The sequence below is a fragment of the Neopsephotus bourkii genome, unplaced genomic scaffold (genome assembly GCF_033783945.1).
Source record: "Neopsephotus bourkii isolate Nb327-2 ecotype Australia unplaced genomic scaffold, CSIRO-AGI_Nbou_v1 NB_107, whole genome shotgun sequence".
NCBI classification, from domain to species: domain Eukaryota; kingdom Metazoa; phylum Chordata; class Aves; order Psittaciformes; family Psittacidae; genus Neopsephotus; species Neopsephotus bourkii.
In genome coordinates, this window is record NW_026900624.1 from 7,097,667 (window position 1) to 7,227,275 (window position 129,609).

General features: G+C 38.6%; 1 protein-coding gene across 3 annotated transcripts; it reads left to right on the plus strand.

Annotated features, from left to right (window-relative positions):
• Nucleotides 1-37,732: 37,732 nt before the first annotated feature.
• Nucleotides 37,733-120,029, plus strand: SHISAL1 (shisa like 1). 3 transcript variants are annotated; one of them, XM_061359182.1, is made up of 5 exons: nucleotides 37,733-37,823; nucleotides 73,408-73,506; nucleotides 80,957-81,170; nucleotides 90,252-90,575; nucleotides 93,868-94,161. In XM_061359182.1, exons 2-5 carry the CDS (start codon nucleotides 73,440-73,442, stop codon nucleotides 93,881-93,883), a joined length of 621 nt encoding a protein of 206 aa, XP_061215166.1. In that variant the 5' UTR covers nucleotides 37,733-37,823; nucleotides 73,408-73,439; the 3' UTR covers nucleotides 93,884-94,161. The 3 variants fall into 3 exon arrangements, with proteins under 3 accessions (XP_061215166.1, XP_061215158.1, XP_061215174.1); XM_061359174.1 differs by having other exon boundaries at nucleotides 37,749-37,928; XM_061359190.1 differs by lacking the exon at nucleotides 93,868-94,161 and adding an exon at nucleotides 116,057-120,029 and having other exon boundaries at nucleotides 37,750-37,928.
• The last annotated feature ends 9,580 nt before the right edge of the window (nucleotides 120,030-129,609 follow it).

Here is a 129,609-nt window from a genome sequence, read left to right on the forward strand (position 1 = left end):
TCAAGATGCCTCTTCCAGAAATAGATGTGAATAGAAGAAAAGAAAAAGCATCATCTCTGGTCTGTGTGTCTGAGAAGCCTTGAATGTTACGAAGACTCAACTAGGATTAATATTTTACATGCAGGTCTGGGTATTATCTCTTGTTATCCCACCTAAATATGCAATATTCTGAATAAAAAAGAACAAAAGCACTGCACAATATATACTGAAAAATGTTCACAAATATTTTCCATGATGCAGCTCATATGAGAGGAAACGTATTTCATATAGTAAATTCAGCTCAATACCAGATGCTTCTAATCTGAGTTAAGACCTTGCTAGCACAAAACCAAGCTCTATTTTTATTACTCTGTTGCATTCAGATTACATAATGCCTTTTTTTAGAATCCTGACACCAGGGTAAACGTTGAGAGTTGGATACTGGTTTTGCCACTTTGAAATTATTTTTGTATTTCTCGTATCGTGATCTGCAGGGAAGCTTCCCTCCCTCCCAGACCTCACAGTGTCACACACTTCCCTTCTTCGCCTCCATTCCTCTTTGAAAAGAAACGTTTCTGAATTTCAGGCAGACTTCCCCTGCGTGTGTGAGGCAGGGTGTGAAGGGACTTTTGTAACAGCAAACAACAGGGCGGCATAAACTATCACTATGGTAGGCAGGCATTGCTTCCTCCCACAGCTAAAGCACATATACTTCTAAGGGAGTAGCAAAGCATGGCAGAAAAAGCAGCACCATGAACAGATTAGGGCCATGGTGTAAGCTGTGCCTGACTGAAAACACAGCAGCAGTGTTGATAGATTTGTCTACCTGCAGATGTTAAAACCCTGCTGAGTTTCTGGGGCTTTTTTACAAGCAATTTAATTGCTTTAACAGTACTCTGTTCTGTATTAAAATAATCTTTATCAAGATCATTGGTAATTGCCCTTATCTGTTTTTATTCAGTAATTCTTTATTACTGCAGTAAGGGAGGAGGTTTGATTTTGTTCAACTTTGTATTCTCCACTGAAAGACCCTGTCCCTACCCTATGAAGTCTGCAGAAGCAATCTTCTTTTGTACTAACATCACTTCACCCCAGCTGTGACAGGAAAGGAAAAGTAGGATATTACTTTATGACTTGCAATTATTAAATTACCAGAGTTTTGCACATTTCTGCTTGCCCTGTGTTCATGATTCTTTTAAACCATGTGAAGAGAAGTAAAATCAACTTTAAGAAACCAAAAACTCATATTAGTTAACATATGTAAAAGGCTATGAATTATCATGGTACCCAGCTGATGTGCGTATCATAAATTCCAGTACTTCATTTGCTTTGGATTATACAACCATGGGCTTACAACTTCTCTTTGCAGGTTTTGTGCTGGTGTAACTATTATAGCCCTAGGAACAGAAGTAATGCTTTTTAAAGCAGAAGCTTTTAAAGAGCACTAGTCTCTTGGTGGGAAGACCTGCAGGTCTTTGCATAGCAAAGGAACATGGCACTGATCATGCGCCAGAAATTAGGATAGGGATGAGTGAGGAGGGTGCTGAAGGCCTTGACAAGATAGCGACAAGGCTGGCAAGATCAGGTCTCCCGAGTGGCACTCTGGTGCGCAATTCCTCAATACAGAGCTTTATAAAAACTGGTTTGGCTCTTTTTCTTTGTCTTTTTTTTTTTTTTTTTTTTTTTACTGCTTTTGTAGGCTTAAGGTCTCTAAAAATGGGGACAAGTTAGTATTCAGTTCGATATTTAACCTCACATATACTGGTTATCACACATACATGTTTAAGCCTATGCATATCTGTAACACTGACAGAGCAACTTGTGGAGCCTTTTTTATCTTCTAGTAGTCTTCCTGACAGCTGAGGCTTGATTTTCTGGTTTCCATGTCTTTGCTGGGGAGCAAAGTGCTTTGTGTCGCAACTATTTTTTGTGAGATCTATTGTCTTTAGCTTGATGAATCTCACAGAACTCCTTTTCACATCAACTGTACCATATAAGCTATGCCTGATAACAAATAAGTCCTGAACAACAAAACCAACTTTATCCCCAGTTTTATTGTCTTACAAGCTTTCTCTCACTCAACTGGGATGACATTTGACATCCCAGTAGTAAACGCTTTGCAGCTGATAGTGTCCAGAAACATTTTTGAGCAGTTATAGAAAGGATCCCAAATACTTTTCTCTGTGGGTAGCACCACCATCTTAACTTCTGAAACAGAACTTCTAAAAACTCTTTTTTCACTTTCTTGAAAGACTTTAGCCTTTCTGAAAGTTACTTTATTAATAATGCATAATTTAATTTTTCTATTACTGACTTAAATAAAATTTTAAACTCTTCATTAATGTGTGATGTATGAGGTGAAAGTTGCTCAGAGGAAGTTCATTAAGACTTGCCAGTAATATTCTGTTTTTCTGTGCTGCCTCCATGTTGTATCAGTGGTCTTAAGTAATACTGGCCAAAGTTTCTTTGACCAGACTTTGTCATTCCCAACAGTGATAGGTACCACTGTCAGCAATGGCAGCAGCTGTACAGATGAGCAGAGGAAGGGGAAGCTCCATCCTATTAAGCTCTGTGCTTGAGCATAGCATAGAACTGGAACCTATCGCAGCCCTGACTCAGGGTACATCTTACTCTTTCTAGGACATCTCTTGCAAGGATGCTCAGTCTCACCAAGCTGCCCGATCACTACTGCTTTTCACTTTGTGCTGTTAAATTAGTTGATATTCGATTCCAGCTACTATAACTGCAGCATAGTACAGACACAGCACTTTGAAATGGTTCGTATACCATAGCATGAGAACCCCTGACACAGAGCAAGATGAAGTCAGAGGTGAAAACTACTTCAGAGACTGTATTGATTCTGAGGTATATTTAGCAAGAATTCAGCCTGGTAGCTATTGAATAGAAAAGATCCTCTTCTTCAGACAGTACAGCAGGGCTTGCTGTGTGAGGAGTCTGCCAAACTGACAGCTGTGCAGACCAAACCATCTCATTCATGGGAGAGTAATGTACACTAGTACAGACAGTACAAGCTTTCCCTTGTCCTGCCAATATGCTGTGGTGCTCACCCAAAGGGCATAATTTGCTGGGAGAGTAAGTATTTTGTGTGCATCCTGAATGTAGTCCTGAGTACTTGTGCTGTTTGAGACCTAGAAAAAGAGTTTACTATTTACCTTCTCATGATCCTGTTTGATTTTAATGGCATAGGCCTCAGTTTCTTCCTTATAATTATGTGTGATATTGTATAATCCCTCAACCTCATCCTTTCACTCCCATCAAATACATTTTAAAAGTTTTCCAGCTCCTTATCCTGTCAATCCTTGAGAAAGGGTCTTCAATCTTCTCTCTTAGTAAGAACTGATACTTAATTACACACCTCCTAATCTGATTAACAGAGGTGTAGAGGACTCCTAAAAATGCTTGGACTATTTTTATTGAAATCAACAGCTTGAGACTGCAAGCAGTGTTGCTATAAAATGCTGTACAAGGTGCAGATGACCGCTATGGTGCACTTGCAGCACTGTGAGTGCTGACACGCAGATGGGTTCCCATATTCCACCTGGAAAGTTACCTGGACATAAACTCAGTAACAAATACACATCTTGTGCTCCTCCAGAAATGCTTCTAGAAAAGTTTCTTCTCACAAGCACTGACCTTTCCTTTAAAAAAAGAGAGACTCAGGGATGATGCCCTACAGTTGACTTGTACTATGGTTGTAACAAATGTGTTGATGTTACATTTGATATAGTTTAGTGATGGCAGCAATATGCTTCCAACAAACCACAGTATAGCTATTCACAAAATGGCTGAGGTTAGAAGCTGCCCCTGGAGATCACCTGATCCATCCCCTCTACTCATGTAGGGACAGAGCATATTTCTCAGGTCCATGTCCTGCTGGATTTTCTGTATATAGGACAAGATTTTTTAAAACGGCAATGGTTGCTAATACAGTGTTCTCTGTTACTTATAAACATAGTTGGATCTCAAACATAAAGAAGTGCTCATGAGGAACTCAGTACTAGCTCATGGATACGTTGCTCTCCTACTGAATTGAGGCAAGTTCCTACCCTAGATTTAATTTAGAAGCTGAGAAAACTCATAAATTCAAGGCAAGACACAGCTGAACCTACAAGATTTTGCATGATTTCCAGTGAAACCATGCAATTCCAGGGAGTTTACTCAGATTGCTTTCCCAAGATATAATATGGCTTCATGCTCATAAAACACAGCCCAGTTTTGCTGAAGGTTTTATGAACTTCATTCAACTTGGGAGCTAACTCAATTTTCAGACAGATAACACCGTATAGATAGACAGTGTGTGGATAGGAAAATGGATATGTGGCAGTGACACAGGTTTTCATATCTGTTTGAATTAATATTTTAGAAAACATAAACATTAATAATAGCTGAAAAAAAGTAATTTCAGAGTCAGTTTTGTTCAACATAACATGGGTTGAATATCTGCGGGCCAAGGCTGATGGGAGTTTCTGTCTTTGATGCCACTGCCTGGAGACCAAAACTGAATATTCAGAGTACATCCACAGAGGGACCTGCTCCCTGGCGCTCCCCCTACCCACTCACTCTTCCTTAATAGCCGAAACTCCCAAAAGACAAACTACGAATTTTTGGTCAATGTGTTTGAGAATAGTGGTGCTGCTGTTCCTGCCAAACCCCAAATAATTCTTGTCCCTGGTTAGTTAAAATCATAGGGTTTGTGCCCTAAGAGCTGGGTAGCATTGCTCTGTGTTGTTGCAGGGCAGCAGTGGTTGACTGAGAGCCATGTAACCCCCAGAAAGCTGGCATGTATATGGCATGTCGGTAGTGGTCACTACAACTGCTAGTTGACATACCCGGGCAGAGTTCAGCCTCTGAAAAAGGCTTTGGTTATGCATCTTCAGCCACTGATTAAATGTAAACTCACTGTGTAAACACACACTCTTCATAAGGCATTTTCATTTGCTAGATATTTTCTTTGGCTGAGAGATCATAAATCACTGGCATGTTAAAAATCAGCTAATGTAAATTATGTTAAGTCCTTCATGCAATGAAATAATTTTCAAAAATTCATTGTCACTGGGGAAGGTTTTACACCATGAAGTCATTTTTCAAATTACTTGACTCAATAGACAAAAGTAGCAGTTGCAATAACAAGGCATCACTCAGGTTGCGGGAACTGACTGGATAATCTAAAGACAAGAGCTCTGCAATGATTTAAATAGTTGAATTTTGAGTTGCAGAAAAGACTGCCTATTCTTGACTACTACAAAACAAGCTGATGGTTTATTTGAGGTGTACTATCAAATTCTTTCCACAGTTCATATGTAAAGTATATTAAAACCATTGCAACCTGATTGAAAGAGAACTGAGCTTCTCTTAATTACTGAAGGAAGGAACGTTGTTCTTCAGAGATATTTTTTAAACTGCAAGAAATTTAAAACTATTTCCAGGTTTTCCTTCACTGAAATGTCACACAAAATTCTGGCTTTCACTGTTCCTACAGAATCATGTTGCAAGAGTACAGGAAAAGCTTTTTTTCTTCCTTATAAAAGATCTGCCATTATTTTGGGGGCTTTTTTAGCAAATTGTTTTGTTATAGTAGGGGAAAAGGTAGCAATTCATAAGTAATTCAGTTGTATGTGTTTCCAGAAAAGCTTCCACCTCCATGTTCTGGGGCAAAATAAATGTGTGGATTAAGAGCTATGGGTGCTTTGTAAGAACAATGCAAATGTGCCGCCTGCTGTCAGACCTGCCAAACCGGGAACGCTGTTGTTCACCACCTCCAGATCAAGGCTTGCATGTGACCTGCCTTTCACCACCACCTAAGGAAGTAAGAAACCACTCTGAGTTTTACTCTCTCTGGAGGGGCAGGGAAGCTACCCTCCCCTACACAGACGAGCAAGGCCTGAGCTTCCTGCAGAGCCAAGGAGACTGTAAAGAGTAAAGCTGGGCATAGACTGTGACACGGGTCATTTTCCCTGAGAAACAAGAGAGGGAAAGCTGGAGATAGGACTGTAATTACGGCTCAGTTCTGGCACAGCCTGGTACCAGCCTGAAAACGAGAACTTTGACTCATAATTTTCTTCATTTGCAGTATCTTCATAGAATCATAGAAGGGTTCAGTTTGTAAGGGACCTTAAAGACCATCCACTTCCAACCCCCACCCTGCCAAATGCAGGGACACCTTCCACTAGACCAGGCTGCTCAAAGCCCTGTCCAACCTGGCCTTGAACACTGCCAGGGATGGGACAGCCACAGCTTCTCTGGGCAACCTGTGCCAGTGCCTCACCACCCTCTCAGGAGATATTCTTCCTAATGTCTAAACTAAATCTACCCTCTCACTTTAAAGCCATTCCCCCTTATCCTATCCCTACATGCCCTTGTAAAAAGTCACTCTCCACATTTCTTGCAGGCCCAGTTTAGGTTGCTATAAGGTCTTTTCTGAGCCTTCTTTTCTCCAGGCTCAGAACAAATTCAGCCTGGAGAAGAAACAGGCCAGCTCTCATCCTGTCTTCATAGGAGAGGTGCTCCAGCCTTATGATCACCTCCTCTAGACACACAAGAATCTTGGGACACCTTGACTCAGACTAAGACACAACTTAAGTTTGGTTTCAAACAAAGAAAAAAATAATATGTAGTCTGCAAAACAAAATGGTTTTGTGGGTAGGTCTACAGTTCAGGTTAAAGGAGGGCTTTTTGCACTTAAAAGTGTTTTTCAGATTCAAATATGAATATAAAATGAAAAGGTCATTTTTGAAGCAATTCCCTGTCCAGATGCTCTTGTTCTGTAACGGGTGTGTACTATTTGATATTGATCAATCCTTTTCAGAAGTGTATTATAATTACATGGATAGAATTAGGTCGTACAAAAAAGGATCTAGTTAAGAAATAGCTACTACGAAAGGGCTTCTTTCACAGTGGCTCTTTGGCTGAAGTCCTGCTGCGGACAAGCACACGCAGCTTTACCATTCATTCTCTCTTCTAGAGGGCTATTTGCTCAGTCTTTTCCTATTCTGAGCACAGTGGTGGTGCTGCCCACCCAGCACACACCAGAGTTAATGGCCAGATTCAGCCCTGGGAAGTTGCTAAGCAACATTTCTGGGCCCTGGTGTCAGCTCAGCCACTTCTGCTGCCAATTGATGCCTGTGGTTCAGCACCCTCCCTGCATAGTGAAGCAGGGTAGTGCTCTGAAAACTTCTTCAAATCCTGTAGTCTAATTAATGTCACCTAAGGAAAATAACTTTTTTTAAATTTATCTTCAGTTCCTAAAAAGTTATTCTGAGTATGAAGATTGGACGATTAAAAAAATGATTCAGTTAATATCCACACAGTTTAGATATTTCAATCTGCCATTCCTACTTGAGATGAGCTGATTGGCTTTTATAATTTTAAAGTATTATTGTAGTAAGTGAACATAAATATTGACATCACCTAAGTCTGAAATGGGATAAACATCTATCCAAACACTGCAGCAAGTATGCTTTACAGAACTGAGCCTGAGATTTTCCAATAGGTTACCACCTATTTTTCAGCCGGGCATCCTAATCAAAATCAGGGAATGTTCAACCTTTTTGTAAATCAACAAGTGCTGAAATACTTACAGATGCAGGACTGTGTACTCTGTCACCCCAGCCTGATTACAGATCAAGAATTCTGGGCTACATCATCTCTTAATGAAAGCAAAACACTGACCCCTGTGCACTGTGGCTTTTGCTCGGTGTGGAAGGTTAAAGTCCTGAATACCCTTGAGGCAGTAGCAAAACTCCTAATCAGTAACACATCTATTGTTATAGGTAGTCTCAGAACAAATCATTGTGGGACTGCCAGAGGTAATAGAAACTTCATTTTTATGGGTTAGTGTCCTACATTGATCTGAAGGTCTGACTGAAGACAATGGCACTTAGTGGGTTTGCTTTCTGTGTGGATTTTTTGGCATCAAGAAAAGTAATACTCATGCAGTAGCTTTTTTCCCCCTCTCCCTTTGCCAAAGTGTTGATGCTGTCTTGCTGTTTTAACTGACTACACTTAGAAAACTTGTAGAAATTTAATTATTGGTCAAGTTTGGCTGAACTTGAACAGCTCAGAAGTTACTGCTAGAAAGATAAGCAAGCACACAAAAACTAGGAGTAAATAAATTTCTTTTCCTTAGGGAATCAGCCTAAAATCTTAATAACCACAAGAAAAACGTTCTTGTATATGTTCTCTCTCTATTTAATGTGCATGTATTTCAGCCTCAGGAAAGTATCTTGAATGTACAGTTCGGCATCAAATTGCAACCCCTTTTTACAGTGGTTTGTTAATCTTTTTTTTTTTTTTGTGATAAATATTTTGTATAGATATTGATAACCCTAATTTTCTAAGATCATTTATGACACCTTGTTAGAAAGTTTAGCGATCTTAACTGTTTAGCTGTCTTGACATGTTAAATTTTACAACTTCTTTGAATTTTTGGATTCTCAAAATCTTCCATGGGCAGTGCAGGCATCTGCAGAGTAAAATTATGTTTACTGGCAATATAAATGTTTTTCCTCTTTACCTTTTCTAAGTTTTTAGGGATAGTTAATGGCACCATAGCAGTTTGCAGGCCACATGTAGAAATAGCTACTCCATATTTATCCTTTTTTTTTTCCATTTGAAAAGCCAAATCTTGAAACTGTTCTCAGCTAAAGCCTGAACAACATTTTATAATATTTAGGAAGATTTTGTGTGTGTGTGTGTGCCGTTTGCTTTTCAAGAAAACTTGTACTCCCTTGGTCTGAATCAGGCCAAATATAGGTGCTGCTGTGGGAAGTGGAAGCACATCTCTGGAAATCAGATTGAAAACAAGGAGGGTAACAGCAAAATATTTCCATGATTAGTCACATTTTAATAACGATTATATCACAGTATAATGCTGACTAACATATTGTACAGTGACAAGTACACAGGACTGTTGTGGAAGTAGTTCTGGTCTTGTTAACGGGAGTTCTACAACTGACTTCAGTGGAATCAGAATTGGGGGTTTTTGTTTTGTTTGGGTGGTTGGTTTTTTTGGTTGTTGTTGTTGCTTAAATTACTAGTTTTTCATATTTACACCACTAGACACCATAGAAGACTGACGGAATTCCAACTTACTCCGCTTTTGCTAGTATTGCTGTTCTTCCTCTCTTTTTCTCTGAGTGTTTTTAAAGTTCAGTATAATGCTTCTCAGCTATCCTTTTTCAAATTTCTTATCTTTATAGACAGACTGCATGCATCCTATTACTGTTCACATTGTAATTACAGACTTATTTTCTTCTGGGCAGACAGTAAATATATTGTTCTTTTTGTGTTTGGATGTGGAGTCTGCAGTAGCCCTGAGGTCACCAGAGATCCATGAAGGCACAACAATAGCAGCTATGCCTTGGCTGGCAGCTAAAACCTGTTCTCTATCAGCCTCTTTACTGCAGAAGTGGTTAGGCTGGGGGACTGGTAATGACATCAAGAGCCTTTTCCAGAAACATGCTGAAAGGGGGCTCACAAGAACGTCTTGTTAAAATTCCACTTTTATAAGTGGAAATGACTTTGCCTCAGAGAGTCAGTCCCTTTACATGTATCATTTAATCATGACTATGAAAGTTGCCTTATCTCTGAGTCAATAAAGATATTTTGCCTTCTGACATTGTATTGCATTAAAAGAGAAAGAGAAAGAGAAAGAGAAAGAGAAAGAGAAAGAGAAAGAGAAAGAGAAAGAGAAAGAGAAAGAGAAAGAGAAAGAGAAGAAGGAAGAAAGAAGAAAGAAGAAGAAAGAAGAAAGAAGGAAGAAATGAGAAAGAAGAAAGAAGAAAGAAAGAAGAAAGAAGAAGGAAGAAAAGAAAAAAAAAAAAGAAAAAGAAAAAGAGAAAGAAAAAGAGAAAAAAGAAAAAGAAAAAGAAAAGAAAAAAAAGGAAAAAGAAACAGAAAAAGGAAAAAAGAAAAAGGAGGTGATATAACACATCACAATTCCCAGCGAAAGGAATCCAATTGCGTATTTCCCAAGAACATTAACATTCTTGATTCCCCAAGTAAAGTCCCCCATCTCTCGTGTTTAAAGTCACAAATTAGTCTGTGAAGAACACCATCAAAACAAAGAGTGTTTTGGCCCATAAACTGATTGCAGATTGGTGGTCTTCTCTTCATTGGTTGTGTCAGGGAGATGACAAAAAAAATCTATTATTAAAGCTAATAAGTAGGGTTATCACTATCACCACAGTCCTGCTTTCACCCAATAAATGAATCCCATTTGTATTAATTAACCACAGATAGCATGCTAAACATTAAACTAATCAAAGAGAAAACACAGGGTGAAATTCTGGTCCCACTGCAACCACCGGAAGTGTTAAAAGTTCTGCTGACTTCAGAAGGGTAAAACATGGAGATTTCATCTGGGCTTCGTGCTCAGGGATTGCACATCTTAGAGGCTAGCAGACATGGCGCTGAGAAATGCCTACTTAAAGTTAGGTTCCCAAGTGCCCATGTAGGCTCTGAAATAAATGGCCTAATTTTCAAAAAACTTGAATACTTACTGGCTGGTGCTGATGAGACCATTCCAATGAACAGTCACTGTAGCTCATCCTAATGTATACAGACCAGTGAATATTTATCCCAAGTAAGCATTGTTCACTTTTTTCTTTTTGTATTTCAAAGACACTGCAAAAAGCTTTGAGTAAAAAAAGTTCTTTAAAAAAACCCCATCTTATAAAAAGCAATATTGTCGAACTCACCTTTTCTCTTTGCTATTTTCTTCCCTTATGTTTAGGTATGAAATAAAATGAGGATTCAGAGCTTGACTGCAGAATTACAAACAGATGAAAATCAGCAATCAGTTCCCTGCTGTACGGCCTAGATCCTTCACTGGGAATGAAACAAAAAAACTAAGTCTGGAGCATGACTTGAACATACAGATGAGAAAAGATATTCAGTATTCTATCAAACTCTCTTTTTTTTTCTGTGCACTGTAGGAAAGCATTCTCATGATCAAAACTGGTGGGCTTTAAGTGTCCTTCACAGGCTGGTGATCAGTGCTGCTGAAATACCAAATAGGAATCTTCCTTAAGTGTGAACAAAAAGTCATTGTGGTGGTGGGAGGAGGTTGAACTTATGTGTAAAATACAAGTAAATAAAGGCAAAAAAAAAGGATTCCTGGAAGACATTCAGTCCCTTTAAAAGCAGGTCAGTGTTATAACACAATGATCAGAGGTCATTAAAAAAAAGTTTCAACTTAATGTCTTAGTTGATCCTTGGTAGCTTTATAGAAATAGCCTCAGTTCTGTTGTATAAAATTTAACTCTGATTTGAATCCCTGTTTTTTGAAAAGTAACAGTCATCTACTTCCATGTGTGTTTACTTAATAAGACCTAACCTGCTATTTAAACTGTTGTGAAAGTGGCTTAGTTGAAAGTCTGTTTAAATTGAACCATTGCAGTCTTGTGTAGATGCACTTAAATCAATGCACCGCTGCTATGTAAAATTCCACCTTTGAATTAAGCTAAATCAACATAAGCCTGTTGTCAATCAATTTAACTGTGTCCACATGTGTATTTGCTTCCTGTTTAATGAAATTGATTTAAAGAAACAATCCTAGTGAAACCACTGCCACTTTCTTTTTTTACAGTCAAAGCCTGTATTATGTTGATTTATTTGGAACTACAACTCCTCTGGCATACATATCGAATAGCCAGCATAGCTCTGCAGCTGCAGTGTTGAATGTCAGCAGAAGCAAAGTATCTCCCAGCGACAGCAGTGTAAAAGCATACACTAATATTTTAAAACTACGAACAAAGCTTATCATCACATTTTCTTTGGAGAACTTGTGTTCTGCTTCTTTAGGGAAGACTTTTAAATTATTTTTTCTCCAAAATCAGAAAAACAAATGAAATGTACCATTTAATTTTTATGTTCCCAAATGCTGCATGCTTCCCAGGGTCTCAGATAGAACATTCAATTAGGCAATTTTAAACCTTCTCAAAGTTGTAGACAATACAATTCCAGACAATACAATAGAGATATAACACATTCAAGTGAGTGTTACAGTTATAAAATAAGACAAGATGTGCATAATAGGGAAAGGAGTGAATCGAGGGCAGGGGGGAAATGGAGGGCTGAAATTCCTTCAGTCTCAGTGGTTCTTAAACAATTGTATCTAGTGGCATGCTCCAAGTGGTTTTGAATTTGTGTCATTACTCTCCAGGGAGGAAAGCTGCTCTTCCTTCAGAACAGCCTAACACCCTTTTTTTCTACTCTGGGCTCAAGCTTATTTCTCTGTTTTCTGTAAATTCATACACTTAACGCAGACATGATCTCTGCAGCTCTTAAAACGCGAAGTCATTATGGCCTGACATAATAGCAAATAAACATAGAGAAAGTGATTTTTCATTAAATGTTTGTCTACTAAGGACCACTTTAATTCTTGGGTCTCTTTGTTGCTTCAGCAGCCTCATAGCTGGACAATATTAATCAGTGCCCTATTTCCTTTATTATGGCACTCTCAGGCATTAGAGAATAGGCCTTTGCCAGCTCAGACTCTGTAGTGTGTCTGGTGAAGTTGATATTTATATCTTTGTATGAAGCTGTCTGCAGGCCATAAAAAAGTCTCTTACTGAAACATACGCTCTGCCATTGGGACCTTCTGAAATGCTGACCTGCTTCCATAAAGAGCTTCAGGCTGGTGCAGCTGATCATTAGCAAAGTGTTGTAGAGCATTCTGGAACCTGTGACAGTCCAGGAGTATCTACTCTAGTTTTCTAATTTCAATTATTGCTACAGTAGTAAAGGCAGCAATTCAGAACACTCTTTAGCATTGGGAAAGGGAGAACAATCTGACACTCTGCCTATAATAGCGTGGATGTCTTCAAATGTTAAGGTGCTAAAAAACAGAATCACACAGGAGACTTCTACAAATGTTATTAATTTCTTTTTAATAGGCTAGGAGGGTATATGCAGGGAAGCAACAGAAAATACAGAGATGTTTATGTAGGATACTCATTTTTGTACTTACAAATCTTTCTGCAGCAGCTCAGGGACAGATGACACTCCCCGGTCACCTGACTCAGGGAAGTCAGGGTTTAAATAAGGCTTCTCTAGCTATTTAAAATTTCTTGGCAGTTTGTTACCTTGGTCCTTAATTGCATTTGTTTCCCTGTGGAGATTCCTTTGAGAGACACTCTCCATTACATGGCTGCTGGAAGATTTCCAACAATTCACAGTTTTCCCAATTAATTTCAGACTCAAATATTGACTCATTTTGGGAATGAAGTGATAATATAACTGAATTTCTGGTTTGGGAGTTGGATATATGTACCATGAGGTATTAATCAGTATATACTATTAATTCATGTCCCATTGGATGACTCTGTAATGTCTGCTGTCTAGATGAATTCTCAAAGCTTTTGCTTCAGAAGCAAATAAAATGGAATAATGTGATGATGGCTTAATACTTCTGAAGATAATGAAAGTGTCAGAGGCTCTTTAGCTCCTGATGTAAGAAGCTGGTGAGAATATAAGATCTGAATGCTGGATTTAAACACAGACGGAAACCCCAAAATTTGTGGCTGATGGAAGATAAACCCTAAAATATCATGTTACAATCACTGGGCTGCATGCACTGGTACAAATAAGTTGTCAATAGCTGTCAATTTTTTTAACAAAACCAACTTGTTTTGGAGGCAAAACACAAAAGCATTTTCAGGCTCATTGTTAGGACTCATTCTGCCCATATCAGTTGCTAACCAGTCATCTGCTATAACCGTTGAAGAGAGATACCAATTTGAAGTTGCAATATAGCGTGTCATCCCTGCTTTAGTCAGGGAGCACAATATTAAGGCTTTCCTCAGTGTCACCCTCCAAAAATAACTCTTAAACTGTTCAAGCAGCTTTTAAGAAGAAAAAGGTTAAGGAGTGGTGTGCGGATCCCTGTGACAATGTCCTCCCTGCTTTCCCTACTTTCAAATTCTTAACATACTGCCCTCTCATACAATGATGAAAGTTCCTGTGCTGTGTTAAAATAACTCCTGGCAATTTTTTAGTAAGTATCCCCACTGTACCAGGGTGCTCATACCCAGTGGGTCCTCATGTTCTGAGTATTGAAAAGGTTCTTTCATTTCATCAGAAATCTTTGGATTATGTTAATAATTTACTATTATATTTCCTATTATAGAGGGATACTATTTTACCAAGAAGGGCTGTTTAATCAGGCCTTTTAACTTTAATCAGCTGAGAAATGTTTACTTTTTCAACTAATTCCTAGAAATAATGTCTGTCCACAAAGGAGGAATTCAGCCTGACATTAATGTACTTTTTGGAAATCATATTGCTGTTAGAAGTTGTTACGTATCTGGAAACAGAGCCTGCAATAGAACACAGGGGGATTGCTTCTTTCATTTATTTTCCTCTGTAAAATTTTTGAAATATGTATCTGACAGAAGTGCATAATCCCCAGAGAGCCTATTCCTCAGATGTGCTTCCATTCAGAGCATTAGAGATGCTCAGTCAGAGAAAACAGTTGTAGGAATACAGGAGACAGCTAGAAAATTAACAAGCCCTTGCAAAGCAGAAAGAAATCTGTGCAAGGGCACACCCTAGATAATATCAAAGGTCAGATTAATCTCCATGTGTTGGATACATGAACTTCCAGTTATTATTTATCTGTACATGTTTTTTGCCTGCCCATAAAAGGAATCCAAGTGCCAAAGTAACCGTAGCAGCCATGTGTGTAATTTAATATATATGTAAATTGAATACATTTTTTAAAAGTATAAAACTGGAAAGGCAAACACATAATATACATATAGGTCATCAATGATCCATTAGATCTATTTGCACCTTGATTTCAGGGCCCTGAGGGCACCACCAAGCTCTGCAACCTCTTCTCCCACCCATCCTGGCTTTTGGCTTATGTGACACAGGCAGGTGGTGTTGGGCCAGAAAGCTGGGAAAGCAGCTAGCTTAGGAGGAGGAGCTGAAAAGCCTTGCTGGAGACTTCCCCCTTAACTTGGGAGCCAAATTTAGCTTAAGCCTCAGCCTTGGTCCTTGTTTGAGCTATACTACAGCAATGACCTGTCTGGCCATGCTCCCTGCTGATCCTGACTGTGTTTTTGTGACTTGACTTCCTGGCTTGGTGCCATGGAGATGCCCTATCGTTGTAGACATGTCTGGGAGTCCTGGGACTCTTGTCTGACCTCAAATAACATCAGCAGACCTTCTCAGCCACCCTTGCACTGGTACCATGGCTCTGACCCCCTACACTGCCCCAGCCTGCCTTGCAATTGCCCTCAGCTTCCTGCAACCTGACCTTGTTGCTCCTTGACATTAGGTAGTAATCTCTTCATTCATCTGCCAAATACCAAATTGCAATGAAAAAAGCAGCATTCAGCATCTTAAGCTAACTAATGTGTGTTTGAGATGGAAGCAGATGTAATATAATCTGAGAAAATGTGACATCCTGGTCAGGAATTTTTCCAGGACTTAGCACCTTCTGTGATCATTTGGTATTTCTCTCATGGTGGGATAGCAAATACTTGTAGGGACATGGAAAATGGAAACTTAGAAAAATTGGTGGGTTTTAGCTGATGTCAAAATATTCCTGCCTATTTTTGCATCCTTTTAATATGTTTGCTAGATGCAGCATATAAATACTTGTAAAAGAGACTTAAGCTTGAGCTAAAACATTTGACTCTGTTGAAGCTGTATATCTTCATGAAGAGACTTCACATGCAAAGTTTATTACCCTTCGCATATAAAAGTCAGATAGAAATAACTGAAGAAAAATAAGCTTATTACCACAAATTGTAAACTTCTGTATTAAGGCTCCTGGTAATTCATTTCATGTGCCATATTGTTATATTCTAGGTCTGAGCATTTCTGAGAAGTTCTGACTAGAAAATAGGGACAGGAAATCTCAGATCCCAGGTGAGAGGGAGTGGGAAGGAACTGGGCCTGTGGAAAAGGGGTGGGTATGAGCAAAATGGGAGGATTTGAGGCTAAAAAAAAAGATAATAAAAGAAACACAAAGAAAAGCTGTAGATAGGTAGAAATCACAGCACTCCATAGCTCAGCAACCTACACTGTCTTTGTTTCCTTTCATCATCCCCATCAGTGCATCATTCAGATTATTCACACATCACATGATGCCATTTTGCAAGAGCAGCTCTCTTCTATGTTTCCAACACATGGAGTTGCAAGCCTCTGTGGATTTGAGAAACCAGACAGGATGGCACAGAGAAAGTTTCTGCAGGCATTCCATTTCAAAACCAATGTTAGTGCTTTCCTGCAGGGAAACCATCTCTTTGGTGTACTTCAGTGCTGAGATAACATTGTACTATCAGCAAACAAATTATCTGTATTGATCTGTCCAGTTAGGTGTGCCTGACAACATGTCATTAACTCCCTGCTACAGCTGGAGTCACCAAAGACACCTGATTGTGTAACTGATAACACAATTTAAATGCACCCTTCATACCAATTCCCATAAGAGCCCTGTGGAATCCAATACTCCTTTTACTCTCTTCCCAGACAATTTCACATTCAACCAGGTAGTAAACTTGCTATACCTATTCCAGGACATAACAAAACATTCCCTTTGAGCAGAAAAGGTTACTAGATATGTTAATCACAGACACCGGTTAAGTTTTTATATACAAGTAGGGTAGACAACTGTAACAACTAGAAGGAACTTGGTGTTAAACAAAGGAAAGAAAAAGTACAATTAAAACTGTTTTTTCTGGTTTCTGCAAAGGATGTGCTTTGTAACCATCTTTAAATTAAAGCTGAGCTGAAAAGTTCATGGAAAAACATGGTCTCGCCTGCTTAGCATATTTCCTTCAAAAGTCAGATCTCTCTTTTGTCTTTTGCCTAAATCTTTAAAAACAGCTATCTTAATACTTTCTCAATACACTGCATTCCCTAACATTTCTTTTTGTAATCACAGTCTAACAGCATTCTTTTTTTTTTTTTTTTGTAGGGGAATTTGGAAAATGTTCCAATCAGTTCCTGAAGTTTAGAATTCAGTGTTGGTTTTAAAGACAGTAGCCTGGCATTTTATAAAAAAAAAAAAATTTTAAAAATGTATTTTAAAAAATTTATTTTAAAGGATAAAATCTTCAAGGAGTGGGGAGGGGCATAGTTTCAGAGGCTGCTTTTCTCTGTCTTCTCAGGAACTCTGGCAGTTGCAGAATGACCTCTTTTGCAGTTCTCCAATAGGCTGGATTTAACATATCTCTGAATCTTTCTCTTCAGCTGGCTACAAAACTCTTCACCCATCATTCACCCATCATCAGCATTCTCCCTTTGATGTCATTTTTCTATAGTATTGGTGTTCACAAGCTTTTGTCCATCAAGATCCCTGGTGCTGAGTGTGAATGGATGTAGTGCAGAAAACACCACAAAATCAGAAGAAACAAAAGGAAATCTTAGAACAGCATGCAGTTCAGCAGTAGAATTGCTTGCCCCAGGAAACTGTGGGTGACAACAACTTACACAACTTAAAGAGGGCATTTGACAGGTAAATACAAGAGAAATACAATTGAAGGTTGTTAACTACAAAGGATGCCTCTGAGCCACAGACTTAGAAACTGGAAGAGCTTGCAGAAAAACATCATACCATGTTTGTTCCAATACTTGTGCTTCTCCATACACAAGTATTTCTGGTTACTGTTGGAGATTAGGTACTGGCAGAGATGGACTTTTGGTCTGACCCAACATGCCGTCTTAGGTTCCTAAGCAAGTAACCGTCTTAACCACAGTGGGAGATTAATGCATTTATTTTTGGCTTGGGTTCTTTTCTGGAATGGAAGGTCAAAGTCCAAAGTAGGACGTAAAGAATGAGGGACAGAAGTTCTTCTGGAAGGTGTTGGGGTTTTCTTCATGTTGAAACCTCAAATACCAAATATGTTTGGTTTCTTTAAATGCAGCATGTCTTCCCATTTCATTTTACCTTTTTTTCTCGCCTTAATCTAGACTTACCTATGTATCTGGAGAGTCCTGGATTCCTTTAAACTAACTTCAGGTACTTAACTAAAGAATTTTTATTTGGAACAAGGTCACTGTAAGGCCCTTTGCAGTCAATGAAGAATGCTGGGCACCTCCAGCTGGTGATTCATGTCAAAGGTGGGCTGCATCTCCCTCAGCAATTATGAATTAACTGCGTAGCATGACCTTGTTTCTAATTTAAGCAGCTGAATGTCTAACTTGTCAAGGCCTCAAGTTAGGTAGGAACAGAACTTACTATCCTTTTACCTTAAATCCTTTTACAGATTTATTATGTACATGTGCCATGAGAAGTCATCAGCTCTTTCAAACTTCTAATCCACAGAAACAATGTCAGCTGTGACATGAATATAAAATTAAAATCTACAATGAACAAAAAATAAAGCAGATACTTGGGGTCCTTCATTTCCAGATAGTTTTAGTATACAAAAAACATTATCAGGATAAAACAGAAGAAGTTTAATAGACAGAATAGAACATACGTAACACAATCAACATTTTTTGCATTCTACAGACAACAGCGTTGGTCCTGTTATGATATATAGCTAATCATCCTTCATTTTCTAAGTACAGGAAGAAGGAGCCATAAGGATTTTATTTGCCATAGTATTGTTATATCTGTTTATATTGGAATTCTTTCCTGATTTAGTAATCAAGCTGATTTTGTACACAATAAAATGCTGTCATGATAACTTAATTTTGCATTTTCCTCGGAAAAAAAAAAAAAACAACAAAGCAGATGCATGAGATTTCATGTAAGCGATCTAATGGAATGTAAGTCCTAAAAAAAGAGCACTTAACAATTCTTACTTGTAATGCACACAGATTAACATTACTTAATGTAGTTTTTCTTTTAGAAGCATGCAAATCTTACACTATTGCTTCTGTCACCAACAGCAGAACTCAAGAAGCCATTATTATGAATTTTACTTCTCATGAATTTCATTAGATGAGCAGGAGCAGTTCTGAGTTCTCAGTTTTGACAATATCCACATGAAAGAGTATAAGAGTTAAATGCTGTTTCCCAAGAACTTCATAATTCAGTTTTCATTTTATGAAGAGATGATTCATATGTACTTTGTGCAGTGTTTTCATTGGAGGTTTTTCCAGAAGGGGTTTTTCTTAGTGATGCTTTCTTGTTTCTTTTGTCTGGAATGTTTAAGTATTCTTATTTTGCAGAAGAGAAACCTCAGTTCAAGTATTCTCAGGTTTATATGCTGAGGTTTACCCCTGTTTCTTCATTGATATTGGCCATTTCTCTTGAGATTGTCAGAAAGCACCAACTGGCATGGGTCTTCATATAAATGAAGACTTCATACCGGTGGTCAAGTTATAAAAATTATTTGGGAAGACTATGTTAGGGTCCACTCCAGTCCCTCCAAAATAAACTTTCATGTACAGTAGTGACTTTTCATTCCAGAAGGAACCTGTCATGGAATGGAGCACAGCCTCAGCTTAACAGTGAACCCCAGAACAGGATCAATAGATCTAAACCTTGACTGTTCATCGCATAAATTGATATATATCATTGCACTAGTATAAAGAGATACCTGAACTAGATACCTGTCTCTGCTACAAGCAATGTAGTTTCCTTAGCCTGGTACTTCACTTGGGCACTGCACAGCTGAGCCAAATGTGCATTCACGTCAGTGAGATGAAAATGGCAGTTTTATTGTTAAGTAACTTTTATGGCTTAGAATGGTCAAAATGAGGAGTTTTAACAGAAGCTGAAAAGGATATTGAAAACTTTTTCAGACTTTGGCTATTCTGAAGGTCCTATCTCACCCCTTTCTTCTCTTCTTTAGAAACCTAAGTGCTCTGTTACAATCACATAGAGAAACTTCCATGGGAAAGCAAGTAACTGATCTTTGCTAGAGTAACAGAAAGTGAAGGGTTTTTCAAGTCCATTTGTTAGCGTAGGAACTGACACATAACCACCGGAATGGTTATATGAGGTGCTTTATTGCAGCGCTGGGAAACCAGGGGCACGCGCCCAAATCTGGCTTCGACCTCGTCACATCGCATTCGCAATTTATACACTGAAGGTTACATAACTAATACAGATTGCATCATTAACAAATACATATGCATTAAGGATTGCCGCATCAGTCTATTATGACATCAGCCTCTTCTGCGCTTGCGCAGCCCCCCTCTGGTGGTTGTCCTGATGAAGTAAGGAGTCTTCCTCGGATGAAGTAAGAAGTCTTCCTCGGCTTGTTCTTTTCACCTTTTTGTCCTCTAGACATATCCCAGCCATTATGTGGACGCCAGCATTGTTCTATTTTCCCTTGGCTACCTCTGTTAATTTCTAGGTTCTGCTTGGGTAGAATTTCACAATATACCTCTCTAAATTCACCCATACACCCTTCACCATATATGGTCATATAAGCTCTTGCTACCAAGGCTACCATTGTACCACTGGTTGCAGGTTAACCACGATACCGGACTGCAGATGGAACTGCAAAATTATAGCTCTTTCTACTCTACAAAATCACACTATTGATTTATAAACCTCTTAAACATAATCGTTCCTACCATTTTATATGATTATTTATCTTAAAAACTTCACTCTTTTCTAACACATTTGTGTAAGAAGCTATTGACCTTTTCATACTCAACAAGCAAGAAATATTCCAAAAAAAAAAAAGGGGGGGGGAACAAAAGTTGGTCTATTGTGTCAAATATTAATTAAACAGACCACTCTCCTGCTTCTTCCTGGAGAAAGGCTTTTGCTGCACTGAAATGTGGCTCCTGTTGCAGATCTTGTTTTGCTAGTGAGGAACAGTTGCTGCATAAGTAACTTCTTGCATAAAGTGTGGGATGCTACCTAACAGAATGGTATCTGCTTTCTTAAACACCCTTTCAACATGGTTTGTCTGTGATATGGCTCAGCTCATTAACTAATGTTAAAGAGAATAAAAGTGAGTTTGCTTAAGAAAGTGCTAAACATGTTCTAATTTAAAGTTATTTATACATAATCTGTGCTGTCAGCAGCAGATTTACTTTTTTTTTTGGGGGGGGGGGGGGCAGAAGTGAGGGAGAGAGTGTTACTTTGAATCCAGAATCCAAAGACCAGTCTTACCAGATCATTTTCTTATTAATTAAAATGAAAGGTAAGAATTTAGCTAAATCTCATTTCCTCCATTTTTTCCTCATGATCATCTCTTATTTTTCCTTTTCTCATAAACAGCTTGACTGCTTTTGGCAAATAAATGCTTTGAATACAACTATATCCATGTAGTTTGTATGCCAGTTAGAAGAAAAATAATTTTCCTTCCTCTTAGATTTCCATGAAATTTCTCTTTTTAAATTTGTGTATTCCTGAAAATTTTATTGCAAATCAGTATTTAAAGTCTCCCAAGGAAGATAACATTCTGAACACAAAATAAGAAGCTATTATGATAAATGTCTTCCAAACATATTAATTTTTATGATAATATAATCACAGAAGTTTTCATCAGTGTATTAAAACTCAGATCCTCATATGCCTCTGAGTTTGTCAGTATACATAAAAACAAAGGAGCCTTATACACGTCATGGCTATACACTCCTGCTTTCATTTGCAATTTCAAACATTTCAGGTACTGGAGGCACCAGCAGTGCTTAAGCTATGAGCTCTTTGAGAAAAGCTCTGTTTTATTTGTTTGAAATTGTACAGTGCCTGCTGCAGCTTGATCTGGATCTCTAGCAGAGACTCAAAGACAACATACAGCAGGAAATTACCATGAGGAAACCACTCAGTTTTCTTGATACTGAAGACTGTCACCCTGCACCAGCATCTAAGCAGTTAGAATCATGATCATGATCATGGAGACAGAGGTGATGCTTGGCCTAGCAGCTTTACCACATTTGGAGCTCAGCAAATGATGAAACAATAGAAGTGGTTTCTCTTTTCTTTCCAGGAAGTATCATCTTGTATAAGGCACTACAGAGGCCTTCAGAGTTGTTGGTTCAGTTTCTGAATTTTTTGTACAGATATTTTGCAAAACTTGCTAGAAATCTTTCACTCCACCATTGTCTCAGCAGTAAACTTCTAAAAAGCATTTTTTTCCTCTACTGTGATCTTTTTTAAGCACCCACATTATGAGTGATTCTAAACGAAGAGATTAGCTTCGTTTGCTCAATGTCTAACCCAATGGGAGTCCAGTATCAGTGGGGATGTAAGGCTGTACTGTAGTAGAAATTATGGAAACATTAGTGGTTATTTGTAATCAGTTACATAATTCAAGGTTGGATATACACTCAGTGCTTTAAAATAGATGAGACCTGTTTCTAACCACAGAATGATCATAGAAAATGATGATGTATAGTAGCTAGACTGGGGTGACTCATTACTCATAAATTTTACTAATGGTTTATTTACTAAAAATGCATTTATTCAATAGCCACAATTGTTCAATGATTTGGCTGATAGTTTAAAAATGGGCAAAATATTGGAAATATAAATATTTTGCAATTCACTGTTTCCCAACAAGATTTTTCAATTTTTGCTTTAAAATTTTCTAAAGCTGCCAATATTTAATTTAGAAATGAAAAAAAAAAAAAAAAAAGAAAAAGAAAAGAAGGGAAAGGGATTAAAGTCTGAACGATAACACTTCTGGTCAGCCAAAATATTCAATAGTGCTGAATTATTCCTTTTACAATCTGTGTTACTGAAATAACAAAAAAATAAATTGTTGAGTTTAGCCCAGTAAAAATGTAAGGTAGCAGATGCTCAGCTAGTCTGGCTTAAAACAGGCAATTAGCAGTGAAGTTGGCATACGCTGTTGGTTGGACTGTTTAGCTGGCTGGATGTCCTTAGATTTTTTCATAAACCAAACTATTAAGAAACTGCCTCCTTGGATTTCAAGAGCTTTATTGCCATGAATATAAGAGCAAATGTCAAGAACAGAGTCAGCTTTCTCAAATAAACGGTGGAGTGTCTCAAAATTTATATGGAGCTGTGCTATGGTCCATGTTTATGATTCAGTGGGGTTTTTCAAAATTATTTTAGTATCAAGGATGAATTGGATTCTCATTTAATATAGTTTCATGTTCCTTATAAAAATCAATGTGGTAATAACATGAGATTGTGTTTTATTTTCATATCCTTGTTATTATGTAGTATTTTTTCTGAGATACTAATTATGTTTGACAGTGCCTAGCGTATCAAGTAATAACTGCTATTCAATCAGAATTGAAAGGCTTGGTTCACTTTGACCAAATAACAAGCTTCTATTGCAAATATAGCCACATACATTTTAATGGGTTTATATTGATCATAAAGGGAGAAGACATTATTATCATTGAATCATATTACATGCTAAGTCATCAGAAGTTACAAAAACATTATGTAGGAGAAGACAGCATGCCCAGACAGACAATTCTTCCAATACATCTTTTTGGTGTTTTATTTCCTGGGTAAGCACGATGATTTAGTTGTCTATGTCTGAAAGGGATGTTCTCCTCTGTGTTCTGACAATGATACACCAAAGATACTCTCTCGGCATAGGTCATCCAGTTTCTGACAGAGGTTGAGGTACTGTACATGTACATGTTACATAAATGACAGTGAATATAAAGTCAGTCATATTATTTTGTCTCTCTAAGTGAAAGTTTATTCAGACTAAAGCATCACCAACCCAGACTTACTTCTTCCTTCTGTTCAAACAGTTTTACATGGAAGAAGAAAAATGTAAAGTTGTTTTAAATACTGCATGCTCACATCATGGTCTCAACAAAAAACACATCTCTCTCTTCTCTCTTCGTTGGCTGGCACTGAGATTTATGCTTGCTTGCCAATGCACAGACGATTTGTTCTTCTAGACCTTAGCAAACTGACATTTTGACAAAGCATTCTTTTTTTGCTTATGAAGGAAGGAACTGGACACCTTAGCAGCGTTTTGTTACAGATAGTCAAGGTGAGCTACAAACTTCAATTTATCATGAGCAGCTTGTACATCCTTCAGAGGAAGAAAGGCCCAGCACCAGCCATGGTTGTTTCTTTAATTCACATCTCGGTTTTCTGTGTCACACCAATTTAAGGTACTGCAAGAGCAAAAAGAGTGAGATCAGCAACAAGATTTGCCTGTAGATGAAGTACTTGGTGCAAGCTCCTCCTAGAGATAAATTACCATCCTTTTGATACTCTCCCTTCATATATTTATACACATTGATCAGATCACCCCTGAGCCTTCTCTAGGCTGAACAGGCCCTGCTCCCTCACTCTTTCCTCATATAAGAGATGTCCCAGACCCTTCACCATTCTCATAGTCTTTCATTGGACTTACTGCAGGAGCTCCGTATGTCTCTTGTACTGAGGAACCCAGAACTGACACAGTACTCTGGATGAGGCCTCATCAGGGCTGAGTAGAGAGGGAGGATCACCTTCCATGACCTGCTGGCAATGCTCTTTCTAATGCCCTCCAGGATAGCATTGGCCTTCTTGGTCACAAGGGCACACTGCTGCTGGCTCATGTACATCTAGTTGCCCACTGGGACTCACAGGTCCCTCTTTGCAGACCTGCTTTCCAGCAGTCCAAAACCCAGCCTGTATTGGTGCATGGTGTTATTCCTCACCAGGTGCAGGACCCAGCATGTGACTCTGTTGAATTTCAAATGGTCCCTCTCTGCCCAACTCTCCCCCTTTTTGCACAACAAGAATATAAGCCTGCTGCTCATGTTTTTTCTACCTAGTGTGTGATATCTGTGAATGGGTGGATGCGCCCTTTACGTCCCTGTGGTTGATCCAAAACACAGAATTTCTAAAAATCAGACACTCAAGCTCTATATCATGTATCTGTTCAAATCAGTAGACTCATGGATTTCAGTGGAAGGAGCACAGTCCTTTGGATTTGCAGTTAGAAAGTCCTTTCTCAAGGTACTGGATGAAAGCAACAGATCTGTGCTGTATTTAAGACAAAAAAAATTTGGATTCTCCCCCCTTTCCCTCTTAGGTGACTGTCTACACCTCATCAAGCATAAAGTACCTGAATTGACAACATTCTACCAACTTATTGAAGGAAAAATAATAAATAAAAAGTGGAACCTCTTTGTCAAAGGAGTAAAATGAAACTATAGAGATGGGGATAAATCAAGCATCTGTCTTCTAATCTTATTTATGTTGATATATATCATGAGTAACTTTGCTGGAACCAGAGAGACAAGGTGATAGTAACAAAAGGTAAAGGAGGATCACAGACCAGACAATCTAGCTAGTTGGGGATTTTGATGCATGTCCTGGGTTCAGCAGTGGCAGTCAATTTTTTCTCCTTCTCGGTAGCTGGTGCAGTGCTGTGTTTTGACTTTCAGCCTGGGAACAGCGCTGATAACACCGATGTTTTTAGTTGTTGCCCAGTAATGTTTACTCTGTCCAAGGACTTTGTGAGTCTCATGCTCTGCCAGGGAGGAGGCGGAGATGGGAGGAAGCAGAGACAGGACACCTGACCCAAACTAGCCAAAGAGGTATTCCATACCACAGCACGTCATGCCCAGGGGGGTAACTGGGAGTTACCCAGAAGGACACGGGGTCTTCTGGGTCGGACTCGTTTTTCAGCGGGTGGTATTGTATTCTCTTCCCTTCTTATTTCCTTTATCATTATTATTACTGGTGGTAGCAGCAGTGGTTTGTGTTACACCTTAGTTACTGGACTGTTCTTGTCTCAACCCGTGAGAGTTGCATTCTTTCGATTCTCCTCCCCATCCCTCCGGGGGGGGAGGGGAGGGTGGAAGGAAAGAAAGAGGGAGGAAAAGGGGGGGGGAGTGACTGAATGAGCTGTCTGCCTGGGTTTAAAACACAACAATGCACCCTCAACTTCATGGTATACTTCTGTATGAAAATGGCCTGTGACCCTCATGCTTTCAAATGGTTTCATTGCCAGGCCATGTCAGAGGCAATGCCACCATAATCACTAATCTTATGAAAACAAGATAGGTCCAAAGTTTATGCCAGCTTTATGCGTCTACAACTGACTTCCATGAAAGGTAAGCCAGACCCTATGAACAGACATAAATCACTAGCCTGCTGCCATTGCTAACTTCACAACTGTTTCTGCTACAGAAGTTTAATAAGCATATACAGGCTTCAAAAACAAAAATAAAAAATCTACTGAGCAGCAAATATAAGTTTTTTGAAAATGATGATCGTAAAGTTCAGCAGAAAACTAAGACTGTTATTTCTTGTTCCGTTATGATCAGGGGACTTTTTACTTCTGCAGCTTCAGCTCAAGGGAGTAAAAATCCAGTGTGGCCTTTGCTCCTTTTCAGATAAGGTTAACAGTGTCCACACTAAGGAGAAAACGTTTCACATTCTTCCTGGAAGAAGCCTGGGAGAAGTGTTTGACCCATGGTGGACTTAACCCATTTTATCTTTAACAGTGGCCTGAGTGAATTTGTTCTGTTACATGTTAGGAAGTTTGTTTTATCTTAATTCCTTTTGTACTGTTTCCATGAGCAGCTAGCATACTGGAGAAAATGTGCTGTATTCTGGGTTTCAGTGATTTGGATGGCATCATCATGTTGTCTGTAGACATGTGCTGATATGTTTTACATTTTTGGTTCAGACAGTGTTTCTTGTTCCTTTTCTCAGTGTAATGGACTACAGCAAGCAAGCTCCTTATTTTGAGTTAGGTAAGGTGGGAGAAGGGCAAGCAGCTGGAAAAATAGGAGAGGAGGCAATTTCACTATCACATCTTCTTGAATTAATTTAATCATTTAAATTGTATAGGTGTCAGACGAGGTGCTACTGAGTGTATAGTCCAGGGGAGATTTCCCTGTGTATTGAAATTCTTGCACAATACTCAGATGTTTCTTTCAGAAGCTGTGACTGAACAGCTTTCTGAGAAAGTACATTAAATGTACTGCTCCTCCCTTCCTCTTTACTTAGAGACAGGGAGCTAGTTAAAAGCCGCCTGCCAGAAGACAGACAGAATAAATCCTTATGATAGTACCTGAAAACATTAGGAAGATACAGATGCATATATACATAAAAACCCAGAGGAAATTACTATCTTAAATAAATATTTCTTACAGTATTTGCAATCCAAATGTTATATTGATGTGCAAGTGTTAGAGAGAGACCTAAAATGAAAATGACTGGAAAGTAACTATTTTTATTGCAAACAGAAAGAAATGTACACTGTAATCAAACTGCATACACAATGAAAAGTAAATTGGATTTCCGAAACTGTTCCTGATTTTAGTGACTCCCATGTGGCATTTGCAACACAAGCAAGCAAGCTTGCTCATTTTATAAGTAGTAGGCCAAATTCTTACATCTTCCCCATTTCCCTCTTGCCACTCTAACACCATAGGTGATGATAAGTTGATTTACAGCTGCTTTCTCAGCCAGCCTGCAAAAGGATGTCATCTTCCTTCAGCCACATCCAGTGTAAAGGGTGAGCTAGAGAAAGGAGGAGGGTTGGTCACAGACAGAATATAATTTACTGGTTTGAGCTGGGCAAGGAGCAAAATCAGGCAGTCAGCTGCATGTGAAAAAGCATCATCTCTGGGCTGCTTTGAAGTGTTGAGGAGAAGCTGAAATATGGGGTAGGTGAAGTGAACAGATCGAGCCCAAGTGGCACGTTAAGACGTAATCCTTTTCCCTTACAAAATACAAGATACTCTCACATTTTAATCATAATACCTAATTACATGTGAGATAGGCTAGAAATATTGCCAGAAAGCAGGACATTATACCTCAGGAATGATATATATGCAAATTGATCACCCCAGACAGATTGCTGGGAACCACTTCAACTAATGGCTAGCGTTTCTCACTGTTCTTCAGCATTCCTGTTTTCTAAGTATTTTTGACTTTCTAACATCAAGGAACTTGGCAGTGACTCATCTCATCTGAGTTCTACCCCTGCCTCTCCCATCATTTCCCTGGGTGATCCTGAAGTTACTTCATTAGTTTTAATTGGATGCTGTCATGAGAAAAATCTTGTAGGGCTGGGCTGCCAGTCTGCAGTCATTCAGTCCTTGTTCAGGCAAATTCCTATTAATTCTAGCTGGAATTTTCTCTGTGACAAAACCACAAGATTTGCCACAACTGCATGTACTTAAAAGGCTGCAACAGTTGGATATAGTTTCTGGTCATGTGAAGGTTTATTATTATCTGCTATTAATGCTTACCATCTTGTTTGCCACTTAAACAAATTCATAAAGGCCCTTCCTTAGTCTTTACTGATTCCAGTCACAGCAGGCACTGTCAAGTGAGTCTGTATTTCTGTTACCAGCTCTGTCTAGTCCGTTCAAACTTTGGGCAAGTCTTGGCCTTGAAGGAAAAAGCACAAAATAAGGTATGATTTTCTTCCCCCTACTATTATGCAGCAAAAATGAACAGGTAGTTAAGTTTCCCAAAGAATCTTATGTTCTTGTTCCGATCTCTAACTGGGTTGTGAACAGCCCAAGAGAAGGCAGCCAGGCTGGCTTCAGTTGCAGAAGTCCAGCCAAATGTAATTCTTCAGAAGAGGTGATAAAAGACAGTTTAAATAATTGTTAAAAGATTCTTAAGAATATTGCAATAAATGGAATGTGGAAATATGAGATCAGAATGTGAGTGTGCCTGATTTACATAGCTTTGTAGAGTGAATATTGCTATTATAATTAAAGCAGTGACAGCTACTGATTAAACAATATACTTTTAAATGCAGGAATATTATTAAAATACAAGAAAAGTTGGAAAAAATATTGAATCTGTGTAAAATAAAGACAAACAATAAAACCTGGATTCTCTGCAATTCCTCTCACATTCATTTCTGGTCCCTGGAGGCTGGACAAGCTCTTGACATGTGGGAGGGGTAAGGAGGGTCTGGTTGCCAATGTTACCTTCAAAACCGAGAAACAGTTCTGAAAATATTTGTGACTCCTTTTTATTTACTCCTTTGTACATTTTTCTTTGCAAGTGTTTTTGCCCCAGAAGAGTGTCCAGAACTCCAATGGGCATGAGAGTCATGTTGGTAGCATTTCCTGAGTGCCTTGAAAGGACTTTAGTGTGAGAGTCAGCTCAATAGGATTCATAAACCCTGATGTGTAAATGCCACCATGCATTTGGCTGAGAAGCAGCCACAGTCACTGTCACCATAGTTGGCATTAAAGACCTCCAGCCCTCTAATTCTGCACGTGTTTTATACAGGAGCCCTAAGATCCGTACAGTGAACTGAATTCTGTTTCGTCCCTTACAGTTTCCTCTGCACTCCTTGATGAGCTGCGTTTCTTCCTCTTTCTTTGATTCTCCCTGTATTTCTACATTTCTTCCCTTTTCTTCTGCAACTCCTTCAAACCTGCTTCCCTTTTGACAAAACACTTTATTTTTCCAACTTCTGTTCTCCACTAATCACAAAACCTGATATTTCTCTTTCCCTAATCCTCTCTCCTACCACATACTGCCCCACAGTCCAGATTGCTATCCCTGGTTATGCATAGTGAGCAACTCAGCACAATGGACTCCACTTAGCAAGTTAGGCAACCTGAGTATGATTCAATACTGACTGATATGCTTTCTGGCAAAATATAGTTTGTGCAGTGAGAAGGGAAAAGAAATACTTTAGCCAAGATAAATCAAAATCTCCCACAAAAGGAGCTGCAAAAATCTTCTGGTTTTATGAAAATTATGGAAACACAAGTTTAATATTATGACACCAAATGCTTAGTAATTACTGCTTACAGACAGTGATACTGTTTAATGTATGTAATCCTGAAAATAAAAAATAAACCACCAGTCATTGCGCAAAGAACCAAAGATACGCAGCCATCATTTAACAAAGGACAGCAAAACTGCAGTAGCTTATTAAGGTTTGTGTTGAACAGAAAAGGACCTTCATTTTAGAAGCCTCACTTATAATTCCTTCCTCTAGGAAGACGCACAGAGAAGCATTTTTCTAGCTCAGACAGAAGTGGACAAGTCTCAACCTATGCTTCCAGAAAGAGCAGGAATTTCTAATGTACTCAGGTCACCTCTACTTGCTTTCTCCCTGAGTCTGGCTACCAGCCCATCAGTCAAAATGTTTTCTTTCATTTTTTGTCAGTGATATGTAATGTCTTCATGTAGGTGTGCCACCCAAATCATTTTTTTCCCTCAAAAAAAAGCAGTGGCCCAAGAATGCATGGTGAAGGGACGGAAGTACAAAGTAACCTATTTCTGCTTCTTTCACTAGCAAAGGGATGTGTTGTATATACAAGCAAGAAGGGAAGGAGAGGCATGAAACAAGCAAATTTGTATAGAAGTTGCACTTCAAAATGAAGACAACATTTTCTAATACATCTCTGACCCAGATCCTCAAGGACATGTAACTGTTTTACTCTAATATTTTACAGAGGTAGGCACAGGTCATCTAGAAGGACTCCTAAATACCTGTCCTCTAAACTGCCTGTGGTTGGTGTATCCATTTCTGCAAAGGTTTGCAAAGGAGAAAATACTGAAGAAAATGTAATACAGTGCATAGCAGAGAAATTAAAACAGTGCATGAGCTTATGAGAATTTCTGGAAAATACCCAGACCCTGGTGAAAGCAATGGTGTAGTTGGTACAATGGCTTTTCACAAACATTTCTGTGAATGGCTGCAGTTAAGTTAAGCATAGAAGGGAGGATACAGGAGTACAGTGAGGGAGATGCACGCCATCAGAGGGAAGTTTTCATTTCAGGCAGAAGAAGAACCTTACAATGGAGTGAAAAATTTCCTTTTCCAGTCCATCTGTAAGAAATCCAGAACAGAAGGATGGAATATTCTTCTGGATGTAATCACTTACTTATTAGTACACAAGGGATTTTGAATATGAGCCATGCCCATTAATAGCAAAGGCACATTCACTGTATGCAAATCCTAGCCCAAGGATGGCAATCTAAATCCTGTGGGCATGGACTATTGTGCGAAGGAAACCTATTTACATGATGGGTTTATAGCTTATTTTCTCTGTGTGTCTGCTCTGCACTGACAGATACCATGGAGATTGACTATAAAGGAAAACATAAGCAACTCTGCAAAGTATGCTTCAGTCTGTGGGTGCAACTCCCATTAAAAACCCTTTCACCCAGCTTTTGCAGTTCATTACCATACAGTAGAAAAATTCTTGTGCGGGCATGGCTCGGTGTTGCATTGCTTGTTTCTCATTCAAATACTTTTTTTTTCACTTCTGGTTTTGTTTTTTTTTTCTGTGAACGAAAGCTTTGGGGAATGTTTCCAGTGAAGTGCTAAGACATAAATGATATAAATCTTTATTATAGTATAAAGAGTAGGGAGATCCAACATCTTGGCCTCTTCTGTTGAGCAGTATGTTTTGACACTTTAAATGTTTTAGGTTCTCTTTGTAATAACAAGGATTAATATGATGTGCCTACAAAGAGATTACATGAATGAATTACACAAGAGATTAGGGGAAAAATCTCATTTGTGCACCCATCAAAATAAAATCTTTTCTGTTCAAAGAAAAGCAGCCTTCCTTTTCTTCCTTACTGGACCAGATCTTTAAATGTCGTACAGTGATTAGAGGACTGAAAGGGAACAGTGAACCCGAAGCTAACCTATAACCCAGCAAAATTCTAAACAATCTACCCTGCAAAAATCACTTATGCCATCTAAGAAATATGAACATGAGTCAAATCCTTGTGTCTCTCATGTGTACCACCATCCAGACTCCATAAAGTGAGCACGCAGTGAGGGAGTGAGATGTAGAAGAGTTCCTGCTGGTTTATAGTAAGCAGTATGCAACAACACAAATTCCTTCTCATTTGGAGAATCTTAAAATACTTTACAAACAATATGTTCCACAGCTCATCTGGGAGACCAGATATTTTTGTGTTTATGCTATGGATAGCTAAGCTAAAACACATTCCATTTGTCTAGGGCACACAGAGAATCAAAGAATTGGGACAAAACCTAAATTCCCAAGATTTTTTTTTTTTTGCTGTAACTACAAGAAGATACACCCTATTTGCTATCCTCCCTTCTTTGGCTTTGTATTTCCCAGTAAAATATAGTCATCACACATCTGTGTAGCTCTTTCCATGTCTCAGAGTCCTTTAAAAATGTGAAAGACAGGATTCAACAATAACAATCCCACCCCTGAAGTGTAGCCATATTTGGAATAAAATGTAGCCACTGTTCAACAACCCAGCTCTGTACAATAATCTCTGACAAAAAGAGAACAGTGACAAAATTAATCTTGTGGAAAAATTACTGGGTGATATGTACTGTACAATAATTTAAAATGTAAATTGTGGAGAATATAGAACTTGTCCCGACATTTGCTTTCTTTTCACATTTCCCATTTGTTTTGCATAACTCTATTTACATTTCAGTTGTTCCTCCATCACTTTTTCTGTTATTAAGGATTCCACATCGAAGTCCAAATACTGCATCTAGCTGCCTCTCTTTTTTGTCATAACTGGAGGGTTTAGCCAAACACTGTGGCCACAAAGACCTAGCAGGATTCTTTCTTGCCTGTTTGCTTGCTTGACTGTTTGCTTCCTTTCCCTTCCCCTTCCTTTCCCTTCCTTTCCCTTCCCTTCCATAGTTAGACAGCCCCATCCAACTCTGACTCATTTGGAGCTGGTAACATCTCTCCTGTGCATGGAATGATTCCTAAGGGTGGGCTATTTAAAAAAAAAAATGGCACCCTTACTTACAGAAAGCTGTAAAGATACCTTTCTTTTAATGTTAGACAGGAACACTGCTTCAGCTCTCCATGTTCTGCTTTACAAGTCCATTGTAATACAGTTTGAAAGCATAGATCTGTTAACCTTTTGGGAACAATGGAAATCATACATTTTCTCCTAGGCAATAAGTAGAAAGTTAAAGAGCAAAAAGTATCTAAAAGAAAGGAGAGAGAGAAAGAGAGAGAGGCTGGGGATGGCCTCACTGAGCTATTGAGGGATAATCCACCCATTGTGTAATAGTTCTATGACAAGTGTTCATGGGTTTTAAATGTCAAGTTTTGTAGTGTAACCCACTGTCTACACAAAGAAGTAACCAGTACTTTTTATTTGCTTACACAAAAATAGTTACCCTCTTGTCTTTCCCTTCTGAACAAGCATCTGCCTGGGGTGCATGCGAGTGGGAGAGAGGTGGTGCAGTCTGACTTGCTTAGCAATCAAATGGAAGAGAGAGTATCCTGAATTCACAGTGGGCTGCTGTGTGGGAGGAGGAGTGAATGTCCTTCCTGCCCGATAACAGGATTAATTCCAATCCCACACACTAACTTGTGTTCTAGGGTGCATTTATCGGTACAAGCCCCTACCATGAGCTAGCACAGCGGAGTCATCTTCTCTGTGTAATGCTGCGCTCCATTCTGCTTCCCTAGATGTGGGCTTGAAAGTGAACGTGTATTTGTGTGCATGTGCCTATGTGTGTGTGTAAATCACACAGCCAGATGTCCTTGCATAACTATAAACTATTGGTTTAACTCTGTTATTTCAATTTCTTTCTTTTTAGAAGCCCCAGCTAACTAAAACAATAATAAAACGCTTATGTTGCAGCCAGTCCTTTCCAAGGTCATGGCTCCAGTAATGTCTACAGAAGTATACACCAGTGTTCTTGGTTCTCATTCACTTTTAAATATCAGTTTCTTCTTGCAAATGAAACATATATACATAGCTAGATACACACACACATACACAGCCTGGACAGAAATATTAAGGCCTGTCCCTGAGCCACTTCCTTGACGTTTAGTTCTGAAAACCATCTTTGGCATCCCTTTGGGACTGTGTGGTAGCCAGGGCTGTGTCCAAACCACCTGAGTTTGGACTTCCCTGTCTGCAGTCAGCGCTTTGATTGTTAATTCATTACAGATGTCAACACTTCTCATCTGGAAGGATATAATGCGTTGGTTGTACCTTGTTAACATGCAAATCCCTCACAAAAAAAGAAAAAAAGTCCATGCAAATTCCCCCTAGATAATATTTAAAGATGAGTTATGAAAGATGACTGAAACAATACTTGAAGGCACTCTTTTCCAAATACTGTGTAGAAATAGTGTGCATTTCATGTCATAATAGTCAAATGAAAACTATATGAAATACTAAGGTGAATTAGCCATTTAAAAGATTAGTTGGATATTGACATGCACTATAATTCTGCACTCATAATGCATGATTAAGATTTCCTGATGTAGCCTAGGAAAAAAAAAGCTGTGTGTGTGTTAACAGTTATACAGAAGGCAAAAGCACATGGAATTTCAAGGATGGAACAATACAGCCTTGTTGGTTTTGGCAAAGTACAATCTTTAGTCATGAAAACCTGAGAAATTTGGGGTCAGTCCCATAAAGGCTTACACATATGCTTATCTTTATGCATAACTCATGCGTGCAAATCGTTACAGCATTTGGCCTCTGACATGGCTGCTTCAGCAGAGTTCTGTACTGTAAAACCTAGGGTGTGATCTTGTTCTTACTGAAGGCAGTGGGACTTTCCCTGTGAGCAGTTATTTATGTGAGCCAGCAGCATTAGCCCATAAGTGGCTAAAACAGTAAATTAGTTACTCAGATGTTATGAACTTTAAAAAAGTGCTTTCTCCTAACTTCAGAGGGAGAAAAGGAATCTTTGAATAGTGGCTCTATGCTATTTTTCATGATTATATTATTTACTGTGGTATCGTCCTAAGGCCCAAACGAGGCTCCCATTCAAGGCTTCTTTATACCACAATTACGCAAGCAATCACTGCTTGGATTCTAACCATCTATTGAGTTTTTATAGAGAGCTTTAAATTTGAAACCTTGAAGTAGTATAAGCTCAATCATGAACACTGCCACACTCAGGAAACCCGATCCTGATACAGCTTTCAGGCAAGAGTCATAGGTAAATCGCTCACTTGTCTTATATTCAGTGTCACTCTCCATACCAGACACATACTTGAAGTTTAAACAGTGATAGGAGTCATGGTTTTAAACAGCTTTTATTAAATGACAGGAGTGCTGCAGCAGAAAGACTTGTGGCTATTTAGAAAAATAAGAAGCATCTACTACCTACCTAAAATATCAGATTGGTTTTATTTTATATCTACTGCAAAAGAGCCACACTACATCAAGCAGATGATGATGAGGCTGTTGGGACACAAGCGTTTGGTTGCTGCATCTGGCATTAGCATGGGATGGCAGAATCACCGATCAGGATTTAATTTTCATTTCTTGTCCTAATTTGCATTTCCTATTACTGTGTGTTGCCTTTCAGCCCTGTGGATTCGGGATCTGACCAAAAGCCAACTGAAAGCTCAAACCAGTAAAAGTCCAGAATTTCTTTCTCTCCCTCAAATAGAGTAAAACAAAAATAAACATCCTGCCTCCTGTTCTTTCCCCTCACACATATACCTACTTGAAAATGTCTGCCTCTTAGGAAATAGGCATCAGTAATACAGAATCACTTGTATCTTATTTACAGGAGACTCTGGCCACAGCTTTTCCTTTGGTCACACAACAATGAAATGGATGAGGTTGGTAGTGTGTCACTCTAATAGAAAGAGAAGCTCAAAAGAAAATGTGGAAGCGGTGGAAGCCCGCGTACTTCACAAGAATGATTTTGAATCTGTGTGTCCATGTGGGAAAATCTTCCTTGATACCATCTGCTTATAAAGAAGAAAGAAAGGAAAAATAGGGAATAGAACAACCTATTGCCGTTGTCCTCTCTGGGTTTAGTGAAATGGACAAATCAGCAATACTACACAACTGTAAGAGAAAAACAAACAGAGGAATTGGTAGTCCACAAGTCCTATGCTCTGTCATTATTAACTGAAAAAATAACAGCAGCCCATCTAGTCACTGAAATTGTTCAATTTACTGTTTTTAAATGACTGAGTAAATTTTCTATTGTGAAGAAAGTCATAGTATACATGCTTGCCTGATCTGGGAAGTATATCTGTGGTGGCTGCTTTCCATGTGCAGTGCCTGTGCAGAAAGCACGCTTCACTTGAGTGAATATCCAAAACATGTAGTTTCACACAAGACTATGAATTTAAAACATAGCAGGGAGAGAGACTACGATTAAGAAATAATGCTTTACTTCTTCCAAAGCATAATTACAGGATGGCAGTGTAGAACATCCAGATTATGTTATCAGGCAGCCTTATTTAAACATAGCTACACATCCCCAAACGATAAATAATGTACATGTGGTAGGCAAGAGTCATCACTCTTGCAACAGTGGAGCTGCCTGATTTGCACGATTTACTGGGAAAAAAAAAAAGGTTTTATTATAATTTGAATTCATATGAGATCATTTATAGATATCGGTTTAGAGCAGTCTCCTCCTCTGAGTCATGACCACCTGTTGGGCTACAGAGCTGTGGTGCAAAAGGAGGGAGGGAGAGGAGAGGAAGATTTAGCCATTTTTAGAGAAGTGAGCCCACCAGTCCATGCACATCTTTCTCTCCCAGAGTTCCTGCAGTATTTGACTTAGAGGGGCCCGTTCTGCTGCCGCAGCAGCAAGGGGCACCCTAGGCGTGCAGATGTGCTTTTGTGTCACTCCTCATTGCAGAATCAGGGGGGCTCGCACTGCTCTGCCCCTGTGTATCTGCTAGGGTCACCCTGTGAAAAAATGAGGCTTCGACTGCTCTAAAGCATGCACCTCTTCCTGAACTCGCGCTGAACGGACAGACCCTGTCTGTCCTCGGCTGGTTTAATTCGCAGCCCTGCACAGGGCTCCCAGCTCTGACGCTGGTTCCGAGCCGAGGCCGGTGTTCGCCGCTCCCTTACGATGCGGTGCCGGTGCCTGCCACCTCCAGCAAGTGCTCACTGGCACCGCGGGAACACACCGACGGAAGGACTAACTGACGGACAGGTGGACAAACGGCAGGGCCCCTGAAGAGTCCCCCCTGCCTCGCTGTTAGTTTACAACGCGTTTCCTTAAGGAACCAGAAGCAGCGGGAGTTTCAGCTCTCGGGGCCCCCGGGCGGGCAAGCTGCCCCTGAGGCACCGAAGGACCTGGCGCCCGAGCTTTGATCCCTCCGATTAAACTGTTCCCGGAGAGGATTGCTTCTGAACGCTCCGAGAGTGATTTAAAAGCACCGCATCGCTCTTTATTAATGTAATGCTCTTTAAAATTGAAAGTACACTTAATCCCCTCGTACCGAGCGGGGGTAGGGAGCAGCGTGTGGAGCGTGTTAAAGCTCCTGCCGGGGGGAACCCGCAGCACTGTCACCTCCTGCCCCCCGTGAAGTGGGGCCGAGCCGCCAGTGACAGAGACCAATTTCAGTGGGGGAACCGCCCCGCGGGCACCGGAGAACAGTTCCGCAAGCCGCCCGTACCTCACCTGCAAATTCTCCCATCGCCACCCTTCCTTCCCCGTGGGAAGCCTAAGTGCGCTCCCCCCTGCGAGAGGGCGGCCAGTGCCGGCAGCAGCTGAGCTGCGTGTCTCTGCTCGGCGAGCCGCGCAGGAGGGGAAGGAGGAGGGAGTGAGGAGAGCCCCACGCACTGCCGGGTATCACCTCCATCGGTGATGCCGCGGCTGTCACCAGCGCTGCCTCCACCCCTCACCCCCGGGGGATGCCGCCGGGCTTTCCTAAGGTAAGTTGCCACCGCCGAGTGGCTTTGCCCTTCCCCGAGAAAGGACACGGCTCCGAGCAGCGGTATCTCCAGCCGAGCCGAGCAGCGCGCTCCCTGCCCCGTAGCAGGAAGGGAGCGTCGGGTGCTCATGAGGGGAAGTTTGAGGTGCGGGACAGAGGGATCCGGCTTCATCGTGTAGAGGGAACGTAAGTGCGAGTAGGGAGGCACCTGGAGAGCCGTTCCCAGGTGGAGGGAGAGCAGCTGGTTGGAACGGAGGCGGGGGGAAAGAAGGAGAAGGAGAAGGTGGAGAAGCAGGCGGGGACTGAAGGGGGACGGGGGAGTCGTAGAGCGGAGAGATGGGGAAGGAGGTGGCGGCTCTTGAGCTCGTGGACTAAAGCAGCGCGCTCAGCTCCCTGAGGTCGGTGGTATCGCCGGTGCTGCCCCCGGCCCCGCGTCGGCGGCGAGATTTCCTTCGGGATTCGTTGGAAAAAGTGGCTGTGACCAGAGAGAGACTTAGCGCAAGGTTAGGGGCTGGCTTGTACCGGGGTGGGGGAGTTTCGGATCGCGCTTCTGTTCACTCCTGGGAGCTACCTGAGAGCAGACCTACAGGCGCCGTGCCCATGTTCCCGGCAGCTCTGCTCGCCGGCCGGGAGAAGGGCATCGGTGCTAACCCGGCCCATCGCTGCCTTTGTCCCTGCTGCTGTTAGCCGGCAGCTCGCCTTTCGGAAACTTTGTACGCCTCCCGCAGTGGAAGGACGGCAAGGCGGTGGTATGTAAACAGCGCGGCTCAGGAGATGGAGAGCGCAAACTGCGGGATGGATGTCTTGTTTGTTTGCCCATTAACTGCGCTGCTGGCAGCCGGTTTGTTATGTGTGTGTTTGGGTTTTGAATCAATATTTATTTACAAGACTCAGGTATTAATCACTCACGTCTTGGAAAGCTCGTTAGTGGTGACTTGTTTCCATGACAACAGGACCCCTCTGAGCCTTTGGGTTGTCTGTTTGCCCGTTTTATTTTGTTTTACTTTTCACAAACCGTATTCGTACTAGTATTGTGGTTTGCCACCCAAGAGAAAACCAAGGTAATAAACCCTGTGTGATTCTGTGGCCCCTACTCACCGTTTTTCTAACGCTCACTTATTTACCCAGACTTAATTAATGATATATGGAAGGGATTGAGCGAGTGCATGAGTTATACAAGATTTCTTAGTACTCGTCTTACTACCGTATCTCCCTTAGCTATGAAGCTAAGATACTGTTTTGACAGTCTCTTGTTTGAAGTACTCTTTAGACATGTTAGTGCTGAAAAGTGCAGTGTTTGTGATCTTTTCTTTTGTATATCATACCTTAGAACCCTTTGAGAAGCACTGTATTGCAGTCTCTGTAGTTTTATTGCTCTAGGAGAGCTGGGAATCAGTAGTGACTTATTGTGTAACTTTGTCACCTTCTTGTGGTGTGACCTTCACAGGTCTCTTAACATCCTCATATTCCACCTTGTCTTCCACAGAAGGAAAAGCTGCCCACTTGTACTTGTGAAGTGTTCTGAGCTAATTAAGCAAAACGTTTCTTCTAAGGTGGAATACTGTTAAAACTTAATATATTGTTTTTTGTTATGAGACTAAACATATCTTTTACATCCCCCACTTTTTAACTTCAGTCTTTATTTAACATGACAAAGTCATGTTAGCTCTTCAGATGATGTGTACTTTTGTCATCCAGCTGAAACCAGAGATTCTTAATCCCATTTATTCTATCAGTCACTGCTTTCCTGGGTTAACTTTATCAGTCAGGTAAAAAGGAGAATCTTTAGCATTCTTAATTTGTAGGAGTACGTACTATGATAAAGAGTGTATATGTGGCAAGAAGATAGAGTAGTAATGAAAGAAAATACAGCAAAACTGAATTCCAGTCTTGACCACTTGCTTTAGATTGCACCCTGAGAGGAACTTCAGTACCTTTTTTGATAAAGAGAGTGAGCAAGTGCACACTTTTAGCTAGATCTCAAGTTAAACATCTGAAACTGTTCTGCTAATTTTCATTGTTTTCCAAGAAACATTGTAATATGTGGTGTTTCTTTGAGAAGTACTATGAATGTGTAAGAAATATTCAAGAATATACAGTTCCAAAACAAAACACTGTTGGAGAGATGTTCAGCTGTGACCATTTTAGAAGACAGGAGTAGTAAGTTATAATAATAGGGGGACTTCAGTAAGAAGCGTACATTTTTCTTCCTTGAAATGCTCTTTTTAAGTGAATAAACTGTAAAGTAACTCTTTCACACTGCAAGGAAGAGTCTATCCCTAGCTCAGCTCAGCAGAGTGTTAAAACATGCTTCATTCCAAATGTATTAGTGTTCTCTAATATCAGTAAGCAAATAGCACTTTGAGGTTCTACTTAACAGGCCTTGATTCTTTAGAATATTTACCTTGCTTATAGGATTCCGGAGGTTTTAGCAGCTTAATAGTGAGACATCTGTCTCAAAATATTTCTTGTGAATTGAGGACCATCTGACCATTACCGGTGAAGATACCAGTGATGTAATTTTATGACAATCCCATGAAGAGAAAGAAAGTAAAAGAAATGTCATCTTAGCACCTTGTCCCCTTTGGATGTCATTGACTGAAATTTCCATACCAACCTATTAAATTTTTACTGCTTAGTTCTGCATAGTCAATACAGCTAAAGAGAAAGTAATTTAGTTTTTAGTCTGTGCTTTATGTTCTCTGCAAAGCCTAGTCTTGCTACCACCGGTTTATTACTGATGATAGTAAGAACAAGATATATTATGCCAGTTCAATACTCAGACCCTTACTGCCATGAGAGGAAAAAAAAAAAAAAAGAAATATTCATTTTATTTTTTAAGACTGATAACAGGGTGGCAAGAAAAAATATTTCATGAGACGCCTGTATTACTTTTATAATACTTTTTCAGGACAATGATCACTTAAAATTGCAAGAAGACATCTGAGCTGTCACTGGTAAAGGTGTTCTGTTTGAAGGAGTAGGAAAAAGTACAGAGATATGAAGGCTAAATCTATAGATATAGGTAATTGTTGTGGTTCAAGTCCAGCCAGTAATTCAGTACCATTCAGCTCACTCCCCCTCCTCTTCCTCTCTCCGCTCCCAGAGGGATGGGGTGGAGAATGGAAAGAATGTAACTCCCATGGGTTGAGATAAGACCAGTCCAGTAACTAAGGTATAACACAAACCACTGCTGCTACCACCAATAATAATAATGATAAGGGAAATAACAAGGGAAGAGAATACAACCGCTCACCATCTGCCGACCCATACCCAGTCCGACCCCGGCAGTGATCTAACCCTTCTGGGTAACTGCCCCCAGTTTATATAGTGGGCATGATGTGCTGTGGTGTGGAATACCTCTTTGGCTAGTTTGGGTCAGGTGTCCTGTCTCTGCTTTCTCCAAGCTCCCCCTCCTCCCTGGCAGAGCATGAGACTAAGAAAGTCCTTGGTGAGAGTAAACATTACTGAGCAACAACTAAAAATATTGGTGTTATCAGCACTGTTCCCAGGCCGAAAGTCAAACCCACAGCACTGCACTAGCTACTAAGGAGAAAAATGACTGCTACTGCTGAAACCAGGAGAATGATGATATTGATTTATATGGTATTTTACTCAGTATTACATCAAAGTAACTTGGATGTAATGTACTCTGGTTTTCACAAGCAAAATTGCTTTTAATGGTGTTCATATTCAACCTACATAATGCTCAAGTTGCACATTGCACAAACTTTGCTGCGATGTGGAAATAAAGTTAGAATTGCTTGTTTCTCTATTGTTGTAAGCCCCTCAACTGAGGTGAATAAGATGCTGGACCAGTATTTAGTGGAGGTAGTTGAGCTCCTTTCTCTGTAACTTACCTACTCTGGACAGATCATTTCAGCCCTCTATTTCATTTTTTTGCTAGTCATCCTTCCCCTATTTATCATTTAGTTTTGCTTATTTAGAGCATAGGATCCTCAATACACAGTCTTGTTATGTGCATATCTTCTGCTTAGACAGATCCTTCTTCAACAGCAAAATGTTACTGCAGTACAATAGCTAGAAATGATAGCGAGAATTTTTCCTGTATTGGTCATTGTGATCTTTGTATGATCACTAATTACTGCCTGAGAGGCAGTAAGATTGTTATAGATCAGTGTGAAGATGTAATAGAGGAGTTGCAGCTAATGTTAGTTCCTTAAAATTCCTTTTGCTAAATATATTTGAAGAAAACCTCTTTGAGAGAAGAAGTTCACAGATCTATCCTCCAAGGACTAGAGACTAAATTACTGCTCATTACTGAATTAGAGCTCATTACTGCTTTCCTGAACACATGTGTTAGCTGTCAGGTTGAACATACTAGTTTTCAGCAAGTAAAAATAAAGCCATCATTAATTTAAAATATGCATATTAGTGACAAGGGGTCATCAGAGGCAAAGTACTGAAGATTGAAAGTGGAATCTTGATTTTTGCTTTGGTTTGTTTTGTTTCCTTTTTTCCTTCTCTAGTGTTTTTGGTAAGCAGAAAGGCAAAGGCAGATAGAATCACAGAATGTTTTGGGTTGGAAGAGACCTTAAAGATTATCTAGTTCCAATCCCTCTGCCATGGACAGGGACACCTTGCACTAGATCAGGTTGCTCAAACCCCATCCAGCCTGGCCTTGAACACTTTCAGGGATGGGGCATCCACAACTTATCTGGGCAACCTTTTCCTGTGCCTCACCACCCTCACAGCAAAGAACTTCTTGCCAATATCTAGTCTAAATCTTTCAGTTTAAAGCCGTTCGCCTTTCTTCTATCCATACGTGCCTTTGTAAAAAGTCCTTCTTCAGATTTCTTTTAGGCCCCATAAACTACCCAAAGGTACTGGAATGCTGCTGCAAAGTCTCCCCAGAGACTTCTCCAGGCTGAACAAGCTCAGCTCTCTCCTGTCTTCACAGGAGAATTGCTCCAGTCCTCTGATCATCTTTGTGGTCCTCCTCTGGACTTGCTCCAACAGAGCCATGTCCCTCTTGTGTTGGGAGCCCCAGTACTACAAATGGGGTCTAACCGGAGCAGAGTAGAGGGGCAGGATCACCACCCTCGACCTGCTGGTCACACTCCCTTTGATGCAGCCCAGCATATAGTTAGTTTCTGGGCTGCAAGCACACACTGCTGGGTCATGTTGAACTTCTCATCAGCCAGCACCCCCAGACTCAGAGCAGCTCTCAGCAGAGTCTCTGCCCAGCCTTTATTTGTGCTTGGGATTGCCCTGACCCACATGTAAGACCTTGCACTTGGTCTTGTTAAACTGCATGAGTTCACCACCTCTCAAGAGTGTCAAAGTCCCTCTGGATGGCATCACTTCTTTTCAGCGTGTTGACTGAAACACAGAGCTTGGTATCATTGGCAGACTTGCTGAGGGCACATCAATCCCACTGCCCATATGAGATTCCAAGGATTTTTTGATCTTAAAAAACCACACAGCTTCATTTGACAGAAATGAGTAATGTTGTTAGGAAGGTATGAGAACTCTTTCTGTATTATTCCTGTTTGGAGTTGAATTTTGTTCTTCATAAACTACTATAAAATGTTTACACTTCAGAACATATTATTTTGGTTCAGTCATGTTCTTTTGTTTGGTATCACTTTTTAAAATCACTATGCTAGTCAATGCTGATGTTTTCTGATAAACTAGATTTAGATTGAGGAAGGATGATTTCCTCTGAAAACTTTATAGATGAAAAACTGACTTTTAAAGTTTTCTCTTTGCTGTTATATGTGGTAGATACACTTCCATCTTTTATCAGAATTTAGCTGGCAAATTTAAGATAGAGCAAAGAATGCATTTCCACATACGAGTGGAAGGTGAAATAAGTCTTCTGTTTGGATAATTTTATTCCTCTTATAGATGAGAATTCTTAAGTATGTAGAAAACCTCATTTCCAACCTGTCATTTGCTTGCCATATTTTTAATAAACCGTTTTCAAAATGACATAGACTCTTAAGACCTAAATTTGAAACAAATTTGTTGGTGGTGTTTTTTTTTAATGTGTTCTGGAGGGAAATCTCTCCCAGGTCTCTAAAATTCCACATTTTGCACACCTGCAAATTCACATGAACAAATTTCCTAGTCGCTTTGAAAGTTTTGGACCTGGGTGTGTTTTCTACTTACAAAGTAGATGAAAAGAGACAACAAACTCAAGTTACTTCCAAATCTTTGCGTTTCTCAAACCAATAATGAAGTTCAGTTGTTGTAGAGCTCTGCCAACGATCAATTTGTATATCACTGCAGTAGAGATTATAGGAAATCTGAAGATCAAAGTAAATCTTCCTTCTCACAGAGTCCTGCTAACATGTGGCCCTCCTGCATGAAGGAATAGAAGGCATGAAAGTTTTTATAAGGATTTAAAAATTCAGGAAGGTATATGGCACTCGGTACGGACAGGCATTACAAGAGTTATGGATAGTAATAGTTAGCAGTGTTAATAATCACCAGAAGTCCAGTAAGAGCAGAAGCCAAACCACAGATGTTAGAGCAGATCAAATCTGAGATCAAACCGACCAAGATGGCTTACTGCTTCAAAAACACTAAATAAAAAGATTTCTTTCAAAGACTGTAAAAACAAGACAGAGCTGTTTGCTGGCCTTTATAGTTGCTGCAGTATGAAGTCTTCATTATCTCTGTGCATTTGCCTTGATTGTAAATAGTTCATCTGCTGGCAGTGGGAGATATTAGTGTTGTAATTCTGATTCAAAGAAGCTAACTAGGGTCTAGAGATAGAGGCAAAAAAAACCACGGTGAACAGTTTCTTTGCCATATCATATCTTTGCTCTGGCATCTGGATAATATCCAGTAGACTTTAGAAGCCTCTGCTCTTGGGAGAAAAGTCTAAGAGCAGCATAGTGCAGACTTTGGAACACCTCAGGTTTAAAGCACTGGAGGAAAAAATTATATTCCTTTCCCTTTCTGATAGCTGGGAAAACGTAGGCAAATTTATCTGCTAGCAGTTCAAAAGAAGATGGATTTCTGCTTTGATTGGTCCACCAGATGCGCATATATTATTTGCCAAAATGTAAAAAAGAAACACCCTACTCCCAAGGAATCAATAAGCAGCAGGAAAAACAGCATGCTCCCCACTTACAGATCAATACCTAGTGTCAATACATAATACCTAGAGGGAAGAGCCACTGAGTACTTTAGTAATTTCAGGTGGCTCTGTTAGGCCACCTGGGCATCTCAACTGTTAAGATGCTGCTTCTGAACTGCCTTTTATCTTCAGTTGGCATAATGTAATATTGCTTTTATGATAGGACTGGTTTGCCTAGGCTGTTTCGCTTGCAGGAGATACACTGTGTTCCCAAACATACTTCAACAGGTAGAAAGCTAGACCAAGCGCTGCAAGAAACAAACCTTGGCATTCCTGGCAGGACTGTGGACTGTTACTAGCTGTAATTTTGCCCTGAGAAACAACTGAGGCTTGATCTTGTTACTGATAAAATCTTACTTACTCTAATGGACACTATTCAGGCCCTTTAGATTATATCAGGAATGGAATTCCTGAAGCAGTGAAGTGTGATATAATGGTTGTTACACTATTTTCTAGAGGATTTACTATGCCAAGCAGAAAAGGCAGTGGGATTTCAGTTTATCTGAAGAAGCAAAAGGCACTTTCCCACACTCAAATGGAGACAGTTGAAAGCTACCAAGGAGAACTGACTGGTTCCTAAATAAAACTTTTTTCTCCATGTGGTTATTAATTTTTTCACTCCTCCTGCACCCTTCATTTTACCCTTACTGATATTCTTATGCTTCATTTAACGATGAAATCTTTTCAGTTACAGGCTTTTTCTTTAAAAAGGGTTGAAATGAAGTACCTAGGGCCTGTTGGAGGTAGGGGGCTGCCAAACCTAACTCATACATGTCTACAGTTCCTTACTTGTTTTCCAAAATCCCTGTATTTCATTACTTTTGCCACTAGAAAGTCTCTTTCCTGTCCAAATAAAGCTGAAACCTGCAAGAAAGTGGTGGGAAGATGGTCACTTGAGTCACACAGATAGTGCATCCAAGCATCAGAGCTTCTGGGCTGCTTTTTAACACAATTTTCAGCTAGACAGAATACGGTTTTCTCTGATTACCAAGTGAAGCATGGTTATTTCCCACCTTGAACAGATTTGCTTTTGTGGTGAACATTTGGGAGATTGCAGGGTTTTTCCCTGTAGTGTCCTAACAGCATCAACATTTATTAAATTCCTCTTCACTTACTCCCCTGCCCAATAATTCTCAGTGTTGCTGTGGCTGACATATTTTGCTGTTATGTCATTGTCCAGGTCATTCATATTTTGAAACTCAAAACATAGTCAAAATTCTATAGAGATAAACTTTTCCAAGGAGGTTGTGTCTGCTTCAAACGCTTTCTCTTGAGTGTGATATGTTAATGTTCAACATGCATTGAAATCCAGACTGCTGGCATTGTCTTACACAGTTAAGGTTGAGTTCTTTGTTCCTGTGTTGTTTTTCAGTGTAACCATGGCATGCCATTTGGACAGAAATATGCCAAGATAATGGACCAAACTTTCTATTGCAAAGATACAAAATATTTCTATTTCTAAAGGTAAAAATATCCCAAAATGGAGAACTTGAACACAAAGCTGACTGATTTTCTTGAAAGCTGTAAAAACCCATCATAAGACTATAGGCAGAAGTAGTGTCAGTCCAAACTCTCATAGTCATGAAGAACTTAACACTATCCAAAAGGAGGGAAAGGTCAAGCATGTGTGAATGGAAACTGGACTTCAGAGGGTGATCTTCATTACTATTTTTTGGGATGGGGTTTCAGATTTTAATTCTTCTAAATATTATATTTTCTGTTATATCAGCAGCTAAATTCCCATTTAGGCTATGTGGTGCAGGAGCCCTGACCTGAATAAAACACTGGTTACACATCTGGCTTCTTGGGAGAGTTGCTTACTGACAGATTGGGCTAGAACTGAAAAGTCACAACAGAAATCAGTGAGTGTCTCTTCTCAACATTGAAACCATTTTCATGAAGCAAGTTCAATATAATCATGCTTGTTATCTTTTTTTGATTGTGTGGAGTTTTAAGAGTAATTCATTGTGATCCTGTCGTAAAGCGTGACATGGCAGCATTTCCTTGATTAAGATATTGCTGAATTTTCATTTTTAGAAATACTGTTGGCAGAAATTTAGAAATCTCCACTCTAGCCAGAAAATGAACAATCACACAGCCAGCTATGCAAGGAGATTCTATACACGCAAGTTTGAGACTGTTAATTATTACTTTGTGTTGCAGCCTCTCTCATCTATGTTTGGGCAAATCTGTGAATTCTTATATGAAGTAACTTGGTAGCAATGTAACTGGCTGCAGAGAGATCGCTCTCGTGCACGCGCATAAGCCAGTGCAGTGGTTACTGAGCCACATCCATAGTCCTTCAGGGACTGGTGACAACTGGAAAGGGTCCTGTGGGCTTGGTGCTCTGCTGCTTCTAACCTGTGATTTTTGACAGTTTTCAGGTTATTCTATCGCTAGAATGGCAACAGGATGTACAAATTGGTATGCAGTTAACGTCTTTGCTGTAAAGATCAGGCTCAGTCCTTCTTCCCATTTCTGTTCACTTTCACTCAGGGCGAGTTTCACTGTTTCTCTTGATTAGTGTCAGTCAAAAGCAGCTCCCTTGAAACCCTAGAGGTTTTACATAAGAAATACAATTTTACATAAGAAACTCACATCGTATATTGCTGATGATAATTACTTTTAGAAGCCTCACACATAGAACTGTATTTATAAATTGCCCATACTGCAACAGAGAAACAATTCACTTTTCTTTCAAAGTAGAAGAGCACAGGTGTAGAATTGCTGAACAAATATTTCTTTAACATGGAATAACAGTTTTCAAGACATGTATCCTACTTCTATAAGTCCATGGGTAAATTCCTAATTATTTGAATGCCAGCAGGGTCATGCTCCCTATGTCTGAGGGATGCTATTGTGAAAGCAATCCCTTGCTGAGGGACCCCTTTGCAGGAATCAGGAGGCATTCTTGGCTAGTAGTCTAAATACAACCGTGCAAAATTTATGAAGGGAATTGGCAATAATAATAGCTCTTTTGCCTTTCTACTCTTTATCATTGGCTTCCCACATTTTTGTGCCATTCTCAGCAGAGTGCTGTTCAGTCCATTAATTGTCTTTGTTAGACGGTCTCTATCTTCTTTTTTTGCTGTAACATATTCCTAGCAGGGAAAGTTCTGTCCATCATTAGTCATTTAAGCCCTAAGGCCATAGTCCAAAGCTTGTTTCCGTTTTTTTCTTTTTCCTAGAATCTATTATACATAAGAGAATAAATATCTATCCACATGCACACATACAGGCATACATGTGGAGCTCTCATTAAAATTAATTTGCGTTACTTGTGTTCATTTTCTGCTTTTGTAATTGGCTTAATCTCTCAGTGATAATATGAGGGGTGCAACATGGTTAATGCTTATGGCAATTTTGTTCCAGAATTTGTAACCCTTATAACAATTCTCTGACTCCACCTATCTCCTCCCTAAATCTTCTGATTTTGGACTGCAGTGGAAGATTTGCAGGACCATGAAAATGAGTTAAAATTGCTGAGAACTAACAGGAAACAAAATCTATTACTTTACCTGTTGAATATAAGTAACACTACTCTAAACTTACTGCAGTGATGGAAATATGGAATAAATGTGCTCATAAGGCTTCACAGCTTTAAACATTTGAGATTTTTTTTTTCTTTTAATCTTCTCTGATGTATGAGATTTAATCCAATAGTCTTAAATCAGTGGTAATTATAGTCCAACCTTAAAACATCAAGCAAGAACTTCAATAACACAGGCATGCTTTTCAGAAGTGCCCTGTTCTGCATTTATTTTACAATAAGCCCTCATCAAGACCCAGAGCTATGTGATTATTATTTATTTTTTAAGGAAAGGTAAAAGAGGAGCAATATTCTCAAAGATGTCAGGACCTTTCTTAATCAGGATGTGTTCATATTCTTGTCTATTTTGATAATTAGGCTTTAAAAGCAAACATTGTTTTTGCAACCTTCTCATAATAGTTTTATATCACAACAAACAACAGCCCTGTATGCAATAAATAATGTAAATGAAACTGTAGTGCTGTCATTCATCAAGATCAAAGCAAGATTTCTCTTCATTTCGTTTCTGAACTTGCTCTTCCTTTTTTGTTCTGTCTGCCTTGACAGTCATGTATCCCTCTTCAGGCGAGCTTAAGCAGGCATGTAGTGGAGAGTAATGGAATTCTTGTCATTTATTTTAATTACCAAAATCAGGACTGACTGTTTCGCAGTATACTGGTGGTGTGTGGGCTGGGCTAATAGAGCTTTGGTGTCCAGCAGTCGCCTACACACTTCCAAAATGTGCCAGACTTCTATCTCAGAAATATTTGTTGTGCCGCCTTCTTTTTCGTAGCTTGGATAGGAAATGGTGCTAGGAACAGTGGCAGCAGTTTTGTTTCATGCGATACTGATCAGAACCAGAAAGATTGTTTTCCTGTTTCATGAGCCTAATCCCTATTTCCTTTGTTTTTTTCTTTTTCTGTCCAGTATGAACTATATGTTTTGGTGTCCTAGTTTCAGGCCTCAAAACCAAGTGTTTATTACATTTAAACACGAATGCCTTTCATATTTTTTTTTCCCATTCAGCTGTCAAAACAATAAAAAATACCAGTCAGTTGCATAGCCTTGTTGGTAAATTTATATCTGACACAGAGTCCCGTCCCGTGCCCTCCCCTTCCCACCCCCCTCACCCCCCCAAAGAACATGGATTTTCTTGTGAATTGAGATGCTGAGCACATGATACGATCAGTTTGTTTCCAGGTGTCATCACTGAAAGTCCTCTTTCAGGAAGAGTAGTCCTATCTTCTTGCACAAAAGCATTTTCCATTACTGGAAAGCCAGAGACTCACAGAGGTTGAAGAGTTTAGGAAACCATGAAAAAAATACCCAAAGCTTGTTTTATGGGAGTAAGATGCCTATGTCCTTTTCTTGAAAAACAAAAAAGCTAAGATTTGGTCCTCAAAGAACTTTGTATCTTTTCTATGTTTATCATAGACACACAAGCTTTTTCAATCCAGTGTCAAAAAATGCTGTTAATATGAAGTGTAAGACTTTCGATAGATACCTGCTAGGTCATATAGTAGAATTATCTCGTGTTGTTTCTATACCCGTGCTGAATGCAGTCCATCAGTATGATGGCTTTATTCATTTGGGGAAGAGGGAAGAATGTCATCTAAATTAAATTGCCTAGCTATTAGTAGCAAAGCAGACCCAATAAAGCAAGACGTGTGTTACATGGCTTGCTAACAAATGTCATGATGTAACAAATACAGTCTGAATTTTGAAGCACCAAATGGTGACGGATGTAATTGACATTCATTGGGATGGCAGATGCTCTAGACTCCTTTTCCTTGTGAAAGGGATCAGACTTTCCAGCAAAGCTAATCAGAAATATCAATGATTTAAAATACATAAGCAACCACTTGAGCAATACTCAAGTTTGTTCTATCATAAGATTGAAGGATTTGTGAAAATGTAGTTAGCAGCAGATCTCCCACATTAAAAGGGTAAAATAATGCCTGAAGAACATGCTTCTTTAAGGCAGATGTAGTAAAATACCACTTACAATTTGAAAGTAAACCACTTGTTCTGCATGGTCTGCTTTTTTAGTGGTGTGCTGTGTCAGATTTTGGTCAAAACCCAAAGTTTGACAAGATGCAAAACCTTCATCATTTTCCCCCATAAAAAGCACAATACAATAGAAAGTAAAACCCTCAACACAGGTGAACATCAGGACACAAGTAAGGCAGAAATAGCTATACAACATTGGATTCCTTCAAAAAAAAACCAAATAACAACAACAAACCCAAACAATCAAGCAACCAAACAGAACAATTGGGAAGATTCTCATTCTCATCGCATAATGACAACAAAATTCATCAGCTGGTTTCCTAGAAACAAGTTTAGGACTGCACCACTCTGTTTTTTCTGAAGACCTTATTCTACAGAGGTCAAAAAATAAGTAGTGTGCAGTGCAGGCTGACAACTTTACAGGAGTCTGCTGAAGCTTTTGCAGGCTGTATAACCTGTGTAGGGTCTAGAGCAATTTTGACTAGCTGGACAGTAGTTGGCTGTGCACAATAACTGTGCATCAGTATGGTGAGTTTGTCCTTTAGCAGAAATCTGCTTTCAAGATTTGAAAGCCTGTTTGAAGAGTTCTCTTGAGTGCTCTGACCCTAATTTGTAATTTCAGTATGTTCTGTGGTTTTAGAATCCAAAGCTGGGTCAGCTCTTCAGTAAGACAATTTGAAGCATGGGTTCTAAGTGTCAAATTGTAGAGATTTTGTTCCCGTAGCTGAACCTTAGAACTCCAGGCTATGGTAGTTTGTATTTGCCAGGAAGTCTTTCAAACAGCCTGGACAATATCTTCTAGTACAGGAGGTTTCAGAAACTGTGACCTTTGCAGCCATCAAAAGGTGACTTTGAAGTCATGATCTGTTCTTGTTGAGTAATGCTTTATTTTTGTATAGGCATTCTGTGGGGATGGCAGATAGGGTAAGGAGACTGGGCTTCATGTGGCTCTTGAATTGGGCAGATGATACAGAAAAAGCATGTAAGATGGGATGTTTTGGCTGAAATTAAGCATCAATCTAGTTTGCTGCCATGTGTTTGGTACTGGCTGGGCTAGATATTCTATCCTGTAAGTACAGGACAAATATATTTCCCCAGATATATCTTCTCAGCTTCTGCATCTGCATCGCAGGTACTTTATGCATTACATGACATAGTTTTAATAGCTGTTGGTAGATGTTTTTATCCATATCATTTGTTCAGTTGTTCTTAAAATATAAAAGAATCCAATTAAATAGCATGCTGTGTGGAAAACAAAGGAGGTTTTTCTCTAGAAGTGAACATAGTGAACTAGTATTATGGTACTGATAGTTCTCTAATACTTGTCTTACAAGAAGTGATGCATGATTGTTGCCTATTTGGTTTGCCAATGCCACTTGTAGATTTTTATAGAATTTATGAGATTAGATTTATATAGTTTGGAGAAGAGGAGATTGAGGGGTGACCTTATTAGTGCATATAAATATATAAAGGGGGAGTGTCACGAGGATGGAGCCAGGCTCCTCTCAGTGGCAAACAATGATAGGACAAGGGGCAATGGGTACAAACTGGAACACAAGAGGTTCCACTTAAACTTGAGAAGAAAATTCTTCTCAGTGAGGGTGACAGAACACTGGAACAGGCTGCCCAGGGAGGTTGTGGAGTCTCCTTCCCTGGAGACATTCAAAACCCACCTGGACACGTTCCTGTGTAAACTTATCTAGGTGTTCCTGCTCCGGCAGGGGGATTGGACTAGATGATCTTTTGAGGTCCCTTCCAATCTCTAGCATACTGTGATACTGTGATTCATAGCTCTCCAATATGCAGTAGTCCACCCCATGTTGGAGCCCACCACTATGGAAAGCTAGTAAAGAGATGGCATTTCCTCCCTGCTTTGTTTTGCATTTACTAATATGAATTTCATTTTCCATTTTGTCCCTCAGTTACTCAGCATCATGAGTGATGGATTCTATTGGAATGATTTCTGAGTGAAGGCAAGAAAGTGTAGGTGGTTTGAAGAAAGAGTCAACTCAGTATAAAGGAATGTACATCTCGGGGCTTGTCATGGTTCTGTACAATTTGAACTCCTAAATTCTCTAAAACAAAATTGGTCAGGAAACTTCTGTTAAGCCTGTGCATTTCTTTGCCTTCTGCTATAGAATCTTAAAGGACTTAATGGGCAAAACCTGACAGTCAAATGAGGTTACGGAGAAGTAATGACAGTAGGAGTGTGAATGGTCTGCCTTACCAGTTTTCAGGATCCAAGGGCAGCAGTGGGGGGAGCAGAATGTGTGGTTCCAGAAGATAAGTAGACAAGAAGAAGAAAAGGGAGCTGAAATTACAAAAAAAGAAATTAAGGTTGGTCTCCACCAGAAATCTCTTAACTTAGAAGCACAGCAGCTTGTTAGCAGGATGACACTATTGTCAGGTACTTGATTGGTTGATGGTAGAAACATTCACAAAGTACATGCATTTCATCTTGGTTCTGTAGATTATTTTTTTTCTCACCTGGCATCAGTGAAGCAGTTCTCCTCTATGACTTTATGCTATGTTTCTTGTACAGATTTAAAGTTTCTGAGACAGAAATGGTACTTGGTTGTTCATAACACAGTGTTTTGGTCTGAAGTAGGAATTAGGCCCCCTTAGTGCAGATAGAAGGAAACTTCAAAGTGATCTGAATTCCCTGTGGTTATTTAGACTGCTTTAAAACTAGGGTATGTGTCTTTAGGGATATAGGACTTCTTGTGTAAGGCAATCTTAAGATATATCTCCTCACAAAGTAAAAATCAAGAATAAAAATCTTTAAGGTGTCAAACCTTTCTTCCCTTATAAATCATAGGTTTTGGCCATGGGGAAAATAGCAATGTCTTCAGTGAGTCACCAAGTGTTTGGGGTTTTTCTGTCCATGTGTCATTATCTTGGCTTGGATATGGGTTATTGTTATCTCTTTGGGAAGGCAAATTTCAGTTACTGGTGTTGCCAAAGAATTTGGTTCATTGTGGAGTCACAGAGTATGCCTGGACAAAATACTTCAGGGGACTGCTGTCTAGCTAGTCTTCCCATGAGTTTGTCTCAAGGAGACAGAACGATCATTAAGCATCAATATCAAATAATAGCAGCTTAGATATTGAAGAAACACAAGTTATTTACATATCCCTTTGTTATTCATCCTTGTCACCTGAACAGTTTGAGGTGCCTCCATTTCCATATATGGTGTTTATTAACGTTATTTTTAGGGATTTTTCTTCCTTCTTTGACTCTGTGAATTCTAGCTCTTTCTGGAGCTGTTTAGACTTTTTAGTCATGCTCTTTTGTTATTTCTTCTAGATTAAAGCATCAGCATTGCCAGTATTAACCTTTTATTTCATCAAAGTGTCTGTGAGTTTCCTTTAATTACATTCTTTACTGGGAAAATAATCCACAGAAGACATTATTTATAGGGGTACCATAAAGGTATTCTGTTTCCTAACAGCTTTAGCCATAACCTCGGGCTGCCTAAGTTATAAGAAGTGTTTGGAATCATTTGTCTCTCCAGATTTTTCCCCTCGTTCTCTTTTCATATATTTGATTGGCTCTTCTCAGCCAATGTCTTAGGTTTTGCCTTCTTTTATACTGTAGTTGCATTCACTCTTCGCTTTTGCATGTTACTCTGATATCCATATGACGAAAGACTCTTGTAGTCTGTGTTTTAAGGCACAGACTGCAGAGTGCTTGAATATTTTATACTTTGTTCTTTCTCTTCCTATATCACATTAACATTGTCCTTGGAATGTCTAAATATCTGACAGGGGAATTTCTGCTTAGGGACCCTTAACTCACCCTTCTTCTTCTAGAGACTTCAAATAGACAACAGATTTCTTGTCCTAGTGTAATTATGGTGTGGTTTGTTTTGTTCTGTTTTTCTTCTCAAACTACCATTCTGTACTTGATTTTAGAAATGAAGCATGGGACCCAGTAGTCTCTTCCACAAGAGCTGGATATTTTACAAGGTTGTGTCTAGTGATGAGAAGCAAGAGCAGTGATCACAGCTAGTCAATCCATCATCAAGGGCCAGTGGGCAAACCCTACTTTAGGTAATGTAAGCTTATCCAGAAGACTTGTTCCTAGTATCCCTCTCTTAATATCTGTTACTGGATAAATACAGAGTCCATCATTTTGATGAAATTGATCATAGGCAAGCAAAGGAAACAAGGCTGACATTTCAGATAAAGACCTTCACATGTATGTGCAGTATTGTTTAGCTAGTTAATTTAATAAGTAAATTAATATTTTGTTTATTGATTTTAAGTGTCTTAAATTCTGTAGCTTGTTCTCATAGATTCGTCATGGTTGTTCACCTTTAAATTCTTAAGAGATGGGAGACTGGGGAGAGGGGATATGAGCTGGTGAAAAGTGTATAAAGGTGCTTTTTGCATGGTTCCAATTAAATAGATGTGGGTTAAAACAAAGTGGACATTAGCAAAGTCATATATATCTAAGACACTGAGTAACAGAACTGACAGTGTTTCTAGTGATGAAGAAACTGTTCTTTTCAGGTAGTTTATAAAAATGTAAACATTGCTCAGTGAGGAAGTATTACATGATGATTACTATGGGAAAAAATACTATTCTTCCTGCTGTTTTCACTTAAGTCCTTCCTTAGCTACATTGATTCTTAAAAGAATTGGAGCATGCTTTGAATTTTCATTCTACACAGGCGGTTTTAGTTTCAAAGTACATTTAGGGCAGAAAACCTTTAACTGTTACAGTGTTCAAGAATACCTTCCCCATACCTGGTAGTCTAGTTGCCAGTAGCAAGTGCTAATATTTTCAACCAAGTACATTTTCATAAACATCTGAAATAAATGTGGTTTTACTATCCAAACATAGACAGTTCAATTGGACTGTAGCCTGTGTTTTGTGTAAACTTGCTTCATATGTGCAGCATCCTTTTCATTCTTGTACTTTGTTGCTAAGAAGCCTTTACAGTCATCGATCCATCTTCTCAGTCTTCATTTTTGTTAATATCCTACCTCATATTAGTTTCTTGTTTCCATTTGTGTAGTGTACTATGTTCCAGCACAGTTAGTAGGTGACTTTCACTAAAATATGTCTTTGGAATAGGTTTTTAAATGTATCTTGGTGAGTTGAAAACTTGATTTGTCACATTTAGCAGTTTGAGACTATGTACTATGGTTTCTAGCGTAATTAGGCAGATTTCAAAAGCTTCAGCTTTTAAGTGGAAAAACCCCCATGAACCCACTAATATTTAAAGTTTTTATTACACTGAACACACAGTGTACGTTGTGATAATGAAAACCTTTGCCTTTCTTGCCATTCAAGTGTAAGGGCTGAACAAGATTTTGACTTGCTCCTGTTTTTCTAAACCTGCTTTGTGTCTTTCTTCAAATACACAGAAGTTCAGATGACAGGAGAGGTTACTGTCTGGTGGAATGTGACCTATCTCAAGAGAATCTAACAAACATGGTACTGTTATGGCATATCTCATATATGTATCATATCTTACATACCATATATGACATTTATCATATAGCATATATATGTATCATATTGTACATACATATCATATATATCGTATCACATATATCACATAATTTTCAGTAATTTTAGCACCAACAACTGAGAACAAATGTTAAAGCAGAAAAGCCTGAAATGCCGTTTCTGTTTGCATTGTGAAGTACATGTAACAATAAACTTAGAGGCAAGTTTTGTATAATTAAATTAAACCCAAGAACATTTCGAAATTTTTGGCATCCATTTCTGCTCCCGCATGTTGTTTTCATGAAATATGCTGACTTTCTCCAATATAGACTCCTTCTTGGTGACCAGAAGAATTAACACAGCAGTGACTTTGCAAAATCCAAAGAGTGAAATTCAAGCTTCTACACTCAAGTGGGCAGACTCTTTTTTAAGGCAGTATGAATATACCTGAGAGATTTATAGAACCCTTCAGACCTGCGAAGAAAAAGAATATTGCTATCCAAGAATATTCCTTATCACTTAAGATGAATTCCTGAAAATACATTGTCTGAAAATGCTACAGAAATCTTTCAGATAATAGGGGAAATCACTTTCACATCACTTGCTCTCCAGAAGTAAAACTTCCTTGTGTTTGAATGGAAGTCATGCTGCTTGTAACTAATGACAAAATAATTTTTACCTTTTAAAAATTTACTTTAAAGGGTGAGACATCAGAAAGGTCCAAGTTCTTTAAAAGAAGTAGGATCTTTGATCACTTTCAACCTGGCTCTCACTCTGTAAACACTGAACAAGGAAGACTGCATTAATACTCGTATATTGAAGTAGTATGATGGAGTTATACTTGTATAGGGGAGAGAGGGTGTGTTTACAATGACATGTCAACACTGTAGTGGTAATTATACGTTTTTGTTATACTTGATTATAATACTTGAGACCTAAGTTTTCCATTGGTCATCTAGTGCTGAAGCAGCTGGATAGATCTTTAGCGTGTGCAAAGCTGGAAAAGTCGAAAGTACCACTTAAGGCTGTTAGGTGCCTTCTGCAAACTGTTGTTAAATGTATGGAAATTATCTGTATGCACACTTTCAAATTGAATCATGCTTGTAAGAGCAGAGAAAATGTTTGCACATTTGTGTTGTAAACCTGCTGATTTTCCTGATGAAAAATGGATTTCCTTAGTTACCTATTTTCAAGTAAGAAAGTTCTGAAGTCTTGAAGTACTCATTTTTTTTTCATATATATATATATTATGGGTAGCTTTAGAGTGCATTAATTTTCTCTTAGCACTGAGCCAATGGGAGAATAACCAAGTTTTTCTTCATATGAATGAACAATCTGAATGATGTGTTTTTCTGACAGAACAGTATGAATCACACAGAATATACGAAAAGGTTTTTTTTCCAACATTAAATGTTATTGAAAGCAAAGAAGCTTTATCCTGGCTTTTAGTAGTAAACATACCTGACATAAATATATGTGGTGTAGTATAAATACTTGTCTTATGAATTTTTTTTTCAAGGTAAAACAAACCTTTCCAGAATCTTTTTCATGTTCCAACTACAAAGGCAATTTGAAATATGATGCAAGGTGGATAAAAAAGTAGCAAGATAATTAGGTGCCACAGTGTACTGTTGGCAGGTTGATAGATCCATTACAGTGAAAATGCTTTTGCTGTATTGCCCACTATGTAAATGCTTGTAATAAAACTACATTATTTTTAGACTTTTCTCATGACATTCTCTCTCTTAAATACAGACACACATGCACATTTGTCTTTGTCTGTAAATGCTTTGCCACAGACTTCCTTGCATGGTGTAACACCTACCTTTGTAGCCAGGAAATGTGCTGTAGGAGACCTCGATGTTCAAGGGTTTTGTGTTTTTATGTACCATGCATGTCTCAGCTGGCTCCCTATTCTTTTCTTCTGTCATCATCTTGGAAATGCTGCTTTCTGGCTAGCTAATAGCTTATTAGTTCAATGGGAAGTCTGAGTGTAGAAGAGATGGATAATTGGGATGCTTTTCCGTTGTTATGAGACCAAGATGGAAGCTTTCACTAGTGCTCCTGGTGGTACTGATGTTTACTTTATCTGAGTATTTTCAGAGACCCACTGACATGCTTGTAAGCTGAGTAAGGCTGAGTTCAGTTGGCTTTTGTTTTCCTCCGTGCATAAGACAAAAAACACAACCCAAACATTTGCCTCAGGTTAACTCTCAGCACTTCTGAGCACTGTTTTGCTAGGAAACCTTTGTATGTGTACTTCTGTAGATCTGTGTTTTTAACAGTAATCTTTTCTTTCAAAAACATGCTGATCACTCTGTTCCCATAGAAAGTTTGAAAATATCTGTGGGTAATGACACCAATATGACTGCCTGGATTTTTAATTGTAAATATTTTGTTAGCCCTTCGTGTGGATATTATTCTGAACTGGCCCTATTATAGAGTTGCAATTGGGATAGTACTTTATTAACAGCCCGTTTCATGTTCATTGAGCTGATAACCCCACAGATCTCTTAAGTGCATCTATTTATCTTCTATTGCACACATTTAGAAGTCTGTCAGAGATCTTCAGAAGTCTGTGTATTGCTTTCACATAATATGTCTGCTTTGGCTTTTCTTATTGCTCATTGGGTTGTAAACATTAATTGTCATATTTGTCTTCATTCCTAGTCAGTTCTTCCTTTTCTGCTTGCTTCAATAACCAATGCCTTCTGGATTTCCTTATGGCTTGCTTTATCTACTTGAAGATTCCTGGTATTTTTCTACTAGATAAACAAATAGGTTACTCTTTCATATGCATTAGCAGTTCTGAGAGGTATGCTTTGTTCAGCTTTTATCTTTATTAATCAAATGACTGCCCTGCAAGGAAGCAAAGTTTGATATCTAAGTTCTGATTGCTACCTCTTTACCTCCCTGAAGATTATCACTTCTTCAGATGAGCATTTGTCTCATCTCTGAGCATATTTTGTAACAGTCTTCATTTGAAGAGCTCCTTTGTGACAAGGTTTACGACCCTGGAAGGCAGTTACCGGGCAGATGAAACTTTATGTGAAGGATGAAGCATAAGTTGGTGCCTACAGTGTTGCAGTTTCAAGCTCCAAGCGTGATTAACTGAGAAATGTTTTCTTAAGTGTGATTTTTCTTAAATTCTTTCTTAATCAGTGCTGTACTTCAAGGTGAGGTTTCTTTTGAGGCAGAGGGAGATTTCTGTAAGGTAAAGTGGTTTTCCCAATTATTGTTAACTACCTTACAATGCAAGCAAGGTGACAAGTTGCATGACATGCTTTGGAAATCGATATGTTCAAAATTGCCTACAGAAGCTGCTATGCTTTGAACTTATGAGCAAGATGAAATTGTAGTTTTACCCTTTTTGTCTGGCATTTTCAGTATACAGTTAAGGTGAAGACACTGGGGGAGGGGGAAGGCCAGAGGGAGGGAGGTATGACCCAAAAATCTTTGTGTGAGAGTAAATAGCTCTTAGCTAGAAGTATATCGGGTTAAGAACAGACCTCCTTTAAAGTGACCTTTTGTTATTCACTGGATGGTAAATAGGGTTGGTAGGGTTTCTGAACTACTGTGATACACCTTCTGAAACAGTTTTTTAAGTTATGTAAGCATCAGTCTAATCTAAACCATTTTGAAATCATTTCTTTCTTCAAATGAATTGGTGTTTCAGTACATTCATTTCCAAAATCCATCTTTGAAATAAGTATTATGATCCAAGCCTTATCAAAAGATAATTCTAGTTTGCTAATCAAGCTCTTGAGTTTGAGTGATACAAGATATGCTCAATGGAGAATACTGAAAAAATAGAATCTGTTTATTGGAAAGTGGGTTGCAAAAGGACGTACCAAATTAGCAGTGTTACAGCAAAGGAATATGAGCCTTTTGCACTGCAAGAATAAGAGAATATTAAACTGGTCCAATAGCTTTTACTATGTATTTACAAGTAATTAATAGAAGCCATTGAGCTAAAAGATAGTCATGCTAATAAGAGCTCCAAAGGATAGTAGTCATTTATAAAAACTATAAATAACTGTGTAAGAATTCATAGTTGTTATAATTTTTTTTTCAAAACACTATAAGCCTCTAATGAAAGGGGTATAGAAGGAATTTACCCCCAAGACAAGTTTCTGCATATGTCCACTTTCAAATATCTAGCAATCTGCAGAAGGAAAACTGGGTTTGACCTGTGACTGATATGATCGTCAAATTTCCTGTAGGAATTTTACTGTAGCCTTTTCTAACCTACTTGAAATACCTCTGAAAATCTACCCTTAAGAACAAAAACTTCCAGTTTTTGCTCTTATATTGAAACTTTTGTCATTGACTTCAGTGTAATCAAGTTGGCATTAGAATTAAATTTCTGAATTAGTGACCGTATGGAAAAAAATTAAAGCATACTGTCTGAAAAAAGGTGTGACATTAAATAGGGTCAAATAGAAACTTTTTTGCCTTTTCAAGGAGAAAAAAACCCTAAATAACTGTGAAATCAACCCAGAATATTTCATTTGACCCAGAACAATGTGTATTCATCTTGCTCTGTAAATTAGAGAGAAATAAAATAAACTTTTGGATGCTTCTAGAATAAATTATGAGGGTTTTTCTGTCATTGTTGTTCTCAAGTGTCTACATATAAAAAAATTAAACATTTCTCATTTTAGAAAATAGGCATTTTTAGCTGACTCTAAATAATTATTCTTGTTCTAAAACTTTATTTTTGGTGCATGCAGTATAATCAAAATGTTCTATTTTGATTTGCACCATGGACAAACAGGAAATTGTCTCTTTTCCTCAAAGAAGTCTTCATAAGAACAAGAACTTGTGTAAATTCTTACTAGTTAAATTACATGTGAAAGAAATTTAAACAACTGGCTTAGAAGAACAGAACTGAGCTGTCTAGAATATATTCATCTGATAGTGTTACCAGTAAGCAGAAATCCAGGTTGATTAGTCTTACTTCTGCTACATTTAAATCTGTCACACATACAGATTTTCGAACGAGGCAGCAAGCCTAACAGTATCCCAATACGAAGAAGAGGCAGAAGAAACTCCCAAAATTCATGGAATAAGGTATCTGGCTTTTGAAAACTATGTAAGCTGTTACTTGGGCAGATGATTTCCTGTAATCAGTAAGATTCCAATGTTTAGAAATTTTTCAGTATTGTGGCCAGAACAATAAAAATATTTTCATTGTATTAGTGTATGATGGATAAGATGCTAAATAAAATTATCTTTTTGTGTAAGGCCTTGGGTTGACTAAGCCTTCTTAGCAGGCTGTGCTGATTGCTGCATTTTGCTGTAACTACAGATGTAGATAATTTTCTTAAAGCAAAACTTCTTGAAAACATATTTGAATTTTTTTTTAACATAGTTGCATAGAAGATCTGCAGTAGCTGCAAAAGCTGATGCTCTGACTATTAAAAACCCCTTGGAAAAGGCTGAAAAACCTCCTTTACCATTGTTGTGGTGCCTCAACGGCATGGTAATCCTAGAGGATTAAGGAAAAGGGAAGTGACATAAATTACACCAAAATATGCTGCAGTATATGCTTACCCTTTTAACTGATGTTGAAGCCTCAGTATTAAAGCGTGAGGATTCAGGGGCAAGGAGTATTGTTCAAATACCACAAACCAAAGCAATGTGTTTAATAGCATAAAAGACAACTGATTACCAAGAAAGCTGAGGAATGGACTGCTGACTGATTTTTGATTTTTTATTTTCCTAGAAAAAGTCATGAGTCACTTAACTTGGAGAAGAGGGGGAGGTAGAGGAAGATTTTGGAGGCAACTAGAAAGCAGAATAGAATTCAAAAACAGGAAGGGTTCTTCAGAAGTCACCTAGTCATTTCTATTCCTACCATTTTGGCTGGAAATACTAATTCATTATTTAAGCAGCTGGAGGAAGCAGAATATGGGAAAGAATAGAATAAGGTTATACAGGAGGGGAAAAATCATGTTTGCATCTGCCTCCTATCTCATTATTTGGACAACCTCATTTTCCATTACACTGCCACTTAGTTTCTATCTCAACCGCTCATTCGCCTCCTGAAATATTAGCCATCTTTCCCTCAACTTTTCTAGAGATGTCCCTGTGAGTTGTCATTACAGGTATTATAAGGAAGGCAGATCTTAAACCTTCTTTCTGCACTTGAAACCTCTTTATTTGAGGGAAGGCTGGAATTCATATTTGGAATCTATAGCTGAAGTGAGCTAAACCTAAATATAAAAAGCCCTTCTGCTCTTAACAGATTCCATTAGATTCAGTTTAGTTACATTTGAGTTCTAAGGATTTCATAATATGGTATATTTTGGACATAATTTACTGTCCCAAGACACAATTGATTGTCTGGGGTATATGACTTCATTCAAACTGACAAATACGTTACATAGGGGGCATCAAAAGCCTCATGGTTACTGAAAAGAAAATCACTGTGGAATCAGCAGCTGTGCCCCCAAAAGGATTGTATTCTTCTTAGGCAAGTGTGTCAAAAACATTTTGTTGCAATATATGCAGTGTTTGAGAGCAGAACTTAAAAAGGTGTTGAGATACTAGGATTAAAGTACTATTCTGCTTACAAAATTTGTGTGCGTATTGTGTGTCATGTGTCGTCCCCTCCCCCACCCCCCTGAAGTGCTGTAGCACCAGGGTTTTTTTTTTTGTTGTGTTTTTTTTTTTTTTTTGTCATATTTTCTATGATCAGATTTTATGATAAGTTTTCTGTATTCTCCATTCAAGGAAAAAAGCTAAACCAATCTGCATTACAAGATAATAAATTTGTCACTTAGCAATATGAAATTATTTACATTTGTAAAGTACCTAAAAGTATGGGGTCATTGGGACCAGACTCTGAGAAAGTGTTCCCTGTGCCAGTAAGGGATTTGTTACATAGACTTTGATGAGATGTATATAGCGTAGTATTACTGCAGAGAGGAAATGCAGCTATTTAGCCAGAATTCCCAGAAGCAAAGCATCCCATTTTTTAAATTATTGTTGTGATTTAAAACTCTCTTATTTAACTTCTTTAACATGTCCAAGTTGTGTCCTGGTCTTCACTGTCTCTGAATGTGGAGGGTAATATGACCCTTCAAAGATATTTAAGCTTGGTTTTTGTAAGGATGGTTTAAAGTGATACTGGTATCCCTGTATCCTTTCATCACAATATTTTGATAAATTAATGTGTGTATTTAATTATACAGAGGTTAAATAATCCCTTTTAAATTCTTTAGGTCAGAGGCTTCATACAAGTATCTCAAAGATACAGTGGCTGACATCTCACTCCTGACAGAACATTTAAGTTCAAGACTTCTGACTGCAGCTTTCCAGGAGTACAGTTTGTGTGCATGATTTATGCCTGCCCACTGAGCATATACAAATAAATATTAAACAAAGTAAGCTACTTCTAAATGAACTGTAGTTTCAGTCTGTAATTAATGCTTCCAGTACATTCCTGTGTGTTGGCTCAGCTCCACTGGTTCAATGACTAAATGGTGTTTGATGCTCATCCAATGTGTGGTCAAGAAACAGGACTTCTGTGCAATTCTATACAAGTCTTCACGTAGCTTCTCTTGTGTGCTATGCTACCTCTGTGCATAGCAAAAAATCTATATACCCCAAGGTAGACATAAAATAAGCACACTTTACATCCTGTAAAACAAAGGCTGTGAAACAAAAGTTGGGGCCTGTGATGCCACCACCAGCAGCACAACTTTGTTCTGCCTGGTTCTGCAGTTCCAAAAATGCATGCTCAAACAAAAGAAAAGGACCATATATTGTTGACAGCCACTTTTTTTGTTGCTCTGCATGCCTCTTTTACTTCTGCTTGGCAACCTCCTCATCCCTTGTTCTGATTACTAAAAATTGTCCTTTATTTTGTCCTGCAAGTATTTCTGATTAGGAGAGGGCAGAGGATTCACTAGCATTTTTCTTCATTCTGCTGCCTTGTAGCTTTCAAAATTAAGTCCTTTTTAAGAATTTGGTGTCCTTGGGGCTCAAAAATTTAGGATTTTTAATTAGAAAGGCTATGAGCTAGAATGATTGCAGTAGCACAGAAATGTATTGCTCTTAAACTCAGCTTTTTAAAAGTAGTCTTTAAGTGTATAGTAGTAAAAACAAGATTTTCTGCTGCAATGTGAGGCTGGTGTGTTTAACAGGAATGAGGCAGAAGAACAGGTGAAAAAAGTTACTCCCATCTTCTACTGTACAGTTTTTGCTCCAGCATTTGTTGATTCAAGGCTCCCACACAGTTTTCTTTTTCTTTAGCTAGTGCAGTGACAGCTCCTTATCCTGTTCTAGTCTGCTTTAAGAACCTTTATTTGTGATGTTACTGAGAAACATTCCAGTACGTGAAACATCTGAATATACCATCACAGATATTTTAAGGAGGAAGGGCATTTCTTTCTCATTTTACTGGTGGGTGGTTTTCATCATTACCTTTAACGAAAGGGTGAGAAAGATTTGACCAAAGTATTTCATGGAACCTGAAGAGTTATTTATTTGCCTGTTGAGGGAACACTGATGGCTAGTTTCAGGTTTTGGAAGTAAAAGTTTTGCCTTTTGAACAAATTCATACAAGAGACAACCCATGTCAGAAACAGTACCACCACTGCACATGTAAGGGTAGATTAAGTGCAGAATTTTGCCTGTTCACCCCAGGTGGCAACCTGAACCACTTCGTTCCTCATCGACCTTGTTGCTACCAGCATTAAAGGTATATAAACATTGCTGTAGTACAAAGACAGCTGAGATGGTTCTAGATGAACCTCCTTAAATATTGGAAGCAATCTACATTTTTTCACAGGGTAGATGAGCCTACACATCAGTCTGCACTAGGACTGTTAGTGTACTTTCAGTCCACATTTAGAACTGGCTTGCAGTGCACATTGAGATGTTTTCCCTAGGAAAGCCAGAATAATGTTGTGAAAATACTTGTAGCGCATATCCATCAATGTCAGATAAGCTATACATTGTGTTGGAATAGCAAAATGATCCTCATGATGGAAAAAAAAAAATAATTATTTTTGCTATTTTAACCACGACTGGCAGATTCTTCCAGCACTGCTACACTAATCAGGGGTTGTTGTACCCTTTCTTATCTTAGCTAACTGTGTCAGCAAATTTAGCTGGTTTTCCCATTGCTGGTTGGGGTTTTTTTTCCATTGCTGGACAAAACCATTGTTCTGGTTTTGAAATGTATTAAATAGCATAGTGACATTTTTGAACAGGAACATGAGTTATCATTTCAATACTTGCTGGCCAGAAAACCATTTTTGAGCTTTTTAGGAAACACTAACTCTAGTGCTGTAGGCAGGGTATGCTTAAGCTATTATCTTTGCAAGGATCTATGCCTAGTGGTTAGCCAGAGTTAAAAGTACAACTTTAACTATGTTAAAACACTGCTCTGTTAAAACCTTGTTTAAACTCTTTGTGCATGTAAACATTCTGGGGTTTGGAATGTTTAATTAGACTGTAAGGGAATAGAGTACTTACTCATATTTGTAAATGGAAGCACCCTTCCAAAAGCTGATGGAAAGAGGGGAGAAGTATTAATGAGAATTCTAAATTATTTTGAATTCAATGTGTTTAAATTAGTCTTTTTTTGGTGTGAGTTGACTAACTTTTGCTTAACTTGCTCTTCTCATGTTTTCACTTTTGAGCAAAATAACTTCTGAAACTGTTTTACAAACCCATAGTGATGGAAGGTTAGAAACCAATCTGTTTAGATACAGATAAAGATTAAAGATGTTCAAGAATGTGAGAATGAAATAAAATTTAGATGCCAACAGACTTTTCACAAGAAGGTTTATTTTTCAGAAGAGGCCATTTTCAAAGGAAAATGAATCAAAAGTGTTCCCATAGAGACTACTATAGGTAGTTCTTAATAGCTAAATATATACAGCTGGCAATGTATTGGTGAAAACAAACATTTTCTCACGCTTATTTTTCACTAGATAAATTGTTGGTATATTATATTTTTTCTGAAGCGGATAATAAAAATAAACTGGCCAGGTTTACTGCCATATTTATAGATACACGTATTCTCAGGGTTTAGAGCTACGTTGTAATAGAGAGATGAGCGGCATTTGTCTATTAGATTTCAGAGATTTTTAAAATATGCCTATTATAAAACCTTTAATATTACCTTCATAACTTCTCTTATTTCTCAATATCATATTTAAAATTACAGGGAAAACTGTTTCAAATAAACTAGTAGAATTTATGTTATTAATTAAAGACTTATACATTGTAATATTTTAAATCTAAGTACCTTTGCTCTGGTTCTATACTGAAAGAAGCCCAAAAACACAAGCTAAAGTTTCCCTAGAGGAGAGCCTTGCATTTCTTAAAAGCTGAAATGATAACTTGATTAGTAATAGAAATTTTTAATCACTTTAAAACGAACCCTGTCCTGCTTTCAAGCTCTCTGAAAAAAAATATTTCAAAGCTCTGTATGCTTCCTTATAATTCCTGCCATATGGGAGTCCAAGAGTGTTCATAATTTCAGAGTCAAAATCCAGTAGTTTCAGATTACCTTGTTCCATGAATAGACCTGACTTGATAGTTTAATTTTACCAGATTTATATATTAATTCTTTAAGGAAGTGCTCATTTCAGCTCATGCAGCTGACTAATCCCAGAAATTGGTTGCACAAAATCACTCAGCTACCTTGTTTGATTACTTGTTTACAATCCAGGTATGCATCCAAACTGAGTTTAGTTCATTAAAAAGAAGAGTTCTAGATGACTACCACAAACCTTTGTCAGCTGCCTACATTCATGCTGATACAGTACATGCAAATGAGTATATATGAATATTTCAGTCTCTTAACAAAACTAAGTGACGGTCAGAGCATTAAGAAAGGCTGCAGCTCTTGGATGCAGAAGGAATTTTGCTTATGAGGAGTGAGAAAGTTGCTGTTAACTTGTAGCTGAAGTTAGTTATCAGTGTCAGTAAATCATTGCAACTTCCATCCCCGAAAGTGTTCAAAGCCAGGTTGGATGGAGCTTTGAGCAACCTGGTCTAGTGGAAGGTGTTCCTACCCACCCCAGGGGGGTTGGAACCAGATGGTCTTTAAGGTCTGTTCCAATTCAAACCATTCTGTGATTCTATGATTTCTATATAGCTGACAGTCTTCCCAAAGTAATTTAGATATTTTTCCCCAAAAAGAGATCTAATGTTCATGGTGAAAGGCCAGTTGTAGGATAGACAACAACCTGAAATTTTCTGACCTTCATCAGCAACAAATGCAGGAAATAAATATTTATCCTTCCAAATACAAATGTGTAATGAGTTGCACCAAAAAAATTGATTAGATGAAGTTTATTTGCACTTCAGCTACATTATAGTAATATCTTTAATATCTTTAGTTTTGCTATAGAGACAGGAATTTGACTGTCAATAAAGACTTTGTGCTGCCGTAGAGAAGTCACTCTTGAGTTAACTTTTGTGATTAAAAGGTCTGAATGTACCAGTGGTTCTCTAAAATTATCTGTATCAGATTCTACTGCACAGTGTACTGCGTAGTCAGGGTAGGAACTGCTAAAATCCATTTCCAACTTGTGTGTGCATTATGTGTCTATCAGGATGTAGTTGTAGAACAGGTTGCAAAGGCTGACTAAAGTGCTGGTGGAAAGGAAAAGGAGTAAAAGAGGCAGGAGATGCATGAGCAGCTTTGACAGTTGTCACTTGTAGCAGTACAGGTTTCTTGGCCTTGTCCTAAATAACAGCTATATATTGCTTCAAGTTCACAAGATGGCCTTCAGGCTGTACTTAGTAACTTTATCTTTTTAGACTCATGCATGTTGTCTCTTCATAACTGCAGAATAGCTAGGGAAAATGATAAACATGCAGAGGGTAAAATAAACCTAATTAGCTTATATTTTCAATTTTAAAATTTATAAAATATGGGTGAAAAATGTCATGATTACAAGTTAGTGTAATATAAGTTTGTTTGTCTAGCAATACTAAAACCCTAACTGTAATGCTTTAGCTGCAGTTGTGTAGAGCCTCTTGCATGCTTACCTTCAAGCATATGTGTATTAAAATATTTTCGAGGAAGAGACACTGAGTAATGTTAATGACACACTACAAACCAGAAGGTTTTCTACCAACAGTTTCCTTTCATAGGTTGTTTCAGTCATTTCAAATAAGACAACTGTCAACTGAAAACTAGTATCTGTTTTTGATAAACATATTTTTGAGGTAATTGCAGTGTGAAATGACATGTTTTCTTAATAATCAGGTTTTCTGTCACGCCATTTACATTGCTGTCTTTGTAGTAAGATTGTAATTTCATTGTAATACCATTCAGCCTTTGTAGTAAGATTGTGATTTCATTGTAATAGCATTCAGGATCTCATACTAAATGCATTTTTAAGTCTACCTTAACATGAGAAATGAAGAGAGCTGAGATAGAAGTTTGAATCACAGCCTTCTCATTTCTATCCAATTCTAAACAGCTTCCTCAACCACTGTGGTTGTCTCAGCCATATTACTCATCCCCTTACTGGTGGCATAATGCAACCAGTTTTGTTTGTTTTCTTCAGACGAACAAATGGGTTGAGAGAAGGCCACTTCCCTGCTGGTGATTCCACTTGACCCAGCAAAGTAGGAAATACAGCAAAGCTAATACGTGTCTGAGGTTAGTGAGGATGTTTTCCAGGAGGAAAGTGGGGAACAAGACATTATGGAAATCTAGAGCTTTTCTAGGTATCACTTAATCGTAACTGTGAAAGATGACCATGTCCCAAGAGACAGAGAAGCAGAGGGAAGCCCGTCACTATGATTGCTGTTGTGGCTCCCAGGGGCAGGTCACTGGTGTTTGCTAAGATTGGAAGGCATGATGGACATTATTGTGAAAAGGGGGAGTCATCCTCAGTTATGTCTCATGTGGCAGTATGCTTTTTACCTGTATAGTTGTATCTATACACGTAGATGTACCTATCTTGGTATAACAGTTATGTACCTTATGTACCTTTTGATTAACTGTGAGAACTGGCAGAAGCTCTATGGCTCTATGCAATTATGCAATGCTGTAATTCTATTTACCTTGGAAGACTTGGCAGCTACTGGGATATTTGTTAGGACCTTCTGGCACTAACCAAATACAAGCAGCTGAAACTGCAGTGGCACTAAATTTACATGAACAACCTTGCCATAAAGTGTAGAGCCAGATTTAAGAGGAGGGATAGGAGGTACAGCAAATGGGATTTTTAAGGGAAGACTGTAAGAGGTGGGAGTTGTTTTCAGTCTAAGAAAAGGCTGAGTGAAGATATAGCATTTTTTGTATTTATTAGTTAAGGACTGATGCAGAGAGGTGAAACCAATGCATCTGTAGATAAATTGTTCTCCAGCTCTACTGGGGATAGAATGGGTTTGAATCAAAGCAAAGGAATTGCAAGTTAGACATAGGAAAACCTTTCCACCCATGAGATTAGAGAAACACTGGAGGGGAATTGCCTAAGAAGGCTAGAAAGCCCCTCCTATTGTGGAGATTCTGTGAACTTCTGCTAAGAATGCTTTAGATGTACTTAGTCCTGTGACAGAAAGATGAATCAAATGATCTCTTGAATTGCTTTATTTTCTGTTATTCTATACAGAGGTATCTTGTGAAGCAGTGCTGGTGTATTTAAGAAATTCTCCTACTAGTTCCTTTTGTTCTTTCTCATAACCAAAAAATGCAAAATGTGCAATGTTTTTCAAACATCTTTTCTGCACTTAAATTTTATTGTGCTTCAAAGTGAGGGGAAAATTATTTCTACATAAAAATCTTGCCACATGAAATGGCTCTTGGCAGTTTTTCTTTCCAGTGATTCACTGATTCCCTTCAAGAAAAGACAGCTAGATAAAACTATAAGGATAACCAAAGCAATGTACATAGCAGCAGAGTAAGAGCTAAAATGTCATGGTGTGTAAGTAAAAAGGAAAATCTGGCACAGTGATCTGATATGCATATCTGGTCCCTGCAACTAGTCCATGGTGAGGAGGGAGGTTAAAGGCAAACAAGTGCAATTTCTATAGTGGTAGTGAGATCAGAAGTTAAGTTGCAATTGCAGACTTTTCATTAACAAAAACAAAAGCCACCCCCCTGCTCTGTCTCTTATTAATACCTGTCCTCCTTGATCATAACATTACAGCACCTTTCCTTTGAATGTTGCTCTCCTTGAGTCATTCACTGTTGCACCTTCTGCAAGGAAAAACAATATTCCTAACATAATCCTTATTCCACAAAAAGATAGAAAAGCAATTAAAAAAATAAAATGTAAGGACCATTTTTTCTGTTTCACAGTAGATACATTGAAACACAGTGTGAAAAAAAAAAGCCTCTAAAACTGTGATTCCTCAACCATTTCTTTTAGTCTACTTTATGATGCAGCTGCAAAGATACTGTTGATAGCCAGCAGAAGGGAGGAGGTGGTGTGAGGCTAGGAATCCCAATGGATATGGAAAAGGATGGGCATACTCCTTCCCTTCACAATGGCCACAAATAAGCTGAAAATAGGGAATTAAAAATTAAGTGCATTAGACCACCCTTCTAACTGCTGGTTACAGAACTAGAAAGACAACCTGATTTCTTAGCCTCCAGACTGCCAAATTTCCTTTAAAAAAACCCCAAACCAACTAAAAAACAAGCCACGCAAATAAAAACCCAGCACAACCATGCCTACTTTATTTCCTTCAAATTTAATTCTTTAATTTTAAAAAGTCCTGTCAACCTTGAATAATAATAATCATTAAAAAAGAGAATAATCAGCTAGATCACTGCTAAATACCATGTTCTTGCCATCTTTATTCTGTAGCCTAGCATTAGAAAATACTTTGTATGATCTAGACACTTTCTTCTAGTCTGTCACCTGTTTTCCTTCCCGTCTCTTTGACCTGGATGATTGAGCTCTAATAGCTCAGAGACATCCTCATGGTACTGCCCTAAACATGGTTGTTTTAGTCAGATAACAGCATGTAAAAAAAGTATTTTTGAATGGTCAAGTAGTGAATGTTTTGTTGTATGTCTGTGCTCCATAAAATCATAATATTCAGTTTAATGACCACTGAAGCAAGTAGTTATAAAATTGAGCACTTCCCTATCATCACAAATACACATATATATGTATACATCTACACAGATTTTGTCATTTTCCCAGCCTTTGATGTGTAGCTCTAGTGTCCTAGTCTCTTGCTCTGATCTCCCCAGCTGGCACTTAATAAAAATACAAGCACCACAAGACTTGGATTAAAATGCCAATTTCATTATTGCCAGTTCTATTGGGCATAACCGAATAAATCTTCCCTTCCCTGAAAACCTTCTAGATTTCTATGTACAGGACTGATTAAAAAGTTACCAGTAAGGCTGTATTGTACTCAATTACTAGCAAGACTATACTTTGCAAAAAACTTGCATCTTCTTTCCAGTCTAAGTTAGTCTTCCATAACTGATTTTTTTTTAAATTTTTTTTTTTTTCCCATCATTCTTGTTGCCTGGCCAATTGTATGCTACTAAGTGAGATATTTTACAGAAAATTAATATTACTATCTTTAAGCTACCTTCATCAACAACCACACAGAGAGCAATTAAATTTACTTTACCATAAGGCCACAGTGATATGCATTAATTCTATTAATCCTAAACTATTTATTGCATTCTATAGTAACAATTCTGTTGACTTTCTCTAGATCTGCATCATGATCACAAGCTTCTAATTCCCTGGATTATTTCATTTATGTCCTTAGGTTTCTTTAAGTCCTCTGAAAGCTGCCATAGTTTCCCAGCCAACAGAGAAAAGAAAGTATGTATGTCCACCTGCCAGCTCTTCTAAAAGAACTGGATACAAATTACACAGACTTGCAAATATCAAATTATGAACCTTAGTATCAGCTCATTCATGTCACTCTAATTATTCTTGATGTGGAAATATTTAATAGTCTCAGTTATACCCAACATCTGTGTCTTCCCAGATACACAACAGAAGTGCTTATTGATCTCTTTTTAATTAACTGTTACTAAAGCCAACATTTCCCTCTAGTAATGAATCACTATCAGAATTCCTGCAGCTTTGGCATACTCAGGAAAAAAAAAAAAAAAAACTTTATTGCTTCTATTCCTAACAATATTGGCAGTACCTTGTTCTTTGTATGTTTTTCTTGATTAAACTCCTACATTCTTAACCTCTGGTTTGTATTCAATATTACTGGGGCTTTATGCAATTCTAACTTTGTCTGCTTGGTGTTTTAATTAGTATGATATTCCTTCTGAAGAAAGGTGGCGGCTTTTTCAAACAGGATTAGTGACTGAAGAACTATTCTTAATTAGCATTCATAGTTTTCTGCACTTTCCCTCCATCCTCTGATGAGCCTATGCCTTCTAATTGAATTGACTTAGCTGAAAATACAGTGGTTTGGATGTTACTCATGCTTGCAGATAACAGTATAAATTATCACGTTTTCTTGTACAAAAAGCTACAGTGGTTTTTCAGTTTGTGACCTGTTTTTCATATGGTAAGGTGACTTCTTAAAGAGTCTGGTTGTGCCAGTGACATTTTTGTCTCTAAACACTCTATAGATAGCACTATGACTTCCCTCCTGTGTCCATACGTGTTACTCAGAATTTAGTTATTCATGATAATGTTGATTTTCACCCCTCCCATGTTGTTACACATGGGTGCAATCATCTTGGGATTTTTATTTGATTCAGTAGATTGTAGTAGACACCTATTAGTAAATTACCTAGTATTTGTATGATACAGCACTTATTTCATAAGCATTAGGTATGGTGTTTCTCTTGAGCTGTCAGAAACAGTGTAATTTTTGATAGAAATGGCCATTTTCCTTTTTTTTTTTTTTACAAATTGCACTCTCATAAATATATTATTATTACTGTTATTATTATTATTATCATCGTCATTTAACAACCCAAGAATTAGACTTGCCACACCAGCTTTCAATAGCACCACCTAGGCTTTTTGGTTTATAGCCCAAGCTCCAAGTGTTATTGTACCAACCAATAAATTACTTCTTTCTTATTCTCTAGTGTTAATGTGAGTTCAGGGTGCTAAATACTGCATTAGGCTGCATTAGCAGTGACAACAAGGTAGAGTACTACTGATGATGAGAGCACTTTCACTGGGACAGTCTGCTAGAACTGTAGAATGTACAACTGATGATGTTGAATCAATGTGTTTATAAGATGTATTTGGATTCATCCAGTTGTGGGGCTGTTCTGTGAAAAATGAGGATGACTGCCGGCCAAACTACATCACACTTCACTGTCATTTCTAGAAATACAATAAGTAATAATTTCATTAAATGTTCTGATTCTAATGAAAAGATATGTTTAAAATGTTTCCAACTATATTGGTTGCTTGACCCACTTTCTGAATGACTGCACCCTCTAATGGGGTAAACCAGATTGACTTTCAAAGCAGCCAGTTTATTTTTATGTTGTTTATATCCTCCTAGTCCTTATTAAGTATAATACAACAGCCCATTCTTGACAGTAAAACAAGCATAGTTTTTCTGAATGTAGATTACAGGGGAGGTGTGAAAATCCAATAACTACTTTATATGATTCATCTCCACTCTGGGCTAATGAAAAGTATGTACATAGCTGTAAATGTTAATGGTGCAAATGAGAAATTAATTTTAATGAAATCATAGAGAATTTATTTAAGTCCAGAAAAAAAAAAGGGGGGGGGGGGGGGTTGGTGTTTGGGTTTGGGTTGTTTTTTTTTTTCTTCTTCTGTTGTTTTTGTTTTGTTTTGTTTTCCTTATTTTGTGAAGCCATTGTTTTTTTCCAATGCTTTGTGGAGGAGTAAAACTTTGAACAATGAAAGTGAGATGAAACATACACCTAACAGTGAAGTTGCATCTTTTCAAACAGGTAGTTCTCTAATGGATCAATGAAAGCCAACGATGACAAGTTGTGGTCAACAGTCCTTGAATGTGCTGATGGTTCTGCTTTCATTACTCTTGTCAGCAGGTAACTTTCATACTTTGAATTTATCTTTCACCAGTGTGTGCCTCAGGGAAAAATTAGTTGCAACTTAATACTGGGTTCCTCTAAAACAAACAAGATTGTTAACTAAGTAATACATAAATAAAGCCTCTTCGTATTTGAGAACTGGAAGCTGGAATTTGAAATGCAATTGAAATTTAAGTTTAAGAAGGAAAATGTGGTGGGACACTGACATGGTAAAGCAGGCTGAAAATTTAAAAGAAGCAGCTCTGATATGCTAGTTTTTCAGCTCATCTAAAAGAATAAAGCAACCTCAACACCACCGTACCGTCCAGTTTTGCTAAATAACAATCTATTGGTAGCAGAGCAAGATGATTTTATGCATATGCGTTCAAGAGTATGCAAGCATGTGAAGGATTGAACTTGGAACCTTGGCAGTTCTTGAGATGAATACATTTTAGATACAATGTAACTTGTAATGCATTTAGATACAATGTAACTTAACTATTAAGAAACATGCATGCCTACATGGTATGTAAATATTATGTTTTTTTTCTTGAAATCTAAAAAAGTGGCTGGACCAGGAAGCAATTCCAGCTTTTTTTTTCCTGATGCTTAGATCTGCCCTAGATGTTTGCTACTAGCACACAGAAATGATTTGTGCAGAAAACTGTCAGTTGTTATATTGAGAGTTAGTTGAATGCTATGACTGTTAGTTGTATTTATTAATCTCATGTTATTTATTGCATTAAGATTTTCTGTAATTGAATATTTTTCTAAAAAAAAATAAAAATAGCCCAAATAGATTTGATCTTGTGAGTTTTTAACTCTAAGTACAACCTCTTTTATCTTCAATTCTTGAAGCACTATTGATCCCAAAAGATTGTTTTTCCCATCACTGTTCCTTATTCACTTCTACTACATTACTTACCTAACCACCACACTAGAAACTTTACCAGGTATTATATATCTTAAAGTATCCTTGTGCTCCAGAAAAAGGTGTTAGTACTTTGTATGCAGGGTTAGATTCTTGTCAATTAGTTCAAGTGTGAGTTTTGTTGTCACAGTCTCATTGCTTGTTTGGAAGCATTCAGGTTGATTTTGCTAATGATAGGTCATTATTTGGCTGTAACTGCCGCACTCCTTTTGATAACAGTGTTAAAATATTAAAACACTATTTTTCTTTAGAGTCCTTCCACTGAGGCCCCTATGTATGGCTCTGTATCTCTAGTTGTGTAACTACCCTCCTCTTCTAATAGAAGCAGATACAGGGGATGTACCAGCTTCTTTGTTTTTTTCCAGGTTAAAGTCAGTTCAGAAAGTTATTCCCCTGGTTCATGAATGAAGTCAATTATTCAGGAAGACTTCAGTAAATGTATCCCATTGATCAAACATCTCCAGCTGCTCCAATCCCTTTTGTTCATTTCTGTTTAGTTTTTATACATTTACTACCCTTTATAGGGGACTTCTGTTAGAGAGCTCCCAAGATGCCAATTCTCAACCATTTTAATCAGGATGATATAAATACCTATCTTCCAGTTGAATGGGACACTATGATTATATCCTGTGTGCAAATAAAAGTAGTCAGCTACCGATACATATACATGCTTGTATATATGCAACTATTCCTGATACAACCCAAACATAAACCACTGTTTTGGGTTTGAGTTTTTTTGGTTGTGGTTTGTTTTTGTTTTTGTTTTATCATCTTAGAAGAAAAGTACTGCCTCTGAAGTACTATTTGAAACTGCTGTTTCTATTAGAAGCTACTCTCTCTGGAATAATACGGACATAACTTTTAAACTGAGCTGAAATGCAAATCTACTGGCAAGACTGCTTCTGAGTTCTCTAGATTTAGACTTAAGTCTATAAGGTCATGCTTTACTTCCAAGTCTTTGATATACTAAGATTCATAGCCTTAATACTAAATTTCTAAAATCTGTATGCAAGGTTGAAAATCACACTTAACAATTGGAGGTGTAACTTTCATTTGCTCCACAGACAGAATGAAAGTAAAGGCATGAGTAACAGAAAAGTTCCCAGGGCAGCTGTTCTCAGGGGAGCAGATGTGTGGTCAGATACCAAGGTCATGGCTCACAATGAGGTTGCAGTTTGGCAGCTTTAGCTGTGTGTTTAGGGAATTAATGCACCTTTCTGACACGGCTAGAATGATCTCAGACCAGGGACAAATAAGACTGAAGAAAAAGGTTTCAGTTCAGAACAGGTAGGCTATGGCTTCATTTAAAAAAAAAAAAAAAAAAAAAGGATGAAATTGGATTGAGAGTACTGAAACTTCAGTCTGATTTTATTTCAGTACCATAAATGGTGTGCATTTTTAGGTTTTGTGAAAACAGTTGTAATAGCTGCACAGGAATGTGTAATACAGAGAGGAGCAGCATGCAGTTATGCCAGATGAATACCCTTTCTGACCATTAACTCTTAGGTTTGCTTCGCAGTAACGTTGATCTTTACATTCATGTAATGGATTGAAACACATTCATAAAAACAGGGATGACAGCAAGGCTTATATTAACAAACAAAAATTGCCAGATTATTTGCACATTGCAGTATTTTTCTTTGAAGTCGGAAATGAACGTCCATATAGCAGAATTAGCAAGAGGATCTCAAATGATTGGCATTGTGTGAAGTAAATTGCATGCAAGTGCATATTTTTGTGGATCCATATGGAAAGTTTATACAGACCAGCCGTTCTGAAAGCCTTGGGGCTTTAAAAATTTAGTAGCTAAATTAAAAATTTAAACAACATTATGCATATCCCTAACTGTGAACACAGAGGGAAGCAACAGTTTGATGTGCACTGGCTGTTTACTTTTTAAGGTAGAGTAGATAAATACTAAAATGACCTTTAATCGGTCACTTGAAGCATGGCAGACTATTGTCCTCTCAAAATTAGTAGGAACAGATACAGGCATCCATATCACTTACCTGTTTAATCATATATTTTTAAAACTAATATGAGAATTTGCTCTTGCAGCTCCACTTCAGAAACAGCTGCCATCTTTGCAACAGACAACTTAAGAGCTTTTCAGGTACAATACTTTCACCTGGAGAAATAAGGCTCTTTAATCCTCAGGATTTAAGTAAAGTTATTTTCAGGAAAAATACATTAAAAAACCTACTTTGTTTATTGGGTCTTTTTTTCTCAGAGAATAAAACACAGCAATTAAAATTACACGGGTTACAATAAACTAATAGTTTTTTTCACTGTGTACTATGTCTGGCTGGTGTGGGGTTGATGTTTTTCATAGCAGCCCAAATGGTGCTGTCTTTCAGATTGGTGACCAAAACAGTGCTGGTAACACAACAGTAATTTAGGTGCTGCTGAACAGTCCTTACACAGGGCCAAAGCTGCTTCTGTTTCTTAGTGCGCCCCACTGAGGAGGCTGGTGTGGGCAAGAGCCTGGCAGGGGACTCAGCTGGCACAGATGACCTGAACTGGCAGAAGTGATATTCTGTAACATATAACAGCATGTCAGCAATAAAACTGGGTTGGAGTTTATCAATAAATTGTTCAGGGACTGGTTTGGCTATCAGTCTGCTGATAGTGAGAGTGCTTTGGCATCACTTCTGGGGTTTTGGTTGGTTTTTTTTTCGGGGGGGGGGGTTGGGGATGGGGTCTCGTTGTTTTTTTGGGGGGTTGTTCAGGCAGTTTTCCTTATTCATTTATTAAACAGTCTTTACCTCGACCTACAGAATTTCTTGTTTTGCCCTTCTGATTCTCTCACCCATCCCACTGGGAGGGGGAGTGAGCAAGGAGCTGTGTGGTGCTTAGCTGCCTATCAGGATTAACTCACCACACACTCTCTACCAAATGCAGACTGTAACTCAGTCATCATGTTATGCTCTTATTTGTGCATTTATTTTCATCACTGACATACATTTTACTATTTAAGGATTTGCTTAGGACATTTTATTACAGACATCACTCCTCCTCTGACCTGACATTATCTTCATTCTCCTTTCATTCTGCAGTAATCCTTCCTCCAGTTTCATCCCCAAAGAAGTCTGGGGTTTGTTTTCCTTTCAAAGTAGGCAAAGGATCCATCTAGAAATTGGGGTTCAGTTTCACATGTGCTGTTAAATAAACCACTTTGCGGTGATGAGCAAGTTAAATCTCTTAGGGTCCTATAGTCCTCTAGTGCATTCTCACAGTGCAATGTCTCTCTCAGACCACTGAATAATTACAGAATAATTGGTTGATTGATTGAAACAGAATTTCAGAAGTATTGATTGTTTATGAAACAGAAAGAATGAGTTTTAATTCTCATAAGATGCACTAGATGTATATACAGGTCAGGTAAAACCTTTCAGGACTTCTGTTCACCTGTGACAGCTTAACAGTCTTGAAATACAATTATGATTCTGTTGACAGCCGCCTGATAAAATTTGTGTTACTCTCCATCTATCAAAGAAGAAAACTTTCTTCTGTAGGAGCAGCTGATATAATCAAAGTGCAGATATTCCAACTAAGAAGGTGTAAGTCAGGATGGCTAAAACCTGAGAACTGTCAAACTGATCAGGTCAGTAATATTTTTTCTTTGCAGCTGCAATTGAAGTAGTACATACATTAAGCCATCTAATTCTGCTAAGAAATCTGTAGGTTCAGTGAGAGTTTTCCTTCAGCTGGATATGGAGAACACCAGACAAAGTGGGGAGAGAAAAAAAAAAACCAAACACAAATGGTTCCTGTTGATAAAGAAGTGAGAAGAGTGGTTGATATGCCATATGGTTGTGCTGCTATCCAGAGGGACCTGGACAAGCTGGAGAAATGGGCTGACAGAAGCCTTATAAAGTTTAATAAGGGGAAGTGCTAAGTCCTGCATTTTCTGGTGGAGTAACAATGTCAGGCACCAGTATATGCTGGGGGCCAGCTGGCTGGAAATCTCTTTGTCTTTGTGGCTCCTTTAGTAGAAGTACAGCCAGCAGGTCAAGGAGGGTGATGGAGCTACTAGAAAGAGTTCAGTAAAGATGTACTGGATTATGAATGTGACTGGAGTATCTCTGATATGAGGAAAGGCTGAAAGGGCTGGGACTGTTCAGTCTCAGGAAGAATCATACCAATGTGTGTAAAGACCTGAAGGGGAGATGTAAAGAAGATGGACCCAGTCTCTTTTGTTTATTGCTCAGTGACAGGACCAGAAGTAATAGGCACAAACTGAAACACAGGAGGTTCATTCTGAACATCAAGTAACAATTTTTTTCATTGTGAGGGTGACTGAGCACTGCCACAGGTTGTCCAGGGTGGTTGTAGAGTCCCCACCCTTGGGGAGAATTCAAAACCCATCTGAACAAGCTTCTGGGCAAAAGGCTCTAGGGGACCCTACTTGAGCAAAGCGGTTGCACCAGATGACCTCCCTTCTAACTGCAACCACTGAGGTTTTTTGAAACTTAATCCTGGAACACTTTCTTTATTGCTATGTTAATTAAGGAGGGGTGCAGGAAAATGAGTACTCGTTCAAACAAATATATGTTCATGTGATTACATGTTTTGAGGATTTTTCAATAGAATTGGGACATGCAGATCCTGTTGCAAGACTTACAGAGGGTTTTGGAAACCTAAGTCTAAAAGACAATTTCTTTGCTGATTATAGCATTCGCAGATTTGGAACACACATTTTTTTTCCAGGCAGGCCAAAAACACATATGTAACTAGTTTTCTCAGTATCTATGTTCCTTTAGAAACAGCATACTCCTAGTACTTTCAGTTCCTGACTGATGAATCTACAAAAGGATTTTCTCTTTTGTTAAAGTAATGATGACAGATGTGTGTTGTATGCATGCAAATGTGTGTGTGTGTTTATACACATATATATCAACGTAAAACATTTATAATGATTTTCCTTCACTCAGATGGCAGTACAAGGTACCTTGTTTTCTTTTTGTTTTGTGTTGTAGGCTACCTCTATACACGCTAATAAAGAAGTAGTCTCCACGGTCTCAATCTTTAAAATTTTGCTAGACCTACAGAAAGAGAGTGAGAAATTCTTGAAATTAATAAATTTCATAAAATTGAGAAACAAAACTTTTAGGAGTAGCCTTTTTCAAGCAACATAAAAAGAAATAAGGATTAGATAGATAAGGTGCACAGAAGCATTTACAGATCAACAGGGGCTGTGCAGAGATTCAATAGATTTAAGCTAAATCTGTGCAAGTCATTATTTGTAATCTCTTGTACTGATAAATCGATACAAAAAAGCATACACCAAGTTACAAGGGTTAATTCTGTCAGTTTAAAGTGAATAACCTTTACTAATTGGTGAAACCTCATGAAGTGATCCATAGCATCACTGTGTCTCTGTTCTCTAATTAGAATAAAAACATTTCACTGCCAAGCATATTTAGAATTGACTTCTATGTTTCACTTTCTGTAGAGTGTAAGGTTTCTGGGTCATCTGTATAGTACACGTAATCTTAAATGATGTCTTAAGGCCTACATAACATAAACTATAAAACAGTTAAAATTTTGGCAGAATGTGGAACCAAATGTTGTATCTTATAAGGCTCTTCTGATCAACCAGGAAGTTATGTGTGATTGCTTATGCTTGTACTAGAACGGATCAATAACCTGCCCCTCTGCAAGCTTCATTAGCTCTTGGAAGCTAAGACAATTGCACAGCTTCCAGTTCAGAGCTGTTTGCAATCAGTAGGCTTAAAGTATGGTCAGAGAGCTTGCATCTGCCCACAGTCTTACCATGTAGGTGTAACCGCAGTGTGCCTGTTGCTGCACAATTATCAGCCTCAAGTCTGCTTTCAAAGGATATATATGGAGAGGATTCCACCCCCTCCCCCCACCAAGAAAAGTTATGGTGAAATCAGTGTGACATATTCCTGTAAAAGATGTGCTCTTTATATGAGCATTTAATAAAGGAGAAATGTAAGAACTCCCATGAAGAACTGTATTTTATTAGTTCTGTCTATTTGAAAAATCAAGGTTGCTCAGATCTATTATGCTGTTTTGTAACTACTATTTCTGGCAGAATAATCCTTATCAAAGAATGACCTTTACACTAGAGAAGATATTTTCTGTCAAGAACAGTGACTGTAAATCAAGTGCCATCAAACTTTTATTGCAGTTTTTGCACAGACTTTTTGTTTTTATGAAGTCATCCCAGGAGACTTAAACATGGACATTGTTGGTGTTTATGGATATCCATATATTTAGAACAGCAATATCAAAGCGTTTCCCTAAATATTTTTGTGTTTACTGACATAGAGGGCATTTCTTCCCTTACAAGGACTAATAGTAATCAGAAAAAGTTACAATTAAACTAAAAACAAGAGGTGAAATATTGTACTTTTTTAATACTAAATATTATACTGTCGAAAGTTCTGAAACTTTCCTGGTTTTCAATAATCAAACAATTGTTTAAGCTTAACCAACGAAAAATGACAGTTTATATCATACAGATAGCACAAGTGACTCACAAAGCCAATATTGTTCTTTGTTTTACAGTGTTGTCTGCACATTTTCGGGTCTGTGAGCCGTATACGGACTACAAAGGTCGCTACCACTTTGGTTTTCACTGCCCCCGTCTTTCTGACAATAAATCTTACATCTTTTGCTGTCACCATAACAACACAGTATTTAAATACTGCTGCAATGAGACAGAATTTCAGACTGTTATGCAGATGAACCTAACAGGGAACGCAGATGGATATATGCATAAGTAAGTAAATGAGTTTTAAAGTACTCTTTACCAAACTGTTCCTGGTCTAATAACATAGTCTGAGGTGTGCTTAATGATGAAAGCAATTAGAATAATTGCACATACAGAAAAACATTACTAAAAGGTTTTTGCTGCTACAGAACTCCAAAAGGAAAGGATATTTTAGCTTTTTTTTTTTTTTTTTTCTTTGACATGGGCTATAAACATTGCTAGGAGAGTAATCACTGGTGCTGGGGAACAGAACATATTTGCTTATATATCAACACTGTGTGGTCTCCTTGCCTGTTACCTGGGATACATCCATGTACTTCTGGCGACTGTCCTCTTATGATGAATGTCAACAACTTTGTTCATAAAGAACCAAAGTACCAAGTAGATCTTTGTTACTGATTACCTATTTACGATGTCAAAATCTTCACTTGTGGTTTGTCTCTTAGTATTTTCTTCTCTAGCCATACAAATCTGCTACGATTTCTCTTGGTGCAGAAGGCAACTTTCAGCTGATGTAAACCCCCCAGGCTGAATTCTGATCATTCTGCTTCCCCCTGCCTACTTTTTCTTGAATGCAGCCCCTTCAAGGCAAGGAAGGAGAAGATTAAAGACAACTGGAATTCCAGTCTATTGATTTTTGTTTACTACAGGGATTTTAGTGTTGTTTTCTGCAGTGCAAAAGTCAGTCAGTGTGTTGCCATTCATTCCCACGGAAGCAGGTGCAGGGCTGTTAGGAGGCTATGGTGTTGGAATACTGATGTCTGCTCTTTTAACTCACTGCCTGCAGCTGTGCCAGCAAACCGTCGTTTTCCTGAACAGCCCCTCCTTATACAGCTCTACCTAGAGAAGTCTGAATCTTGCATACATGTAGAAGTTGCATGCTCTTAATTTGACAGTTGTTACATGACAATCACCTACTATAAAGAAGTCTGCGTACTGTGTGGTGTAAAAGAAAGACAAAAATAGACTCTGCCCTTATAAGATGCCTTATATTAATGTGGATTTATACTGTCTTGTTATTGCATGTGCAGCTATGTCCTTGAGGTGAAATTTCCTTGCCTTGGCTTCATAATGCATCTGAGAACATCATGAGAACATATCACACAGAACACTGGGGAGACATTTCAAGTCTAACATGCCGATTAAAGGCTACACATTTTCTCCACTCGTGCAGTCCAGACAACCTAGAAACCGGTAGCACCCTCATCTGGGGCTATTCAACTCTGTTAATATGTCTCTGGGCAGCCTTCTAGAGTTTATACCACAGATGCCCCAGTGCCCAAATGCAATGCATACTCTACTCTTGCTCGACGGTAAAAGTCGGATGTGCTTCCCCTTTGTTTACTGGGATGACTATGCTACCATGGCAGCAGCTGGATGACTGGCTGAAAAGAAGTCCTAGCAGGACTCTTAGTACAGAAGGGTTGTGCATACATTCACAGACAGAGCCAGAAACTGCTTCACACTCGGAGCAGTAAAAAGAAAGTCTCAAGAATGGAGTAGCATGGCTTTTGCCCCTGCACTCAGCTCTTTGTCTCGCACACAGCAAATTAATTTCTTCCCTTAATATTCTGTAAACCCTGCACCAACCCTGTTAAGCAACCAAGTCTGCCTAACAGGCAACTTCATCACAGAGTTTGGGATGTGGCCAGATATTACTGTGCTAAGGTCTGGCTGTTCTTCTCACTAACAACCTGAGTAGAGCAGCCCAGCAAAGAGGGACATGAGGTGTTGGCTGATGAGAAACTGAGCATGAGCCAACTTCAGTGTGCACTCCCAGCCCAGAAAGCCAACCATAACCTGGCCTGCATCAAAAGGAATGTGACCAGCAGGTCAAAGGAGGTGATCCTGCCCCTATACTTCACTCCTGTGGAACCTCACTTGGAGTAGTGTGTACAATTCTGGTGTCCCCAACATAAGAAGGACATGGAACTGTTCAAGGAAGTCCAGAGAAGGGTTATGAGGACGATCAGGGCGCTGGAGCACCTCCTGTATGATGACAGACTAAGAAAGCTGGGACTATTCAGCCTGGACAAGAGAAGGCTGCGTGGAGACCTCGTAGCAGCCTTCCAGTATCTGAAGGGGGGCTATAGGGATGCTGGGGAGGGACTCTTCATCAGGGACTGTAGCAGTAGGACAGTGGGGAATTGGTTTAAACTTCAACAGGGGAAGTTCAGGTTAGATAAAAGGAAGAAGTTCATTACTGTGAGAGTGGTGAGGCACTGGAAGAAGAAGCACTTGCCCAGAGAAGTTGTGGATGCTCCATTCCCGGTAGTGCTCAAGGCCAGGATGGACAGAGCCCTGGACAACATGATCTAGTGTAAGGCATTCCTCCTCATAGCAGGAGGGTTGGAACTACGTGATCTTAAGGTCCTTTCCAACCCTAACTTCCAACCTTAACCATTCTATGATTCTATGAAATGGACAGAGTAATCATCCACTTTCCAAAGCAAACATGCAGAGGAGCAGGTACAGTCTGATTGCAAAATATACACTGGGACATAGAACATTTCTCTTCCTCCTCCATTCTCTGCTTACATGTCTGCTCACATATGTACGTGTACACACACATGCACCCCTCATGACTCCCCCCTCCCCCCCCCCCGAAATAAATATAGGGTTGTTCCTATTATAGGGCCATTGTGTGAGCAGTTCCTCAATGAGGAAAATATAATTTGGTATTCTACGAACTATTATATTGATTTTAATGAAAATATTCAGGGAGCAGTGTCAGTATTACACTATTTCCATTTAGCTATCTGTTTGATTTGGGGGTTTGGATTTGTTGTTTTTTTTTGTTTGTTTGTTTGTTTGTTTGGGGTTTTTTTTCTTTAAAAAATCAGCTCACTCAGTTGTGATGGAGAAGGAGCTACGTCTGTAGTCTTTGTTGGTAAGATTAATGGTTGAGCCCTACCCACACACTATTTACCATGTATGTTGCCATCCAGAATTTCCTGTGGACATTTAGCTGTCCGCTGATCTTTTGCCAAGGTGTGTGAAATCATGCTAAATACAATAAAATGCTTCTGGAGATGTAGCTTAGAGAAGTGAAAGAGTGGAACCAATATTGCCTTTTTGTTACTTCCTGAAACACCACTTCTGGTATCAGTCAGGGCTGGGAAAATGTAGATGCTAGCTTTCTACATAAAAATCTACCATTGTAGTGAGATAGAGGGAGGGAGATCTCTGCACCCTGAACTCACTGAGATTAGTAGAAAACTGCCCAGTAATTTTAGTATGCCGTAGAAGGGCAGAAATAAGTGAAGCTTAGATACCTACATTAAAAATGTTGTAAAAAGCGTTTTAGTACACTCTGACTTTATTTAACATATATGGTAATTTAACTTTATTTGGATTCCAATACATCCAGGATTCACTTTACAGTAACTCTTTGTTTGGATCTAATTTCACACACCACTGAAAAAAAAATTCTAATGAAACCTATTTTACTGTGGCTGGGGAGAATGATTTAGGGTAGGTGAGTAGCTATGAACTGAAAGAAAGGATTATAGTTTTCAGGGAAGAGTGATTCAATATTATTACTTGGTTTATTTCAATATTATTATTTGGTTTATTTTTCCCCTTGGCCATTCTTGCGATCATGAAAACAAGTTTCATGTTTTATAATACAGTTGAGGGAAAAATTAATGAAGTGACTTGTAACTTCTTTGTTGTTGCACAGCTGAAAAAGCACATTTATCTTCTACACTCACATGGTATAATATAGCCAGGTTTATTTACATTTTTTCCATTACTATAACAAAAAAATCCTATGTTTTTAAAAGTGCATAGTACTGGGCTCTTATATCTTTGTGATTGTGCAGATTAATCAGTCTAATATTTTTGAATGTGAAAAATCCATTTAGTATTAAATATAGAAATACCAATGGTGTCTAACAGATGAGAAAAGTTCTGCCATCCAAAGTATTTTTCCATAAAACTTTGTCTAATAAGTGAAGACATTCACTTCAATCTAACATTCATACCCTTTCAGATTTCCTATTATGCATGTTTTGGTGGGTTATCAGCAATATTGCTATCCATGGGGTGCTTAATCTGATACTGGAACAGTGTTATGGCAGTCTGTAATGCGTCCATGTTTTTCCTTATCTCTTATTCTAGTTTTTCAGGATTGAATGGCTTTTGCACACCACACTACAACATTGCACCAAAAGCAATCCGAGGATAAAATAGCACATGTACAGCACATCCCCTGCAGAGCTGTCATTTGCTTAAATATCTCCCAGAAAATCATGTTTGCAAGAAAGCAAATAAATAAATAAATAAGATTGTCAATTCCACTACCAACTGCTGCAAAAATATGTTGTTTAGCTGGGAAGACCTTTTAGGTACTACAGTAATAGATTCTGCATGAGAACGCTGGGTTGGGAAAATGCCTTAATATAATATAATAATAAAATAGAAAAAAATATCACATTTAAAGTATATACATAAAAACTGCACAGATTTCCACAGTGTTGGGAGCATGAAGCATTCCCTGGGATGTAAGCTTGCATTTCCTTAAGGCAACATTGAGAAGGTGTTACTACTCTGAGTAGCAGCCCTGTTTAAGAAAAATAGGGAAAGAATTAGTTTCCATGGCCATCTGCCCATATTTAAACTCTGCAGCTGTAGAATTCTGCTCACAGTTGTTCTGATTTGTTGGTTTTTTTAAGCCAGAATTCCCAAATTAACTATTTTCTGTTCATGTCCTGCACATTAAAAAAAAAAAAAATACAACAAACTCTTGTAAAAGAAAAATATATCCTGGTCCTAACCTGCTTGTCGTCTGTCTCAAAAAGTTAGTGGATAAGATGGAAGAAGTCATGTGGGTAATAACAGTAATAGAAGTACCTGACTTTTTATTTGCATGTAAGTGTGTTAGAGAAATCTAAGCAAGGCTCTGTAGATGAAAAAGGAGGAGATGGATGGTAAAAGAATTTACTGTTCTCAAAGAGCCCAGTTCAAGGCTCCCTGAAGTCTGAACAAACCTTTCCACTTATGCAAGTGGGCTCTGTATCAAGGCTAATCAAATACACACCATATTTCCTTAAAAGATGAAGTGTCTTAAAATAATGACCTACTAAGCTTTTCTGGTGGTCCGTGAATTATCCTTTTTCACAGGGAAGCTGAAAGGAAATTGTCTTGTAACTTATCCTCCAGATTTAGCTTTTGTATTTGTGTGCCAGCAGCAGTAGAAGACGGGGAAACATAGCTTTAGAATGAACTTTTACTGTTGTACTGCTAAACCTTTTGTTAAGCCTAAACAGAATCCTCCAAAATAATTGACTGGGATGGGCAAGAGAACTAGCAGGGCAGGGCAAGCTACCCAGGTGGGGAAGGGGAGAGGAGAGACAACCTTACCAAAAAAACTAATTATACTTGATTGTCCCTGTGAAGGAGCAAACCCCTGCAATTTGAATCTTGGTAAACTTGGAATCTTTTCACACTTTATTTTTAGTTTAAATGAAACTTCTACACAAAAACAAACAAACAAAAAAAAAACAAACAGGAAAATCAGGTTGCAATATGAAACTTTAACAATTAAATCATTTAGTTCAGTGAAATGAGAGCAAGTCTTAGTTGATTTTTGATTCCCAGTCTGTCTCTGGTCTTACAGAATTAGAAGTCTGGTCTGCTTTCTAATTAAGACATTATCTTAATTTGTAGGGGAATTTTATTTTTTTTCTATAATTAGTAGCCATTACATCTTAATAGTCTGAGAAAAGGAAAATATCAAAGTATGGAATTACCCTCTGTGTACAAAACATACTACTTATTAATTTTGCTTGTGATTTTTCACAGGGCCCTCTTGATAGTCCTGTTGTCCCATTGTTTGTTAATTAAAGAAATCCTTCAATTTGTCCTTGTGAGAAACAGATGTTATTTAGAAGGAGCAGATGGATAACTCACATATGGCATGATTTATAAATTGTTGCTTTAAATTGGAACATTCAAAATAGGTCTAATTTTGCTAACCAAAATTTTGATGGGTGAAACTAAATACCTAAAATACAAAAAAATTCTTTTCAGTTAACTGTAAGAAGAGTTCCTTGCTCTCCTATTGTTGTCAAAACAATTTCCATTCTTGTTATAGATCAATTACAGCTCACCTATTAGTAAACTGGATCCTATTGGTATTAGCGATGAATAGGATTTATTACAGGGTATTTCTTCCTGATTTCTCCAGGCTTTGCTTCCATTTTCTTTATAGTAGCAGAAAATTTGTAACAGTTTCTGAAACTGATTTTTTTTTTCCATTCAAAGCACTTTATTTACTTTATTACATTGTATATTACACTTAGTTTTGGAAGCACCTTTTCAGTTACTGCAGAAACAAACCTCTATCACTCCTTTCCTCAATCACTATTTCTTTGACAGGAGAAATTGCAGCTATTTTGTGTACAACCTGCTTGATTTTTAATTACTGCAGAATCATCGATTGGAGTAATCCCAAGCACAAATACAGGCTGGATGGAGAATGGATTGAGAGCAGCCTAGAGGAAAAAGACTTGGGGGGTGTTGGTTGATGACCCAGCAGTGTGTGATCACAGCCCAGAAAGCCAGCCGTATGCTGAGTGGCACCAAAAGGACCATGGCCAGCAGGTCAAAGGAGGTGATCCTGCCCCTCTGCTCTCATGAGACTCCACCTGCAGTATTGCATCCCGCTCTGGGGCCCCCAACACAAGAGGGACATGGACCTGCTGGAGTGAGTCCAGAGGAGGCCATGAAGATGATCAGAGGGATGGACCACCTCTTCTATGAAGGCAGAGAGAGTTGGGCTTGTTCAGCATAGAGAAGATTCTGTTAAGACCTTGGAGCAGCCTTTAAGTACCTAAAGAGTGCCTAAAAGGAATCTGGAGAGGGAAATTTTACAAGGGCATGTAGGGATAGGACAGGGGGCAATGGCTTTAAACTAGAAGAGGAGGATTTTGATAAGATATTAGGAGGAAATTCTTTGCTGTGGGGGTGGAGAGGCACTGGCACAGGTTGCCCAGAGAAGCTGTGGCTGCCCCATCCCTGGCAGTGTTCAAGGCCAGGTTAGATGGGGCTTTGAGCAACCTGGTCTATTGGAAGGTGTCACTGCCTGTGGCAGGGGGTTAGGGCTAGAATTAGACAATCTTTAAGGTCCCTTCCAACCCAAACCATTCAGTGATTCAGTGAAAACAGAAGTTTTACCCCAACAGGAATAAATCCACTGAAAGTCAAGAGTGACACTGCTGAGAAGCCTGGATTAATCAGATCCTATTGTACTTTGAAGTGTCTGGACTGCAAACATTTTAATGCATTACAAATATCTAACCACTGTTGTGTGAATTTAAGCATGCATGTGTAAGTCTTTAGTAGAGGCAAAGACTCTTGAGTTAAAGGTTTTCAGAAGCACTGTATTTTTTCTACTTCTAATCCTCCTGGAAATTTAATGAATTTGCTTTTAAATCCTACGTGTGCATAATCCTAACATTACACAGGGATGGACCCATTAGCAGTTCTGACCTTCCTCTTGTTCCTCACAGTTTTTTTGCTATGGAAAATTCTTTCTATCTGATTTCTTGTTTCAAATCCTCTTTTGGTTTTGGCTTGGGTTTTTATTTTTAAAGTATAAAATGAAAGAGTCACACAGAACTTTAAATGGAAATGAAAGTTCAAAGCAGAGACTTGACATGTTTTAGATCTGAAAAGGCTTGGGACATGTTTTTAAAAAGTAAAAATATCTTCTTGGCTTGCATCTCTGTGTCTTCTCAGCATTTTCATTCTCAATGCACTTCTGTTTTGATCAATGTTCTGATAAAATCCAGTTCTCTCAAAGTATTTCTTAATGTGAAAGAAATCATGGTTGAGTGTGTGCTCAAATTTAATTTATGTAAGTTTAGGATCACGTAGATGTGAGTTGCCCACTTTTTAATTCAGTGCAATTTTCCTCCAAGACTGTCTTCCTAATGACATTTTTTTGGTAGTATCCCTTTGCTTGCTGTTTATTTCACAGTCTGGTACACATACTTCCATATTAATTCCTAGGTCTTCATTAGCCTTTTTTGCTGTATACCTGACAGTCCCATTTTTAACCATTTCTTTCCTTCTTTGTTTTGACCTCATTCTCCTCACTCACAGTTTCCAGTCCAAACTGCATTTACACCTGACAGTCATTTTTCTTTTAATAATATTGCATCTCCAGCAGAGCTTTAGCATTACTTGCCCTTTTGATCTCTAAATTCTTGATCCCTTATACCTATTCCTCCCTCGCCCCCAGTTTCTTTTAATATCTTTAGTCACCTGTCACAGCTTTACAGCTCTGTACACCATGTCATCATCTGATAATTTTCATGGCTTTTACTTATATATACACATTATAAGTATACAAATGTATACTTATAAATGTAGTACATATTTTCCTTCCTGTGGAATGCATTTTATATGATCTTGTCTATGTTATTCCTTCCTTTTATATTACTCTTTAATTTATTACCAGTAAACTAAGGGATATTTAACAGTTGCTCTTGGAAGCCTATACTTCTATTAGTACCTACTGTATCCAGCAATAATTAATTATTACATTCAGAGCAAATCCAACCACATTAAACATCTTTTGAGACAAGTGGTTTATAATATATGTCAGTAGTGAATGTTTTCAATAGTGTAGACACTCTTCAGTCTCAGTTTTTAAACATATTTTATATGTTTAATACCATCACTTTCATAAATGCCCTGTCACATTTAGTAGGGTGACTCTCTGGGAGAGAGAATTTGCAGAGTAAGACATATGATCCATCAACCATGTACATAAGCATTGAAGCTAATTGCACGTCACACTTATGTGCTGATACAAATACTCAGATGAGAGGGAGAAATAAAGATGTTTGTAAGACAGGGTGACTTAGTTTCTAAAAACCTCTTATTTCATGCATATAGCAGTATTTAGATTGAAATAATGAATAATTTTTAAAGACACATGCTTTAGAACAGAATTTTTGTTTCAGCCTATTATATTATTTTAGTATTATAATATGTTATGTTATATGTTATCCTTGATAAACTAACACTACAACCATTACTGATATATAGATAACTTTTATGTTATTTTTTCTTTCACAGCAACTACAGTGCACTGTTAGGAGTGTGGATCTATGGCTTTTTTGTTGTGATCTTGCTGATATTGGACCTTTTATATTACTCTTCAATGAACTATGACATTTGCAAATTTTACCTGGCACGGTGGGGCATCCAGGGAAAGTGGATGACACAGGGACAGAGCCGATGGATTAACCCTGCTCAGGATCCAAGCCAAGTACAGACACAGCCTCAGCCAGAGACACAGCCTCAAACTCAGACACAGCCTCAAACATCACAGACAGTGCATACTTTAAAAGGAGATGCTTTAAGCCCACCCCTGATGACTTTTCAGAGTACATCTGCCTGGTAAGTAAGTCAATCCATATTATGATACAGTTTTTGCCTCTGTAGTTTTATAGTGTGAACAGTCACCTGTGTTTAGAAGTGTCTGCAAATTCAGGCTGAATGACACTATTTCTAGCACATAATTCTTTATATCATGAATTACCTTACAGAGTTACTGCTTAGGAGTGATTTCTTAATCTGGAATAAAAATCATCTTTTAATATTGTTCTCAGAGAAACAGGTTCTGGCATTTTTTTATTTTTTTTTTTTTTTTGTGCTAAATAGTTTTACTACTGTATGATACAAATAAACTAAAAATCTTTGTTCTGCATCAACCATTATAAAATTAGTTTTAATCTTGTGTCAGAGAGTAACTGCTGTGTGTATCTATGTGTCTATTGGTCTTGTTTTAGGAGTTGCATATATTGCAACACTGAAATAGCTTCAGTGGAGATATCACAAATCCACACTATTTGTGGTATGAGGCACAGAAAAAATACAAAAACCAGGTTAGCTTTTTTTATATGCATAGCCAAAAAAAAAGTGTAGCTTGATCTCATTTGACAGAGTGAAACAAGTAGGCTACTGCAAAGTTAAATCCTTAAGTAAAAACAAAATAAAGCCCCCCAAAAAGCAGACCAAATTGAGGAGACATAATGTAGGAGCAGGCAGAACATGCAATATAAGAAGCTAAATACTGATAGCTGTAGGACAAAATGACATTGAATGATTTTGGACTGTTGTTACCAAAGAAAACAGAAGCAAAAGAACAGAGACTGATATAATAATGCTCTAAATAAGCTGTCAAGAAAGGCATCAAGTTTTTTTCTTTGCAAGAGACCATAAAGATTTGGAAGGGGGCAGAGACAGGACACTTAGGTGTGTATTTTAGAAGGCTAAGTCCTGAACCCTTGCATAGCACTGTGTTGCAGATGGGGTTGTGACAGCAGTAATTCTTTTATTTCATAACTTGCCTTTTAATTTTAAATGTAAATCTAGAGCAAACAGGGTTGAATATTTTTTGTAATAGAAAAGGTAGTGATAGTTTGACACAAGGACAAGGATCAGTGGAAGAGGAGTTTTTTTGGCGTGGTCGTCAGTACTGGATGCATCCAGTACAGATTGAAGGATTATTCTAGCAGGCCTTGCCCAGTAGGAGAGTCTGACAGTGCTACTTAAGATAGAGGCTTGCTTGTGCTTAGTTGTAAGCACTCTTCTTTTTACTTCTTCCTCTTCTCTCTTTATTTCTTCTAATTCCTTCAGCTTTTTTGTACATTGATTTCCCAGTCTTCAGTCAGAATTGCCATACCGGTTAAGACCAGCACATGCAGTAGTACAATAATTCTATTCTAGCTCAATACATGTGTGTGTGTCCATATGTGTATATAAAAATCCAGTGATTGAGTGAATGTATACACACATATAAAAATATTAGCCTCATACCAATTCCTCCAAACCATTGCAAATTAAAGGAAATTATTAGATAATTCTGGAAGGATTCTTGGTCACTTTCCCGTACTGACTTTTGGTGTTCTGTCTCTTTGCTTTTTCTTTTTTGAAGCATTAAGCGGGGAATGTATGTTAGGATCAGGTGAGCATATACCATATGCTCCTTTTCCTGTGTTTGCAGGAGATGAGCATTGATAAGTCACCCCAGTAACCCTCATCCCTTTTGCAGTGAACTGTCTGTGCTCCCCTCAGTTCCCATAAAATTGTTTTGTTTTCTCTTTCTAATCCTTTCATTGCTCAATGGAAGAAATAACTAGATGTTTCCTTAGCAAAACTATAATTTTTCCTTGTATTTCAGTATGTAAAACACTACAACAGATGCCATATTTTCAAACTTATAACCTGCAATTTTTGAAACTCACAATCGCCGACTGACAACTTGATCTGAGTTGAATAGATAAAAAGTATCAAGAAAAAGGTAGTTGGCACTGGTGATCTCATGCAAGGTGTTCAGCATGTGAAAGAGTTTTTTTGAGTAAACAGTTCCCTCAGAAAATTACAGACTTGGGTATTATAACAATGGCTAAAACAGTGCTGATTAAAAGGAGGTTGCTTGGCTGTTTATTACTCCATTAGATAATCTGCAGATTATATACATGAAAATATAGTAATTTTGCTATATAGAAAGTCTCAGAGTCTGGTTCTGCTGCAGTCTATATTGGATGGGTGATGTCAGTACTTCTAAATATGCAATCATGTTATCAGTGAAGAAATGCAGTGGAGCTACTGGATTTATAATTTCCATCACTGATTTTTTAATTACCTAATCTATTAATATCTTTTTTGTATTTTATACCTCAATTTCCATTATTGTAGGTGATGACACCAACCTCTTAGATGTTCTCACAACAGCAGGTTTTCAACCTATAAAATGAAGCTTTCAGTTTGCATTGGCATTGTTAATGTGTCCTAAACTTGTCTCAGCTTTTTCCTCTGTAAAGAAAATAAGCATTTTTCTTTAGTACCTCAGAAGCATGGTTATATATATGTGGCATCATACCATAAAAACATTTCCTGTTTACTGATGAGTGTTTTGAAAATACAAAATAGATTCTTTAATCCTGTGAGATATGCCTATATCCCAGGGCATAAAAAAATACTGCTAAAAACATTTCCCAAAACAGTCTGCAAGTATTCATGATGACAGATGTTGTTGAAGTTGTTAGCTTCCTGTACTACATCTATTCTAGAACAGTTAAAAAACCATGCCTGTTCTAGAAGACAATACACGATCATAATAGGGAAGTGATTCTTGCACATCAAGAATCTCAGCAATGCCAAAGACTTTATGTATCCTTATTGTAGAGAACTGACAGTTTAAAAAACTATGCACAGAAAGATGGCAGGATTAACCTGTAGTTTGTAAAGCAGTTTGGGATCTTCCTGGATGTAAAAAAAAAATACTGTGTGATTTTTATTTTGTTGTTTCTTTCTGTGTTCTAGTTTAAATGCTATGAATTGGCAATGAAATCGATGTTTAAAACAGGTATGTCAGAGAGAAATATCAAGCAAGTCATACTATGCAGTGGGTAGAACCATCCCCAAGATGTTGAAACATTTTGTTGTGGCAGATAACTTTCTTGTTTACTTGAGACAAAGAGGACCATGTATAGCCATAATATTATTATAACTAAAATAATCTGGAATCCATTATACATGCTGCTGGCTGCTCTGCAGAGAGCTTGCAGTGTTGTGCAAGGACAGGAAAGAAAACCATTAATCTGAGAGCCCGATTTAGAATAATGTTTCTTCATTATGCAGTGTATGCATTTTGCAGCCCAACTAATATTGATTTCTTCTTTAGTATGGAAACCATCTGAGGTCTGTCCAAAGGCCTGTGTGGTCTGAAGGTCCTGATGGATGTCCCTTCTGCAACCCAAACTCCATCACAGTCTGCAAGTGAATGAGCTTAAATGATTGTGGCTTGCCTCATGGTGGTTCCTCCAGGTCATGGCTGAGGTGCATCAGCTGGGCCCTTCCACGTTAAGTGGTGCATGTAAGAATCTGCAGTCTGGTTAGCTTGAGCAGGCTTTTAACAGCTGGAGATCAGAGAGCAACAAGTAGCAGGCAAATTATTACTGCTGCTTGCTCAACAAAATACAAGCCAGGGAGGCGATACCATGAAACATTGTTACGTTGGGGAATCAGTATTCTGACTACTGAAAACACTTGTTCTCACCCTCGTGAAAATATTGTTAATTAATAATGACTAAAAAAGGTCAGACTAGCAAGGAAGAGCACAAAAGAGGAAGTGTGCCAGGCAGTCAGGCAGAGTCTCTCCATATACTTAGTGACTGTGCTGTGTAACATGTAAGAGAGGAACAGATCTCTCTGCCTTGCTCTGGTGAGGGTAAGCTCCTCCCCGCCCCATCAAGGATGCAAATCACGCAGAATACTTTCTTGGAATTCTAACTTTCGCCTTGCTGTTCCATGCTTCTGCACAACGGCATGCAGAGGCAATGTCCGCTCTGTATGTAATCACACATGTTATGCTACATGACTTAAGTTTTGGAAACCTGCTGGTTGTCCAGAATCAGGAAAAGTATCAGCCCAGCAGGGTAAGGCAATGCTTATTTCCTTTATGCAGTTGAAATGGGTTAGACAAAGGCAAGTCTATTTTACTTCCTCTGATTAGATGTTGCAATCTGCTTCTGCTGTGAATTCCTCTGAGTCACGTTGCCTTTCAGACAACAAATAGGATAGTTTAATTTTTAGCATGCTGCTATTCACCTGCTACTTGACACCTCTTCAAATGACTACCAAAGCATTCAAAAACAAAGAGAGAGAAAAGCCTATACAAAATATAAAAATGGCAGTTTAGAAGCCAGCAGGTAACTGAGCATGTCCACAGTAACTGTGAATAAAATCCCAAAGGAATAAATACTTTCCTGATGGCTAAAAAGGCTACATGAAAGTATTCCCTTTGATACCAAATTTTTAAACAGGATACAAACTGTCACTGGAGTAAATATCTGCACTCAGTAGATCCTCTGCTGCAATAGTTTTCAAGAGCTGTGCATGCAGTCTTTTTTCTGTGTCATTCAGCTTGCAATATTGGTGCTGAAGTGGGTCAGCTGTGCAGTGCGAACATGGCCATAGTCCACCGAAAACATTAGATGCCGGGGTGGCAGGAGGGTTCTGTGCGGAGGCTGCACAAGATATTTACAGTAACAAAGTGAACAAAATCTGCCTCCTTCCATTTTAAGTGTTTTGAAAATAAGAAAGGTCTTAAATTTACACCTGCAAATCTCTACATTAAGCAGAAATACTGTTTCAAAGATGAGATTTTTTTTTCAACATAAGGCAAAGAATATTTTTTATTTACAGCCCTTCTGTAGATTTTTATATTATGCTCAGACTAAATACAGCAAACTAGAGCACTAATAATGTTTTTTAAAACACAGAAAGGAATAAAATTAAATGCTTTTATAGTGCTTTTATGCAAGAACTCTTTGTAATTAGCATCATCTGAAGAATCTGTCTGGTAACAGATGATAGGTGTGTCAAGAAACATTTACCATTATGTGTACGCCTCCATTTCCTTCAAAATATATTGAGTTAGAATAACAGCTATAATTGTATATATCCTCTCATAAATATTCTTGTCTGTTTTTTAGGAACTGCATAATTGTAAAAATAGAAATTGCTTAAAAACAAAAGCACAGCTAAGAAACACTTTCTGTTCCTAAAAGAGACAAATGCTGAAACTCATTCTGTATTGTATATCTTTGTGTTTAGCCTACTGTTTGATGTCAGGGCAGGAGACCAACAGCATAAATAGAGAGTGGGCTTGGAACCAAACACATCAAAATATACAATGCTCTGAGTCTTCTTTACTTGCCTCAGTACTATAATAATGAAAATAAATTATTTTTAATCTAGTTTTTAAAGATATTTCAGTTAGATTTTTATCAGTTGCATTCAAATAATTTAAGATGCTCCATTTACTGTGTGCTTGCTTTCTTCCTTGTATTTAAAATTTCAAAATTTCACTATTAGCATAGGACATTAAGCCAGTATGCAAGGTTTCTGTCCACCTCAATCTGAATATAGTCAATCTTTGTGTACAACTGTGGCATTTCACAACACAGACTCCAGTTGATGCAGAGACTCAAATCTTCTTTTATTACCACCAAGCTTTTTTTATCCCTTTATTCAGTACTTTCCCAACCTGCACATACATACAACGTTCAGTCTCATTGGCCACTGTGAAACTCTCCAGGTCAATAGTCCAATCACAGTGTTGGCAGACCCTCTCTCAACACCCCACATCCTCTGGCCTCCAACTGAGATTCCCGCCACAACTACATCCTGGCCCATCCTCACAAGGCTTGCTTGTTTACCTTCCCTGTCTTTCAACTTTCCAACTCATCGCTCCAGGGCTTGTCAAACACTAAGGCCTCAGAGCTCATTCCCAAACTCTTTTTCATGCAGATCTTATCACCTTCACTCCCCACATACAATAATAGACACTGCATCTTTTTTATATACATATATAATACATATTTTTCATTTCATGTTTTATTCTCCTTTTGCTTTTGCTCTGTAAATTATAGACTCCATATTGCAATATTTACTTATTCACATTCTTGTTAACTGCAGATTCATTGCATATGAGCTGATTATTCCCTATTTTAGCTTTAGAATAACAGTGACTACTTAAAAGGCCATCTGAAGACTATTGCTAAATGAACTCTGCACACTGAGAAATGAAAGCTGATAGACGTACTGGAAACCAGTTCTGAACATCTTCCGTTCTTAGATTTTCTCATGTATTTTGAGTAAGGCTTTTTGATAATGAGATCATTACCTCATCTACGTTACAGCAAACCCAGAATAACACTATTGAAGTAGCAGATTGATGCGCGGATTGACTCCACAACTTGTTAAAATTGTAAAGTAGGTATGCTTTTTACTCAACGCTGAGACACACGGGGATAATTCCTCAAAGTCATGTGTACCTCAGTGTTTCCCTCTACATTTATAAGGTTACACCATACGCCTATACATATTTATGTCCTATCCCCGCTTCGTATTACAATGAGCTAGAAGATCCTTTGCGCCTGCGCAGTGCCCCCTCTGGTCATGGGCAGGGGTCTCAAGTTGAAGTGAGTCTTCCTCCTGTGAGTAGGGGTCTTCAAGATGAAGTAAATGAGTCTTCCTCTTCTTGAACTTTTCACCTTTTAGTCCTCAAGTGTGGCCTTAGGTTTTGGTCTGTGTCCCAGCCATAAACCATCTGCTTCTCTCCCTTACCAGTAGATTCAGGCGTCTGCTTTTCCTTATCAATAGCTGCTTATCAGTAGAATCAGATCTCTACTTTTCCTTGTCAGTAGAACCAGGTGTCTGCTTTTCCTTATCAATAGTTAGTGCCTTTGTTCTGCTTAGTAGGCACGATAGGTAGAGACAATACCTTTGTTTAAGCAAGTGAATTCCTCTAACCCCCTTGTACAACCCCCTTGTACAACCCCCCAACCCCCCCGTACATTGGTCAACCCTCTGCATCAGGATCACAGCATAAAATTCATGTGAAATCAGAAGACTTCTTTTAAGCCCACAATTGCACTGCATAATGTCACAAAACCATAGCATCACAAACAGAAAGGACTGTGACATCCCAAGTTTTATTAGCCAATTTCATCTCCTCTACAAAAATAGAAAACACTTAATTTTAGAAGACTCTCTTGTAGTAGTTACAAAACTCCTACCCCTTACATCCTCTTAGGTGTTTCATGCTCTGTAGTAATTGTAATAGCACGTGCAGATTTAACACCTTTTATATATACACTGAAAAATAAAATAGCAAGGTTATACTGAAGCTCCTCACTTACATTCTGAGTATCACGGAGAAATTTTATAACAGGTCCAGCCACTTTGCCAATACAGCTGAGAACAACAGCTGAGCTTCATACTCACATACATTCATGCAGTCTGGCCGCTTCCCTTCATAGCACATCAAAGGTGTCAAGGCTTGCTGATTTCACTTTCATGTTTGCATTTAAAAAGTTAAGTCAGGTGCTCCCAATTACTCCTGATTTAGATGTAACTTCAATTACACAAGTGTAACTAGGGATCAGCCTCTTTGTCTCTGACATGCATTTAAGAGTAGCTTGATCTAGAATAGCAAAGGTATGAAGCAGTGAGTACCTCCCACAACTTCTATTGAATTATGCAATCTCAGCTGTATTAAACTTTAACTAGCAAGGACCAAAACTTTTATTGCATTGATAAAATTCAATTACTTGCTTCTAGTTTTCTAGAGACTAAATAAAGCAGATGGAAGCAAACAATGGAGGTAAAACAGCACCAGTCAAAGATAATTGCAAGTGGAGGTAATGATCTAGACTCCAAGGAAGGCAAATCTTTCTCTGGTTGTACAAAGTTGCAACAGGATTTCTAAGTAGAAGTTTTAGTGTGATTTGGAGTTCTGAAGTGAAAGAGAACACTTTTCAAAAAGAGAAAATTATGGGCAGAATACTGTCCATTTTAAGTAGGCTATGCCTCAGAGAACTGCTAAAAGCACCTGCAAAGCAACTATCTATGTCCACTTGGTGCTTTTAACAGAGTGAGAATGAAGAAAAGAAAAATCACTAAAGTGATTGCTTTCAGGGTTGTGAAAAATCAAGTCCCAACATATATTTTGAATGTCAAGATACAGGTAACTCTCTAACTCAAGGAGGAACAAGCAGGTAATAGAGCTGAAGATTATGTATAAAGCAAATTATTATTCTTATAGTTATTATTAAACAAAAAGCCATATAAATAATCCTTTTAAGGGGTTGTAAAAGACCTTTGAGAGTATGTTAAAATTTCTACATGAACTAATGACATAGTATGAAATACCAGACAGAAATGAAATCATTGAAAGCTTATATGATAATGCTGAACACATGACCATAAATGGTAACGTTAGACATTTATTTGCAGTGAGAATGGAGGTCAAGGACCTACCACATAATTACTTTTATTGTCACTCTTCCCTGATTAGCTCATGACGAAGACAACCACAGTAAGCAATTAAGCATTTCATCAGAAAATTGATAAAATATGTTTGTATGACCATGATTTTATAATGATGTTTCACTGCACAGTTCAAGAAAAGGCCAACAATTAGCCACAGTTAGGTTGTTCACCATTAGGAAGGTATCACATATATGGCTGTTTCAGGCTCAAAAGGAAATTAATAGATCAAAAAGCTTTAAAATTTGGGAAGCACTAATTTTTCTGTTAAGCCATGAGAGAACACAGATGCTGATCAAAAAACAATTTTCAAGAACTTAAAAGCTTTTGGAAAACTTACATGATCAACACTGTCATAAATATATATATACACAGATATCTACAACCGTAATTGTGAAGAAAATCTATTCACTGTCAAAAAACACCCATGCCTCTGAAAAGACTTTGAAATCCACTATTAAAAGTTTATCTGAAATTGAAAATGTTAAAGAGGTAAAACCAGTTTAAGACATTGAATGGCAGGGATATGACAAATGTCACTGGAACACAATTAGAAATACTGTTACTTAGCCCCATGTTAGGTAATAACATGATCCCAAATGAGAAACGTTACTTAAAACATTGGAGAAATTAGTTTAATCAGCACAACATTCTGTATCCTACACAGATCATCATCAAAGGAGTAAATGGTGAAAACTGGGCACCCATCATAAAAAAACAGGAGAGTAAACATAACTATAAAAAGTGATTATGCATGAAACAAATAATCTACCTCACTTTACTTCCCAATAAAATAATCTGTTTCCTGGTGTTTGTATGCATTCATAATCTTTACTTAATCTCCAAAGAATCTCAAAGGTGGAATGATCGTGGAGACAACCATTTACAGTAAGTATTAAAAGCAGTGGTGGAAAAGTGTTTGCACAGCAGTTCATGCAGTCACCTGGCAGAACAATGGCTGTTAGGCTCAAATCTAAAAGGGGACAAGGTCCACCTACGATTTTTCTTTATGAAAAACTGGTTTTCTAATACATAGCTGAGTAGTTTATACAATAAGGGAACCTTTGTAGTAAGGGGAATTGTGAATATTAACTAACTAATCAGATCTCTCTAAGCTGCATTCTGTATATTAAAGCAATTCCTTGTAGTCATTAAAGTGATGCTGCTCTGAGAGCTGACACACACTACACAGGCTGCCTTATTTCTGTTGAAAAACATCATTTGTGTCATTTGTAACAGCACGTGGAAAAGTAATTGCAGTGATCATCAAAAATTACAGTAAATTAATTAAACAGTCATTAACTCTATTCTACATTGATTAATGGTACAGATTTTAATCAGTCACACACATGAGGGAGGCAAGCTATTTTTTATTGCATTCCCAACTTCTCATTTCTGAAAAGTGATGAGTCATAGGGAGCTGCTGAACACAACACCTTTTATCATTCTTACTTTAACAGCTCATCTCCAACAGTTTCACCTAAAAAGCTCTAAAGAAGTTGGGATAGGAAAGCATCCAGAATTCACACTCTTGGATCACCAAAACCCTCTGAAACTTCTCTTATGCTGCTGAAGTTAACAACTGAATTCAACTAAAAAATTGCCTGCTTAATTTTCATTTTAAGACATTTTAAAGAAAATTCTATGAGGGGTTGATTGTTGAGTTTTAATTTTTTTTTTTACTGAAGCCTCTCAGAACTCACGGCAAAAAATGGCATCCCAATTAAAAACAGCCCCAGTGTTTGCATGAACAACCAAAAGAAGACAAAACCACAGATGTGTTTTTGTGAATGTGTTACTTTTACAACCTATTTGTGACATTATTAAAAAGAAAATGCAAAAACTTGGCTTGGCATTTGCCAACTCTTGCTCAGTTTGACTCTTCCTGTCATTTCCCTGGGAATACATAAAGCACAAGTAAAAATGCTTGAAGCAGTAAACAAACATACTTGAGAAAGACCACAAGATCATGCTGGCTGTAAGGGGTAGGTTTTTGGAGGAGTTTCAGATAACAGAAAAAAGGGGATTTGTAAGCAGTTGGAGAATGACAAGGGTAATCCACATTTTCCCATTTTATGTCCTAATCTTCCAGTGTTTGTTACACTAATAAATTTCACCTGTGAGGGTGATCTCTGGCTCATTTTCTTTTTCCCTTGAGTCAATGTAGATTACTGCAAACATGGTCTAGAATATTTAAAAAGCAAGACTAGTGAAAATTAGCTAAGAGACTGGTTGGCATTTCCCTCTTTCTTAAAGGCATTTCTCATGATCTCTGGCTATACCTGACATTAGTGATGTTCTTATATACTATAGAAACTAATTAGTACTTCATAGGCTGTGGTCTATTTATGCATACAGTGCTTACATGAGCTAGTCAAATTCTGTTAATTCCATTTGACAGATAGATAAGACAGAAAAGCTTATCTGGTTACTGAGAGCCATGCTGAAAATATTTAAGAATACTTCTGTTTGCTATTGTAATTTGTGTAAATTTAAAAAAAAAAAAAATCTGTAATATTGTAAGAAATTGCTCCCCATCCCCACTTTTATACTGCAGTTTCCACAGGGTTGTGCCTCCTTAGTATCTGGGATGCAGTAATCTTTGGACTGTGGAGACATGTAGAAGTTGTCTGTAGGTTTGGTCTCCAACAGTACCAGGTTCAACCTTCTCTAAGCACAAATGTGTGTGAACACTGATTCTCCTAGTTGGGTTTTGCACCTTATCTAGCATACTAAAACCAGACCACATGGAAGGACACAAGCAGATTCACTCTCACAGTGTAGCACATAATATAGTGCTCTGGCAAGATTCTTGTAGACTAAGAGAGGATGAAGGAGTCATTAAAGGATTCACAGACTTCACTGCATCCAGTTTCTATATATGTCTCTCCTGCAGTTCTATAAAAATTTGCAAATGTATTACAATATCAAATATAAGCCAGACTGTAATGTAGCACTTTCTTACAGTTTTATGATACCGTGCTGTGCTCTGGGATCTGAAACTTAGCACACATTTGTTGTCTACCTGGGCAACAAAGTTCCTGCCTCACACACAAAGATTACACATTTTACATTATGCACAAACAACAAAGTTCAGATAACAGCACAACTCTGTACTGTTCTGTTACAACACGCATAGAGTATCTTGGAACCATTTGAAATAGCCAGTAACAGAGTAGGTAACCACCCACCATCAGTTTCCTATACAGTACGATGTCTTAGCAAGCTATTGAAATTCTTGCATATAAAGAGGAGATGTCAATTAGAAGTAAAGATCTTTTATCTCACTAGCAGTGGTGAAACTGGTAGAGGAAAATGTTGCTTTCACTAGAGCCTGTAGCAGAAAATGTTGTAATGGCAGATGGCAAAATATTCAAAAATGTCTGCAGAGCTTATATGACTTTTGGAAAGTCTATCAAACTGTGAGAAGTTTAAGGACCTCCAGGTTAAAAGAGTGTTAAAAAGTAATTTGATCACCGTCTGTAAATTCTTCATGGCAAGGAGGTTTCAGATAGTACAAGACTCTAGCAAACAGACAGAACAAGAGCCAATACCTGGAAGATCAGTTTATACAAATCTTGACTGGCGATATAAAGCAGGGTCAACCTCAGTCAATTTAGCCATTTAGAAGTTGAGCACCTATTAGTTATTTAGGTATCCTCACTAACTTACTGAAAGAGGCAATTCCAGAGGACTGTTCCTCACACTTCTTTTAGGATGGGTTGAACCACTTGGAAGCTTTTCTTCATTGATTTCTTGACATTATGCTGGAAGATGAGTTTATACATCACTAACGTTTAACCAGGTGAAGTTTGACAGTGGGATTCATCTCACCTAAGTGTACATTTCTTTTCAAAGTTGGCAGTTCACCAAGGAAATGTCTGAAGATGCAGTGGAATACCCATTACTTGCAATTTTAAAATCTGTAAGGGAACTCGTTCAATATTAGCAAGAATCACTGGATACAAAGCTAGGTCTGCACAGGAGGTCAAACTAAGAACCCTAAGGACAGTGGCTCTTTAAAATCTAATTTATCCAGGTAATGTGGGAGACTGCATTCCCAGGTGACTCACACCAACATCAGTTTTCATAGAATCATAGAATCATTTAGGTTGGAAAAGGCCCTTAAGATCATCGGGTCTGATCACAAACCTAACATGGCTAAGTCCCCCACTAAAACATGTCCCTAAGTGTCACATCTACACATCTTTTAAATGCTTCTAGGGATGGTGACTCAACCTATTTCTTGGGCAGGCTATTCCAGTGCTTGACAACCCTTTTGGTGAAGAATATTTTCCTAATATCTAATCTAAAACTCCTCTGTCACAACTTGCATCTCTTGCCTTTCATCATATTGTTTGCTAGCTGGGAGAAGAGACTGACACTCACAACCTGCTTTCAGGTACTTGTAGAGAGCAATAAGATCTTCCCTGAGCCTCCTTTTCTCCAGGCTGAACAACTTCAGTTCCCTCACCCTGAGAGAGATTTGCCCTCTAGACCCTTCACCAGCCTTCTTGATCTCTGGACCTGTTCCAGGACCTCAATATCTCTCTTGTAGTGAGGGGCCCAGAACTGAGCACAGTATTCTAGGTGCGGCCTCACCAGTGCCAATTACAGGGGGACAATCACTGGCCTGGTCCTGCCAGCCACACTATTTCTGATAGGATGCCATCAGCCTTCTTGGCTGCCTGGGCACAAGCTGCCATCAGTCAGCACCACAAGGTCCTTTTCCACTGAGCAGCTTTCCAGCTACTCTTCCCCAAGCCTGTAGCAATGTTCTGTGTGGTTGCTGTGACCCAAGCATCACATTTCCCTAGCATCACATTCATGTCAGACTTACTGAGCAGTCAGAAAACACAGGCCAACAGCTGCACATCCAAATTCACAAAATGCTCTTTCCAATTGCTTCATCTTCTACCATTAGGGAACACGGGGGACAGATATATGGCCTTCTTCCTACTCACCTCTTCCAATAAATGCCTGGTTCTGCAGCTGTTGCATAATAGCTGCTGATGCCAGTGGGACTGCGTGGTGGTTGCATAATAACACCAAAGAATGGAAATCTCTGGGCAAAGTTTCATCTTGGCATCTCCTGTCAAATCCTCGTCTCATGTTCCGTAGGCACAGAAAGCCAGCAGAGTTGAAGAGGTGAAGATTAATTTTGTGTGTAAATAACTGGCTTCCAGCTTTTTGTTTGGAAAGTGATGTAAGATTATAGTGGACACAAGTACATTTGACACAGCACAGCAGGATTCTCTGTGCGTGTCATAGCTATTGTTGAATTATGCATTCTGAATTATTACAGTCTTTTTGCTTCCAATCTAATATTAAGGCATGCACCTAAAAACTGCAGTCATCACTGGGCAACTGCAAGAAGGCTAAATACTGTCATGAAAAAATGAGCGTACAATAGACCCACATACAAAATGTGCACACACATGCAAACAAATGCGTAAATAATGAAGAATAACATAGAATAAACAGAGAATAACCCACCAGCTGGCAATCACAATTATTCAAAATAGAAATTTCCATGCTTCATAAATTATCATTCAAACCACGCCATACCAAGTTGAATACCTCAGCCCAATGACGCCAGGCAAGCACTGTTTTAATTTCTCTGCAACCCCAGAAATGCTGCTCAGCAGGGGTCATACACTGTCACTGATCCATGCACAAAGATCCCATTGCAGCCAAAGGACGATTTATACCCCAGCAGGCCAACATCTAGATGCAGCTGTGAGACAATTTAAAAATAATAAACCATCCACAGTTCCACCACTGGTGTCAAAGCATGTTTCTTTACAGAGCTGGCAGCACAGCTCAGATAACCACGAAAGAGAAATTCTTTTCTTGCCTTTTGCACTCAGCTAAAATTATTCAGGCTTCTTGGCCTCTTCTTTTTCCACATCTCAACATACCTCAACTTCTCCTCTGGTTTTTTACATGGGAAACGCAGAAAGGAAAGAGGGAACAGACATTTCTGCATAAAATTGTCTTTCTAACATCTCTTCCAGCACTTAGTGCTGTGTCTAGTGATGATTTTATGGTTGTTACACTTCTCATCCTAGCTGCAAATCAACAAAAACTATTTATTGCTTAGATAGTTATGTGCAAATAAATATACACTGGATCTACAGCAAGAAGCCAAACAGTAAACACATTAAATTGCAACAGGTTTACTCCCATTTTTTTAATTGTTGATAATTTTGTTAATGTTAAAAGGACGCTTCGTGTTCTTTTTTGAATTGTCTTCAGAAAATTATTTTTAAAGAAACAGTTCCGGATTTCATATAGTTAGAAAAGCCACACAAATTCAGTTGAGGAAAAAAAAATCATACACAGTTCAGTTACAGGAAACAGAATGACTGTTTCATCCTACATTGAAATCTAGCTCTCGACACAGTAATTACTACATATTTTTTTTTCTTTAGTTCTGACTCAGACAACTAACCCTCTTAATACTGAAAAGTGAAAGAAGAAAATGAGTCTTTTGGGGAAAAATACCCCCCAAAATACTATTTCAAGAAAACTATTTTTCCGTATGCTATTAATATACCTTTTATTTACAGAAATTAAAGAGTATCCTGTATTGTGCAGAGGTAAATAATAAAGCTGTTATAACTGTGAGTAAATATAAAACTCTATGATAAATCACAGGTTTGGGGATTAAAATTCAAGTGTTGAAACAGGTTCCTCCTTCCTAAATAGACCATTCTGCATTTGCAGCAAATTCAGCCTCTGGCAAGGCTAAGAGAAACAGCACATGCATCTTGTTTCAGTTCTAGTGGAGGAAACAGCAGTTATAATGGAAGGTTTCTAATGTTCAGAAGGGAAAAATGGAAATGGGAGAAAGAAAGGGGGACCAGGTAGAGAAAAGCCTAGAATAAGTCATAGTGTTATTAAGAATTCTTAAGGAATCATAAGGAATTATTTATTAACTATTAATTAAGCAGTATGTGCTTGCAGCCCAGAAAGCCAACTGTTTGCTTGGCTCCATCAAAAGGAGTGTGATCATTAAAACTCTGCTCTCATGAGACTCCACCTGCAGTACTGCATCCTGCTCTGGGGCCCCCAGCACAAGAGAGTCATGGACCTGTTGGAGTCAGTCCAGAGGAGGCCACAAGGATGATCTGAGGTCTGGAGCAATTCTCCTGTGACAACAGGCTGAGAGAGTTGGGCTTGTTTTGCCCAGGGAGACCTTACAGCAAGCTTCCAGTACCTAAAGGGGACCCAAAAGAAATATGGAGAGGGACTTTTTACAGCGACATGCAGTGACAGGACAAGGGGGAATGGTTTTATACTGGAAGAGGGTAGACTTAGATTAGACATGAGGAAGAAATTCTTTACTGTGGTGGTGGTGAGGCACTGGCACATGTTGCCCAGAGAAGCTGTGGCTGCCCCATCCCTGACAGTGCTCAAGGCCAGGTTGGATGGGGCTTGGAGCAATCTGGTCTAGTGGAAGGTGTCCCTGCCTGTGCCAAGGGGGTTTGGAACTGGATGATCTTAAGGTCCCTTCCAACCCAAACCATTCTATGATTCCATAAATTTTGTGTGATCCATCTGGGATCACCTTCAAGCAGTATATTAAACTGATCTGCTTTGTAAACCAACTTTGCCACCTCTTTCCAAATGGCATCTAGAAAAAAATTATTCTCTTACCTCCTATATAAATCCACTGAAATCTCTCTCAGTGGCTTTCAGTTTTACTTACTTCCACAGGTATTGAAAGAAGTCAGCAACCTTGAAGCTCTGCAAATGGTATCAAACCACTCAAATCTAATGTTCATTTTCAACAAATGTGTGTCTTTATCCTCTGCTGGACTTCAAGACATGCTGGGTAGCAATTTTAATAGATTTCATTTTGCTTATACCAAGGTGATAGAGTGCTAGGGCTAAAAGAGGTAATAAAACGACCAGAATATTCACCTGATACAGGCTGTCCTACTGTTATTTAGCTTAGCAGTTCATTATTGAATTTTACAAATAAACTAAGCTACAGTTATTTATAAAATATGGGAGATCATATACAAAAAAACCTGTGGCCCAGATAAATAAATAATAGATGCATATATAGACATATACATAAACACATGCATGCACACTCCTGTATACATATACCCACACAGTTCTTTACATATGGACACATTTCTCCTTCACTTTTCTGTACAGCTCAGTTTAAGTCAAGGAACAAACTACATACATCATCCTGTGTAATAAAGCTGCATTTAGCCTCAGCTCTATGTTGTAAAGACCTGCTACAATGCTTAGACTTGACTATCCACATGAGTAAAGATACCCTACACAGAGTATAGCTTGCATAAGCATCTTTTTAAGTTATAAGAAAGTTATTATTTAAATTTATTATTATTAAATTTAAATTATAAGAAAATTATTAGTCAATGTATGGCAAAGAAATTACAAAAAAAGTGTTATTAGACTTAATGAAAGAATACGCTTTATAACTGCTCTTCTTTCTGAACCAGGCACTACTATTATACTGAAGTTTTCATGGTTTTGTTTTTAAAATATCCTTGGGTGCTTTAAGATATTGCATAAGCAGGAAATGCCAGTGTCCTTGCAGGCTACATCATAAATTACATGTCAAGTTTTCCTGCTTGCTTTTTAAACCTGGCTTTCATTTTGTATTGGATCTGTTAAATCCAAATTGTCAGCCAGCGTGAGAGGAAGCCTTTTCTCCTATCATGTACCTGAGTTTTACACAGAAGGGCACACTCTTGTAGAGCTTCTTTTTCTTTTCATTGTGTTGTCTTGGATCTTAGATGTGGGTTGACACTGCTGCATAAGAGCCCAGAAAATGTGAGGAATACTTGAGTATCTTAGGTATGTCAAAGCCCCTTTGTGGGAGCAGATTTTGAAAGCCAGTAAATCAGCTTTTGGGAAACTTGGATGAGCTGAAATCAGAGCCACTGATAATTCAGTCCTTACCACTGATGTAGAAATATTCAAAGGTTCACAGATTTTTTTAAAAACTTTTATAGCAGTACTAAGAAAAAAAAATAAATTAGTATCAAGCCCTGCACCAAAGAGTGCCCATCTATTACCCCGTCCACAGGGGCACGCATCATCTCTCGGGTGCTACATGCCCCAGGGATGCACCTTTCCTGCCACTCAGCCAATGGAAGTTCTCTCAATGGGGGGCGAGGGGGGGAAGTATCTTTGGGACTCCACATGCACATGTAAGATAGGAAGCTGCTTTTCTTTCCAAAGGTAGCTCTATGCAAGGAAATACTTTCAGGCCTTGGTTTTGCTATAAGAATGGTATGGTGTAGGTCTTAGCCACATGAATTAAACCTGCTCATGAATAAACATGAGGGAAAATGGTTTCTAACCAGAACATGGAAACTACAGAACAACTTCCACTTAGTGATACTGGATTGTGAATAGCACAGATTCGGGTATTTTTACGTAGAAGATTATATATTTTCATGTGGAAGTGTAAGACAACGTGATGGTAACAAATCCATCTTTGAGTTAACATTTTTATAATTTTGGGGGCTGTGGGTCTACTTATCCTCTAACTTAGGTGTTGGACTATTAAACACTTGCACCTAAACTGATTACCTGTCTGTTTCTTTTGAAGCCATTAAGGACAAAGGGGAGACCCCACAGCATCACTCACCCAACTTGACACCTGTCTCGGGAGGAGAGTAACATCTGCGGAAGTGCCTGTTGCTTTCTGTGACAATAAAGGAGCCTGAAAATGACAACATCTAACCATTTGGATGTCCAAAACTAGGGGAGATTAAACCCAATTATAGGATCTGTGCCATTAAATTACACATAGCAATAATCTCCTTTCCAAAGCAGTATACCTGCCCCAGACCTTGGAGAAGGAGGCAAAAAATTGCCTCTAGCAATAGTTCCTCTTGGCCTCTCTATGTCTAAATATCTCAAGTCATCCTTCTCTATGACAGGAATTCAATTAAAGCTTTTTGGTCACTAGTTAGCGGAAAATATGTGAAAATGAGCACAGTCTCAAGCAGAACAAGAAGTCTAGAGTTCATTGCATGATATCTCTATTGATACCTCTTACTGATGTCTTGAAAAAATTTGAAGGCAGTTCAAATGATATACATAATGAAACCAGTGTAGGGTTTTTTGTGAGTTATGCAAATTAGTTTGCCTTCCAATGTACCGGTTATTAAATGGTTGCCACATGTTAGCCTACAGGAAAATTTGGCAATGATCAGCCAGATGAATTTCAGCCTCCAGTAATGCACCTGATTCAGGCACCTGGTAGGGATGTAAGGGTTTCATAAATGTCTGCCAAATTAGTAAGTCCAGCTCACTTTCAGTTTTACTTGTAATTGGCCATCCACACTATCAGGATGCTTTGGAAGGCCCATGGTGGTTTCAGTTTTGTTTGGGTTTTTTGTTTGGTTTTTTGTTTGGTTGGTTGGTTTCGTTTGGTTTTTTAAATGACCTTAAGAGGAGGAAGAAAGCATTTCAGGTCATTAAAAATCAGACCGCAATGCTTCAGCGAGGGAAGACACATGTAGCTCTTCAGTGTTCATCTTTCAGTTTATGTCCTCAAAACTTCATGTGTTCCTCTATTCAACCCACATAAATCGGAACTTTGAATGCTTCATATTTTGTTTACAAAACAAACAAACAAACAAAAACTCTCAGAAATTCTCCTGGATGTTTTTACTCTCCAGAAATGTGTTCAAGAGTATCAACCATTTCAGGCACTATCAAATGAAAAACATTGTTACTAATTGAAAAATACTTGACTTTCAGAATCATGGGATTACTTCAGAAACCATTATTCCCAGTAAGTAATATTTATGTTAGCAACCCTATTGGTTTCACGTCACTGCTTTTTGTAAGTAAGAATTGTAAAATATGGCCAATAGTAAAAAATAGAGAAAATGGTATCCTGTGTGGTTTCATTCTTCTCCCATCCCAGTGGATGACACAAAGGACATATTTAATTTGTGCAATTATAGACATTCCAGAAACTCTACAGGAAATTCATTTTCTCTCTTAGCTTTGGTCTGTTAACCAAGCAGCCATATTAATAACAAAACTTAAGCCAGCTGCTGCTTTAACACCCTCAGTTCTGGTGGAGGAGGTGGGGAAAGCAAGTCCTCGCCTGCAGCAGCTCTCCAGGCTCACTCCAAGTGCCAAGTCTCCCATAACCGTCTGTGAGAGAGACCTGGGATCCAAGCAGATCCCAAGCTTCACTTAAAAAACCCCATCATGATCATCAGTAACAAGACCATATGCTTGCCAAAAGAAGCCTGGGGCAGTGCCCTCCTCTTCGTTTCGAAGGAGAGCTGGAAGGAGTTTCTAATTGGTTGCAATTTGCTTCCCAGCTTTCTGGCTACAAGCGCAGAGTACTCTCCTATTCACAACTCTGGACCAGTGGACCAGTATGAAGCCTAAACACATGACATAGGCAGTGTTCCTCTGAAAACCATCTTTGAACTCTATATTCTATATTTGAACTATTGGGTTCAGATTTAGCCAGGAAATAAACAGTAGAGTGCAAACTCTTCAAGATGCTCTATGTCCCTCTAGTGTGGAGAGAAGCCCTCCTCCTCCCCTGACCCACCAACTTGTTCTCCACAAGACAATAGCACAACCAAGGATCTGGCCAGCAGGTACCTGCCATTCACCAGCAGATCCTTCTTCTGTACAAGTGGCCAAGCCAGCCTGCCCCCTTAAAATGCAAGATCTTCCCAAAGTTTCTAAAGCTCCTTTAAAGCCAGAGAGAAGCAACCAGCAGTGATATGAAGTGCAGTTTGGTTTATATCCCCCAGTCCTTATGGGTGTTACACAAGCTTAATCCAGACTAAAAGAGGTGAGATTCTTAAGAAATGGAGAGAGCAATTGAAAAGCCAGATTTACCAACACTCATAAAAAAATTAGTAAAATAGCACTCTTCTTAAAAATTGCACTGCATCATAATTTGTGCACTTGACATTTTCTAGTAACCCTTTCTCTAACATTATAAACAGTCACTGCTACTCTTGAATATATTGCTACAGTACTCAAGTGTCTAAGACAGCTGATAGTATTTGCTTTTATAATGTATTAAGCCTGTATATGATAATTAGCTTCCATAACACAGGTGATTCTGCTCTGAAAGCACAGTGAAAGTAAGACTATGCCTGTTTCCCACCTATATTTCCCAGGTGGAAGGGAGGAGGACAATCTGACAGGTGACAGGCAGCTCCATTTACAGTGACCGGTAGGTAGGACCTATTCCACCTGCACTTTTGAGTTTTTCCCAGTCAGACCTTATATGCCTGACTTATTCCTCATTCAGAGGCTGTTGTATTGATTCTAACACATTGCAGCATGAGCAAGTACGTTGCTGTAAACACAACCCAAAGGAAACTCATATAATCTATATAGTTTCTTCCCACCTGCAAAACAGCTACAGGAGCAGACAGCATCTCTCCCATGACCATGGCTTTCCCAGCATCAATTACAGGTTATCTCCTGACAGCCTTTAGTATGTCAAAGTACATAGTACATCCCAGCAGTGCTGAGGGCATGTTGCAGAAGACTTCATCCATGACTCACATGAGCTGTGGTTCATGGTTCTCCATCTATGCTTAATCCAAAGCACATAATAACCTTTCTAGTTGCTATTCACACTTGCATCAGGTAAGTTACAGGCTTCCAGTTTGATACAGTTGCTACTTGCCCTCAAACAGGAACCCCTCCAAAATATCTCCCATGGAATGTGATCAAGATTTAACAAGCCCATCTGTCTGTTCCTCCCTGGGGTTTATGGGCCTGTTATATAGTCCCACAGTTTTTCTTGACAACTAATTGACATAAACATTCGAGACATTTCTGATTACTTACCAAAGGGATTTTCTTAATTGGCCTCATTTAAGTGTGCCCCAACCACCAATAGCACACCTACCAGGGTAGAAAAGCTTCTGGTTTTGTTCTTGACACATCCCAGGTATTTCCATCATCTTATCTTAGGTCTGCTGGAAAGGGATTGCTTAACTCTGATGAATCTGACATGTGATGCACTTTATTCTGTTTAAGCCCTAGCATCCCCCTGAGGTATTCACCTTGAAACATATTTTGACATTTCTCTCCACCTTTGCAGAATTATCAGCTATGGTAGAAATAACACAAGTTGAAAATACAGTCAGTTTTTCAAGAAGAGAATTTCCAGTGCCTGGGTTTTGTTTAAACTGTTAAGTAAGAAATGTCTGTTCCCAGAGCCAGCTATTATTTTAGAAACATTAGCGATGGCTACCAGTGATGGTGGTCATTTTACATCATGGCTGTGACAAAATTGATCTGCCACTGTAAACAGTGCTTAAAAGGCAGGTGCTGTGGTGCATTTCATGTCTAGACCAGAGGAAAATTTGTGCTGCATCAAAGGTGATTTAACTCATTCTGGGGATGAATATGGGGGCCAAAACACCACTCCTTTATGTCAAGATGGTAATATTCAATGACACTGCATAATGTTGAAGTGTTCCTGGTCAGTTAAAGAAAACTAAACCCTCTTCAGGACTGAGCCAACCTGAAGCAAATTTTAGATGCTGTTGAAGTTTCCTGTACATTGTACAAACCTGAATCATTCAGCTATTCTGATTTCTCCGAAAGAAAGAAAAAAAAAAAAAAGATTGTGAGCCTCACCTAAGAAGCCTGATACTTTCCACTTTCTTTTACACAAACAAGAGGGACAAATTGAGATTGTACCATCAGCATTTGTTTCGGCATTTCAGAACTTTCAAGAATTATACTTGGTAACCCAAGCAGCATTTCAGCATGCATTTTGGATATAATGTTATATGCTATGTATAATATAGCCATAGGAGTGTACAAATGCCAAGCTATGAAAATGATTTCCCAGTTCTTTGGCAGATTCCACAGGCAGAGGGATTAGATTATGTTTTATTTCTTTCTGGTTTGTAATATGTTTAGACAACTGAATGACTTTTCATTTGGTGCTTGTCCTGCAATTCATTTCCCATATCCTTCATTTCAAACTTGTGAGGCTTTTTTCAAAATATAGTGTATTGTGCTTTGTCCTCCCTTGTCCTTCCATTTATGGGGAAGGAGGACATTCCTAATGCCTGTAATAATTAGTGTATCTGCCAAGGGCTTCTTACTGCAGAAAGCTCTTTGTTAGCCTGGTATCCAAGCTCTCCTTATGAATACAGAGAACAAAAGCTTTTCTTCCACTCCCAGCGTGACCAGATTTGAAGGCATTGCAGCAGAACTTCAACAGGAACAGATCAGTGCAGGTCTGCTTAGATCAGTGTAATACAGTTTTATGCCAGAGTGTGATCTGGACATCTGTGGAGACCATTTGCTTTGTTACTTGAGGTCTGAAGGGGCTGCGGTGATTGATGGCACTTTTATGTGAACACTGATTTAGCAAGGGGCCCTGGAATGGTGAACACAGCCACTGTTTACTTCATTTGTCAGAAAATGACAGAATCCCTGAAAAAAATTGTTTCCATAGGCTCTGAATCTTTCCTTCATTATTAATGGATGCCATTTTTCCCAGCAGAACTAAGCCACCATGCAAAGTCACTGCAGTGGTAGAGGAGACAATCATTTAGTGAGCTACTTCCTTGCCAGGCAATGAAAACCAATACAGCTTGACTGGATGCTGTTCACTGAGCAGTCAAGTAGAGCAGTGGTGGCAATCTGGGGTCCTATATACAATGGTGGTAGCCTTCGCTAGTGAGCAGGAGCAAGCTGAACCACTTTCATAACTTCATTCTGAATCACACTTCAACTCTAAATAGATCAAAATCCTGTAGAAATTACCAGAAATGACAAATATAGGGTTTCTGTTGCCAAGTGCTCTATGTTGGGAGACTGGGATATAACATTGTGGCTAACTGCCCATGGAAATTATCATTTATCTTTTCAGGAAAATGCAAGTAGTGATCCTGCTATTGCAAAGTGATCTGAAGCAGTACCTCTCTATTTTGTTAGTCTAGCCATTGATTAGTCAACCACACACCCCACTTCAATTCTGACTAGCGGGACAGGACCTCTCAGTCTGGAGTCTGTCCTGTCTGGGTACGGTTTCAGGCAGAAGCTATTGATTAGGCACCAGACTTAGCCAGGAGCTCGGAAAACACAGGGTGAATGTTTCAGACTTGGTGTAAGAGGCTTTCAGAGCTGGCTCTGCTGTTAACATCCTCCCACTCATTCCCCCATCACTTTATATGCACATTATGGGACACAGCAGAGAACTGAAGCTACTCACATGAACAATATTTTATCTTCTGTGCTGCATAAAAATATTCATAAATTTTCTTATGGTCTTTTGATCTGGGAACTCTCATTTTAAAGCACCCTGGTGACATTTTTGATTTTACATTAACCTTGGAAGAAGGGTCTGGCCAGGATCACCTTTGGTTCTCTAAGGTACAGGAAAAGAGTAACACTGGCTGACGGGCTGACACTGAAAACTGCATTCTGCCCTGGAGCATACAAATGCCTGCTCTACCTGCACCGTCTCATAATATTTCTTTAAAAATAAATAAAGAAACCACATACTGTCAAACAAGCTAGTGACTTAAATTATGCAGATTGTAGATTAGTAAAGCCTTTCGTCTGAGCTAAAGCGCACATAGCACTCTACAGAAGAGTGAAAAGAAACAAATGAAGATGCTGTGAAAGATATAAGTGGCTCCAAGCCATGATATGTGCTAATACTCTTCAGTTTCTCCCCCCCCAGGTATTTTTTAAATCAGTTATAGCTAAGTCAGGAGACTCTTTTCTAGATATACACAGCTTGTTTTAAATGTAATCTGCCTTCAGACCTCACAAGAAGCAGGTTTGCATTTTTTGTTAGTATTCATTTCTACCAGCATCAAAAAAGGACTGTAACAGAACAAAACAACACTGAGAAACTTTATAACACAAGTAAGGCTGTCTAGGCTATTTAACTACAAGAAAGCAACTAACTTTCAAACCTTGACATAGATTTCATTTGACAGATTTTTAGGTGAAGGCTTAAATCCTCAGTTAGTTATGAGAGAATTGCATGTTTTTGCTCTCACTGGATAGCATAACTCTGAGAAATGCCTAAATCTGAATTAAGATGATACAGCTCTGGTGATAGCCTATCTAACCTTGCACTTCTGAGCAGATTCAATGGAGTTAAACTGATGTGAAAGTTGAAGCTCAAGCCTCATACACTGAGTAGATTTGATGGATAAAATACTAGGTAACTCCAAACCCGCTGATTCCCACAGATACTCTGCTGTCTGCACCAGATGTTTCTTTATATTTTATATATTAATAAAATGCAGTATGTATAATGTAGCACATAGACTTGGGAATACCAAATATGCAAAGAACTCTGGTGGGAGAAATTAATTAAGTACTGTTGCTACTAGGATGCCAGTTTGTGCCTCCAGCAGCTTGCATTTGCACCATTATGCTTACCTGCTTGAGCAAACAGATGCTTTGCTTTAATTTAGTCCTATGATTGGTAATCTCAATCTACATCAAAACTTTCCTTAGTTGGGTTTTCGGCCAGTTTACCAACACACTGCCATAGTTCATCTGTGGACAGATCGCAGAGCCAGTTACATGCACACATTCTGCACAGGTTGAAGATGAGCAGATTTAAAGCCTTTGTTACGTCCAGGAGGCACTGCAAGCAAAAATGACAAATACTCACAACCCTTCTGTGAGGAAAGCACATGAATATAATATTTACTCATTTACGCATGTGGAAATAGAAGTACATTTTTCCATTATATGAAAAGAATAATAGTTAAAGTAAGCAGCCTATGCTTGGTCTGTTGCATACCGTGGTAATGAGTGCAATGGGAAGACACTATGCCATCCATATCAAACAACCTCACACTGGGACAAATAGAGCTAATGAAGGAAGGTAGAGGTCTCCTAATACCTTTCTTTCTTGTGTTTTCCTTCCTCTCTCGCCTCTTCAAACCAACAATTCTGGAAACTCACAAGGTCTTTTTTATAGGAAAAAAATTTATGTTGTGTGCTCATGAAACATTATGGGAATATTTGTTGTTTATGTCTTCCAGAAAATTATATTGATGTGCCTCAAGATGGGAGAGGTAAGATCAGATTTCAAGGAGCAGCTTTTAAGAAAATCAACTAAAGGACAAGAGCTGAAAAAAGCTGAAAAATGCAGGAAAAAGAAAGACTACAAGAAGAAGACTGAGCAAGTCCCTTGAAAAGAAACACCAGGCAGACAGCTTCTATAGGCAAACAATATAGAAAGAGTTTCCAGAAAAAAAGCAGTCTGTAAGCAATATTCTAATTCTAGACTGACAATATTGTCTCTGAAAGAAAGCATCATATTTGACAAAATGCTCAATAGGAAAAAAATTAAGTTGCTCTGGCAAATCCACATAAAGGTGGGAAAAGATCACTAGACAAACCTTTGGTAGACAACATTCCTTTGCCTCCCCATCCATTTATTGCCATTTGAGCCTAATCTAAGTGTCAGAATACTGAATGTGAGTTTTTCCAAAGTTCTCTGGTGAAAATTTTGTCACAATAAGGTAGATGCTGGCAATTCTCATTAGTGTTAACCATATTGCCATATGCATTACAAGGTAGAGTGAATCCTTTTCATCGAGTCAAACTGCATGATATCCAACATTTCAACCTTAATACACATTTGAAGATAATTGGCAATGATTCTGTTAAGACATCAAACATCTGAGCACATATTAGCTTCAGCTTCACGCACCCTCGTGAAGAGGGGAGCTTTATTAAGCAGCAATACAGACACCACCCCCATTCTCACTGAAGCTGAAAGAGAAGCAGCAAAAAATAACAAATCAAAGTACTTTTTAAAGCAATAATACCATTGTCCCTCTACTTTACAAGGCAATAATCAAATTCCCTCTGCCACCAACTGTCTTTAGAATTTACCCCTCACAAATCTAAGAATTCATTTGTAAGCCAGAAGGGCGATGATGATACTACAGAAATATGGAGAGTACTTGGTCATTAAGTTGCAATAGCTTGACCTAACTTTCCACAATACAGGTTTATTTCAAAATGACACAGTACCAATTACATGAGCAAATCCTGTGAAATTCAATTTAAGATACATACATGGAGAACCTGGCAATGACAACCAACAGAAGAGTTAATCTAGAAATCATAACACAAAGCCATGATACTGCCAAATTAATCCTTCATGCCTAACATTTTTTTCCAGCAAATCTGAATAACTTTAAAATAACCACATATTTTACCTTATAACCAACATAAGGATCACCTTGTCAATAAATAATCAAGTTTTCCTTTCTACCTTTTTGATTAGGTTAAATATTAGTCTTCTGTTGAACTCAAGAGGGATAGACTACTGAGTGATTTAAGCTTACTTACAGCTACCAGACTGCATGATAGTACATGACTGAAATCACACAAGAATAAATAGTGATGGGCGCCCCAACAAGGCTGGAGACCACAGAAGTGCCCAGTCTTTGAAGAAGACTTAATCTGAGTAGGATACCAATACGTGCATTCCCTCTTCTTTGCAAACCAGCTCATAAAAAAAAAATGTCAAGTATCACCAAGTAAGGGCAGGCAACAGCAAATAAGGAAGCATTCTAATGCCACAGGTGTGAGTACCACCCTGCAGGCATTAGACTCCATCCTGCCCTAGGCAAGCTTTAAGCCTGGCCTATTCTCACTTTTCACAGAAGCTCCTCCTACCCACCTCTGCATACAACTCATCTTGTACAGCCATAACAGAGCTGCTACAGCACAACCGGGGTGTTTCACATTGCGAGAAACATAGCCCTTCAAATCAAACAGAGTCAGTATTTTTTAAAACTCGATTCACACTAAGCCTAGGAGATTCTAGTTTTCTAAAGAATATATTTCACCAGAGCATTGCAGAACTATTCAGAGCAATTCAGCTGGGAACAAAGAGGATGCCAACAAAAGACATGCTGTAAGTAGCTTGCAGATACTGGCAGGCAGTCCAAACTGCTCTCTCCTTGATGATGAGAGCCTCTACATGGAAAGGGTAGGTGGTCCTGGCAGTGAAAGAGCTGAACCTGTAAGCTGTACCACCATACTATTAGTGCCAGCTTGCAAGAAACACAAAGGAAACCAAGCAGCTGGAAGCAATGCCATCCACGCTTCTAACAGCATCATGTCTTCCCCACACTTCTCATTAGCTCCAAGATCCATAACCCCTTGCAAACACTCAGCAAAATACATATCTACAGTAATCAGTCTTACCTTGGGAGCTTTGCAGTAACTGTTTGCTTCTTTTACCTTCTACCAGCACCTACTTTCATTGCAAGTAATGACCGCCACAGAGAGCTTTGTAAAAAGCTTATGTTCATGAAATAATTTGTATTAGATACTGGTTTGTGTGAATTACTTACTGTATTTTGTAAGGGTTTTTTTCCCTTTGGGAATTGTGCGTTATTAATGAGCAGTTTTATGCTTTACTTCTAGTATATGTATACCTTGTAATTGATGTGCTTTTTGTTTGTTTGTTTTCTTTTATTCTCTATACAGAGCCAGTTAATATAAGGTAGATAATCTCTGTTTGAAATTCTGATTTTGCCTACCAATTAGTTTAGGGATAAATCCATGTCATAGCTGATAAAGCACTGTTCATCAATTGTGTTGTTATAATAATCTGATAACCTCTCCAGTTTACCAGAGTATAAGATCCTGAATAATACTAATGCTCATTGGGCCTTAAAGTAAAGGGAAATAATGTTTCCCTACAACCATCACTATTGGCCCTTCTTCTGTAGTGCTTGGGACATTGTTAAGACAGCACTAGCTAGACAGACACCTGAACATCTCAACCATCTATGTAGCCATGCTCTGATAGACTTCTGCATTTGCCTGATAGAAATCATGATGACCCAGATAAACTGCAATGAATTCTTCAACTATTTCTGCAGAAAGAGACTCATTCAAGCACAGTGCTCCTCTGAAAGAAAAAAAAAAAAAAAGGACTAAAATAGATATATAGATATATTTTCCGCTATGTCTATCCTCATATGGTTGGAAAAATAAGGGAGCTAAAATTACCTCTTACAGAAGTGTGCAGTTCCATTATACACCTTATTTAACAATGGCAGCTCTCTGTCTCAGTGTCTGTTAAAGAATTTTATGCTCCAGAAGACTCCTGCCTGGTCCAACTCATTTTTTCTCTTCAATTTTTCTGAGAACTGAGTGTCCAACTTCGTAATAATGGCAGTGTATAACATAGGACATAAAAAGATGAGTTATAAAGCTTGGGCAGGACTTGATGTTGTAATTAACTATCTTTTTTGCCTGGTTATCAATCTTATAAAAACACAGAGTGAAAACAATCCGGCCTCTTAATGTATCCTTCAGCATATTGTAGCAGATATTTTAGATAACTGTTTTTAATAGTTTTATTATGGTTGTAACTTCTATATGAGGACTTTCCACTTGAAGAATAGATGAAGTAACATGTCGAAGTAATTTTTGAAGTCAGTTCTATTTTGCCACCAGTGATGGTGCATGAGGAGTAAAGCAACAAAACCAAAACCTCACTCTCTCACCAGGATGAAACATCTTTTCTCAGCCTTGAAAATTCTCTTATGTAAGACAGGCATTTCTTCAAGTCCTCCTTTTAGACATATAGTAAATCACTAAGAAGATAATAGTCAATTGTCAATTTTAATAGTCAGCAGTCAAATTCTGGGCTAATTAAGCTAACCAGAAATTCTAGGGTTGCAGTGATTTCTCACTCTTTATTAATACATTGACAATAATACTGTTTACATAACACTTGATGTTTGAAATCTATATGTATCAGTGTCCAGTGATTTGCTAACCTAGATTTTGATCTAATCTTGTCCTATGTTTTTGCAGCATTCTCTGACTTCATATTATGAATCATGTTGTCGTCTAAAGTGATTGCCAAGTAAACCAAAAATGTGTTTTACACTGCTATTGCACTGCTCTTGTCTTTATATACAGTAGTTTTTATAAAGATGTCCTTAGGTTTTAATAAATGAGTGTAACGTAAACTAACCTCTGTAATAAAACTTGCTTTAGTGTTTCAAAAACTGTTTGGAATACCTGTAGAGATTTGAGTTTCTACTTTTTTCAGTAGTCTCAAACTTCATGGCTTCTTCTCCATCTGCAGGGAAATCCCCAACTACTAATATTCCACAGTTTATAGAATTGATTTCTATGAGGGGAAATGAAGAGAGTGTATTTAATGCAAAGAATGATGCTTGGCTTTGAAGGAGTTAAAAAAAAGCCACCCCCACCCCCCCCCCAACAAATAAAACACCAAAAAAAGAAGGCTATTGGTCATTGCATAAATAAATACATGGTTCATTTGCTCTTCATCATATTCTAGCAGCTGCTAATACCAGATACTTAAGAGGGAAGTGTGGGGTACTGAACAGAGACTGCTAAGAAATAAACAGTCTTTTCACTACTAAAGGTTAGCTAAGAAGGCCAAACATGCAACTGAGCCAAAAGAAAGCAACATTCTGACTTCTACACACAAAGGACTGTCCCATACAATGTTATGCTCAATCCACATGCAAAGCTGAGGCAGTGACAAATACAGTTTAACTTGCTCTATGCAGAAAAGCAGGACCAACAATTCACAAAGGCAAGAGAGTTTTGGTTTGTTCTGGTTTTCCCCTGACAGGCTGAAGGATCTGGACAGTTTTTCCAGAAAGGCTTAGACTTGCAAACACACTCAGGTTCCTTTGTCACTTCATGCTTAGGAGGCATCTTTGTCGATGTTCCAAAATACTAAGCATTCCGAGCTGAAATTTTGTCTTTCAGACTGGTAAAAGGGAACCTTTTTGACAACTGGATTAAGCACACGTGCACAAAAATTACACACAAAAAAAGTTGCTGTTTCCTATTGGTAGTTTTCTTATGCTTACAGTTTCTACTCCATTCACTCACTCCTCACAAAAATTTCAGTAATACATGGGAGACTAGGACCTAACACAGTAAGTGGCCAGAAGGGAGTCCTTGAAGGGCTTCTTGACTCTCAGTACCGGTTGCTTCCCCAGACAGAAACAGTTCTTGCTCTGCTCTGCCCTGCTTCCTCCAAGCGTAAGTTTTCCCCAGCTGTTGCCCTGTCCAGGACTTGCCCTTCTTAGTTCATCCCAAATCCTTGGTGGTGTCATAGTTTAATTCCAGCCACAACTAAGTACCACACAGGTGCTCACTCACTCTGCCTTACCTCCTTTAGTAGAATGGGGAGGAGAACTGGGGAAAAATAAATAAATAAAAAATGTAAAATTTGTGGATTGAGATAAGAACAATTTAATAAATAAGGTAAAACATAATAATAACAGGGAAAAGAGAGATGAGAGAAAAAGAAACACAAGTGATGCACAACATAATTGCTCAAGAACTGCTGACCTATACCCAGCCCGACCTGAGCAGCAACCAGTTCCTTCCAGGTAACTCTCCCCAGTTTACATATTGGGCATGACGTGCTGTATCTCTCCTCACTGGCAGAGCATGAAGAGACTGAAAAGTCCTTGATCGGGGTAAGTGCTACTTAGCAATAAAACCATCAGTGTGTTATGAGCACTGTTCTAAGACTAAAGCCAAAACACAGCACTGCACCAGCTACTGAGAAAAACAAAACAAAACAAAAAACAACTTTATCCCAGATGAAACTAGGACAGATGTCAAAGTGAAATGCTGGTATTTACAAACACAGGATGTGTTTTTTCACATTAGCAATTACGCTTTCAGTATCAGATAACTAACCCCAGGCTGTGCTGCAGAAATACACCTAAACAGTCAAAAATACAGACATTTCAAAGGCAGATTAAAAAAAAAAATAAAAAGAAAGAAAATATGATAAATCCTTTGCAGTGTCAGTTTTTTCATGTTACATATCTCATTCTTGCAGCTCCTCTAATCTAACTATACACATCAGCTCAAAAATGGGTAAGCACCATTTTCATTAAAGCAATGCTTCAGAATTTCTTAAGGTTTTTTGAAGCTCCAAGACCACAATTCATCCCACTGTGCTAAGATTTATGGAGACATATTGCAGACGTTAAGAGAGGACAAAAGAGTTTTAAAAACAGATACGTAAAGATATAAATAATCACACCCTGCTCCCACTCTCAAACTGCCCTTGCAATTATGAAAACAGCCAGATTTACAAGAAAAATTAGAAGAAAACCAGTAAATTGATGTATTAGGTGCGTTACAGCTCCCTTACCAAGTTTCAACAATTTTTACAGTGCACTTCTAGTAACTGAATAAGAATTGTATTCAACACATTATGCTCAGCAGGAATAGCTTTTATATACCAAGTGAGCAAATTAAATATCTCTGGAACTTCCATAGGAGATATAAAAATGCTGATAATGACTTACAGACTGCCATTACCAAGTTATTATCAGTGAATCATAAACAAACAGGAGCATCACAGCCAGTTCCTTTAAATTGTTTGCTCTTACTGGAAAGCAGAGACAGCACTGATCTGCTTGTTGTTCACATGCACAAAAGGGCAGGAGAGAAAATGCATTTCAGTTTTGATATTTACTTCTAAGAAAACAAAAACCACCACTCTCACCCAAGTTATTCTCAACAGTTAATTTAGTTTGTGCAGAAAATGGAGACTGGGGTGGAAAAACACACTGATGTATTAGGTATGTGTGGACATTCATGTAGAAGCGGATAATCGCTTGACTTTCTCAAGCAGAATTTTAACTCTCTGCTTTGAACAGCTGAATTACACAGAGTCTCAAGCTCTTACCAAATCTGAGTTCATAATTTCATCCTTAAGTGCAATTCCATTACTGATGTTTATTTCTGAGACTAATGAGGAATCAGTAGAATTTTATAAATTAATAAAAAGTCATCTAAAGAGAGGGAAACCCTTTTGCCTCTCTTCCCTACACTTTCATGAGCTAGACTTTGCACCTTTCTTCTTCTTATACTTTTCTAACAAAATACAAATTGGAAACAAAGCATCCTGCTGAATCTCTTACATTCGCCAAGGATAAATCCTTCCTGAAGCATGTGCTCTCCCAGCTTCCCAGTGGGAGCAGTCCACACTTCCCCAGTGGCTTGTGCTCATGATGACAACTAAAGCAACACATTCTGTCTAACACAAGGTGTGTGCCTGCATACTCATCTTGGTTATTGTGCAAGCCTGCTTTATTTTTAGATATTTTATTTTCCTTTTTTTGAAGCTAGGGAATATTAACGTAACATTTCTCAATCATGTCTCTGCCTCCTTATCACTCACACTCTTGTCCCACTGGAATGAGATATTTGTCTCACTGTTGGCTCTTCCACAGCTCATCAGGGAAGGCAGACTTAAAATGAAGAGGCTGCATGCATCAGTAAAGTTTTGGATAAGAGCTGCTGTGAGTCTCAGGCTGCATTCTGGGCCATGAGGGGTGTCAGCACGTGAACACAAATAACTGTTGCTTTGTCACCAGCACCAATTGGGTTTAAATTTTTAGCTTTGACAACAAACAAACAATAAAATCTTGATCCAGGTTATATATGAGAATAGTCTCGTCTTGGCCAGCTAAACTCTACTGTTAATTTAAAGCATTCTCCCAAATTACTTTTTTTTATTATTATTAATTTTGGTTTTAATGGCATTGTAGTCACTGCTGAAAAAAGGCCTGTTTTTTTCATGTAGGGCTGTTGAAAATTATTCAAATCTTAGAACTATCTAAAAAGCCATGTTGCTTTTGACCTTGAGGTTTTTGCCCCCAGTATAGGATATACCAGCTCCTTTCTCCAGTATTTGCTAGTCCAGGAGTCTATTATATCACTGATAACCAGTATTGTGCAATATCAAACTGTTCACTGCATAACCACCTTTCTCTGGTTCTTGTCTGGATTTTATTAGATTTTATGTTGCAAAATGCTGCTGGGCTAGGTGGTAGCACAGTAGGAAGTACCACCTCTAGTTAGTGATAGCTGAGATTTGCTGTATAAACTCCATTATCATTTTTACCACGCAGTGCACCTTCTCTTTCCCTGAATAAACAGGCTTTAAGCAGCCACCAGGAAAAGCCAGTTGGGAATTTACCTAGCAAGGAGACACACCAACCCTGTGCTGTATGTGCTATTATCATGCAGATACAGAAGCACAAAGACATTTCACAACCTTGCCCATTCTCTTCATTAACCACATGGATGCTTAAGCGCATTATCTTTAGCTAAAACAAAAAGCCCCAATCCTAGGAAAAGGACTCACAATACTATGAGTCTCACACATTTTACATTTTGTTATACTACTGGCACAAACGCCACATGAGTAAAAAGCACTGCTTAAACCCACAGGCAAATTTTTACTGAGTTCCTGGACTGCAGTGAGTGGCACAGCAGGTGACTTTGGTTCCTTCTGCTGTGTAGCCATCATTACTCCATTTCGTATCTTTTTCCACCACTGCCCATATACAATGAGCTACTTATTCACCAATAGCAGACAGTGCTTTTTCACACACCATTGTCCTCCCAGTCAGCACATGAATACTTTTCAGCCAAGACATCAGCAGCGGATGGCCTTGGTTGAGGGCCTGTTCCTTTTTCTCAGGTGCTTGAGCCCCACAGTAACAAAAGGGATACCACAGACTTTCAGAAGTGCCTGAAACTGATTCAGGACTGGAATTAAATAAGAAGATTTGGACTTCTTGAATGCTGTATCTTCCTCTTTCAATTCTTCCTCCCATTTCCCAATGCTTAGACAACAGGAAATCAGGCCATGCTGTTACATGGGAGTCCAATATTAAGAAATCTCCTTTCTCCTCGCCCACAGCACAGATAGGTACACACTAAAGTTTCTAGCATCCTTTTGAAGAGACACACATTCCATGTTGTCAGGAATGGACAAATTGGACAAAGCCAATTTTCCATTTCACTTCTCCTCCCTGGCAGTTAAATGAAGGCTACTTAGGCTGGACCATTTTCTTTACTCACCATCTTTCTCCACTTGGTGCAAAATGCCCATTCTCCCCTCCAGCCCCATGTTTGTAGCCATGTTTGTACAGGCCTTCTAGATGTGATGCCAACACAGGGCTCAATTCCTGAAACACTGCCATTGATTTTTCCAGGTCTCCCCTTGTTGCAGGTGTGGATTTCCAGCCCCACCATAGCTCCCCCACCTCTCTCCATCACCATGCAGTGAGTCATTTGCCTCCTTTGCCCCATGAGCCAGAAATACCTGCATGTACTAAGGGAAGGAAGCAGTTGTTAAAACACTTAAGAGCATGGTTTGCACTTGCTGCTGTCCCAGCGCCACCCAGTTTTGTACCATACGGCTGGGCTTTGGCTTTGCTGTTGTCCAGGCTTTCATGAGATGAATTGAGGAGACAAACCTTAGTGAGCTGGCAACCAGCAAATAAACTTTGGAACAAAGTAGGGTAAAAATAGCTGTCCCTGAAAGAAGGCCAATCTGCGTGCCTGCTAACTGTGAGCTGAGACCCTGCTAAGCCAGAGGGAATTGAAACTCCTCTTTGTCAGCACAGATGTTTGCTAGTATCCAAGTAGCAGCTGCATACCTAGGCAGGCTCTTTTTCCCACCACAAAGCCAAACACCCAGAGACTGTCTTAGATCAAAAGAAACCACTCACCCACTATGTGCAAGTATAGACCCAGGGTGTATCTGGAAGCACAAAGAGTGATCCTGCCCAAAGCCAGACAGTTTCAGCCTGCTTGGCTGACATCTGCTGGACTTTGGCTCACCTTTGCTGTGCCATCTCCCAGCTGAGCCATCAGGTCTGCCACCCCAGTCATATTACTAATTCCTCCAGAATTCCTATAAGGAAAATGAACATTACAAATGGCTACTCCCTGAAATACACATAAAATATTTCTGAACTCATGGGAAAATATAAAATTGGATGGCACGGGTGGGGACTTGTGCAAAAACATGAAGCTTTACCAAAGCAACTGCAGGATCTGCCACTTCAGGCAAGTAGCCAGGTTTCTTGGCCAAAACACTTACCCTGACATACCTGAAGTCATTGGCTTTAGTAGAACTAGGATGGCTTTCCACATGCTGTCCAGCTCCAAGGCACAAAAGCAGGGTGTGACAAACATGAATGAAGCTTGAGTGGACTACATTTGTTATCAATCAGGTTTTAATAGGTCAGCATGGGCCCTGAATTCTGTAGGGCATTCACAGAAGAAAGTTTAGAGCAAAAGGTTAAGGAGGAAACTGAGAAAATGCCTATCCTGCAGAATATTTCATGGTCTTCTTTTCAGGCCCTCCTAGGAGGGCTTTCTTGGACATGAATATGAGGGATTTCCCTCATATTTGCCTTGATGTGGGAAGTCTCTAGGTCAAGACACTTGTGTAACAAAACAGTAAATTCAAGGTCTTAGTCACAGCTCTATGAAAACTGCTGCTGCTAATATATTCCCAGCATCTGCTACTTTAATTCTCCCTTGTTGAAAAAGAAAGGAACTCAGTGAAATGGTGGTAATTAATTCTACAACAATACTCAATAAGGGAAAGTTTGGTTTTAATAAACAAAACGGAACTACTGATTTAAGGCAAACATTCAGTTAGAAAAGCAGAACATCTCAGAAACATTTATATTAGAAGTAAGAACAAAGCAATAATAACCACACTCTACAAGGAAGTATTGCTTGCTTTCTAGTGATTAATAAACCCTGGGAGAGAATAAAATAGATGGTCTAAGCTTCCTATTTCCCATTTCCCCCAAATTGAAACGCACAAAGGAGACAAATGTTTATGGTGAAACTGAAGCCAAAATTTCATTATGGACTTACCCTATTACAGCAACATATTGAAGTTCTCCTCCCTAAAGAGCTCAAGTTATTCCTTATAATGATGATAAATGAACAATAAGGAAGGCTCCTTTCTTCACTGGAAATTTAGTGAAGAGTTTCCACCCCCTGTACTTTCAGGTCCAAGCAGTAAGTTGAAGGTACCAGGGCTGTCTGGCCAGTGCAGAAGGAGGGTAGGCGAGGGACCTGTTCCTGGACACTACCTAGACACCCATAGGTTAGTGTGGCCAGGTGCCAGGGAGCAGGTATGCAATATCCCATGTGCTCCACACAGGAGGGAGAGTAAAACAAGAGAGCTCCCTCAGAGGTGACTAAAGGGAGCTGTAGGTTAGGCAGCTGTCATAGCGGTCCTTATTACCAGTTTTCAGCTCTCAAATAGTGAAGAGTTCTCCAACTTCTATAAGCTGTCAAGCAGGGGAACTTCTGCTCCACTGCCAGCCACAGCAGCTGCAGCTCCAGCAGAAAGCAGTGGGAGCTCAAGCACACACATCCTCAGTCAGCAGCAGTTAATCCCCAGCAAAACAATGACAAAGAACCAGCTAAAACCTAATTGCAATATTTCTCATCAAAACACTTTGCTCAACAGGAAACATGATGTCACACTGGCATTAAAGGTTTTATTCTTTTTTTTTTTATTATCCTTAGTTCCCTGCTCTATTCCTTCTGTTATCACTTCATCCAAAATTAAATTCTGACACTTCATTTCTGACACTTTGGTCTTCGTGCTGGTGGATGCTCAGTTGTTAAACTTCATATCCTTCTGAAGGCTTTGGCTGCCCTCCAGTACCAAAGCATAAAAGATGCACTTTTTAGGAAACTACAGGACAAAAGTGGCACATTACTACAGTAACGTGGCACAAGCACCAAGCTATGCATATGAACCATGATCCTTGATTTTAGTCTTACCACTCATGAATTTGCAGCAATAAACAGACAAAATCCCTAAGAAATTAGAGCTACCACTGGTATTCCTGATGAGGGGTGGGAAGGGTTCATGCAATATATTTCAGCAGCTCAATAGAAATAAACATACAGTAAATCAGACCCAGGGAAGTCTGAAAAAGGCATAAAGAGATAATTCTGTAATAGTCAGTTTGAATCTCCAAAATAAAGAGCTTTATGAATATTCCTTTGAAATAGAAAACAATCATTCATTCCAGCTGTGTTCACATCCTTTTTGCCTTCCAGGGTTAATGTGCTGAAAAGCTTTTAGCTAAGATTAATGTATATCCAGCTGTCTTTGGACTTTTCTTTTTTATCCAGAAATTAACACACACCAAACAAACAAACAACTATTGGCAAGAACATATTATGAAAAGAAAAAAAAAAGGAATATTTCAGTTTGGATACAATTCCTACAGTATTGTATTGGGTTTCACTCTAGAAGAATAAAGTGAATTCATTTTCTAAAGGAGGGGTGAGAAAAGAGGGGATGGGGTGAAAAAGGTGCTTTGCTAATTTACAGCATTGCTTAGAACATGAGGAGATTAAAGGTATTAATAGCTGGAAGTTTAAAGTTGACGGTTGCCTGCATGGTATGGGTAGGGATAACGACAGCGTGGCAACTAGTGCTACCGGTGACAGCAACAGTTACGCCTCACACCAGCAAACCCCTTAAAAGCTTCTGCAGAAAAGTATGCCCTTCAGTTCAGTGTGCTGAATCACCAGGCTTGTGGTTGTGCTTAGTGAGTCCTAAGGCAGGGCTAAAATACCTTTCCACCTTGCCAGTTGTTTTAAGTTCCCACTTAACTGAGAAATACCACACTACATGCTTGCCTTCAGCCCCTGTGCTTGCTGCAGGGCCATCCCTCTGACAACACCTTCCTCTGAGAGGCTGCAATAGTGGGATGTGTGTGGTGCAGTAGAGCAGACCCACTTGATTCAGCCTGTGCCCGATCCCTGTGCTCCCAGGCAGGAGGTTTATTGAGGAAGTGTTTGCTTTCATGTAGTGCAGGGATCCCTTTTCCCAGCACCTGACTTGGCATGTTACTCTGCTCTGTCATCTCTGTACTGCCTCGCAAGAGATGGCGGAGAGAATGCTTTGGTACATATGAATTAATTTATCAGGTAGGAAAGCAAGCAAAGCCCTTGGTTAAATGTATTTTACCCTTCAGGAGACTGGGGAGGTCAAGCTGTCAAACAGGCATTACTCAGAGCCCCAGAGCTGTGAGGTGGGACCTTGGGCTGTGCTTCCCCATCCCACACTGCTCAGCATCATTTCAGCATGCCAGTAATGGGGAATCTCCTCAGCATTGTTGTTCCAGGCCTTCTACTTTCGAGCAGAAAATGAAACAGGCAAACCAGTTCCACCACTGGCAGCTCCAGTGTGACAGCAGAGCACATGGCCACCTGCAGCCAGCTGTGGTGGGTTTTCTCACAGCTGCTGAAGTGCTACCTTTGCCCTGGGTGGTTTGGTGTTGAATAAGGGGACTAGACAGTCAAATCAACTGGCAAAATCCCATGGCAACTTAAACAAAAAAAAAAAAAAGGAAACAAAAAAAAGAAGCCAACCACCTTGATCCCCATGTCATGTTTCAGCAAAGCCATCTGCTAAGCATATAAAGCAGCAAGAGCAGATGTGGTCTATATCCCAATAACAGACCAAGATGAAAAATGAGATTTTGGTGGCATCCTTTTCTGTCTGTGGGTCTCATAGACAAGAAACCCTGCTGTGAGCTCCAATGAACAAGACACAGTTGTTTCCTATCTATCTCTTGAGCTGTGCTGAAGGAAGGGCAATTGTAGGAGGTCAAATAAATACAAAAATTCAGAAAATAAGAAAAAGCCTAATGAATTTGCGAAAAAATTCTTCACCAAAATGCCACAAAATTAA

Coding starts and splice junctions, on each gene's coding strand:
- SHISAL1 (XM_061359182.1), top strand. CDS start 73,440: ATGACAAGTTGTGGTCAACAGTCCTTGAATGTGCTGATGGTTCTGCTT. Junction 73,507..80,956: donor TTCATTACTCTTGTCAGCAG/GTAACTTTCATA, acceptor TTTGTTTTACAG/TGTTGTCTGCACATTTTCGG. Junction 81,171..90,251: donor GCAGATGGATATATGCATAA/GTAAGTAAATGA, acceptor TTTCTTTCACAG/CAACTACAGTGCACTGTTAG.